At 43.4% G+C, this 144179-nt stretch overlaps 2 protein-coding genes and 1 pseudogene across 3 annotated transcripts in view; 1 reads left to right on the plus strand and 2 right to left on the minus strand.

The window, feature by feature from the left end:
* The first annotated feature begins 28653 nt into the window (after positions 1-28653).
* On the plus strand, positions 28654-108080 carry Jmy (junction mediating and regulatory protein, p53 cofactor). The gene is made up of 11 exons (XM_052743562.1): positions 28654-29802; positions 47066-47239; positions 57598-57748; positions 64163-64332; positions 76724-76889; positions 77275-77462; positions 78006-78092; positions 92024-92119; positions 93029-93632; positions 97484-97794; positions 102560-108080. Exons 1-10 carry the CDS (start codon positions 28774-28776, stop codon positions 97789-97791), a joined length of 2973 nt encoding a protein of 990 aa, XP_052599522.1. The 5' UTR covers positions 28654-28773; the 3' UTR covers positions 97792-97794; positions 102560-108080.
* LOC128113808 (non-histone chromosomal protein HMG-14-like) lies at positions 79148-84120 on the minus strand (annotated as a pseudogene).
* A 25584-nt stretch (positions 108081-133664) lies between the features above and the next one.
* The window catches only part of Homer1 (homer scaffold protein 1), a 100121-nt gene continuing 89606 nt past the window's right edge, over positions 133665-144179 (minus strand). The window contains exons 6-10 of one of the 2 annotated variants that reach the window (XM_052743563.1): positions 144083-144118; positions 142634-142790; positions 139291-139401; positions 138488-138568; positions 133665-134205 (exon numbers count right to left, since the gene is read on the minus strand). In XM_052743563.1, coding sequence (XP_052599523.1) covers positions 134017-134205; positions 138488-138568; positions 139291-139401; positions 142634-142790; positions 144083-144118 — 574 coding nt within the window. In that variant the 3' untranslated portion in view covers positions 133665-134016. The remainder of the gene's footprint in view (positions 134206-138487; positions 138569-139290; positions 139402-142633; positions 142791-144082; positions 144119-144179) is intronic. The other variant, XM_052743564.1, reaches the window with a different exon arrangement.

Here is a 144179-nt window from a genome sequence, read left to right on the forward strand (position 1 = left end):
AGCTAGGGTGGGGGTAGGGAACCAGGCAAGGAGCCTGGACCCTGCAGGAAGTCGGGCCAAGCTAGCTAGTAGCAGGACTTTGCTAATCATCATTTGCCTGGGAGAATGGAGGAAATGAATAAAGGCAGGCAGGAAAATCACAGCCCCTGGCTTTCCAATGCAGGGGATCAGAGGGTGGGCATGGATAAAGGACTAGGTAGTTACAAACAGCAGTATATAGTATGTCAATTAAAAGAAGGGGAAGAAGTGGGTTGGTTGACTGTGGAGTTAGTCTTATTTAGGGTCCAAATGTAAGATATTTCAAGGCTTCCGAGAGGATCGACAGGCTGGGTGTGGTGATGCACACCTTTCATTCCAGCACTTGGAAGGCAGGTGGGTCCCTGTGAGCTTGAGCCTAGTGCGGTGTACACCGTGAGTTCTAAGCCAGGCAGAGCTGTGGTTACGTAGTGAGTTCCTGGAGAAAGAGAGGGAGGAGGAGAGGGAGAAGGAGAGAACCTACGATCTGAAGGTACTTTAGGATTAGGAAAGGCTTACGTAATAGTAGCGGGCCCAGCCTTAGTATTATACATCCCAGGGGCTCAGGAGAGGGAACCTGCAGCAGAAAAGGCTATAAGATGAAAAAACTCTCCAGTAGTTTCCTGAGTTGGACTATTTCCTACTCTAAACATATTTCAACCTCTCTGTTCCTTTGCCCCACAATACGCTTCCTTTATCCTGCCTGTTGGAAGGTTAGCTATTTTCTTTGCTGGTGTCTGGGAAGTCAAACAGCCTCCCTCTGGCTGGGTGATATGGATCATTTTTTTTTCCTTTTGGTCCAGTGCAGGAGGCTAGTTCAAAGCAAGGGCCATAGTCGTTTACCTTTCCTAGTGAGCTATCATGTATAGTTTCAAACACTTTTAATTGTTACTTTCTACTTAATGTGTACTTAACGTGTACGGGTGTTTTGCCTGCAGGGGGATCTGCGCACTGTGTGCATGTCAAGTGTCTGAGGAGGCCAGGAGACGGTCAGATCCCCTATAAGTGGAATAGCAGGTGGTTGTGCCGTGCTGGCAATCAAACCGAGGTGCTCAGTGCTCTTAACTGCTGCAAGCTTTAAACAATACTCCCCATGTATCTATGTTGCCCAGTTAACAAGTCTTAAAGCTCAATTCAGAAGTCTTTCATTTCTTTATGTACTTACTCTGTAGGCCAGGCTGACTCCAAAAGCACCGAGCTCCACCTGCCTGTGACTCTCAACTGCTGAGATTAAAGGCATGTGCCACTACATCCAGCATATTTAAGGGACTTGCTCACGTTGAACAAGCCATGGATTTTAACAAATGAAATGACGTGTATTGACCATTTAGTATGGGGGAAATGCTTTTGCATTTAATTTTTTAATTAGACTATTTTGAACTTATTCACTCATTCATTAGAGACAAGGTTTTATTTGTTGCCTTGCCTAGGCTGATCTGGAATTCCTCAGCTTCACGGGCCGTGTGCTGGAACTACAGGCTCGGGTGGCCAAGCACCTGCCTCTTGTTGAGAAGTTTAAGAAAACAGGTTAAGGGACTAAAGATGTGGCTCTATTTTGTTTTGTTTATTTTTTTGATTTTTCAAGACAGGGTTTCTCTGCGTAGCCCTGGATGTCCTGGAACTCACTTTGTAGACCAGGCTGGCCTCGAACTCACAGAGATCCGCCTGTCTCTGCCTCTCGAGTGCTGGGATTAAAGGAGTGCACCACTACCACCTGGTGTGGCTCTGTTTAAGAGTATTTGTCTAGTATGCTCAGAGCACTGGGTTCGATCTCTAGCACATGGCCACCAAAAATTCAGTCCTGGAATGGGAAAACACATTATCTACTCTTCCTTCCTTCCTTTCTAATACATCTTGAAAATATTTTTATTTGAGATCAGTGAAATTTAAGATTTCTGGGCTGTTTTCCAGGCTAAGGTAAAATTCTACATTGTCAGTCTTGCCTTTGTTGAAAATGAATGGTATCAGTTGTAACTGCGCAACTCAGGGTCATAAATCTAAGGTGGGTGACATACAGTGTAAAAAATAATTTCCTGATGACTCCAGCTGGCTGTGTTTCTTACAAAATCAGTGGAACCGTCTGCTAAGGGATGATGGGAAAGGTCAGTTGTGCTAGGATTAGGCAGCTTAAAAAGGGATGCGTATATGGTTAAGAGCTCATTGGTAGAGAATTTGCCTAGTAAAAGCCCCTCGGTTCAATCCCTAGTACCGGAGATTCGGAGGTGGGGGTGGGTTGGGGGGTGGTATTTATAGAGTATTCAGTCATCTTCAAGAATAAGGTACTGTCTCACAGACCCATCACAGCTTCTGGGAACAGGCTTTGTTCAGCACCAAAACACAAACAAATAAATGTTTGGGGGGAAAGGAGATAAGGAATGTAAAGGTTGTAATAAAATCTAAGAAGTCAGTGGGTGAAAAACTTTTAACGATGCAGTACTGTCGGTTGAGTTCCTGGAAGCAGAGCTGTAGGAGATCTGGGCAATGCCGTCTGCCATTGTGGAGGTGACATCTCACAGAAGGAAGGTGTGACCAGAGCGTTTTTGTCAGATCTCCTTGGTAGCCCCCACAGGGGCGGGTCCACAGAGAAACCAGGCCCATGAGAGGGTGGGTGGTGTGTTGTTGGTTGTTTTTTCCTCCTTTGCTCTTTGGGGGCCTGCCACTCAGCTCCCAAATAAATCACACATGGAGGCTTTTGTTGTTGTTGTTGTTGTTGTTGTTGTTTGTTTTTTGAGACAGGGTTTCTCTGTAGCTTTGGAGCCTATCCTGGAATTTACTCTTGTAGACCAGGCTGGCCTCAAACTCACTGAGATCTGCCTGTCTCTGCCTCCCGAGTGGTGGGATTCAAGGCATGTGCCATTACTGCCTGCCCGGTATTCCTAATTATGAATGTCCAGGCTTAGCTTGGCTTGTTTCTTGCCAGCTTTTAACTTGAATTATCCTCATCTACCTTTTGCCTCTGGGCTTTTATCTTTCTCTATTTCTGTATGTCTTTCCTTTCCTTCTTATTCCATGTCTGGCTGTGTAGCTGGGTGGCTCCTGACCCCTTCTTTTCTTGTTCCTTGATCTTTCTTGCTTCCTGAACCCTCTTTTTCTCCTCCCATTTATTCTCTCTGCCTGCCAGCCCTGTCTATCCTTTCTCCTGCCTCACTATTGGCCATTCAGCTCTTTGTTGGACCAATCAGATGTTTTAGACAGGCAAAGTAATGCAGCTTCACAGAGTTAAACAAATGCAACATGAAAGAATGCAACACATCTTTGCATCATTAAACAAATGTTCCACAGCGCAAACAAATGTAACACACCTTAAGATAACATTCCACAACAGTGTTGAGTGAAGGGTTCTTCTGAAGTACTCAGCAAGTTACTGGACTTAATTAACTCTCAGCGTGTGTTTTGGATCCAGGGGAAAGGCTAGCTTCACGGTAACCTGGACTTCACGGTCAATCTGACCAGTATGAGTACTGGGTGCTCAGTGCCATCCTGTCAGGAAGGAGGAGAGGGAACTCGAGGAACTAAGGAGGCAGAGGCCCTCTCAGCTTCCGAGAGTTTGCCTGCTTCTACCTCTCATCTAGCGGTGCAGGGCTTACAGGCATATACAGCTGTGTCCAGCTGTGTGGGGGTCACCTCCTCACATCTACCCAGCAAACACTTTACCCACTAAGTGGTCCTCAACCCTCCTTAACACTGTTGTTTTGGAGGACAGTGGCTAGGAGGTAGCAAGGAAATATGGAGATGAATTGAAAATCTGCTATAAGTCGGCAGTGAAGAAATGATAACAGGACTCAGCCCAGTTTATGGATAGGCATCGTGTTTGCAGGTGTCTTCACATTCATAAGTCATTTGCAGTTAAAAAAGGGTGCAATACAGCTCCAACACTGCAAATCGGGCCAGATCCAGACAACCCGCAATTGTGCCAGAGAGCTTTCTACGGAGCACAAAAGATTTATTTCTTAGCAGCCACTCCCTTTTAGTCCAAGAGCAGCCCCGGAGATGATTAATTTCTGGTTTAAAGTCTAAACGCTTGTTTCCGACATCCCAGTTGTAAACTTGAGAGCAGATTTTCAGAATTAACCAGCGGCACAGTAACACTCACCCACAGTCTCAGCAGGCAGGAGACAGAGGCAAAGGCATCGTGAGTCCAGTGGTCAAAAAAGAGGAAAAAGTGGGGAGAGACATGTATCAAGTAAAAAGAAACATACTAACCTACGTTTTTTAAACTAAAACAAATCGTTATGTTTTCATTAACTTAGAAGAGGGGTTTCTTTTTTTTTTTTTTTTTTGGTTTTTCGAAACAGGGTTTCTCTGTGTAGCTTTGCGCCTTTTCCTGGAACTCACTTGGTAGCCCAGGCTGGCCTCGAACTCACAGAGATCCGCCTGGCTCTGCCTCCCGAGTGCTGGGATTAAAGGTGTGCACCACCACCACCCGGCTCTTTTTTTTTTTTTTTCTTTAATCTTTGTGTGCGGACCATGCGCACACACCATAGTTTACGTGCGTGAGTCAGGGCCAACCTCCCGCGCTGGTCCGCTGTGCCAGGCTAGCTGGCTCTCAGCTTCCGAGAGTTTGCCTGCTTCTACCTCTCGTCTAGCGGTGCAGGGCTTACAGGCATATACAGCTATGTCCAGCTGTGTGGGGGTCACCTCCTCACACCTACCCAGCAAACGACCCTACCCACTAAGTGGTCCTCAACCCTCCTAACACTGTGACCCGTTAATACAGTCCTTCATGCTGTGGTGACCCCAACCATAACGTTATTTCCGTTGCGACTTCATAACTGTAATCTTGCTGCTGTTATGAATTGTAACGTAAATATTTTTGGAGATAGAGGTTTGGCAAAGGGGTCGAGAACCACAGGTTGAGCACCACTGTGACTAAGTTCTCCTCCTCGCCCAGAAGAGAGAGAGATCCTGGCTGGGTGAAAGACTTTCTAAGCAACTTTCTGTGAATCGTTTCATGTAGAAGTCTGGGTTATCTTTGTTCATTTTTCTATATATCTGCATTCACCAAATTGAATTTTGGTTTGATTTGTTTGTTGTTGCTGTTTTTCTGAGACAGGTAGCCCTGCCTGTCCTGAAACTCACTCTGTAGACCAGGCTGGCCTCTGCCTCCCTAGTGCTGGGATTAAAGATGTATGCCACCACCACCCGGCTTGTTTTTGTTTTTTTGAGACAAGGTTTCTCTGTGTAGCCCTGGCTGTCCTGGAACTCACTCTGTAGACCAGGCTGGCCTCCACTCACAGAGATCCATCTGCTCTGCCTCCTGAGTGCTGGGATTAAAAGTGTGCACTACCACACCTGGCTCTGAATAGAATTTTCTTTTTTTGGCGGGGGTGGGGGTGGGTGGGGGATGGGGGGTGGGGGGTGGGGGGGTGTTCCGAGACAGGGTTTCTCTGTGTAGTTTTGGTGCCTGTCCTGGAACTCACTTTGTAGACCAGGCTGGCCTCGAACTCAAAGAGATCCGCCTGGCTCTGCCTCCTGAGTGCTGGGATTAAAGACGTGCACAACCACCGCCCGGGTTGAATAGAATTTTGATTGTTCTCAAACTCACAGAATCCTTCTGCTTCAGCTTCCAGCATGGGTGCCAGGTTCGCCGGTCTGTGCTCTCAGCTGCCTCCTGGCCTGGCTGAGGGGACACATTTGTAGCAGATGCTCCAGTCTGAAGAGAGAGAAAAACCAATCTGTTGGGTCCAAGATTAAGCAGTTTCTGCCAGGAAGAGGACGCCTCCTTCTAACCAGGTCCACTCTCATTGGATTTGTCCTGATCATTGCAGCAATTAACATTTACCATGGTAGGCTGAATTTTTTTTTAGCTTATTTTGCAGGAAGTTTCCATAGGGAACCTGAAAATCGGCTTCCTACCTCATGCCTGCTTCACATCCTGGACCTCGTAGACATAGCCTTGTTCCTCTGAGGACAGACTTTTTTAAACAAATTCAATTTTTGGTTGGCATAGAAAGATACAGGTTTTAATGTTATTTTCATACATATATCATTATATTAATACTTTGTTTTTATTTGCTCTGTGTCCCATACCACACACCTTAGAGTAGGATTTTAAAAAGCAAACAAAAGCATGGTAGCCACACCAGGAACTAGCCACTGGACATCATTTGTAATACTTTAGATCTGTAGACATTCTTTCTTCTTTTTGTCGGGGGGGGGGGGGGGGGGGGGTATGGGGTTTTTGTTGTTGTTGTTTGTTTGTCTGTTTGTTTTTGAGGCGGGGTCTTTCTATGTAGTCCTGACTGTCCTGGAGCTCGTTATATAGATCAGGCTGGGCTTGAACTCACAGAGATCCTCTTGCCTCTGCTTCCCAAGTGTCAGGCATGCACCACCATGCCCAACCTCCTAGTTCTTCTTCTTCTTCTTCTTCTTCTTCTTCTTCTTCTTCTTCTTCTTCTTCTTCTTCTTCTTCTTCTTCTTCTTCTTCTATTATTAAGACATTTTTTATTCATTTTACATACCAACCACGGATCCCTCTCTCCTCCCTCCTCCTGCCCCCAGCCTCCCCCCTCCCCACCCCCCCCACCCCCCGCAACCTACCCCCCATTCCCACCTCCTCCAAGATAAGGCCTCCCATGGGGAGTCAGCAGAGTCTGGTACATTCAGTTGAGGCAGGTCCAATCGCCTCCTCCCTGCACCAAGGCTGAGCAACGTGTCCCACCATAGGCACTGGGCTCCAAAAATCCTGCTCATGCACCAGGGATGGATCCTGATCCCACTGCCTGGGGGTCCCTGTAGTTCTCTTTCCTCTCCGTGGCAGAATGTGACCTTCCTTTCTCACCTCTGAGGCTGGGGGCTCCCTAAGTCAGTATCTCATCATGCTGCCCTTTGAGAGATGGAAGGAAATGTCTGTTTATCCCTGACAGAGAAGGGACCAACAGACAAAGGAAGGATTCTAGTTAAGTCCAGCCTGGTGAACCAGTGAGTTTACTGGGGTTACGTGCAGGAGCATGGTGACTCAGAGGCAGCTGCGTGACCAGAGTTCCACCCCCGGTCCATTGTTTACCTCTTACATAAAAACCGAAGACAGGTGTGATGGTCTGAATGAAAAATGTTCCACAACGTCTCGGGTGGGTGTTAGAATACTTGGTTCCCAATCGGTGATGCTGTCTGGGGAGCACCAGCAGCCTTCCTAGAGGAGGAAGGCTTGGAGAATTCATTACCTCATGTCATTTCCGGTTTGCGCTCTGCTTCGTGTTTGGGTTTGAACATAGGATCTCTCAGCTTCCGGAGATGGCCACCTTCTACCCTGTCGTCCTTGCCTTTATGGACTCTATCGCTCTTGAACCATAAGCCAAAATAAATTCCTCCTCTCCTAGCTTGCTCGGTGTTGGTGTTTTGTCACAACCACAAAAAGTAACTCTACAGGGGCCTCCTAATACAAGCCTGGAGAGCCAGCCCCTCTCTCCAGGAAGGGAATGCTAATAGGCTCAACTTCTCAAAGATAAGGGTCGTCTATTGGTGGTCACAGCTGCTCTGATCCAAGATGGCCATAGTCTGGAAACTGATAGGCAATAGTCAGGTATTAAGAAATAACCAAAGGAGCTCTGCCAGTGTTAGCTCCTAAACATGCCAGGTTGTCTTTGAATCTTGGATGCTATAACTTTTTCTCAACTATGACATTTGTTTGTTTTTGTTTTTGACTTTTTAAGACAAGGTCTTATTATATATCCATGGCTGGCCTAATACTATGTTGCCCAGGCTATCCTCAAACTTGTGACGATCTTCCTTCCTGGGCCTCCCCAGTGCTGGGAATATCAGCATATGCTACCAGGCCCAGCATCAAATTATTGATATTTTTTAATGTCTTGAAGTTTTCTGTTTAACCTTTGAAGACTCATATATGAAGCAAAGTCTTAAAATATATATATATGTATGTATATATATATATATAATATGTATGCATATATATAGCATTCAAGCAAAGGCCCAATGCCTTCAGGACATCGAGAGTTGTAGTTGATATCATTGGTGACCTTGGTGCGGTAATGATAATTAAGAATTAAAAAAAAAACATCCATAACCACAAAGCCTGTATGAAAGCTAAACAATCTAAACTCAAAGCAGTGAGAAGCAAAATGATAAAATCATGAAATCATACAACTTTCCCAGGGTCCAAACAGAAGAAAATTCCCTAGCATTATGTCAGGAAAAAAAGATTAAGAAATGTTTTGTTTTCTTCTTTCCTTTCTTAATTTTATTGTTGCTTGTTTTCAGGCAGACTTTTACTATGTAGTTCTGGCTGACCTGGTACCATTGAGAAATCCAGGGTTTCTCAAATTCAAAGCAGTCATGCTGCCTCAGCCTTTCAAATCTACCACTCCTAATTATTTTTTAAGTGTCTTTTGTGGGTGTGTGGGGGGGGTAATAGTATTGGAGAGCAAACCCAGGGCTTTGGGCATGCTAGTAAAGTGGTCTACTACTGTGCTACATCTCCAGTCAATACATTTTTTATTTTGAGACTATATATTTCACTATATAGTTCTGGCTGTCCTGGAAGTTGCTGTGTAACCAGGCTGGCCTCAAACTCTCAGCAATCCACCTGCCTCTCCTACCAAGTACTGGAATTAAGGGCATGCCTTATCATGCCTGGCCAATAAATATTTTTAAATTAATACTTCCCCTTCCTTTTTCTTTGACAATAAAGTGGATTTTTCAAAAGAATGCTGTGTTTGTTCAAGATGTTCTCCTAAAAACTTGGTGCTTAAAAAAAATGTTGGGGCCTATTATATTATATGTGTTTATTCCTCAGCATCAGACAAGAGATGTCTAATACTCAGTGGTAAAATAAGTTTAAAAGGCTATCTCAAGACGGCAACAAAGCTCAATGGTAGAGTGATTGCCCAGCATGTATAAGGCAATCACCCTTAGAATCAAGAAAAAAGGAGATGTTCTTTTTGGAAAGGTTGTTTGAGCTAGGAAGATCGTTCAAGACCAGTCTAGGCAACATGACAAGATCTTGTCTGGTAGGAGGGGATGCCAGGTGTTCTGTGGTGCATGTTAAGACAGGAGATCTAAAGCTCGGGGCCAGGCAGGGCTATGCAGCAAGACCTTGTAACACAGTGGGATGTCTGGTTATAGCAGCGCTGGGATTACAGATGTGTATTACCATGGCCAGTGTTGTTAGTGGGTCCTAGTAATAGAACTAGACCAAACTCACTGAGCTAATTAATGCATGACTGGGATGCTGTTACCGCCTGGGACATAAAAGAACTGTGACAGCTGAGAATGTGGAGTTTGGACTCAAACCCACCTGCTTTCTAAATCCCTGTTCCCCTAGATGCTGAGGCCAGAAGGCTGTCATGAGTTTGAAAACAGCCTGGGCTATATAGTGAGTACCAGGCCAGCCAAAACTACACAGCAAGGCTCTGTCTCAAAAACAAAACAAAACAAAACAAAACCCCAAAAAGTTACAAGTTAAAAACTAGGGACTGGGGATGTGGCTCAGTTGATAAAGGTCTTGCCTAGCAGTATGCAGGAGGTGCTGGACTCAGGATGGTGGTGAATTCCTGAAATCTCAGCACTTAGGAGATGGAAGTATAAGGATCAGTAGTAGTTCAGTGTCATCCTGGACTACATCTCAAGTTCAAGGCCAGTCTGAGCAGCATGGGACCTTGCGACCTTGCTGCCTTCCCCAAATATATATATATATATATATATATATATATATATATATATATATAAAATAATTAAAAATAAATCTGAGGTCAGCCACTTGGAAGTTTTATGGCCTTCTCTCCTACAGAGCAGGAGTGGAAATATGGCTACCCTAATGTCTTGGCAACAATTAGCAGTATTTTGCATGAAACATCTAGACAGTGTCTAATTCTGAGTGGGCCAAAGATATGCTATGTGCAGTTTCTTGTTACTGTTGTTAATTACTTCACTATATAAAAGGGAGCTGGAAGAAAGAGTCAGGATAATGTTTAGAAAGCTTTCACGAAGAAGAGGAAATAGACAGCTATAAACATGTCCAAACGCTCAAAGAAAACTGCTGGCGTTCAGGACATGCTAACCCCGAACAGGGCACTATGGCGTCAGAACAACAGTAGCGATGTGTGTGTGTGTGTGTGTGTGTGTGTGTGTGTGTGTGTGTGTGTGTGTGTGTGTGTGTGTCTCACTGCCCTTATCCTCTGAAGCAGGTCATAAAACTTTTGTTCCTAAGGGTGCCCTTCTCATCCTGGCAGGAAAGGAACGTGTTTACCCTCAAAGACACAGAGACGCCCAGAAGAATCTGAACAGACAGGCTTGCTGAGTTCGCCTCCTTTATTAGCATGAGCTCACACTCTCTTTGTCCAGGCACACTCCCGCGCCCCCCCTCCACTCCTCACCAAACCCAGGCCTACACACAGAGTGTTCTCTTTCTTTGGCTCTCCATGTCTGAAGGCTTCCATGTCACATAAAACTGGTAGTAATACATTTGTATGTTTTTCTTTTATTAATCTGTCTCTTATGATATGTTCCTTAATCACAAGCCTTACCATGGTTAAAGGAAAATGGTGCTTTTTTTTCCATCTGCCGAACCAATGGGAAGACATTGTAAAAATGTATCCCTGGTCGTCGGGAAGAGCGTTTTAGAATGATTACATTGGCAATAAGAGTTTTGAAAAGATGCCAAGAGAGCTCCTTTATCACGGGCCTCCTTTAAATGACTAGAAAGTTGTTTGCTAAGAAGGTTGTAAATTAGAATCTTGTGATGGTAGAAGATCCTTTTCAAATCCAAGATTTATTATGCTAGTTTCACAGAGGTACCTCCTCTCCACATATACCACATTTAAGGAACGTAAGTGCTAATATAAGTAAACAAATTGGTGGGCCGACTCAACCACTCAGTTGTGTCTAAAAACATCCCATGTTTTCCTTTTATCTCCTTTAAGCCTGTAGTCCCACGGGGCCACTCATTACAGATGTCTGACTTGTATTTCCCATGCTTCTCCATCATTGCCTGGGACATCGTCTCCTAACCTTGCCACCTCTTCATGACCTTAGTTGGGATTTTTCCTTTAATTATTTGTTGTTGTTTCTTGAGATGGGGTTTTGTAGGTAGCCCAGGCTTGCCTTGACCTCGTGATCCAGCTGCCTCAGAATCCTGAGTGCTGGGATGATAGATGTGTGTCATCAGGTCCAACAAGTACAGCAGTGGCTGACCCACTTCCTCTACTACCTTTTAATTGAAATCACCAAGTCACACGGTAGACTAGGACCAAATGCTAACACTCAGTGGAGGAATAGGAACGGCGATGACCGGAACGGGTGTGATCGTAAAGATCTAACTGAGATACAGGCTTGGGAGAGCAGGCCTAGAATTCCAGCCACTTAGGAGGCTGAGGCAGAAGAATCACAAGTTCAAAGCCATCCTGGGAAACTCAGAGGGCCCTTTTTACAAAATATGAAGTAAGCAGGAAGAGCTGGGGCTATAGTTTGGTTGGGAGAGGGTTTGCCTAGCATTCATGAAGTCCTGGGTTTGCTGCTTGGTAGTACATAAACAAACCAAGTGCACATCCCTGCAACTGGGAGGTGGAGGCAAAAGGATGAGAAGCCCAAGGTCATGCTCAGCAAGTTGGAGGTCAACTCCAGCTACGTAAAACCCAAAGAGGAGAGGAGGCAAAGGATGGAGCTTAGTAGTGATGCACTCACCCAGCATGAGACATTGGGTTCAATTCCCAATACCTAATAGAAAAAAATAGAAAAAAAATTAAAAATAGAAAAATAAAACTGAACATGTTCCCTTGTCAATTGTGAACTTGACATAGCCCAGAGTTAACTGAGGGACTCTCAACTGCGATATTGCTTCAATCAGATTGCCCCGTGGACCGGGATATTTTCTGTAGGGATATTTTCTTGATTGCTAAGTGATAAGGGGACCCAGCCCACTATTGGTGTTACTCTCCTTGGGGGTGGGTGGGGTGGTGCTGGGCTATATAAGAAAGCTAGCTGAGGGGAAGCCAGAGAGTAACCCTGTTAACAGCATCCCTCCATGTTTCGGCTCAAGCTCCTGTCTTGTGTTCCTGTAGAGACTTTCCTCAACAGTGGACTGTAATCTGTAAAGTGAAATAAACTCTTCCCTCCCTGAATTGTTTTTGGTTATGATGTTTATCACAGCAACAGGAAATCAACTCCCAAAGTACACTAGTACCAGGAGTAGGGTTTATCACTGTAACAGAAAGCGAGCTAGGACAAACACACAGAGAAGCCTCATCCAATTCCATGTTATTATTTAGTAGGCTTTATCTCCCTGAGTTCAAAGTTATTTACTCATTTATTTGTGCTACAGGGATCAAGTCCAGGCTTTTGCTCATTCTAGGTCGGTGATTCTTAAACTTCCTAATGCTACGACCCTTTAATACAGTTCCCCATGTTGTGGTGACCCTCAACCATAAAATTATGTTGTTGCTACTCCGTAACTAATTTTGCTACTGTTATAAATATAATGTAAGTATCTGATATGCAGGATATCTGATATCTGACCCCTGGAGGGGTCATGATCTACATGTTGAGAACTGCTGCTTTAGTCGCTTGTTAAAAAGATAGTTTTTTTTGTACTGGCAAGATGGCTCAGTGGATAGAACACTTGCCTCACAGGCCTGGTGACCTGAGTTCAATGCCCAGAACTTACATAAAAGTGAAAGGAGAGAACTGACTCCACAGAGCTATCCTCTGACCTCCACCATGTGCCATGGCACGTGTACCTACCCTACCCTACCCCATCCCCTGAGGCGGGGGTGGATATTGATTGGTTCCTGGCTTTTACTCCAAAGATGTATTTCATTTAGGTGTGACCTGGGAAGCACACACCCAGCAAGCCCTCTGGAGACCTCTGACACGCATCGCCATCTGTATTAAGTTTCTATTGCTGCATGACAAATTACCCGAATTCAGCCACTTAAAAGAACACACATTTATTAGCTTTCAGAGTTCCTGGGGCTCCAGATTTTTGGAGCGGCTTGACTGGATGGTTCTGCCTTGGGGTTGCTCATAAGGTTCTGGTTAAACTGTCTCAGAGGATCTGTCTTCCAAGTTCATATTAATGCCTGCTGCTCAGAGGATTCAGTCTGCACCACGTGGGCCTCTACATAGGACAACCCATAACACGACGTCATACTTCTTCCGGGTAAGTGAACATGGATGGGAGGAGATGACAGAGATAGACCAGAGGCAGGGATAGAGAGAGGCAGGAATGGGAGATGAGAGAAGAAAGACTCAGTAACCAATGCTGCAGTCTTTAACAATCTAACCATGGGCGGGACTACTATTACCTGGGAGCAGGCATAGTCTATTAGTCACGGAGACCGACACAGACAGTGTGGGAAGAGACAGGAAAACACTGTGAATAAAGGAGGTTCCAGGGGCCACCTTGGAGGCTGGCCGCTGTATCACATTTTGAGAAATCCCCTTCCCCTGGGGAAAAAAAAAAATTACCACCAGCTCACACTAAGAGCTACTCACTTGGAGACAGTAGATAGAACAGACAACCTAGTAAAGGTCCTGAGGTGGGGTGGGGGGGGGGGGGGAGGGAGTTCAGAAAGGATCGCTAGGCCAGTGAGGTGGCTCAGTGGGTAAAGGCACTTGCTGTCACCCCTGATGGGTTCAATCTCCTGATACCTAATTGGTAAACGAGAGATCTGACTCCTGTAAAGTGTCCTCTGACCTCCACACATGTTTCATGGTATGCTGGGGTGGGGCGAGGTATGTGTGCACACACACAATAAATTAAGTTTTAATTTCAGTAGCTGGAGGGATGGCTCAGCAGTTAATAGCACTTGCTGTTGCTGCTCTTGCAGAAGATCCAGGTTCAGTTCCCAGCATCCATATCAACTGCCTGTAACTCCAGTTTCAGGGTATCCGAAGCCTTCTTCTGGCTTCCACAGCTACCTGCATATGTGCACACATGTAGCACACATACATGCATACATACATTCAGGTACCTGCATGAATGTGGTGCACACACAGAGACATATACCCAGAAAATAAAATAAACATTTTTAAATGTAATTTTAAAAAAGGATATGCTAAGAGCCAATTTCCCTTCACTTCGTACAGGTGACACAGATCCAAGCTGAACTGATATCCTTGGCATGTAATAAAACATACAGTGTGTTACATAATAGGTTGGATAGTTTTCAGTATAAACAATGGGACTAGAGTTATAAATGGTTATTCATCAGGCAGTTGGGAAAACTCAGCTCATGTGATATACTTGTAGAGCAGAGAGTGCACATCAGTGCACAATGGCCTTTTGTGGCACCTCGATGGGACGCAGAAGTGGGTGCCAACATCAGGGAATCCTTCTTGGCATTATTGATTAGAGGAAGGATAATGGCTTCCCCTGGGGCCATCAGAAACTGCTGGCCTCTGGCCACCAGGCATGGGGAGATGTCTCACTCTCTTGCTCTTGCTTCCTCCAGGTTTTTAGACAAAATGTCACTATGTGATACAGGTTGGCCTCAAACTCCAGGCAATCCTCCTGCCTGCTTCAGCTTCCTGAATGCTGGGATAACAGGCAAATGCTACCATATATACTATACACAGCTCACATGCTCTCTCCCGCCCCATCTCTCTCTCTCCCTCCCTCCCTCCCACTCTCTCCCTCTCCCTCCCCCACTCTCCATTTCTGGGAAAGGGCTTGTGTAGCTTCGACTGATCTTCAACTCATGGCTTCCTTCCTAACCTTCCAAGTCCTGGGATTCCATCCAGCCACCTGGTCCTTTGGCTCTCACTTTCTTGTCTCAAGTTTCCGGTGCCTTGGTGTGACCTTACTGATTAAGACTTGTCATTTTGCGCTGCAGAGACCCCCGGTGCTCACTGCCTTGCCCTTGCTGTCATCCCAGGACAGGTTCTTCCCTATCTGCTCTCTGTCCTACCTGACTTAGGCCTGGTGACTGTAATTCCTCCTTATTGAGACAGATGTTACCAACTTTACACAGTCTACTTTTTAAAATAGTTTTTGTGAGACACAGTCTCACAATGCATCCCAGGCTGTCCTCAAACTTGTAATTCTTCTGCCTCAGCTTCCTAAATACTGAAATTACAGGCATATACCATCACAATTGGCCATAATCTGTCTTTTGTTTTGTTTTTGAGACAGGGTTTCTCCCTGTAGCTTTGAAGCCTATCCTGGAACTCGATTTGTAGACTAGGCTGGCCTCGAACTCACAGAGATCTGCCTACCTCTGCCTCCCAAGTGCTGGGACTAAAGGTGTACACCACTACTGCCTGACCATAATCTGTCTTTTTTAGGATTTTTGTTTTAGTGTCTGATATTGAGGATCAAACCTAGGGTTTCATACACGTAAGCAAGTACTATTCCACTGAGCTATAGCCCAAAATCAGTCAGTGATTTTTAAAAATTGTTTTATCTGTCCTTTCATCCATCCATCCATCTATCATCACTCAATAAATCTAACTAATACATATTCTCTTCCACTAATTGCATATCTGTGCGTCCCTGTTCACACATGCTCTTCCCCTCCATGGAGAGTATATTCCGTTTTCTTTTTCTTGGAATCTGCACTTGCCTGTGGTTGGTCTGACCAATAAAATAGCATAAGGCAAAGGTGTCCCCTGCTAGTCCTAGGACTGGGCCATGACAACCAGACAGCTTCTACTCTGCCTCTCAAAGACCGGGAGCCATTGTGCAAAACAGTCCAGCTCTTCTTTTGTGTAAGAAGGCATTGGGGGGGGGGGAGATGAGACATTTTATGATTTTATGGAGTCCCAGTCAATCTGTCCCTCCCAACGCTACTTGGAGCTGAGAGCTACAATCTCCACTCACCCCTGCCCAGCCCATTGCAACAAAGATATGGTTTTGTTGTTGTGAGATATTAAGTTTTCAGGGCAGTTTGCAATGGGACAGTAAATATTATACATTAAAATGGGAATCATAGAAACAACAAGCATGAAACTTCTAGAAAGTTATCGAAGACAACTTGTACATCTACCACTTTAGGACTAAGTGGTATTGAATTGAGTCAGAGGAGTTACTGGTTTCAAAAAAGCAGTGGCTATGGAGCGGGGCCTGGTGGCGCACACCTTTAATCCCAGCACTTGGGAGGCAGAGCCAGGCAGATTTCTGTGAGTTCAAGGCCAGCGTGATCTACAGAGTGAGTTCCAGGACAGGCAGCGCTACACAGAGAGACCCTGTCTCGAAAAACAAACAAAGCAATGGCTGATCCAGGAATAGTGGCAAACATTTGTGTTCTCCAGGACTAGGGAAGCTGAGGCAGGAGGATTTCGAGTTGAAGGCTACATAGTGGTAGATAAGATAGATAGATAGATAGATAGATAGATAGATAGATAGATAGATGAATGGATAGACAGATAGCAGAGGCTGAGAGTGTACCCCTAGTGGCAAAACTTTGCTTAGCCTGTTTGTGGTGGTTTGAATAGAAATGGCCCCCATAGGCCCATGGGGAGTGGCACTATTAGGAGGTGTGGCCTTGTTGGAGTAGGGATGGGGTTGTTGGAGGAAGTGTGTCTGTCATTAGGGGGTGGGCTTTGAGGTCTCAGATGCTCAAGCCTGGCCAGGGTGTCTCGGTCTCTTCCTGCTGCCTGCAGATCCAGATGTAGAACTTCCAGCTGCCTCTCCAGCACCATGTCTACCTGCATGCCACCATGTTTTCTGCCATGATAATGGACTAAACCTCTGGTACTGTAAACCAACCCCAATTAAATGTTTTCCTTTCTAAAAGTTGCTGTGGTCATGGTGTCTCTTCACAGCAATAGAAACCTATCTAAGACACTGGTCAAAGCCCCAAGTTTGATCCTTAGCACCCAGGGCTGGGGCAAGCAGAAGACTCTGTCCAGTTTGTAGGGAATTGAGGGGAAACTGAGTCATGAAGAAAAAGAAGAGAGCAGGTATAGAGCGATGATCCCAGAAATTAGACTAAGTCACTTCCAATCCTGTCAATATATTAGAGGTACTTTTGACAGTGCAAATCTCCCAGTCCCACCCTTTATCATCCTGTTTTAAATTATGTGGAGGGAAGAGAAGTGTCCTGCAGTGCCACTGAGGTTGAGAATAAACTGTGAAGAATAAATAAAGGGCTGAGGATACGGTTGAGTCAGTAAAGTGCCTACTGTGCATGCCTAAGGATCTGCATTAGACCTCCAGGTGCTGCAGTGTGCATAGAACCCCAGCACTATGGGGCTGGAGAGATGGCTCAGCGGTTAAGAGCACTGGCTGCTCTTCCAGAAGTCCTGAGTTCAATTCCCAGCAACCACATGGCGATTCACAACCATCTACAATGTGATCAGACACCTTCCTCTTCTCTCTGAGGCTCTCTTCTCTCATGCAGGCACTACACCCAAGTAGAGCTCTCATATACATAAATAAATAAATCTAAAAAAAAAAAAAAGAATCCCAGCACTAGGGAGACAGGAGTATCTCTGGGTCTTTCTGGCCAGCCAGCCTGGCTGAATCAGTGCTCCTCAGGTTTAGTGAAAGATCCTATGTTCTATATAGCACAGAGGATAATCTATGGTAGCCATACTTTTCATTTTAATGAATGAGTTTAATAAGTATATAGGAAGCCAGAGTAAAAGATTAGCAAATAGCAGATAGATGGACGGGTGGGTAAGTGGATGGATGGATGGATGGATAGCAAGACATCAGCAAATCAGGTGCTCAAAACTCCAGCAGAAACTGACTGGGGGAGCCCATTGAGACACTCAGCTGGAATTCCCCATAGAGAGAGTCCTAGGCAGAGTGGAATGTCCCTCAGGTAAGGCTTCCCAGGAAAAGAGCAGGTAGAACAGGCTGAGGTTACGTCATCAAATTGGGCTCTGACACTGTCCAGCAGAAGCCGAGTGGAGAAACTGAGGTCGTCGGACCGTCAGCTGGTATTTCTGACAGAGCTTTCTCTCCACGGATGAGCTTCCCAGGACTAAAACTCGAGCTGCTCTACCCCCTGCAGTCACTTGTCTATCACGTGATAAACAATAGGCACCTCTGTTGGAAGAGGTCCACCCTCTAGCTGTTCTCAAGGATACAATGTTTGTGACTCTTGGACTGTTTTTACTGTTCTCTTCCCTCCCTGTCACAGAGTTAGGCCGACAGCCTATCCTCAGATAAAGGGGACGCTTGATAAAAACATAAACATGCTTAGATCTGAGGAGACAGGGCAACTCTGTTTCCAAAAGTGCTTCTCAATGAATTCAAACAGCATGTGACAATTTGCCGGTATAATGATCGTTTGCCTCAAAAATGAGATGGAAAACTGGGTATGGTTTTAAAGGCATACCCCTTTAATCCCAGCACTCTGGAGACAGGGGCCAGCAGAGCTCCGTTAGTTCAAGGCCAACCTGGTCTACATAATGAGTTCCCAGCCAACCATGGATATCACAATGAGACCCTGACTACTACTACTACTAATAATAATAATGCCAGTGATTGGGGCCTCCACACATGTGTGTACACATGTGCATGTACACATACGCATAAGAATAAATCAAGCCAGGTAGTAGCAAGTACAGGGCTGGGGAGTTTGTATTGCTTTGGAAGATTCAGAGAAAAGAGCTCATGGAGGGCAGTACAATAGATTTGTAGAGAAAAGAAATTATCGAAAGAGGAGCTAAGACAAGAGAGGAATGTAATGGGCACAGACTGTGGAATTGGCAGACTTCCAAAGAACTGCTGAACGTACCCAGCAGTTTCCAGAAAGAAACTCCTGCATGCAAGTGAAGTGCCATGGGAGGGTTAAACCTATTGCCACAGGTTATCTTTGGGGGAGGTTAGAGGGTGCTTTCTCTTGACTTCTTTACAGTGAGAACTAATCTTAACTAGGTAAAAGGGTTTTTTAAAACTCAAAACCAAGGCTGGGCATGGTGGCACACACTTTTAATTCCAGCAACTGGGACAGCAGAGGTAACTGGATATCTGCACGTTCCAAGCCAACCTGGTCTACACAGCAAGTTCCAGGATAGCCAGGGCTACATAATAGACAGATCCTGTCTAAAAGGGAAAAAAAATATTGAGTAAAACCAAACAGCATCTGAGAGAATTTTGAATTAATTATGTAACTTTAAAAAAGTAGACAGTTTCACTATGGCAGCCCAGGTTGACTTCAAACTTTCTATCCTCCTGCCTCAGCCTCACAAGGGATAATATTATAAACAAGTACCACTATGCTTGGCTTAGATAGCAAATCTAAGGCCGGCCTAGGCTCCTTGGGAATCTATTTAAAAAATAAAGTAAAATAAGCATAAATGAATAAATACAAGTAAAAAATGTTAAATTTTGAGATAGTTTGTTATAGCAGCCATAGAAAACCAATATAAACCCATACATACAAAATACGGAAACAGAGCTGGAGAGGTGGCTCAGCTGTAAAGAGCACTTACTGCTCTTGAAGAGGACTCAGGTTCAATTCCCAGTACCCACACTCTAGTTCCAGGGAATCCAACTTCCTCTTCTGATCTCCACAGGCACCAGGCATAAACATGGTGCACATACATACATGCAGGCAAAACATTCATAAAATAAAATAAATAATTCTTATAAATATTTTTGTGAGTCTGAGGCATTGGAGAGAAGTCAAAGGTCAGCCAAGGTTACACATTGAGATCTTTCTGAAAAAATAAGATTAATTAATTTATTTATTTATATATCCTGTTTTGAGACAGTAATCTCATGCCACTCACACTAACCTAGAAATTTCTGTATTACAAAGAATGACTTTAAATTCCTAATCTTCTTACCTCTACCTCTCAAGTTCTGGAATTACAAGCATGTGCCACCATACTGGGCTCGAAACAGTTTTAAAATAAGGCTTATTATGAATGGAAAATAAGAGGAAAATTTGTACTTGGGGATGTACGTATTTCCTCTCTCAAAAATATCCTTTTAAAATGTAGTTGTTGAAGCTGGGTGTGGTGGCACATACCTTTAAATCTCAGTACTCAGGAGGCAGAGATAGGCAGATCGAGGCCACCCTCTATAAAGTGAGTTCTAGGACAGCCAGGGCTATACAGAGAAACCCTGTCTCAAAAAATAGAAAACAAAAAAAAGTAGTTATGGGGGAGGGGGAATTGGAGAGATGGCTCAGTAGTTAAGAGTACCTGCTGCTGCTCCAGAGAGCTCGGGAACATTTCCCAACATGGCAGCTCACGACTGTAACCCCAGTTCCAGAGGAGCCAACACCTCACACAGATATACATGCAGGCCAAACACCAATGTACATAAAATAAAAATAAATCATTAAAAATGTAGTTGTGTCATATCTAGACTTTATTAATATCTGAGTTTGCTACACCAGGCAAAATTATTACAGTAGATTCTATGCAATGAGAAAAAGCCCAAACCCTATTTTGTAGTTACCTTAGAATAAAAAAAAAATTACAAATGAAACAATGAACAATGAACTTATATCCTGGCAATTAGCCTTGGGATACTCTGAAAATGTGGCTATTTCTAATTTCAGGGAACTATGCCATGCTAATCTATCCAACTAGAGCTGATGACTAGGTTGTAAGCTCCGTGATCATGCTCACAGTTGTGTCCTCGATGTGTCAAGAATCAATGAATCAGTAGTAGAAAGCCTTTCAAAGCACAGATGGTGTTCATGGCAGTAATGAGAACAGGCCTCGGATTTCTGAGCATAAGCAACAGATGCCCAGGCAGCTGCTTTAGAATCCACCACCCTTCCCCGGGCTCCCAGCCAGGGATGGAATAAGGCAAGGGGACTAGGCAGGCCTGCTCCTGGGAGGCATGGAAAGTCTCGGACAGTGGACTCTGATGGAGAATGAAAGACTCCCACACTGGCCTGGCCCAAACTGCCATAGCCACATTCCTCTCTAGGAAGCTTTGCGAGACTTCCTTTCTTCCCATTCCCTTCACAGAGGTCAGGTGGACATCTCAACCTCCCAGCCCTTCATCAGCTTCCCTCTTTTCCTTTAGGGATGCTTTCCATTCAAATCTCTTGCGTATCTAATCCCTCCTGAAGACTGTTGCCTAGAGGATTTGTAAATAACAGTGTTTAAATGTCTGAGTTTCAAAGGATGCCCTAGACAGAACTTGAGGAAGGAAGCAGACATAATTAAGGATGTGCTCAAAGACTTAACTACAAGAGTGATACCAATCTAAATGTCCTACTCTGAGTCTGCTCCCCAGCAATATGTGTGTACATGTGAACACACATACGTTCATTAAAAGTCCTAAATGGCAATTATTATGTAAAACTTTACACAATGGAATCCTCTTTGGATTTTTATTTGTTTTGTTTTTGATTTTGGTATTGCTATGTAGCCCAGGCTGGCCTCTAACTTACAATCCTTCTGCCTCTGCCTCTGAGCAGAGGCATGTACTACCACATAGCATCTTGGAATTCTTTTTTTAAAAAAATAGTAAATACAAATAGTAACACTTTAAAGACACGTTGGACGAAAAGAGTAGCTTCCAGAATAGTATTTACGGTGGGATCACATTTTTATGTAAATAAACACAGAAAATGACATAACAAGATATATACCAAGAGCTTTTTTATTTTTTTTGGTTTTGTTTTTTTGAGACAGGGTTTCTCTGTGTAGCTTTGGAGCCTGTCCTGGAATATGCTCTGTTTGGGGCCTAGAGAGATGGCTCAGTGGTAAAAATGATGAAGAGTGTGCTCTTTTCTTTTTTTTTTTTTTTTCCTTTTGGAACAGGGTCTCACTGTGTAGCCCTGGCTGTCCCAAAACTCACCATGTAGACCAGGCTGGTCTTGAACTCACAGAGATCACCTGCCTTTGCTTCCCCAGTGCTGGGATTAAAGGCGTGTGCCACCTTGCCTGGTACATACTGCCCTTTCAAGGATAATCTGAGTTCAGTTCTCAGCACCCAATTCAGGAGGCTTATAACTTCCAATTACTCCAGCTCCAGGGGATCCAATGCCCCTTCCTGGACTCTGCAGGCACCTGCACCCACATGTGTAAATACCCACACATAGACACACACATACATACAGTTTAAATTGATATAAATTTTAGGCCAGGTATGGGGGCACATGCCTTTGTCTCAAGGCTTGAGGGGCAGAGGCTGGTGGCTCTCTGTAAGTTTGAAACTGGCCTGGTCTACATAAGGAGTGCCAGGATAGCCAGGGCTATATAGAAAGACCTTATCTCAAAAAACAAAACAAAACAAAACAAAAACCACAAAATGTCTGTATCTATATATCTTTAAAAATAAATAAAATTTTGTTTTGGTTTGCCTGTAGTTTTAAATATATATGCATAAAACACACATTATTTTTTGAAATTTTTTTTAAGCTTTAAAGAAACAGTCAAGTCTGTGGTTATGCATGGTGCTCATAGGTTTTATTGGATGTCACTTTTCTGCCTTCTAACTCTCCATACTTCCCATGTCCCTAAAAGCATGGCTTGTGTCATCCCAGACTACCCCACTGTTTGCTGTCTCTCTCTACACAGTTTAATGGCTGCAGACTTAGCTCAGGGAACCTCTCTGACATGGGAACCTCTCTCCCTCATTCCCAGGCTTGGTTGAGATCCTGATCTTCAGGGCACAGGCCCTGTCTTCCTGAAGGGTTGAATGTGGCAGCCCGGAGACATGAGCTCTTCATGGGATGAGACTTGACTTTGGAGAAATAGATGTCGGAAGGAAGACAGCCAGATGCATTCCCCAGCTCTGTTTAATTCGAGTCACTGCCCTGAGGGTGATTTTTCCACCATTCCGGTGTCTCCTGTGTGCAGTATGGAGGAAGCCCTGAGTGTGTCAAGTCCTGAGTTGGGTGTGTGTTGTTGACATGTGAGCTGGCCATGTCAAGAACCAATGTTTCAGCCCCATGGGAGTGTCAAGGACCAATTTCCCAGCCCTACGGGAGTGTCAGAGCTCATAGGTCATCTTGGAAACCATAGCTAGTTCTTGTTTCAAAACAAAACAACACTAACAAAAATCAGATGGGGGGAGGTAAGAGAGATGAGAGAGAAGATGGAATCATGCAATCACTGCTGCTCTTGCCCATGACCACATATTCCCCAACATGGACACTGGTGGAATATTCGGTCATTGGACCACGTGGTGGCCCCATACCCGTTTGTTGTAGAATTTGCTCAGAACTGGTGCAACTTGAGTACATTAGGGTGTTCTAGGTGAGTGAATCAGATTCTGTTTACATCGCACTCTCATCCAGGGATGACCATGAATGATGGGATGAGTAACTGTGTGAAAGACATCTTCCCAGCAGGCAGAGCTCCACAGGTGTACACCCAGTCATCCACAGTGTGAAAGGAGAGGCACAGAGTCAAGCTGTGTATAGATTAGTGGACAGTGATGAGTGATCAGGAACCTGGAAAGAGAAAAATTAGAATATCAGAGACGAGAAGTTAGGTACAAGGATACGAGAATGGGCACGAGGCATGAAGGCTTTTAAAAACCACATTAATGCCCTCTAGAAGGCACCTGTACAGCATGGGCACCAAAGAGCCAAAATACCTTGACCAGCTGATTTCACTGTCATGATAAGCAGGTGAGCGTCTGCAGTGACAGAGGCAGAGTTTGTGTACGGTTTGGAAAACGTGGATTCTGCCAGGCATGGTGGTGCACACATTTAATATCAGCCTTTGGGAGCTAGAGGCAGGCAGGGCTACATAGCAAGTTTCTGACCGCTGGGCCTACAGAGTTCCATAGCGAGGCCCCGATCCCCTCCCATCCCCCTCACCAAAGTATGTGTGGGGAAAACATGGATGCATGGATCCCCACCTACTGAGGCTGACCTAATGAGCCAGATTAGATGGTTCACCTTGTCAGCAAAAGAAGACAGTGCTGAGCCCCTGTGTAGCATTATTGTTTGAGAAGTTTGTACTTGGAAGCAAATGGAGTACTACACGAGATCCCTTTCCTTTATTCGGGAAGGGAATTTTCTTTTTTTCCCCATAGGAATAGATGTTTTATCTGAGTATGGGATTGCCTTTGCTGCCCCCAGAGTATTAGCCAGTTAGACAATCAAGCCACTTATACGATGTGTGGCCTACAGATCCAACACACCATAGGGTCCAATCAGAGGACTCACTTTACCGATGTATTATAAACTGCCTTCTCTAGACATCACTGGGTAGGTGTAGTATTGGCTTGGTTTGATGAAGGCACAGTGAAAGTACCATCTCAGACATTTATAAGGCATTTTGTCCCCAGTATGAAGAATACATGAATCTGAGAACCAAGAGAAAGAAGCAAGAATGACCTTATTCCCTACACTCTCGGAGACTCCAAGGAGGTCACCACAGTTCTGGATTCTGCAGGGTTAGGGGTCTTGGTCTAGACAGGGATTTATTTTTGCCAGGGACATAGCAAAGAACCCACTGAACTGTAAGGCAATGTCTTCCATTGGATATTTTGAGTTCTGTCAACCAGGGTAAGATACACAAGCAGTGTCATAAGAGCTCCTTGACCATGAGCAGTTGGAGGCAAGAGATTGATGGGAGCGGGGAGGCATGCCTATGGAACTCAAGTGATGCACTGGGGTGCCTGACCCCTGGTAGACTTCTTTCTTTTCTCTTGTTTTGTTTTGTGAGACAGGGTCTCAAGTAGCTTAGACTGGCCTCAAATTCACTATGTAGTTGAGGCTGACCTGAGACTCCTGATCTGCCTGCCAAGTGCTAAGATTACAGGCATATGTCACCATGCCTGTTAATTATAACATGGACGGTGATGTAATAACAAGGGTGATGATGTATGAATAAAATTACCAGGATGCAGACCTCACAAGAATGAGGATTTGGGACATAGTACCAGGCGAGCAATTGATGCTAGCTAGGAGAACAGGGGGCTTCGGAAGGCAGAACGGGGGAGACAGTAAGTTAGGTACGTCCATGAACGCAACTGAGTCATAGAGTCTGTAATTAGCCCTAACCTCCCTCTTCTATGTTTCTCCTCAAAAAAAAGAGGCTTACCACAGCCCTGGAAGAGCAGCTCCCCAACTGCTTTTATGAAAGAGCCACGTGGCTTACAGGGCAAACTGTACTGTCGATATAAAGATGTGTGAATTAAATCCTTTTAATCCCGGCACTTGGGAGGCAGAGGCAGGTGGGTCTCTGTGAGTTAGTGGCTAGCCTGGTCTACATGGTGAGTTCCAGGCTGGCCAGCGCTACACCATGAGACTACACAGGGCTACCTTGCCTTAATAATAAGTAAACAGGTAAATAAATAAATAAATGGCAGGCCCATTCCATCACAGTTACTGGATGGATATACGGTGGTTCCCGTCTATAATCTCAGGAGAGCTGAGGTAGGAGGTGGGTGAGTTCAAGAGCAGTCTCAGCTAAGTCGTGAGACTCCGACTCAAAATCAACTAAACAACAACAGCAAAGGTTTACGCTCATTGTAAGAAGGGACAAACTGACAGTACTCAGCAGTTAGGGTCCTCTGAGTCCGTTTCAAGTTTTTATCTCACGCTTTTCTCAGAGTGGTCCTCTGCCAATGACCAAGCAAGGCTTAACTATTCCCGCCAGAGTTGGACCCCTAAAAGACACAATCTTTGTCCTGGAGTTCAACAAACTTTGCCCTATAAGGTGCTAAGTCCTGACTGGCCTCCAGTCTTTCACAAATGTTACTTACCTCCCTGGCCCTTCCAAGCCTTTCTATTCCTAGCTTCTTTTCAGGGTCTGTTTCTGGGGAAATCCAGTGGGGCTGGCAGTGGATTCAGAACCTGCTCCCTGAACTTGTCATTCACTCCCCCACCCTTGGGACTAACCCCCACTGTCCAGAGCTCCTGCTTTCTCACACACACACAGTTAAAGTTACTCATTCCTTTCATACCCACATGGCATGGCACTGTGAGGATGGATACACTGGGTGCGGAAACGCCATGCTTCTTGAAAATCACAATTAAACTACTCGAGTTTCTGTTAAAAGGCCTAAAGTGTTAACGGATTTCCCAGATTGCCAAACAATCCTCAATAGTTTTCAAAGCCTTTTCACAGTTGGTATGGTGTATGTGCTTTTTCTGTGGCGTTACTTATTCCCAGGGAGTGATTTACACACTTGACAATCAGATATAGACCTAAATAAAGAAATCTAGAGTACTACAGTAATCTATCATGGGGATTTGGTTTGTTTCTTTTCATTCTAGGATAATAATGACTAAGATAGAGGAAACATGAAACATGGAGACTTCTCTTTTGAAAAGGAACAGTGGAAGAGTGTTAGGAAAAAATACTTAACACCCATGTAGCCATGCCCCCATCTTCCCCTTGCTGGTTTGGGATAAGATGCAGTTTTACAGCTCTAGATAAATAGTACAATTAATAAGTGTACATAAATGTTGTTTCGTTTTGTGTGAGACAGGACCTGACTCTGTAACTCAGGTTGGCTACAGGAGGCAAGTGGTGGGATTACAGGTATGAGCCACCAAGCCTGGCAAAGATTTCTTTTAAATGTATTTAGCTTGTATTCTCCAGACTCATACTAATATATAAAATGTGCTTACCAAAGAGAGGTGGTGATCATGTCAGTAACTGTATCTATAAAAATTTAGCTGTTATCTTTTTATCAAGACGAACAATTTTCTATATATATGTTATTGTTCGCATTGCTGGAGACTCTAATTTGCAGTGATTTTTTTTCCTTCAGCATTTTATTGATTTATTCATTTTTGTGTCTCTGGAGACTGAACTCAAGACTTCACGCATGTTCCTTAAGCACTCTAGTACTGAGTTACACCCCAGACCTCTTTCAGTTTTTTGTTTTAAGGCAGCATTTCATTTATTTATTTATTTATTTGTTTGTTTGTTTGTTTTTTTGAGACAGGGCTTCTCTATGTAGCTTTTGGAGCCTATCCTGGAACTTACTCTATAGATCAGGCTGGCTTCGAACTCACAGAGATCGACTGCCTCCGCCTGCCTCTGCCTCCCTAGTGCTGGGATTAAAGACATGTGCTACCACTGCAGGTGGCATTTCATTTTCTAGCCTTAGCTATCCTGGAGTTGTCTGTGTAGACCAGGTTGGACTTGAACTCACAGAGATCTGACTGCCTCTGCCTCCAGAGTTCTGGAATTAAAGGGGTAGGCCACCACATCCAACCCTCTTTCAGTATTTTCAAAGGTATGTTTTTAATTTGCATGGGAGAGCTGACACAAATGCACATATAAGCTTTGAAAATACAGTTGCACACAAAGAACTGTACCAGGTGAAAGTCATTTTCAACTTTTTTTGCACATCTTCGAGTGCCCTTTTCTTTCTTTCTTTTTCTTTTTTTAATCTGGGAGGAGGCATGAGTTTCAAAGCAAATGTGTAAGGTCTACATGTTCAGCCAGTGACGGGGATAAAAACTTTTAACTATTAATTTAAATGTCAGGACAATACAAAGCTGACAATGTAAGGGTAACCCAGTCGGTTTTATACAAGTTTTAGAAATGTGGCTTAAAGTAAACCAACTAATTCCTATTTTGCAGATGACTTGAACGTTGACAGGAAAGATAACATCAATAATACAAACTGGATCATAAACCTACTAGGCTATGTTGGGAATGTTTCAACATAGTTTCGTATGAATAATTAGATTTTTATGGCTTGTCTTTGAAAGAAGGTCTTTTGTAGCCCGCGCAGGCCTTGAATTCCCAGATACTGTTGACTCTGCTCAACAAGTGTTGGGATTATGGTCATGTACCGCCATGGCAGGCTGATAAAACTTTTTGTTGTTTGTGCTCTCTGGGAATTCGGATAAGTGAATACAACTTCAAAAGGGCCCTAGCCAAGAGGTTCTCAGAACAGTACACAATTATGAAAGCTGAAGCAATAAAAGACGGTTATATTGAGACGAACGTTCACACTCTTAGGCCAGGACTGAATTTTCCTATTGTTCCTGTGTCCCACTGGGTTGTCCTCGGATACTTGTCCATCTTATATTTTGTCTCGAGGATGTCAGGGTAGAACCGAACCCTTTGACTTAGCCTTCTACAGCCTGGCAGAGTTCCCATACGGTTTACTGGGTACTTTCTGAACACAGGTGTCCATCCAGACGCCTTCGGGCAAATGCGCACGTGAGGGTCCCTGGAAAAAGTCTCAGCGTCCCTCTCCGCCTTTGCTCCTCTTGCCCGGGCTTCAAGGCCACTCGTGCCCGTGGGGCACAGCAGCCTCTCCCAGTGCCAGGAAGCTACAACCCGCAGCAGCCGCCGCCAGCTCCGGGGCCGGGAAGGAGGGGGCGGGGCTCGGGCCAGGAGCCCGCGGCCACGCGCAGGCGCCGCTGGGGGACGCGGAGGGGGCGGGGCGCCGCCGGCGCGGGCACGACGCGCGCGCCGCCGCCGCCGCCGCCGCCGCCGCGTCAGCAGCGTGCCGCACGTGCCCGTGTTTACGTCCCTCGTGGAGCCGCCGACGTCACAGCCTAATGGCAACATTGTGGGGATGCTGAGACGCGGAGTTTAGGGAGTCTGGCGTCTGGTTCCGGCTGGCTCGGCGCAGCGCGGTCGGCGGGAGGCAGCGCAGCGGCGGGGAGGTCGGCCCCCCGCGAGCGGCGGACGCGCGCCTCGGCGCACCCCGCAGCCCCGCAGCCCCGCGGCCCCGCGGCCTCGCGCCAGGCCGGCCCGGGGCGGCCCCGGCGCCCCGCACTGCCGCAGCGAGCGGCGGCTTGTAAACAGATCCGGCCGCACGTGACCATGTGAACTACCTGCTCCGGGCCGCGTATTGTCTCCGGTGAGAGTCGTGCCACAAAGGAGCCGGTGGGAGAGCGGTCCGAAGCGCTAAGATGGCTGAAGGCGCCCGGCAAGGGTGAGCTGGGGGCGCGGCCACCGCGGAGACTCGGCCGGGCGGCCCCCCTCGGCCGGGCACTTGGAGCTACCATGTCGTTCGCGCTGGAGGAGACGCTCGAGTCCGACTGGGTGGCGGTGCGGCCCCATGTATTCGACGAGCGCGAGAAGCACAAGTTCGTGTTCATCGTGGCCTGGAACGAGATCGAAGGCAAGTTTGCCATCACCTGCCACAACCGGACGGCCCAGAGGCAGAGGAGCGGCTCCCGGGAACAGGCGGCGACTCCTGCGCCTGATGGGAGTCGCGGGCCCGGCAGCCCGGCGACCAGGGGCCGGCCCGAGGCCGCTGCCTCTGTCACGGTGCACCGGAGCCCCGGGCCGCGCAAGAGCCCGGCCTGGGCCGAGGGTGGCTCTCCGCGCAGCGCGCGCAGCCCGCGGGGGGATCCTCTCCGGGGTCCTGCGGGCAAAGGACCGGAGAGTCCCCTGCGTAGCCCTGCGCGGGCTTGCAAGGCCAGCCCGCTTCGCAGAGGCGCGCCATCCCGAGATGCGGCCGCCGCCGCCGCTGCCACGCCGGCCCCGCCAGCCCCGTCAGCCCCGCCGGCGCCCCCGTTGTCGTCGGTGCGGGTGGTGAGTGCCTCCGGGGCGGTCTCCGAGGAGATCGAGGTGCTGGAAATGGTGAAGGACGACGAGGCGCCACCGCCGCCCCCCGACTCGGAGCCGCCGCCGCCGCCGCCGTCCGCCGCGGAGCTGGAGTCTTCGGCTGAAGAGTGCAGCTGGGCCGGGCTCTTCTCCTTCCAGGATCTGCGGGCCGTGCACCAGCAGCTGTGCTCGGTGAACTCACAGCTGGAGCCGTGTCTGCCGGTGTTCCCCGAAGAGCCGTCCGGCATGTGGACGGTGCTGTTCGGGGGCGCCCCCGAGATGACCGAGCAGGAGATCGACGCTCTGTGTTACCAGCTCCAGGTCTACCTGGGCCACGGCCTGGACACGTGCGGCTGGAAGATCCTTTCCCAGGTGCTTTTCACCGAGACGGACGATCCCGAGGAGTATTACGAAAGCCTCAGCGAGCTGCGGCAGAAGGGCTACGAAGAGGTGCTTCAGCGGGCGAGGAAGCGCATCCAGGAGGTGAGTGTCTAGTCTGAGCGGCGGTCCTGGTCTTCCTGTCTCACTGTCAAGGGCTGGAGCCTCGGTTTGGGGTGTGCGCAGTGTGTTTTACCCACGGCTTTCTTCTCTAGTTATCTCAGAGAGGGACCTTTGGGACGTCTTTAGGGTCCCCCCCCCAAAAAAGTACCCCGTTTACTAAATATAGGTAGAGACGAAAGCACTTAGGAGAATAGGTGTTCTGTAAAGTTGAACTGAGTGGATGTTATTCTGCCCCTAAAGCGACAATAACTTGCCCAGACATCAACTGTTCTTTCCAGGTGTCATGTTTATGTACTCAAAATAGTTGTCATACGGGAACAAAGTTCATCTGCTTTTGTTCCCTTGTGTGCTCTGGCAACATCGGCAGGTAGGAAATTTTTACCTTTCAGTGTTTTGCTGTGCTGAAACTGTACCACTGAGCTACACCCCAGCCCTAAATTCTTTTGTTTTTCGAGACAGGCTTTCTCTGTGTAACAGCCCTGGCTGTCCTGTAACTTGCTTTGTAGATCAGGCTGGCCTCGAACTTACAGAGATCTGCCTGCCGAGTGCTGCGATTAAAGGTGTGCGCCACCACCGTCCGGCATCCTAAATTCATTTTTAAGTGTGTTGACTTGTCTAAATGAAAATCGACACAAATGTTTAGACTGTGAAGTCTTTACAGATGGCTCAAATTTCACTTCTGTTTTAGGGAGAAGGAAGGTCATGGGCAGAAATGCTCATGTTTTCGTATGTAGTGTGAAAACTTTCCCATACTCTTTAATTCTTTAAATAACAGGAAATAAAGGGCTGGATGCCTGAATGGTCATTCATATGGAGCTCTGCAGTGTGTGCTTATAAAGTCATACCTCTTTACCAGCTTCTGTTGAAACTTATTAAAAAGATAATTTAATAGCTTCTCCTAATGGACAGTATATGTAGTTTTTCTTTTTGGTTTTTCAAGACAGGGTTTCTCTGCATAGTTTTGGTGCCTTTCCTGGAACTCACTCTGTAGACCAGGCTGGCCTCGAACTCACAGAGATCCGCCTGCCTCTGCCTCCCGAGTGCTGGTATTAAAGGCGTGCCCCGCCGCCGCCACCACCTGGCCTATGTAGTTTTTCAAAGCAGTTTACTATTCTAAGGTCACGATATATCGTGGTTGGGTTTGGGATGGACAAAAGCTGCTTTTCATGGGTTTTTATTTCTGACGTGGTGTCTCTGTGTGTGTGTGTGTAATATATACATACACACATACATATACACATGTACATATATAACTGCTGTTCAGCCAGGAAGTTGGGACATTCTGGGTTTCTTCATAGAATATTAGGTGTTTTCTTTGCTAGACTTATTTCTTATTTCTCACCTATACCACAAACAGTACATTTACAACTTCTTTTTATCAAAACTCTTCACTACAAGAAGCAAGCCTTCAATCCCAGCACTTGGGACTCACTCCAGAGGCAGGGGCAGGTGGATCTTTATGAGTTTGAGGCCAGTCTGGTCCAGGACAACCAGAACCACTTAGTGTCACCTTGTCTTGAAGGAAAAAAAAAAAAAAAGATTCTTCAGATTCTTCACTGCTTCCCTGTGGTTTACTGTATGGTAAACATCACTCATAATAATCGATCCTAGAACTCCAGGGCTCTGTTTTCATTTTCCCCTTATTTTCTCACTTCCTGGAGACTTCTACCTTGATATCTCTTTGAACAGAGTTGACAAATAACATGATATTCTTTCTTCTAATGTTCATATTAACATATATTTCTTTTAAGCTTTAAAACGTTTTTATTACTCAATTATATGTGTGTATGCTAGTTTCTCAAACTAGAAATTGTAGATAGCTAGTGTTTTTCAAACTAGAAGCTTTGTAATCCCTAGTTGAGCACTGTCTGATTTCACCTTTAATGATACTCAAAAAAGGTGGTTATCTTTGTTTTGTAAATTCAAATGGATCAAAAATGAGCTAAAAATTTTAGTTTTCTAGAACTCAATTTTGAGGGCTATTTTTTTTCTAAAAGAACACATTTTCCTAGTTAGAAATCTATTAACTAAATATTTTATTCTCTTTAAGGTGTTTTTAATTTTTTTAAAAGTATTTATTTTTATTTTATGTGCATTGGTGTTTTGCCTGCATGTATGTCTGTGTGAAGGAGTTGGATCCCCTGGAAGTGTCATTACAGACAGTTGTGAGCTGCCTTGTGGGTGCTGGGAATTGAACCTGGGGCCTCTGGAAGAGCAGCCAGTGCTCTTAACCGCTGAGCCATCTCCCCAGTCTTTTATTTTTTTATTTTTAAAGTAAGGTCTTATTCTGTAGCCAGAGTGGCTTGGAAACTCACCAATATGTAGTTCAAGTTGGCCTCAAACTCTTGATCCTCCTGACTCAATCTCCTGAGTGCTGGAATTACAGGTGTGAACCACCACATCAATCTGTTTGGTTCTCTTTAGCAGAGGAACAAAACAAAAGAAAATAAAACCAATTTTTAAAGAATCTTTTTTTTTTTTTTTTTTTGGTTTTTTCGAGGCAGGGTTTCGCTGTGTAGCTTTGCGCCTTTCCTGGAACTCACTTGGTAGTCCAGGCTGGCCTCGAACTCACAGAGATCCGCCTGGCTCTGCCTCCCGAGTGCTGGGATTAAAGGCGTGCGCCACCACCGCCCGGCTGAATCTTTTTTTTTTGTCTTGGGAAACTATTATAAATTTATTAACAACAAATATGTAAGCTTTTGATTCTTTCTGAAGTTGGCTAGAATGGTATATTTCAGGAATAGCTCTCAATGATAACAAACAAGTTCGCCTGTAGTGCCTCTCCTGCATTATACTGGAAGATGGAGTGTGGAGACTAGTGATGTCTGCTATGGACATGCTGATGGAAGTGTACCAAGAATATTTCTGATATTCTAAATTAGGTTGTTAATGTGTTCTCCTGCAGCTTAGATTCTTTTCTGTGTTGGTAGTTTGCTTTTGGGGTGGGGGTATGTGGGGTGGTTTGCAGTAGGCCAAGCAAGTGCTTCACCAAAGAGCTGTATATGTCCTCCCTTGATGACACTGGTTGGTGAAACAGGACTCTAGTCCAGGCTGGTCCTGAACAGCACAGGCTCCCTGGAGCACCACATCTCACATTAGCCTCTCTAGCACTCAGTGATCTGCAGGCTCCACAGCTACTTTTTTTCAAAGGTAAAATCTGTTCTGTAGCAATTGTATGTCACTTTTGTGAGTTCTGTTGAGTTTATTTCTGTTCTACTGGATTTGGTGTTGTCTTTCCTTCCATATCTCAACCAACGTAGCTTGTGGAATTGAACAATTTTTTTTTATGCTGGATATGTCTGGTAAGTAGCATATTTTAACAGATAATACTTTGAAAATGTAGTTCTTGTTCATATTTTTCATTCTTCAGTTTCCTTGACTTTTTCTGTTGCCTGTTCCCATAGCATGACTTTTCCTAGCTATAAAGTCCACACTTGTTTTTGTCAAGATGATCAGTGACTTGCTTAAGAAAGGTTTTATCTTCAGGGTATTCAAGTACAGGGTCTTGTACAAGCCTGGCAAATCCTCTACCCTGAACCACATCTCCAGCCCTCCCCTTAAAAAAAAAAGTGTAGGCCGGGCGGTGGTGGCGCACGCCTTTAATCCCAGCACTCGGGAGGCAGAGCCAGGTGGATCTCTGTGAGTTCGAGGCCAGCCTGGGCTACCAAGTGAGTCCCAGGAAAGGCGCAAAGCTACACAGAGAAACCCTGTCTCGAAAAACGGAAAAAAAAAAAAAAAAAAAAAGTGTAAAACAACATTGTAACGAAGGCCACTGACCTTGACTCTGTTGAATTCCCTGCTTTGCCACCACTAGTTAAGAGCATTCAACATTAGTGGATAAGACATGTCCTTTTAATGTGAAGTTGTAGATAAATACAATTTTTAGAAGTTGATAAATGTATATTCTTCAGGGAAGATGCTTTAAAATAGATTAAAATTCTCTTAAAATTGTTAGTGTTTTGATTTTTGAGATGGTCTCCTTAGGTAGCCCAGGCTGGTCTCAGGTTTATGATCCTCCTCCCTCAGCCTCCTGACTGCGGATAAGGTAAGTGTGTGTCCCAACTCCTGACTCGTTAAGACTTTTAAATACCAAAATGGAATGGGGGCTGGAAGCATGGTTTATGGAGTGCCTGTCTGACGTGAAGCCCTGGTTTCAGTCCCCAGCACCGGAACCTTGGTGTTGGATCCCACACCTGCAGTCTCTGCTCTTGGGAGGTGGGGGCAAGGAGGACCATAAGTTCAAGGTCATCCACTGTGTAGCAAGTTGAAGCCAACTTGGAATACATGAGACCCCGTCTCAAAAACGTAAAAATTAACAACATCCAGAACAAAAAGTACTCTTGCAAATTATTTGCTCTGCTCTGTAAGGTTGTGACACTTGGAGTTTAATATTTGCAGTACCCTTCAGGTTTAATATGGGGTACCAGGCCTGTAGTGTCAGGCACTCAGGAGGCCAAGGCGGGGAGAGTCAAATAGAGCTGGGGAGATAGATAGGTCAGTGGTAGGGCACTTGCCTACTGTGTGTGAGACCTAGACTCAGCCCCTAGTACTGCAAAGGAAAGAAAAGTTGGTATGGGGAGCTTAAGAGGCCTTCCCTCCCATGTCTGTTTTCTACTGGAAATTTTTGTTCATGATTCACACTTGGAGATTATAGTGCATGAGGATTTACAAATTATACAATAATACAATATTAATAAATTGTTTTTAGATGACAGATGCATTCTAAGATTATATACTAAAAGCCTCAGTCTAAAGAAAATGTAGTATTTGTTATTTGTACTTTTGTCTTGGACTTTTTACATGGGTTTATTGTAGTATCTACTATTTATACAGTAGGCAGGCAATTTTTATATTTAGACAAGTGCCACCAAGGCCTCTTTGAACAGTGTAGCAGTAGATCTTAGTTGTTGAGCAAAGCTAAGGTTTGTATTACTGTGTGTGCACATAGGTAGCTTAAAGCTTAACTTCGACCTAGATGTATGTAGTAATGGTTTCTCGTATGACCTAGATGTATGTAGTAATGGTTTCTCGTATAATCATAGCTTATTTTATTTATTTATTTATTTTTGTTTTTCGAGACAGGGTTTCTCTGTGTAGCTTTGGAGCCTGTCCTGGAACTCACTCTGTAGCCCAGGCTAGCCTTGAACTCACAGAGATCCACCTGCCTCTGCCTCTGCCTCCCAAGTGCTGGGATTAAAGGTGTGCCCCACCACCGCCCACCACCGCCTGGTTGCTTATTTTTCAAATGATGGATTTTGGCGTTTCAGCTTGTGAAACTCAATTATGAGAGAGGCTTACTTAAGATCTAAAAATCTGTTTACTTTGGAATTTATTGTTTATATAAATATACTGAATTCTGATTTTTGAGTTAAAACCATTGAGAGCAGAAAGTGCTTTCAAAGAAGCACACTGAATGTCCTTGAGTCAGAACAGTCTGGATTTTTATTAGGACTCATTATTACTTCTGATGGCATGCTTACCTATTTAGTCTCTTAAATGAGAGGTGGAGAAATAACCAAAGGATGTCTTACAAATTAGGACATATGAAATCACAACTACCCAGCATTTATAAAGGTAGCTTCTAATAAGTATGGCGTAGATATCAAGCTCGAAGTATTCCAGGTGGAGCCCAGCTTGAATGCTAGACAGTACTCTCTGCCATTGAGTTGCATCTCCAGTACAAGTGGATGTCTACCTATCTTATTGAAGCCAGAGTGGAGGCTTACAGTGGTCTGGGTTTGGCAGGGTGAAGCTGTTAAGGAGTGACAGAATTCAGGTGTAGACCCAAGCCTATCTTACCAACCTCGTGCTGCTTCTGCCAAAGCATGCTGCTTGTTTGGTTTCTTTTTCTTCCTTTCCTTTTCTTTTTCTTTCCTTGACAAAAGTAAGATAATTAGAAAACAGTCTCAGGTAGCCCAGGCTGGCCTTGAGTTCCTGATGCTTCTGCCTCTATTTTCCCTATGCCAGAGTTATAGGAGTAGCCTATCACACTTGTTTCATCTGGATTTCTTGATCTAAGTCACAGTTCTCATCCTTCCTAACTGCAGCCCTGTGAAGGGATCTCGACTTCCCAGGGTTGAGAACTGCTGACCTAAATGCTTACACTCTACGAAGCCATTAGGAGGGGTTCAAGGTTGCATGGTGCCCAGTCAGATATTTCACACATCAAATTTGGGTTTGATTCTTCCTTGCTAAAGAGGGCCAACTTGTACAGATTCCTTAGTGATGTGATGTGTGTTCGGAAGGGAGAAGGTGTGGTTATAGTTGCCTTCATTTCCTAAACCTTCACCTAGAACTTAATTGGTGTTACTGTTCTCCATTATTATTTACTTGGCCTTTTGCTGACTACGAAGTACTGTTACCAACAGAAAACAAAAGGTCAGCCATCTGTTTGTGTGCTTGTTTTCTTGTAATGAGGAATTTCTTGGGGCTCTTTACTCTGTAAAAGGCTAAGATATGGTTCCTCTGCATCTGCCTAGCTCTCTGTTACTGACAGGAGGATTGATTTCCAAGGTTACGATGAAGGCGTTGAGGTTAGATTTCACTGTATTGCCATGAAGGGTGTTGACATAAACAGCTTAAAAGGAGGAAAGATGTTGCCTCCTAGTTTCAGCTCATGGTTAATTACTCTTGCTTTGAACCTGAGGTAAGGCAGACTATCATGGCAGAGAGGGAGTGATGGAGCTGGGTTGCCCATCTCTGATGGCTGTGGACAAGATAGACTTTTCAGAGGCACACTGCCAGTGACCTGCTTCCTCGGGATAGCCTTCACCTTCTAATAGCCCATTCAACTATGAACCCATCAGTAGATCAATCCTTAGTGCGCACATCATTTCTGAATAGTGCCAGTGTCCGGCAAAGCCTTCATACCTCACAAGCTTTTAAGTGGCAGGTCATATGCACACAACAGACTCTAAATAGTTCTTGGTGATTTTTGGTAGAGTTGGTAAAGTTAATTTTGCTTTTCTAGCATTTTGTTACAGTATCTAACTTCTGGAAACAGTACGGGGCCAGGCATATTGAGGTCCTGGGACTCTGACGTGTGCTGGAACAAAGTACCTGTCAAGAGCATGGATGAATGGATTTATTTTGTCTTAGAGTGTGAGGTTGCTGTTAACCATAGTGGTGACGCCATGGCAACATGAAACAGTTGGTAAGCAGAAAGGTGAATGCTGACACTCAGCTCACTGTTTTTATACTGTCCAGGATCTCAACCCATGGAATGATACCACCCATATTTAGGGTAGGTCTTTCTACCCCCGTTAACCTAATCTGGAAACAACCTCACAGAAGTGCCAGAGGTTTGTTTATGTGGTGATTCTAAATTCTAACAAATTTACAATCAGGATTAACCATCACACTACTTAATGTTTTTGGAAGACCTTGATTTTTGTACATATACTATAATCAACTAGTCCTGGCTGTCCTGGAGCTCCATATGTGAACCAGGTTGTCTACATATGTGGAATTAGACTCACAGATCCTCCGTCTCTGCCTCCAGAGTGCTGAGATTAAAGGCATTCTCCACCATGCCTGGCTATTTAGAAAAGTAAATAACTTCTAAATAAATACAAAAGCATTCACCTTTCTGCTTACCAACTGTGGGGGAGCAGTACCTGTGGCTTATACCTGTAATTCCAGAGTTTGGGAGGCAGGCATGAAGGAGGTTCTACAGATTTTAGGCCAGACTGGGCTACAAAATGAGATCCTGCCTCAAATAAACCCCCCCCCCCCCCCCCCGTGTGTGTGTGTGTGTGTGTGTGTGTGTGTGTGTGTGTGTGTGTGTGTGTCTGTCTGTCTGTCTGTCTGTCTCAATATAAAGCTACAGGAGGAATATGTTTGTGTGATATTTCCTTTTGCTTTTTTGAGACAGGTCCTACTATGTAGCACTGGCTAGCTTGGAACTATGTAGACTGGGCTGGTCTCATCCTCCTGCCTCTGCCTCCCAAGGGAGGACTTGGATTAAAGGCTCACACCACCATGCCTGACTCAATACATTCAAGTTCTGGCTTAGACTGTTCTGGCCAGGAGTAACCACATCTGGTTAGGTGTAGGGATATTTCACCTTTAAAATTTTCACAAATATATGCTGTTTGGAAGAAATACCTTCTCACAAAAGCATTTCCTAGTACTACCAGTTAGCCTCCAGAGTAGAGTAGGGAGTGTGTGTGGCATAGTCTGTACTGCTGCCCGGAAATCAGCTTGTCTCCTCCTGCTACTTGTAATCTTATGTTCCCCTTCATAACTGCACCAGAAACAGTTTATTTCCTTTACTAGGGTTTCTTGGTAGATCTGAAAGTGGGGAGAAAGATGTTGACTTCTCTTGCTTTATTTTTAGTTAGAAGTCCTCCTCCATATTGTTTATATTAAGTACATTTTTTGGTACTAGGAAACTAAATAAGATAATAGCAAGTAGGGTTAATGAAGGCTCAAAAGAGAAAATGTATGAATTAACTTTCTTTTTTTTTTGGTTTTTCGAGACAGGGTTTCTCTGTGTAGCTTTGCGCCTTTCCTGGAACTCACTTGGTAGTCCAGGCTGGCCTCGAACTCACAGAGATCCGCCTGGCTCTGCCTCCCGAGTGCTGGGATTAAAGGTGTGCGCCACCACCGCCCGGCTGAATTAACTTTCTAATAGCAATATTGAACCTTGAAAGTTGCAAGGGAATAATATTCATTATTCTATTAAAAGGAAATTATGTCTATATTGACGCTGCTTTTGTAAACAGTTGGTTTCACTCTGGCTCCCTGGAGTTCCTCAGAATTGACTCTTGAGTTGTTTTTCTTCTGTGTTAAGTTTTGTGGAACCTGAAGCTAGTTGATTAGGATGTTTTATTTGTCTTGGTGAAAATTGCCCTACATAGATTAGATAAAGCAGCAGTTCTTGTCTGAAGTGTCAGCATGCTTAGAATTTTATAGAGTGAAATTGGGAGGAATCTAAAATTAAAGTATGCTTTTGTTCTTTTCAAATCTTGTTTAACTGTGGCATTTCCCAGTTGGCCCATTCAGTTTACTATTTTCCGTGGAATTCCATGGTATTTTCAGTCTCTCTAAACTCAAAAGACTGTTAAGAACAAAGTGGCCACGCATGCAGGCCGTATGGTGAAGTGTAGTGAAGAGCATGAGTTAGTCAGTCTGGGAGCCGTTGATAACAGCCTGTGCCTCGGGTCCCTTCATTTCTGAAGTGATGTAAATTCATCCCTGCTTCATAAGGTCATTAGTGAGATAGATGTACATGCCTATGCCTAGTATGTAGAAACTCACAGCACACAAAAACTACCATTTACTTTCCCCTGAGACAGTTATTACTAGCTGGCTGTTGGATTCCTCTGAAATCCTAACCTATTTCTACTAAAAACCAGGTTGGTGATTCAAAGACGTGTTTGTGATGATGGAAGTTGGTCCCACAAAGGTCAACATTCCCAAACTGATACAGTGCCTAAATAAGAACAACAGGGTGGTCTGGTCTTTGTGCATCATCAGAGACTTCCATGACTCCCAAGACACCTTGCTGCTACATATGTATCTAATTATTTGGTTGACTTTACAGGATATGGTGGTCCTTTTGGTACAATTGATTATAATTTTGATTTTCTCCACCCACATCCCATAGTTTTTCTGCTAGGCATGTGCTCTGCTTCTGAGCTAAGTCCTTGGTGCCCCTTTAATGGTTTGAATTTTTGAGACAGGCTGGCTGTCTTAGTCAGTGTCCTATTGCTGTGAAGAGACACCATGACCATGGCAACTTTTATAAAGGAAAACATTAAATTGGGGCTGGTTTACAGTTCAGAGGCTTAGTCCATGGCAGGAATCATGGTGGCACATAGGCAGACATGGTGCTGGAGAAGAGGTAGTTGAGATTTCCACATCCAGATCAGCAGGCAGTAGGAAGAGAGAAATTGGGCCTGGCTTGAGCATTTGAAACCTCAAAGCTCAGTCCCCAGTGACACTTCCTCTAGCAAGGCCACACCCACTCAGACAGGCCACACCTCCTAATCCCTGTCAAGTAGCACCACTCCTTCATGACCAGGCATTCGAATATGTGAACCCATGGTGTATGTGTGTGTGGGGGCGGGGAATTCCTATTCTCACCACCACACTGGCCTGAGCTCCTGGGCTCAAATGCTCTACCTCAGCCTCCATGGAGCTGGGACTGTAGGTATGCACTACTGTGCCTAGCAATCATTATTATTTTATTTCTTTTTAATCTTATCTATCTTTTCTATATTTTCCTTTTGCTTACAAGCATATCAGACAACCCTGATTACATTTGCAGAACTACAATCGGAATAATGTTAAATTATAAGTATTGACCTAGAAGCCCTTAAATTGCATTCAGTAATTTATTCATTAAATAGTTTCTGGGGGTTGGAGGTGTAGTTAGGTGGCAAAGCATATTTATAACATGAGATAGACCCTAGGTTTGACCTCTAGCATCATAATCATCAATAACTAAGCAACTAAATAGTACTCGGAGTTCTCTTGTCAGGTACTAGGCATAACTGATAATACAGATGTGGCCTCTTAGCCAGACATGGTGGCACATGCCATTAATTAGTTAATCCCAGTACTGGGAGAGGCAGAGGCAGTCAGATCTCTGTAAGTTCCAGGCCAGCCTGGTCTACATGATGAGCTCCAGACAGCCAGGGCTACATAGAGAGACCCTGTCTCAAAACAAAACAACAATTCAAAACAAAACAAAACAGTATAGCTAGATGGTAGTGGCACATGCCTTTAGTCTCAGCATTTGGGAGGCAGAGGCATGTACATCTCTGAGTTTGAGGCCAGCCTGGTCTACACACAGAGAAACCCTGTCTCTGAAATAACAAAACCAAACAAAAAAATGTAGGTCCTTAAAATTCACTATACATTATACCAGTGGTTCTCAACCTGTGTGTCTTGACCCCTTTGGGGGTCACATATTAGATATCCTGCATTAAAGATATTTACATTACTATTCATAACAGCAACAAAACTATAGTTGTGAAGTAGCAATGAAATAATTTTATGGTTAGGGGTCATCACAACATGAGGAACTGTATTAAAGGGTCACAGTTCTAGGAGGGTTGAGAACTGCTTTGTACTCATCTGTTCTAATTTTTCCTACTTTCTACTTTTTAAGTGCTGACTGTTTTGACCAGTATTTTAATACTTGCTCTTGCAAAATGTTGTGTATTCTTTTTAAAAATTCCACTTAAACATGTTTACCTTACCGGGCGGTGGTGGCGCACACCTTTAATCCCAGCACTTGGGAGGCAGAGGCAGGCAGATCTCTGAGTTCGAGGTCAGCCTGGTCTACAAAGCGAGTTCCAGGAAAGGCACAAAGCTACACAGAGAAACCCTGTCTTGAAAAACAAAAAAAACCCAAAAAACAAAAACAAAAACAAACATGTTTACCTCAATCTTGAGTAGTCATGAATTGTGCAGTCAAAAAAATACTATCTTTGTGGGAGAATATCTAATGTGCCTTTAGGGTATGGCATGTCTGATAGTTGAGAACTGCCTGTAATTGACTTCCTTCCCACTTTACTTTATTATTATGCTTTTCAAAGGAGTTATTTTTGTTTAGAGACAGGATCTCATAGAGCCAGGAGGTATCCTGGTGCTGTAGCCAATGGTGACCTTGAACTTCTTGGCTCTATTTAGTGCTGATAGTATAGACCTGCTCTACCATGTCCAGCCCAGTTTTATTACATTTATATTTATATTTAGTTTACATTATATATGTATATATGTGCTTGTGTGTGCATGTGTGTGTGTGTGTATGCTTGTGGAGGCCAGAGGTAAGTGTTGGGTATCTTCCTCAGCTGCTCTCCACCTTACTTTATGACACAGGGTCTCTGACTGTTCAGCTGTGGCTAGCCCTCCAGTTCCAGCAATCTGTTGTTTTTGCCTCCCCAGCCACGCACAAGCTTTTTGTCTGGGTTTTTATATGGGTGCAGGGATCTGAACCCAGGTCCTTTGTTTGCATGGCAAGCATTTATTTTACTGACTGTGTCACCCCTCCACCCCCAACCTGGGATTTTATTCTTATAAAGAGTTATTTTATAAATCAGTTTCTTGGAAAGTATCTATTCCTATTTGGAAGGAGTGGCGGGTTCGCTTGTTAGAAGTCAGTTTCCTACACTGTCCTTAATATAAATGCAGGTGTTATGGACCTGTGCACTTAAGCTCCATGCTGTGGTCTGTTGCTTCTAAGTTACAAGCCTGCATAACATGTTCCTGTATGGAATGCAGTAAGCAGTTGTATCACAATGAACATTTGTGTATGTAAACAGAAGAGGCACTGTAAAAACCGTGTGTGTGTCCGTGTAAGGCAGTATCAATGAATGGCTCTTGCAGGATTAAAAGTTGAGTGTGAGTCATTGACTATGAAAGCGTAGGGTGTGATGGCATTGGGACTGGGGTAAGACTGCTGCTGTCTGTGCCAGTTTGCTCCATAATGACAGTGTATCTCATGGAGTTAGAAAGATGATCCTAGCACCCATCCCGGAAGAAGAGTGGCCATTTTTTCTTTTGCTATAGCTTGTAGGGACCCTTGAGAACTTGTATTCATAGTAATTATGTTTATAGGACACTAGGTAATAGTTTGGTACATTTATACTATATATTGATTTAATCAGGATATTCAGGTATCATCTCATACATTAGTTCTTCGAAATGTTTGTTATTTTGGATTCTGTGAAACAGTAGTAACTACATAGTAATGACCTATGTAATAGAACACCCATTTTTATTCTTCTGTTATCTTGTTTCCATTTAAGTTTCTCCCCATCCTCACCCTTCTTCTGTCTGCTCCTCCTTCTAGTAACCCACCCACTATTCTGATTACTAGGTCTGTGAGCGCAGTTGAAAAAGAAATTTAAGTTGTTACTCACTCCTTTAAGAAACTAAAGAAAACTGAGCCAGGTGGTGGTGGTGCTCGCCTTTAATCCCAGCACTCTGGAGGCAGAGGCAAGTGGATCTCTGTGAGTTCGAGGCCAGCCTGGCCTACAAAGCAAGATCCAGGTCAGGCTCCACAACTACACAGAGAAACCCTGTCTCAAAAAAACAAAAAAACAAAAAGAAACTAAAGAAAACTGTTTATGTCCTTGTATTAGAGAAATTTTTCATTAAGCAGACTTTTGTTTTAGACTTAAGGTTGAAACTTCTTAGGTTAAGAGCCTATTCTTACCAGGATTACATTGAGATGGAGACAAAGGATATCTCGAGGGGTCTGATGGAAGCCTGTAATCCCAGCTGCTTAGGAGGCTCCTGTAGAATTGTAGGTTCAACCCCTATTTGAGCTACAGAAGGAGTCCAAGTAACTTAGAGACTTCGTGGCAGAGCAGAAAGCTGGGAGAAAAAGCCAAAAAACTGAACATGACGGTTTGCTTTTAATCCTAGCACTCTTGAGGAGGCAGAGGCAGGAGGATCTGTCTACATAGCAAGTACCAGGTTAGCCAAAGCTACATAGTGATACCCTTTTTTAAAAAGTGGGGGAAAAGAGCTGCTGTCTCTGTTGGCAGAGTGCCTGTCTCCCGTGCAGAAAGCCCTGTGCTCAGAAGCTCAGCATTGGGGAGGTAGGGACAGAAGATCAGAAGTTCAACTCAAGGTTGTTTGGATACTTAGAGTTCAAGGCTAGCCTGGGCTATATGAGACTATGTCTCAAGGAAAAAGAAAAGGGTTGGAAATATAGCTAAATAATGAAGTGTTTACTTAGCTTGTGTAAACAAGGTTCAATCTCAACACACACACACACCATTTGTTTTACTTACTAGGCTTAGGGAATTATATGTAATGCTTGGCAAATTTTTATTTTGTGTCTTCTGTGTTTGTGAAGTAATTCCCTAAAATTGCAGAAGAGCTTTGTCAGAGTAAACAACAAACCCCAAACCTTGATAATTATTGTGTTTATAGGTGTTCAGCCTGTGTGTATGTCTGTACCCCTTGTGTGTGTTCAGTGCCTGTGGAGGCCAGAAGAGGGTATTAGGTCCTCTAGGACTAGAGTTACAGACAGGTGGTTCTGAGCTGCTGGGGGTGCTGGGGTCCTCTGAGGGAACTGTCAGTGTCTCCAGACAGGTGGTTCTGTGCTGCTGGGGGTGCTGGGGGTCCTCTGGGGGAGCTGTCAGTGTCTCCAGACAGGTGGTTCTGAGCTGCTGGGGGTGCTGGGGTCCTCTGGGGGAGCCGTCAGTGTCTCCAGACAGGTGGTTCTGAGCTGCTGGGGGAGCTGGGGTTTCTGGGGGAGCTGTCAGTGTCTCCAGACCACTGTGTCAGATCTTGAAGCAGAAATAACCCAGAACTTTCCCTTCCCTGCCCCCACTTCCCTCTTCTGTCACTGTGCTTCTGCTGACTGGTCGGAGCCCTTAGAAAGTACTTGGCAGGATGTCTGACTCATATCCAGGTGTGTCTGCGTTCCTAGTGTCACAGTGGATGCTTTCAGATTGTCAAGCTTGTCGGCCTCATGTAGGTACTTCTCACATTTTAAATTCGCTGCTCTTCTCGGTCATGAACAGCAGCCTCAATCCTAAATATTCTAATTACATAAATTCTTTCTACTCACGTCTTATTTACAGTGGCCTGTGTATTTCACAGTTTATAACCTGTGAGTGTCCAAAGCAATGTGTTTATTCTCTGAACTTTTTCAGTTTTTGCTTAGCTGAAGAGTGATTGCCTCTGTTCCCCTTCCCTCCCTATGCTAGGTAGGTGGTAAGCACTCACCCCTGTGCCAGTCCCTATTGAATTCCTTTATCATGAATTACAGAAAACAATTTAAAGTCTGTTGAGTAAATTGTAATTTTAAGTACATTTCATTTAAGATTGTTTCCAGATTACTTAGATTAAAATAGAAGACAGTTATCATTGCTTTTAAAGGAATTTAGTGTTGGAAAAACATGAAACTTTATAGCAAGGACAGATTAATAAATTAGTATTGTTAGGTGAGATGCCCTGGGCTTCTGCAAGAGTATTAAGTTTAGTTGCTGCATAGTTGAGTACTGCTCTGTTGGAGAGTAAACAGCATGTAGGAAATACTAGATAATTATTTTAATATTTGAAAACTTACTTCTCCCGTAGTTCTTGTACAGATCTGTGAAACTTGTAAATTAATAGGCATATAGTGACAGTGTTTTTACTCTGGCAGAAAGTAGTTTCTACAGCAGTTTTACTGCATTGACTTGAGTGTTCTTGAAAGCAGAACTCAAAGCAGCCTACCTAGTGTCTGAGGGTTTCTGATTTGAGTTGTTCTAGATTCGTACGTAAGTAACAATGGATGACTCGGGAGAGCTTTGTTATTTAGAGATGTTGCTGCCATTTGTTTCTCTCATTTCTTTATTTTGCTGTTTGTGAAACTTTGTGTTTAATCATTTTAAAGAAAGTGTTTCGTTTTCAAGTAGAATTAAAGATAAGGTTCATCTTTTTCTTGCAAAGATTTATTGCAAAAATTTAGGACGACTGCCCCCTACTCGAGCAAGTCTGATCCTTCCTTACTGTTTTTATTGTTTCTGATATGTGTAGCATGCAGCATGCCTTGGAGTGGTAGGTCATGGTGAAGGTGGTCACTCTTGCCTCAAGTTCGAACTCATTGCTGGGATCTGAGAAGAGCTCAGTGGTGAGAAACTAGCCGGTCATTTCCACAGTAGGAGATACTGCTTTCTTTCCTTACCTTAGCATGACATGGGTTACTACAAGAAGACATTCACACCTGACTTTGCCACTTCGGAGAAGTCGGGGCATGTATCATTTTTAGACTCATCATGCCTCATCTCGTGGGAGAAGTATACATAGTTTTGGATATTATGGTGAAGGGATTTAGTGTCCCGTCCCCCCCGTCCCCCCCCCCGCCCTTTGTTTTGTGTTTATGTGAGCCAGAATACTTTTGGGAAGTGGAAAAGGAATGGTCTACAAAACCTTTGTTTTGTAAGTCTGTACAGTGTGTGTGATAGTGTATGCCTGTAATCCCAGCACCTGAGTAACTGAGACAGGAGGATCTGAGATCAATGCTCATCTGGGCTACATAATAGAACCCTGGCTTAACAAGTAACACCCCCCCACACACACACACACACGCCTGATGGCTGATTTTGAAAAAGTCTGACTGAAACATGCATCTTTATTTCCCTTCTCCCGTTCTCTCTGGTCAGTTCCTTCTCTTGGAGGCAACCTCTCATAGGAGCCTTTTCTCTCACGTGGTTACTGGGATCTTAGAGACTTGTTTAATTCTCTCTTCTTTAACAAGCTGTCCTTCTCTTAATAGCTACATAATACTCCATTTTGATATAACTCTGTGATGTTTATTTTGCAGATTAAAAAATTTTTTAAGTCTTGTATGTATGGGTGTTTTTCCTGAATGTATGACTATGCACCATGTGTGTATGCCTGGAGGCCCTGGGGGCCAGAAGAGGGTGTAGATTCCCCTGTCACTAAAGTTACAGTCTTGAGCCACCGTGTGAGTGCTGGGAATCAAACCTGGGTCCTTTGCAGGAACAGCCAGTGTGAGCCATCTCTCCAGTCCCTAGCTTAGAGATTTTTAAAAGCTTTCCAGCTATTGGAATTTCATTGTGGTAAAAAACAAAAACCCAGATTTAATACTCTAGTTCTGTTGTTTTTAAGACTTTCTGGCCTAGCACAGGTCTGTCTTGATACTGGGGGAGGTGGGGTTTTGTTTTGTTTGCTTTGGTTAGGTGTATATGTGTACTTGTGCTGGTGGTAGTTTTCAAGACAGGACCTTGTGTAGCTGAGGTAGCTTTCCTACTCACTTTATAGATGAGGATGACATGAAACTTCTCCAAAGCTTTGGCTCAGCTACCTTAGAACCCAGGCCCACTGTCCAGGCATGGCACTGCCCACAGTGGCCTGGGCCTTCTGCATCAATTAGTAATGAAGAAAATGCCCCATAGACGTGCCTACAGGCTAGTCTGATGGAAGCAATCCTCAGTTGAGACTCCTTCTTCTGAGATGTGTTTAGGGTTGTGTCAACAACTAACCAGCTCAGGAATAATGTGGGTTTTTGTTGTTGTTGTCGTTTGTGGTTTTGTTTCATTATATGATTGGAGAGCACTACTAGATGCCGATTAAAGGCAGGCAGGTAGCATGTACTCCACCCTAATGAATCAGGCTGTGGTCTCATATAGTAAGACCCTTGGAGTATGGAGATGAGTGATGACATGCAAACTGTGTGTTTAGTACCTTGATTCTGGGTCAAAAGCAACTACAGTGTTTATTATCAGTTGCTTATTTAGTTTTCTTAGTGTTGAAACTTTCTTCACAGCTCTTGGACAAGCACAAGACTATAGAGAGCATGGTGGAACTTTTAGACTTGTATCAGAGGGAGGATGAAGCCTACAGCAGCCTTGCAGAGGCCACAACCGAACTCTACCAGTATTTACTTCAGCCATTTCGAGACATGCGAGAGCTTGCCATGCTGCGAAGACAGCAGATCAAGGTATTGTTGTTATTACTGTTGTTACTGTTATTATTTAAAGCATAAACTGTAGCGACTCTGGTTCTGAGGCTGGCTAGTCACACATTGTAATTACAAAAGAAGCTTTTAAATAATGCAAACATATTCTTGGCCTTCCTTCTCCAAGGTCCCTTGTTGGGACAATAAGTACACATACTGTTGTACTCTTAATTGAACTTTTGAAAAATACTGAATTGTCAGTTATTTTAAATACATATGGCACTTGTAATAAAAGGGTGTCAGGAACCTAAGACTGGATATTAGAATTTACTTCTAAAAATCAACTGTAGACACTTTTTGAGAATCTAACGAAAGGCACAGAAGAACTAGATATGGTGTCCACCAACACTGGACTGCTTGCAGTCCTTGTAGACATCACCTTTGCAGTTCAGCATTGACTCTTTAAATTTCAGTTTCGTTCTTAGAGGTATATTAATTAACAAGTGTGTATTGCATATTCATTTGAGAAAATCTATAGACTGTATGAGCGAGCTACTATCACTGCTTATTCCGTTTTTCTTGGGAACTGTGAGGAGAAACAGATCGTATTTATTTCATTTGTACCTTTCTCTGAGGTAAAAAATATTTGACTACATTTGTTATAAGCTATTGCCTCTCATACCATCAACCACTACTATTTTATTCTTTGTGCTTCTTAGGAATGCTTGCTACATATAGGCATATTTCCTAGTAATTCATTATACCTAGTTATTGAGTTCATAGTCTATCAGATGAGTATGTTAAGTGGTACTATTACACAAATTACTCATTTATTTCCTTATCTGTAGCTAGTAATATTCACCAATTTAGGTGACTGTAATTCCAAAGAATGTCTTAAAATTATATTATTTTTTTTACTAATTAATTTTTTTTTTGAGACAAGGTTCTCTGTGTAACAGTACTGGTTGTTCTGGAACTTACTTGGTAGCCCAGGCTGGCCTCACACTCACAGAGATTTACCTGCCTCTGCCTCCCAAGTTCTGGGATTAAAGGCATGCGCCACCACTGCCTGGCTACTAATTACTCTTAAGTTAGAAAATAAGACATATTTAAAAACGAAATTGTAATTGATTTGACGAAGTATTTGTTATAAGTACAACTAAAAACACTTGCTTATTACATAGTATCATGTGGATGTGATATAGTTTAGTTATTAGCATTTCTTTTGCTGTGATAAAGCACCATGACCAAAAGCAACTTGGGGAGGAGAGGGCTTTTTCAGCTTAAAGTTCCCAATCACGGCCCATCACTAAGGGAAGTCAGGACAGGAACCCAAAACGGGGCAGGAACCTGGAGACAGGAGCTGATGCTGAGGCCATGGAGGGGTGAGGCTTCCTGGCTTACTCCCCATGGCTTGCTCAGCCTACCTTCTCTGCTTCCTTCGATCACTCAGGAGCACAGCCCAGGGGTGGCACTGCCCACAGTGGGCTGTGTCCTCCCTCATCAGTCAAGAAGAGGTACCAGAGGCTTTCCCACAGGATATCCAGTAGGAGGCATTCTCTCAGTTGAGGTTCCTTCTTTCAAAGTTACTGGCTTTGTATCAGATTCACATAAAACTAACCAGCACAATAATTGAGACTTGTATTTGGTTTATAACCAAGCTAGCTATATCAGCAAAATTTCAAAATCTCTTTTTACATTTTTTGTTTTTGTAGTGGTTAAATTGAACCTAGGGATTTATGTTTTACCATCTTAATTCCTGGAAATTATTTTATCTTAGTTTATGAAGATAAATTCATGCCTAAAATAGAGGTAGAAACATGTTTCACTCTGACCTGTTGGTGCAGTGTGTATTGTGTGTAGAGATAATTTAAAAGTTGTAACGTAGGGAAAGTAGCAGAATGTATACTCACCACTCCACTACTCCTAATGCTGACATTTATTCTGCAGCTACATTTCGTGTGTCTGTCTGAGTCAGACACTATTGTAAAGGCACTTTCTAACTGGTAGTCTGCAGGGCGTTTGGTTAGTCCAGTCCGTATTGCTTGTGTTGCCGTGTTCACCAAAGACTGCTGTATTCCAGTAGGGTTGGTCTTAGAACTGTCTCTGGAAGAACTGACTTCGCTCTGCACCCTTGAGGAGACATCAGGTGTGAAACTGAAGCGCAGGAGTGTTTAGGATATGTTGTTAGAGAGAGGTCTAAAATAACCATTGAAGGCTCTCGCTGAAGACCCTAGAAAAAGCCAGTGCTAGAGCGTTTGCTTAGCTCCACAAAACAAGCAAGTTAAGGGAAAAAACAAAAAAAAATTGAGAGTGAGTGGAAAGCAGAGAAAGCTTAGACAGAAATCAGTGAAACCTAACCCGGTTACGTGAAAAATATGTATTTCAGTGTATTTTAGAAACTTAGTCTAAATGTTTTTTGTTTTTGTTTTTTTTTTGAAGAAAGCAGTAAACATTGTGAGAGAGGGAGTGGGGGAGAGGAGAGAGATGTTTTGTTTTGTAGCAGGGTCTCTCTCTCTGTGTAGTCCTGGCTGTCCTGGAGTTCACTTTGTAGACCAGGCACCAGCACAGTCTCCTTCCTGCCTCTGCCTCGTGCATGCTGGGACTAAGGCATGCGCCCCTGGTGACTTTCCGCTTCCATTTCCATCCTTTCACTGCTTTACTCAGGATTGATTATTCTGGAGGGCTAACCGTCCAAAAAGTCTGTAAAATAGCACAGAAAAGCATGATTAAAAAATACAAAAAAGCCGGGCGGTGGTGGCGCACGCCTTTAATCCCAGCACTCGGGAGGCAGAGGCAGGCGGATCTCTGTGAGTTCGAGGCCAGCCTGGGCTACCAAGTGAGTCCCAGGAAAGGCGCAAAGCTACACAGAGAAACCCTGTCTCGAAAAACCAAAAAAAAAAAAAAAAAAAAAAAAAATACAAAAAAGTAAAAATAATACATAAATTGGAAAGACTGAAGTAAAGCCCCATTATTTTAGAAAGAGCATGTAGAAAATTCTGAGGAATCTTAAAAGAGTTGTTAGGAAGAATATGTTTAATGGAATTTTGGTATACAGTCAGTATGAAAGATTTGGTTACATATTGTCTTCTAGATGTGAACAATTTAAAATTTTAAAATGACACTTACATTAGCTTTTTTTTTTAGTTTTTTTGAGACAGTTTCTCTCTGTAGTTTTGGAGCCTGTCTTGGAACTCACTCTGTAGACCAGGCTGACCTCGAACTCACAGAGATCCGCCTGCCTCTGCCTCTTGAGTGCTGGAACTAAAGACGTGCGCCACCACCACCACCCGGCTCATTAACAATTCTTGAGCACGAAACTTTCAGTAATGAGTTTTACTAAAATAGACTAGAGCACTATACAGTAAGAATTGTAAAACAGCCGGGCGGTGGTGGCGCACGCCTTTAATCCCAGCACTGGGAGGCAGAGGCAGGCGGATCTCTGTGAGTTCGAGGCCAGCCTGGTCTCCAAAGCGAGATCCAGGAAAAGCGCAAAGCTACACAGAGAAACCCTGTCTCGAAAAACCAAAAAAAAAAAAAAAAAAAAAAAAAGAATTGTAAAACAATGCTGAGGTCACTCTGTAGTAGAGCACCTGTCTTACCATGCCTTGTTGCCCTGGTACGCAGTCCCCAGCTGCAAGAATAAATAGACAACAAAATTTTGCAGAAATTATAGAATGCCTAACTTGAGTGGTATTGCACATTAATAGCTTGGAAGACTCAATAATGTTTATAGTAAGTATGTCAGTATGTTGGTCTGTTTTCTGTTACCGCAACAAAATGTCCAAAGCAGGTTCTTAATACCAAGGAAAGATAGGTTAGTAGTCTAAGTCCTGGTGCAGGCTGTGCTCTGGCGAGGGCATCAGCATGCCACCTTTGGTGGTTGCAGTAATAGGAGTGCCAGCATTCTGAGTGTGCCCTACGCTGACCTGAGAGCCTCTTACAGCCCGCCCCATCACCGCCACCCTGGGAACCAAGTTTGCAACTCATGAGCCTTTGGGGATTAAAGAGACATAGTTTAAACTATAGTAGTGAGATCTCACTTAATTGATATATTGAATAAAGTCAATTTTAGCAATGCCTTTACAATTTATTTTTATTTAAAGTTAATCTTTAACTTAGCAATTAAACTATTTTCATATACAGCAGTGTTTTCTATTATTTATACGCTGTACAAAGGCTAAATTGTGTGTGGTGGTGCATACATACCCTTTGACCCCAGCACTCAGGAGACAGAGGCGGCTGATCTCTGAGTTCGAGGCCAGTCTGGTCTACAAAGCAAGTTCTAGGACAGCCAGGGCTGTTACACAGAGAAACCCTGTCTCAATAACCTGCGCCCCCCCCAAAAAAAAAAAATTAGAAGGGCTAAATTGAACTAGTAGTTAGTATCTTACATACTTTACCAAATTTTGGTGCGAACACTTAAGATCTGCTGTTACATTTTTAAAGAATATTACATATTGATAAGTATATTTTACTATGTTGTAACAGATTTTTTAACTTAGTCTTTCTAACTGAAATTTTGTGCCTTTTAACTAAAATCTTCCCTAAACCCCAAATCCCTCTCTTCTACATGAGTTCGTACCATTCTACTGTTTGTTAAAGGCTAACTGACATTTTTATATGTGTCTGTACACACACACACACACACACACACACACACACACACAAACGCACGCACTCCCATGTTTTCTTTGTCCATTAATCTGTTGATGGACACGTGTTCATTCCATCTCTCTTACTGTGAGTAATGCCGAAGTTAACATTGGAACCTCAGCATACTGACATCACGTCCTTGGTCATATATCTAGAAGTAGGACTGGAAGAATATGTGGTCTGTTTCTAGTTGTTTGAGGAGCCACCATAATAGTTAACACTAATACATTCCCACAACAGTGCAAAAACCTCCCTTTCTTCATCTCCTTTCCAATATTGGTGATCTTTTGTCTTTTTGATAGTATCCATTTAAATAGGAGTGAGATCATACCTCATCGGGGGTTTGACTTAATTTCCCTATTGATTAGTGACATAGAATATTTTTCATATACTTGTCAGCTTAGGCCCTTGGCCCATTTTTTAAATTGTCTCCTCCTATTTGGATACTCATCTTTCACAAGATGTCTGGTAGTGAGTGAAATCCAAGTTCTTTTGAAGCCACTCAGTTCCCTTACCACAGAGTTGCATCCATAGCCTCTCACTGCCCAGCCTGGCCTTGGTCTTTGTGTCTGCTTTGCTGGCACGCCAAGTAGCTGGGATTACAGGTGCATGCTAGTACACCCATTTCACACTCTTGGATGGTGTATTAAGAAGCTCTGACCGGGCTGGAGAGAGATGGCTCAGTGATTAAGAGTGCTTACTGCTTTTCCAGAGGATCTTAATTTGGTTCCCAGCACCCATAATGGGTGGTTCATAACCATCTGTAACTCCAACTCCCGGGGATCTAATGCCCTCTTCTGGCCTCTACTGGTGCCACAGTAAGTCTTTTAAAAAAACGTTCTTGATAATCACTTATCATGAACAAGCCGCCCCAGTGCCTAGAAAAGTTACATTGTGCTACAATACCAATAAGGAGAATCTTAAACTAGGTGTTCCCAGTATCTTAACAATGCGCAGAAATACCATAATAAGTTCTTATAAAATGCAGTATCCTAGCAAAGATGTACTTGTATAATAAGGAGTTCCATGCCAGAGAATTTGTATTTATAAATTAGTTTTATTCTCCTGGCTACCTAAACTGACACACACCTTTTTCCATGTTAAAACAGGCTCTGTTTTCTTTCTAGCCTTGAAATTCCAAACAGAGCTGTCATTGTTTTTAGCATGCAATTCAACTGAACAGGGCTACTGCGACATCTTCAAGTTTCCCAAGTTAGGAAAAGAAGTTGGGAGAGGATTGTTGCTTAGTGTCTTGAGCATAGTAGAATGACTAGGCAAGGTTTCTGGCAGTTGGTTGCAGCATCAGAGCTGCCAAGTCCAAAAGTCATCCACAAAGCATCAGTGTGTGTGTGTGTGTGTGTGATGTTGAAGCATGTGTGTATTTTGTTGTGAGGTGGAGACAAGTGCTAATCCAGCAGCAGTGTGCAAGTTATCTTCAGATGAGTGCACTGTCGTTTGGTTTTTAACCTCCTCCCACAAAGGCCATAATAGAATATTTGAGTCTTCTAGGTGTCCATCCCTCCTTTTGTCTGTCGATGGGAGGTGCAGCGTTTATTCATGCAGGTGGAAATGATTTCCGTCTTAATGTTCTGAGTTTTGAGTTTGTACATTCTTTGTTGTGTTTATTAAGTTTTTATTCCGTAGTTAAGTCTGTTGAGGTTTGATCAGAAAATCAAGCTAGCAATATCAACAGAGAGTGTTCTGATACCAAGATTTGTTAACTAGGTATAAAGTAAAGCAGGTAATTAAGGAAGGCAAGAAAGTAAGCTACCTCAAGGAAGCAGCTATAAAAACAGCCACCACTTTTTTAGAGGTGAAAGGACAAAGGGAAGGGACTGGATTTATTAAGCACAAAGGGCAGGTCCCCTGGAGCCATGTCCTTATAAAAGGATGTTGCTTCTTGTAGTAGCCTTGATGGAGAGATCCAGACCTCTAAGGATAGGGCACTTGGTGTGCTGGTACTGGCTGTCTTGAAAAAGGTAAAGTTGCATTATAAGGCTGAGTTTGAAAAAGCTGCAGACTTGATTTTCTTGTTGAGGAAGGAACTGTTGGTGCTGGAATTTAAAAAGAAAGTCTGGGGTGATACCTACAGGTACAGCAGAGTTAAAGATACGCAGATAGGGCTGGAGAGATGACTTAGAGGTTAAGAACACTGCTTGCTCTTTCAGAGGTCCTGAGTTCAATTCCCAGCTACCACATGGTGGCTCACAACCATCTGTAATGAGATCTGGTGCCCTCTTCTGGCTTGCAGGGATATGTGCAGACAGAACACTGTATACATAATAAATAAATAAATCTTTGAAAAAAAAAAGATATGCAGATAGAAGGAAAAAGGGCATCTCTCGCCATCCAACCTTTCTGTTGATAGTACCTGAAAAGGGTTTGCAGATTCTAAACCTAGCATTACAAGGTAGTAGGAGGATGAACTGGAAGATGAGGCAAAAAGGCCTCTGTAGTACCTGGGATCTCAGGCATGCCACACCATGATCATTTAAATGGATTATTGATTTGATAAGGTATTTGTGAAAGAAAGATCTTGTGGTTAATTAGTAACAGAACCATGTCTCCTAATTTTGCAAATAAGTAAATAAATAAATGAATTCTGTATCACTAATGTATCCCCCTTCCATTGCATTATAAATTTCCAGTGAGGAATGCTGCCTCCTACTCATTTTTGTACTCTCTGAATCATCTGGTACATTGATGTGTTATTGTCGTTTCCCCCTCTCCCCCGTTACATTTTTTATTGTATTTTACATGTATGAGTGTTTGCTTACCATATCTATGCCTGGTGCTCATAGAGGTCAGAAGAGAGAGGGCATTGGCTCCCTAGACAGTTGTGGATGGTTGGTTGCAAACCACCATGTAGATGCTGGGAAACAAACCCAGGTTCTCTGCAATAGCAGTAAGTTCTCTTACATGCTGAGCCATCTCTGCTGTCTCCACACTGGTCCCTTTATTTAAATTACACACTTAATATTTTCAAATATGAGCCACAACAAAGTTCAAAAAGAGAAGTGAACAGTATACAAAGCATATATATATATGACTCCTGAAGTGGTAGGTATAGAAGTTGCATATTGGGGAAAACAAATCCAGTATAAATGACTATCATGAACCAAGGTGCCATACTAGACATGTTGGGACAGCTATGCTAGCACACGCTTGTCATCATCCAGCAGCAAGTCAGGAGGCAGAGATGCTCCTCCTGCCTGCCTGTGCTTGACACCGGTTTATAGTCCCCCAAACAGGACTCACACAGAGACATTGGGTCCTGATGCTATCGCCGCTTCTTCCTCCTCACTGTACACTGCCCAGAGAGACCCCTCACACTTACTGTCTTTGATCTTCCTGGAGGAAAATGGGGAACTTGGTTAATGTGCCTTTAGCCCATTCATTGGTATAGTTTGTTAGCCCAAAGAAGAAATGAAAGTATCTTCCTATTTATTAGTTTATATACAGCACTACTTTTTCATTGTTAAACATATCTGATCCAGTGAAGACAGTGGAAAATGTAGGGTCTTTCCTTGGCCTTTCTCTTTTTCTCTTCACTCTTCTCTCTTTTCTCACTTTGCCTTTTGTAGCTAGAGTTTTTCTGGTCCTGCCTGGCCCACGGTCAGGACAAATCTCTCTTACCTGCCAGTCCTGCAGCTGCTCAGACCCAACCAAGTAAACATAGAGACTTATATTGCTTACAAACTGTATGGCCGTGGCAGGCTTCTTGCTAACTGTTCTTATATCTTAAATCAACCCATTTCTATTAATCTATAAGTTGCCACGTGGCTCCTGTCTTACCGGTATCTTAACATCTTCTCATGGCGGCGGCTGGCAGCGTCTCTGACTCAGCCTTTCGCTTCCCAGAATTCTCCTCTCTGCTTGTCCCGCCTATACTTCCTGCCTGGGTACTGGCCAATCAGTGTTTTATTTATACAGAACAATATCCACAGCAGCCTTTCTTTTGACAAGGTCTCATTTTGTGGATCAGGTTGACCTGAAATTCACAGCTGCCTCTCAGCTTTCTGAGTGCTGGGATAACAGGCATGGCAGGAACCACAGGCCTGGGAGAAACTGCAGCTTGTGTTCTTGTAGGGCTGCAGATGGAGCTTTGCCGCTGACTTACATCCTGGCCCTGGGAAGTGCAGTTTTTGAACAGGGAGAAAATGACTAATCCAAAATCTGCCACCTGAAGATGACATTAGTAGTACATTTTACATGCTTTGTCTTTATTTCTCTGGAAATTCATTATGTAATTGAAACTTATTTCATCTGTGATGTATCCACCTACTGTTACAGCATAACTTCGTGTTAGGAGAAACTTTTGGATTTTATGACTGTGTCATTCACAGCGTTCTCACTCCATGTCTGGTCTTCATTTCCCCTTTATTTCCAACAACCCTCAGTGTGTGTGAACAGCTCTAGTTATTCCTCAAAGATACTTTCTCCTTGAACTTCTCCATCTCAGCTCTTTCTTGCAATTGTAGACTTTCTTGCTGTTGGGTACCTTTTCCTAGTGAACACTCACTCTGTGTGTGTGTGTGTGTGTGTGTGTGTGTGTGTGTGTGTGTGTGTGTGTGCGCGCGTGCCATGGGTGACTTACGTTTATCTGTTTTTCATTTACTGTGTATGGGTATTTTCCTGCATGTATATCTGTATACCACATGTATGTGTGCCTGGTACCAACAGAAGCCAGAAGAGGGTGCCAGATCCCCTGGGACTGGAGTTGCAGATAGCTGTGAATCACCACGTGGGTGCTGGGAATTGAACCTGGGTCCTCTAGAAAAGCAGCCAGTGCTCTTGATTGCCGAGCTATTTCTCTAGCCCCATCCTACCCCACCTTTTTTTTTTTTTTTCTGTTTTTTTGTTTTGTTTTCTGAGACAAGGTCTTTCTATATAGTCCTGATTGTCCTAAAACTTACTGTGTAGACCAGGCTGGCTTTGAACTCAGAGATATCTGCCTCTGCCTTCTGAATGCTAGGATTAAAGGTGTGTGCCAACACTCTTCTTGTTTTTCATTGTCTTAACAGTATTATTTTCTTTCCCCTCATGCTTCAGCCTTTAAGAGCTGGGGTTACAGACATGGGCCCCCATACTCTGCTTAAATGTTTCTTATTTAATTTTTTCAATCAGTCTCCTGGCTATGATAAAGCAGGATTATATGTATCTACGACCCGTTTCTGTTCATTTTGTTCTCACTTGTGACTTTGGTAATATACATAGCTGGTTTGTTTTTATCTTAAAGGGGTAGAGTGTTCGCTGGGATCTGCCAGGCCTTAGTGCTTGAAAAAGGAAAACAATAAACAAAAGAAAATTTATGTAGAGTATTCTCAGTATGCACTTGGGCAGATTTTTACAATATTACCAATCTTCAAATCTTTTAACATTTAATGGCCTTTAAATAAAATTACTGTACAAATAATTGTTAACCTAAAATATTACTATTGTAAGTGAGAAAATAATTTGCTCATTATCTCACCACTCAGAAATGAGCAAACGCTTTGCTGTGTATTGTTTCCACATATGTAGAAGGGAATGGAGGGTGGAGGAAGGTCGAAAGGGAAGGATGGAGGGCAGATTCCCATGTCAGATATCTTCAGCGTGGCTAGTAAGTCACTCAGTTTAAATATCACCAATGGTGACAAGTAATGTGCTTTATTTTAGCACCAAGCCTGACTAGTTCCTGGCATATAACATTCATTAAATGTTTGAGGAATGAGTAAAGGATTTCTCCCTCTTTTTCTCTGAAGATTTCCATGGAGAATGATTATCTGGGACCTCGAAGAATTGAGAGTCTACAGAAGGAAGACGCTGACTGGCAGCGGAAAGCTCACATGGCTGTGTTGTCTATTCAGGATCTCACTGTCAAATATTTTGAAATAACAGCTAAAGCTCAGAAAGGTAAGCTTCAATAAGATTCCGTAGGCACTTTTGGAAGACCAATAGTTACATTTTTTATGTTTAGAATAATTGTATAGTACAGTTGGGTCAGTGTAACTCACCTCAGCAGAGAGTAACCATTATTAGCAAGTCAAGGTATCCTTTCAGCTCCTCCTAGGCAAATGTGCATGACCATACGCTCTGTAAATCAGTAGAAAAGCGAGAGTACTGTTGTGGGAGCCACCAGAGAAGACTTCTCAGACGGGTTTAAGTCTTTTATCAGCTGTTACTTCACTGGGTGTTCGTGATCCCAGTGTAGTCCTGAGCCTTTCCCAGGGTGAGCTTTTAAGCACAGAATTTATGTTCTGGGTTGACATAGTTCAGTTAACAAGAACACTTAGCCAGAAGTGGTACTACAGAAGCCAAAGAAAGCAAGGTTAAGACATTCAGAGACTTTCTCAGATTATGGACTTGGATGGATTGGTCTTTGTTTTCATTTGGCAGGTGGTGCTGCCTCCATGCTGTGTTTTATGGCCTGATTGTACTTCTATAATGGAGTTAGTTGTGCTGAGGTCTGGGGGCCTACTGAGGTCTGAGGCCCTGTTACAAGTACAGAAACAGATGCAGTAAGGTCATTTCATCTTGGATAAGGCCAGTTAATGGAGAAACATGATTGAAACAAATAACTATCTATAAACACAAATGAATTTTTTACAAAGCTAAATTTCACAGACTTGACTTTAAAATGTATCATACTTAAAATAGAACATGTCCCCTCCCCCCAGTACACTCTACTTTATTGATCTTACAGTTGTTTTAATATTTGAATACAATTTTAAAAGATGCTCAGAATTTTTGTTTTTTGTTTTTGTTTTTTGAGACAGGGTTTTTCTGTGAAAAGTCCTGGCTGTCCTGGAACTCGCTCTGTAGACCAGGCTGGCCTTTAACTTGCAGAAATCCCCCTGCCTTTGCCTCCCAAGTGCACCACCACTACCGCCTGGCAATGATCAGAAATTTAAGAAAGATAGAAATATATTTGATATAAAACAGACAATAGGGATATTTTGTTTGAGACATTAAAATTGAGGTTCAAGGAGATGCTGAATTGAAAAGTTTGGCTCTATTGTTAATATGCCTGTTCATGTCACATTAAATAATAAAAAGGTTCTTCCTCTTGGAGTAGTTTAGACTAAGAGTGAACACAAACTTTAATTTTGTCTTCTGTTCATCTGCAATTTGTGGTTTGTTGTCTATCTGTTGTGTGTGTATGATGATTGTTGTCTTCCCCTGACAAAGGGTTTTGCTCCATATTTATCGAACAGCACAGAAAACATGATATGGGAAAGAAATGAGGAATTGTCTTCTATAAACATTTTTGAGTTTTACAAGAGATGTTTTACTGATACGAGCTGACCCAAGATAGTACTCAAAACTGCAGACATGTTATCAGCCTATATCCACATGTTGCTTCCAACATTTATGGTGGATGTTTGTTTTCTTTAAGGTTGCTTTCAACCTGTTGGCTTCTTTCAGCAAATGATTACCACAACACACGCATATTCTAGGTCAGTGGCATGGAAGTGTATATAGTATAAGATCAAAGCTATGCATTTAGCTTATTGTACAATATGATTATGTGGAAAGTTGAAGGTATAGTAAGGGTGGGTTCATTGTTTTCTTAAGGGCAAGTTGACAGGCTGAACACATAGTAGGGAAACAGATTGAGCACATAGTCAAGGCATGTTATTAATGTGGTTCATGCAAGGTCTGGCAAAAATTCAGTTTTTGAAGGCAAGAAATATTTTCAGGAAAAGCTGTTCCCTCAGTCGTTTAAGAACCACTAAGAACAGCAGTGACTATAGCAACAAAACTCAGAGAGACGAAGAAAAGGAGCACAGCTTCTAAAGAAGCAAATTCCTTTTCTCTCAGATCAGGAACACAGGTGATTTTTAAAGTCTGTAAGTCAAGAAGCAGCCATGTGTTTGAAGTAAGCAGGAACAGGGGTGGTAAGCATAAGGAGCTGACTTACAGTTACCTTTTAAGATGTATCTAAGTTACTGTGAACTTATTTCTTCTTAAAGGCGTTCTGGGGCTGGAGAGATGGCTCAGCAGTTAAGAGCACTGACTGCTCTTCCAAAGAACCAGGGGTCTATTCCTGACACCCATGTGGTGGCTCACATTTGTCTGTTAACTCCAGTTCCAGAGAATCCAATGCCCTTTTATGACTTCCATGGATACCATGTGTACATGGTGTGTGCACATGCAGGCAAAACACCTGTACATATAAATAAAGGATTTTTGGACATTTTTCTTTTTCTTTTCTTTTCTTTCTTTTTTTTTTTTTTAAAGACAGGGTTTCTCTGTGTAGTTTTGGTGCCTATCCTGGATCTTGCTCTGTAGACCAGGCTAGCCTCGATATCACAGAGATCTGCCTGGCTCTGCCTCCCGAGTGCTGGGATTAAAGGCGTGTGCCACCACTCCTTGGTGATTTCTGAAAGTTTTAAGGCAAAAAATTACTAAATTCTTATCTTAGTCAGTGTTCTATTGCTGTGAAGAGACACCATGACCACAGCAACTCTTATAAAAGAAAATATTTAATTTGAGCTGGCTTACAGTTCAGAGTTTTAATCCATTATCATCATGGTGAGATATGATGGAGTGCAAGCAGACATGGTAATGGAGAAGGAGCTGAGAGTTCTACATATCAGTCTGCAGCAGCAGGAAGTGACCTGTGTGCTAGGTATAGCTTGAGCATAGCAGACCTCAAAATCTACCCCCACAAGGCCACACTTCCTCAACAAGGCCACACCTACTCCAACAAAGTCATATCTCCTAATAGTGCCACTTCCTGTGGGGGCCATTTTCTTTCAAACCATCACATTCTACTCCCTGGCTACCATTATGATAGGCTTGTAGCCATATCATAATGCAAAAATACATTCAGTCCAACTTCAAAAGTCCTTTTAGTCTTTAACAGTCTCAAATGTATTTAAAACCTGAAGTCCAAAGTCTCTTGTGAGATTCATGCAATCTCTTAACTCTTATCCCTGGTAAAATAAAAATAAAAAAGCATATCACATACTTCCAGCATATATGGCACAGGATATACATTACTATTCCAAAATGGAGAAAGGGGGGATAAGGAGAAAATACTGGGCCAAAGCAAGACCAAACTCCCCCTGGGCGAACTCCAAACTCTGTATCTCCATATCTGATGTCAAAACACTCTTAAGATTTCCAGCGTCTTTCAGCTTTGTTGAGTGCAACACACTCCTCTCTCTTTTGGGCTTGGTTCCACTCCTTGTTAGCAGCTTTTCTAAGTAGGTATCCCACAATTTTGTGGTCTCTAAGACAATTCAGGCTTCACCATTACAGCTTCACACAATGGCCTCTGGGCTTCCATGCAAGGATAGCCTTGCCCATGCCTAGCCTCAGTGGCTTTTTTTAGTCTTAGAGGAAGATTCCATAGCCCCTTTCTTCTATCCTTGACTCTAAAGCCAAACCCACATGGCTGAATCTCTGCCAAGTTCTACTGCTTTCTGGGGTTGGAACCTGGTCCCCTTGTTCAGTTACATTTTCACCAGCTTTCTGTCCTTCATGGCCTAAGCTTAGCTGCCCTGCAACTTGCTCTGTAGACCAGGCTGACCTCAAACTCAGAGAAGCCCCGGCCTCTGCCTTCTGATTACTGGAATAAAGGTATGCACCACCATGCCTGGACCAAAACTGTTCTTTAATTCCTTTTCACAAGTTGGAAGTTTAGCTGGGAAGGCTCTTGCCCTGAGGTTGCCACTCCCTTTATTCCATTTCTTAATCTGTTTATTGTCTTGAACCCAGGACTTGGCTTCATTCCACTTCCTGGTGTCCCTTTCCTCCTCAAATTGTACATCTTGTATTTTTCTTTGCTCTGCTTGCTCCTTTTCATTACAGATCTTCAGAAGAGTCAACACTAGTAACCACACGACAGAGTCTATACTAGGCTGTTTTGAGATCTCCTTTACCAATGCAACTAATCCAAAACTTTTCCCTTTAGCCTCAAGCAGACTCTTTGTACAAGGGCAAAAAACAGTCACTTTCTTCACCAAAATATTACAAAAAATGATCTCTAAGCTGCATACTAAAATTCTGCTCTGAAACCTCTTGCGCCAGCCCCCACAGTCCAAATCTACCTTCAGCACCACCGTCTTCCAGGCTCCTACTAGTACGACCCATTAAGCAGCACTTAAAGCATTCCACTGCTTTCCTAACCCAAAGTACCAAAATCCAAATTCCTTCAAACAAAAACATGGACAGGCCTATCACAGCAATACCCCAGTCCCTTATACCAACTTCTGCCTTAGTTAGGTTTCTGTTGCTGTGAAGAGACAACAACTCTTATAAAGGAAAACCTTTAATTGGGCTAGCTTACAGTTTCAGAGGTTTAGTCCACTGTCATTTTGGCAGGACATGCAGGCAGACATGGTGCTGGAGAAGGAGCTGAGAGTTCTACATCTTGATCTGTAGGCAACAGGAAGTGAACTGACTTACTGGGCATGGCTTGAGCATATATGAGACCTCAGAGCACACCCCCAGAGTGACATAATTCCTCTAATAAGGCCTTACCTACTCCTAAGCCACACCTCCTAATAGTGTCACTCCCTGGGGACCATTCTCTTTCAAATCATCACAATTCTATATTGTAAAAGATGGTTAGGACAAAGTAACAATACAAAATTGATCACCTTTTAAAATATAAAAGAAGATACCAGCAAGTATATCTTTTATTGTATTTTGAACTAATCTAAATGCCAACTTCTGCAAGAAAGCATCTATCATTTATTAAAATGTGATTGGGCATAAAGATACAGAATTAAGGTTTCAGGTGGCAGCATTGTCAATGTTCCTATCAGGATTTTTTATTTGTTTGTTTATTTTGGGTTTTTTCGAGACAGGGTTTCTCTGTGTAGTTTTGGTACCTGTCCTTGATCTCGCTCTGTAGACCAGGCTGTCCTTGAACTCACAGAGATCTGCCTGCCTCTGCCTCCATATATTAAAAGTATATGCCACTACTGCCCAGCTTATTTTTATTTATATGCATATATCTATGTGGTTATATATATATATATATATTTTTTTTTAATGCACTCACATGGAGGCCCAAGGCATTGACTCTCCTAGAACTGACTTTTTATAAGTCTTTGTGAGCTGCCTGTTGTGGGTGCTGCTAATTGACCTTGAGTCCTCTGGAAGAGCAGTTGGTGTTCCTAATCACTGAGCCATCTATCTAGTTCTACTTTTTTTAAACTGGAAGACATTAGCTGTCTATCAGCAATTAACGTCTGTGCCAGGCCTGTGTTATTACAAACTAAGTTCTTCCTTTCTGTGCAGTGATGTCACACACTGTTAATCCCAGCACCCAGGAGGCAGAGGCAAGCAGATCTCTGAGTTTGAGGCCAGCCTGGTCTACAGAATGAGTTCCAGGACACCCAGGGCTCTTAAACAGAGAAACCTTGTCTTGGGGGGTTGGGGGGGAAGTTCTTCCTTTCTGGAGCAGGAAGAGGGCTGTGCTCTTTCTCATAGCTGATGATTCCATTTTTACCTTCTGAATGAGAGCTGAACTAGTGTGTGTCTTTAGTTCCTGCTGCATCTGGTTCTCACAAAATTTTCAGAGTATACAGTGATAAACCATGGAATGTATGATTGCGTGTTTAGAATATTTAGGGCTTAGATTTCAACTAATACGTGTATGCTATATATATGCATATATGTGCTTTGATAATGTTTGCCCCCATTTCTAAATGTTATTTTTATTGTTTAATTTATTATTTTGTTGTTATTGTTTGAGACAGGGTCTCTGTGTAGCCCTGACTGTCCTGTAATTGACTCACTATGTAAATGAGGCTGGCCTCAACTCACCATGCCCAGCTTTCAGCTATTTTTTTAATGATTTATATGTACTTTTTATTTTCGTGTATGTATGTGAGTCTGTGTGTTTATGTGCACCACATGTGTACAGAATCCTGAGGAGGCCAGAAAAAGGCATCCGGTTCTCTGGAACTGGTTATGAACTGCTGTGGATGCTGGAACCAAACTCGCTCCTCTGCAAGAGCAGTAAACATGCTTATCTTCTGAGCCATCTCTCCATCCAGTGTTGAAGGGTGTTTCTCTGTTTTGTTGGGGGCAGGCAATGTCTCATTGTGTAGCTCTGGCTGTTATGGAATTCGCTGTGTAGACCAGGCTGGCCTCAAACTTAGGTTCACCTGCCTCTGCCTCCTTAGTGCTGCGATTAAAGGTGTGTACCACTGCTTGAGATAACAGAGAATATGATATTATTGAACTATTAAGATTTTAGAGATGTTAAACATTTATTGTGAGGGGTCAATGAAATCTAAAACCTTATAGTTCTTTAGTGTCCAGCAGTTTTGTGCTTTAATATCCCTACAAAATTATTATTACCAGCTGTGTATGATCGGATGCGAGCAGATCAGAAGAAATTTGGCAAAGCATCATGGGCAGCAGCTGCAGAACGCATGGAAAAACTCCAGTATGCAGTTTCTAAGGAGACTTTGCAGATGATGAGAGCTAAAGAGATTTGTCTGGAACAGAAGAAACATGCACTGAAAGAAGAGGTAATAAGAGCCTTCATTAAAACATATAAAATGTAAAAAGTTAGGATTCACATACATTAGATTCTTGGTTTTGATAGAAATCTTTTTTGATATTTTTATATAACATTTTCTGATTACACTGCCAGTTTCTTATGTGTTGTATGTCTGTGCGTGCGTGTGTGTGTGTGCGTGTGTGCGTGCGTGCGTGCGTGCGTGTGTGTGTGTGTGTGTGTGTGTGTGTGTGTATGCATGCACACAGATGTAGATGCATGTGTTTGTATGTGTATGCATGAGGGCAGTCAGCCTTGGGTGTCATTCCTCAGTTGATGACCACTTTGGCACTTGTCACATAGGCTGGGCAGGCCAACCTAAGGTTCCACCCTTCTCTGTCTCTCCAGCCCTGGGATTTCAAATCTGTGCCATCATACTCAGCATTTTTATATGGACTCTGGGATCAGGTTCTTAGACTTGCATGATGTTTTAGTTTTCTTTCTGATGCTGTGATAAAATGTAGACCAACAGCAACTAGTGGGAGGAAAGGATTTATTTGTTTATACTCCAGGTCACAGTCCATCAAGAGGGTCCTCGAGGCAGGAGCTTGACTCAGAACCCATGCAGGAGTGCTGCTTGCTGGCTTGTTCTCTCACTGGCTCAGGCTCATATTCAGCTACTTTGCTTAAACTGCCCAGGATAGCCAGGCCTAACGATACACACCTTTAAAGCCAGCACTCAGGAGGCAGAGACAGGCAGATCTCTGTGAGTTCAAGGCCAGCTTGGGCTACAGAGTGAGTTCCAGCACAGCCAGGTCTGTGTCCTGAAAAATTAAAGCAAAACAGAAACCTGCCCAGGACCCCCAGCCCAGGGAGTAGGACAGGTGATTCTAGGCTGTGTCAGGATATATGGCTGTCTGCCTATCATAGTCACTTTTTATATCTGTGATAAGACACCATGATCAAGGCACCTGAAAAGAAGGGAGTTACGCTTTGGGCTCAGGGTTCCAGAGTACTAAGAGCCCCTGACCAATCACGTCAGGGGGCATGGCAGCACTCAGGCAGACTTGGCACTGGAGCAGCAGCTGACAGCTCACAATTCAGTCTCAGAAGGAGCACAAGGCAGAGACAGCCAACTGGGAATGGTGATTGGCTTTTGAAACCTCCAAACCCATTCCCAGGACATTCTCCATATGTCCTCCAACAAGGCCACACCTCCTGATCCTTCCTAAACAGTTTACCGACCGGTGACCAAGCATTAAATATGGGGCCAAAAAGTGTGGTTGAGGGCCAGAGAGGTGACTCAGTGGTTAAGTACACTGCCTGCTTTTTCAGAGGAGCGTGTTGGATTCCCAGCATGCACTGGTGCCTAGCTGGCTGTAATTCCTGTCTCAGGGGATTTGTTGCCCTCTCCAGCCTCTGTGGACACTGCATCTATGGTGCACAGATATACACGAAGATACAACATCTATACATGTAAAAAACATTTCTGAAATTTATGTGTTGATTATATGTTGGACTTTTCTCCTTGCCTTCCCCTATCAATTTTATATCTTAGGATAATTGTTTATTTTAGTACACATTTTTTTTTTCTTGTGTATATGGATAGAATCTCCCTTTGTGACCTTGCCTGGACTCCTGGACTCCTTCATTTCTCCATAGCAGATCTTTTTTTTTTTTTTAAGGCTTTAAGGTTTTAAACATTTGTGTGTTTTTATGTGCACATTTGAGTGCCTGTAGTTATAAGTGGTTGTAAGATGCTTATTGTGGGTGCTGGGAAGTAAACTTGGGTCCTAGAAAAGTGAACGGCAAGGACTCCTAACTGGAACCCCCTCTGTAGCCACACAGACTCTGATTCCTCAAGGTACTTTAGTCCCCAGACTTGGGTGTTCTGTTTTATTCTTCTTCTTTCTTTGCTATTTCTCCCCCTGATTTTTGGAGTTCCACACAACTCAAATGACCCCTTTGTCATTGTCCTGTTGCTGTGAAAACACACCATGACCAAGGCAATTCTTATAAAAGAAAGCATTTACTTCAGGGCTTACTTACAGTTTCAGAGGCTTGGTCCATTATCATCATGGCAGGGAGCATGGTGGCCTGCATGGCATGGTGCTGGAGCAGGAGGTGAGAGCTACATCCTGGTCCTCAGGCAGAGAGAGAGAGAGAGAGAGAGAGAGAGAGAGAGAGAGAGAAGGACAGCACCTGGCCCACTCCCACTGAAACACTTTCTCCAGGCCACATCTGTTCCAACAATTCCATACCTAACCCTTCTAATCCTTTCAGATAGTGCCATTCCCTGGTGACTAAGCACTCAGATGTATGAGCCTATGGGGGTCATTTTTATTCAATACACCACACTCTCTGTTTATTAAACAAAAAAAAGTGCTTTCTCAGAAATTTTAGTAAGTTATAGAGATAAATAACTCAACCTACCTCCTGCCCTGCACCTCCCCCCACAGGCTGCATTTAAAATTTATTATTATTATTGTGTTGTGTATAGGAGTGATCATGCCATGGTGTTTTTGTGGAGCCAGAGGGCAACTTTGTGGAGTCAAGTCTCTCCACAATTACTTGGCTTCTGGAGATTGAATTTGGTGTTCTTGGGGATCAAACTCAGGTTGCCAGGCTTGCGAGGCAAGACCCCCTGAACCATGCCATTGACCTTACACATAGCCTTTTAAAGATAGTTTTTGAAAACATAAATAAGATATGGTCATAAAATATAGTGAGATTTGAAAAGTATATGTAAAAGTGATCTGTGAGCTTGATCACATTCAAAGTGGACCATTGGAGAAGTACAGAGCTTTGACAGTTGGCATGGGGAGGAGAGGTAAGAAGCAAACTTGGAAAATTTGTTTGTATGTGCTCTGCCAAGAGTCAGATGTTATCCTCAAAGCAGCATGTCTCCATTGTAAGGAAAACATGATCAGATTTGTTATGTATGAACAGTTGCTCTGGGTAATTGTAAGGTTGTATTTTAGGGGGATCTTTCTATTGAGAACTCAACTTCACAAACTTGATTTCAGTGTCTTAGTAGAAACTAAGGTATGAACCAAAAATGAACATACAACTCAGTCTCCCTCCCTCCCTCCCTTCCCTCCCTCCCTCCCTCCCCACCCTCTCTCTCTCTCTATCTCTCTCTCTCTCTCATAATTTTGTACAGTAATGGATGAAGACTATATTGAAAGCAATGTGGAGTTAGGAAAACATAAAAACTACACTTAATGTTCTTGCAGTCTGAGCATTTGGCGAAGGTAGATCCAAGTTTGCACACATTCATTTTGAATAGGTTGGTAAGAATGGCAAAATGTATGTTTTTATTGGTCTGGGTATAGTGAGCCAGGCAAAGGTGACTGAATTTATATTAGTTATTTTAAAGTACTTATACTTCAAGAATTATATAAAATGGAATTATTTGATTTATTTTTAGATTTGTGTTGATTTTTAAAAACTATTTTATATATAGCAATATAGTTTACACTAAATAATACTTGGAGTAGAATGATTTAAACAATGAAAAAAAGGGACATTTCAGGTTACCCCCCCCCCCCCCCCCCCCCCCCCCCCCCAGTTTTTCTTTTTGATTACCATTGTGAGTGCGTCATTGTGACAAGTGTGTTCAGACTAGTCACGTCAGTCCCTCACTGCTCTATTAGTGGAACTGGAAGGCAAGCGCGGCTTCACAGTCACTGCCTCAGAGGAGTAACACATGTTGGTTTCTTCTGGAATGCAAAGATGGTTCTTGCTGCTTCTACAGAGACAGTTGAAATCATGTCTACCATAGGAAAGAGAGCTGCAAAGGAATCAAAACTAGGAAAAGAAAATAGGATTTTCTGTGTAGTCCTGGCTGTCCTGGAATTCACCCTGTAGACCAGGCTGGCCTCCCACTCAAAGATCCACCTGTCCTTGGCTTCTGAGGTCTGGGATTAAAGATGTTTGACACCACTGCCCAGACATAGAAAAGAGTTTTCTCATTATCTCATAATATCCTCTCTTTATCTCCTTTCTTAATTCTCCACCCACACTTAAACCAGTGTTCATAGGTATATGTATACATCTACAAAGCCATGGATATTTAAAAGCCATTTTATTAGTGAGTGTGTAGCTCAGTGGTAGAACTCTTGCATAGAATGCATACAATGCCTAACACTAAAATAATAATGAAAACTTAAAAAAAGCCACTTGGATAGTCACATAACATAGAATAATCTAGCCATCACCAGCTGCAGTATTTATAGAGAACTGCATAATAAACAAAACAATAATAAAATCTGAGTCATAATACATTCATTTCCAGTCATATTTTTTATCCCCACTGGCAGTGTATAATTGTTAGAATTTGGAAAACAACGTGTATTTACTTTTAAGAAGTGTCTCTTGAAATATTTAGCTTTTTTTCTAATGATCTTTTTTTTAAGGAATTTTTTTTCTTTTTAAAGAATTCTGTTTATTTTCTGGATTCTGATCTGTTACCCAATAAAGAGCTGCTTTTCTACCATTGTCTTGGTTACTAACTGTGGAGCCAGGTGTGGTGGAGCATACTCTTACTAGTCCTAGCACCTTCAAGGTAGAGACAGGAAGGTTGAGTTCAGTCCATCCTCAGCTACGTAACAAGTATAGCCAGACTGAGATATGTGAGAGATCCTATCTCCACACCCTCATACCTCATGTATTTGTCAGGCTGTTGCCTACTTTTAATAGTACAGGCTAATTTTTTAAATCTTACGTATATGAATGTTTTGCCTGTATGAATGTATATATATGTATGAATGTATATATCTATATACATAGATATATACATATATATCTATGTATATAGATATATATATCTCATACAGATACTTGGTGCCCCTGGAGGTCAGAAGAAGGCATCTGATTCCCTGGAATTGCTGTTATGGATGGCTGTCTACCATGTGGGTGCTGGGAACTACATCAGCTCCTGTCTTTACTGCAGAGCCATCTGTGTGTGTGGGTGTATGTGGGTGTGTGTGTGTGTGTGTGTGTGTGTGTGTGTGTGTGTGTGTGTGTGTGTGGGTGTGTGTTGTTAGAAGGTAAAATTGGACCTTGTCTGAGACAGTTGTACTTTGTGTTCAATCTCAGAAGGGTTTCAGCAACATCCCATGTTCCCCTGAGGCATTTCTACTGCAGTTTCCCTTTATTGAGCCTGCTCCTCCTTGTTACTGGCTGTCTGGATCTCTTTTCAAATCCCAGGCTTTGTATTGCCTATGAAGTAGACTTTGCCTTCATCTCGTTGATTAGTGTTGGCATGATCTGTCTGACACTGACCTGCTGTGGCAAAGACCCCTGACACTGACATTGGAAAGTATGGCTTCTTTAAAATAGGCCTCCAGTGGTAGAGGAAGGGAGAGGCTAAACCAGAGCTCTAGAGTTGGAGTCTCTGTGGTTATTTTCTAGGCCACATCCTTGGTTATAGTAGTCTGCTTTAAAGTCTTGCATAATGTTTCTGAATTCTTCAAAGGATTTTTTAAAATTGCCAGTTAGTCATTCTTGCCAGGTTTATGCTTGTTGTATATATAATATAGGTATTGTGTTTTATATATATTTAACTGTGATGATATACTGTGTCAGTTTTAATAGCCTTAATTTAAGGTGTCTGCATTACTCATGAGAAACAGAACACATGTAAAATATTAAGCTCATCCCAAACAAATGCTTTGCCCCTGCAGGCTTCTGTTGGTAACACAGCCTACTATATGCTTTAGAATAAGGGAGGCATGTGTTTCTCTGTGTTTGCTTGTTTGTTGAGACGAGGTCTCACTTTAGCCCTGGAATTTGCCTTGCAGAACAGGTTGGCTTCCTGAGTGCAGAGTTTTGTTCTTAAAAATGTCAGTACTGTGTTTTAAACTGGGAAGTGACAAGAAGGGAAAGGACCAAGTGATCCAGTTCTAAAACTCTCGTGTTGCCTGAGGAAAATACTGAAGTAGTAGGAAAGTACCTGTTGAAAAATAAAATGACTGTTAATCATAAACAAGTCATTATGTTTATTTACTCGGGTTATTTTAAAGACATACTTCTTGATACAAAATTAAATCATAAGATTAGATGTTGTTATTTGGCTTTTTTACTCTTGGGGCTCACCACCCAGCTCCCAAATCACACACGGAGGCTTAATTATAAATGCCCAGCCTTAGCTTGGATTGTTTCTTGCCAGCTTTCCTTAACTTAAATTATCCCATCTACCTTTTGCCTCTGGCCTTTTCCCGTTCTCTTACTTCTGTAGATCTTATTCTTACTCTGTGGCTGGCTGTGTAGCTGGGTGGCTGGGTGGCTGGGTGGCTGACCCATGGGTCCTCCTCCTTCCTCCCAGATCTCTCCTATTATAGAGTCTCTCTGTCTGCTACCCCCACCTACCCTTTCTCCTGCCTTGCTATTGGCCATTCAGCTCTTTATTAGACCATCAGATGTTTTAGACATCCACAGTAACACAGCTTTACAGAGCTAAACAAAAGTAACACACCTTAAAAATAATATTCTATAATGATTAAAATTATGAATTAATAGGAGTATTTTTCACAAGATTAATGATGAACTTGAAATAAATTTTCCAAATTAACAGATACTACTAATCTCTTAAGCAGTACTCTGTTTGGCATTTGAATTTTATTCACATTAAGATTGTGGTGGTTTGAATGTGAAATATTTGAATGTTTAGTCATCAGGGAGTGGTGCTACTTGAGAAGGATTAGGAGGAGGGGCCTTGTTGGAGTGGGTGTGGCCTTTTGGAAGAAGTGAGCCAGTGGGGGTGGGCTTTGAGGTGTTAAAGCCCAAGCCAGGCCCAGTGGCTCTCTTCCAGCTGCCTGTGGATCCAGATACAGAACTGTGAGTCACTTCTCCATGTCTGCCTGCATGCTGCCACACTCCCCACCATGATGGACTAACCCTGAAACTGTAAGCCAGCTCCAATTCAATGCTTTCTTGTATGAGAGTTGCTGTGGTCAGTGTCTCGTCACAGCAGCAGAACAGTGACTAAGGGAGAGGTTAAACACTGTTTCTCTCAGTTTGACTTTAGTTTGTGATTAGGTTATGCCAATTCTGACGCCAACTCATTTATTTATTTTGGCTTTTTTTCCTTAAAGCATGTAGGTAAATTATAATTAAGTTTATATTTACTTATTTCAGTTTTAATACATGGACTATTGAACATTATTGTATGTGTGTGATTAAAATCTCAATATATTGTCCATGAGAATATCCTGCAATGAAAGAATCACATTTTTACTTATATTAAAAAAAAAAAATCACTTGCAGCTAGTAGCTGCCATCCTGAACAGAACAGCTCTGTGGGTCTCAGTTCTGCAAGCTTACTCCTTCTCTATAAATTGGCAATGTCTGTCTCAGGGTGTTATGATCCCATGAGTTGGTATATGTGAAATATTTAGCATAATACCTGGCATAGGAGGAAAACACATGTTAACTACTACTACTCTGATTCTGATAGGCACTTTGTGTAATATTCTGTATGAAAGGGACTACAAAGAGAAGGAGCTTAGATGTGTGCACAGCCCAAGCTGTAGGTGGGAAATTGAGGTCCGTCCTTAGGCAAGGAGGCTGGATTTGTAACGTTTTTCCCTTCCTTTAGTCCTGGGGATCAAACCCAGGGTCTCATATATGCTAGGCAAGTACTCAAGCACTAAGCCTTTTTTAAAGCATCTATACTTTTAGAAAATACACACAGAACCAAGGAAGGAGGAGAAAGAGCACCTCCTAAACATAAGGAACAAAACAAACACCTAAGAACCTGAACCAATAGTAACTCATAAACAGTGAAGAAAAGTTTTAACCTAACTTACCACCAAGCAGACTTGTAATGTTTATACCATAGCTCATTCATATTTAGAGTAACAATGTACTATTACCATCCTGACACAGATCTCAATCTTGTTTCTTCTCAGTTCAAAAGCATACACTAAGTTATAACATTCCCTTTCCACAATAAACATACAAAATGCAGAGTCATATTTCGATGGTTACAACGGAGTGGGAAAAGTCAATTACTCCACACAGCTGGGTTCCCCTTGTTTCTCAGTCACAGAATATGTTAAGTAGATCAGTCTGAGAGAATTGCTTTAGATGTGAAAAGTCCTTGCAATCTAAGCATGATAGTTACTTTTGGTAACAAAGCCTGTTATCTTTAGCAGAACTGAAGTCAGGGCCCTAGACTGGGCCTAAGTAGGAATATCTCAGGATAGTTTTTCAAGTGGTAGTTGTCTTGTATGAGGCTTGTGTGGCTAGCCCTGAAGAGGGAGGGATTTGTCCTTCATCATATTTGAAGTAATCAACTACAGAGAAAGGAGGATTCAGAATTGCTTCCCAACACTACCACTTCCAACATATGCAACTTTTTCAGGAGCTCCTGAGATGGAAAACACCAGGCTTACAGTGTCAGACTGTAAGCACTCTTCTGAGAGTATTTCTTCCAGAATGTAGTACGACTGTTGTGGCTTCTTTAAGGTTGTCTTTAGTTGTGCCAGAAGGCCTACCGCATAGACATCAATGTGCCCTGGAGTTCCTGGTAGCACTGGAGAGGTGGCCCCTGGCTTCAGGTGACTTTGCAGAAGTGACTACCAAAGGCCACAGGGGTGAGGCTGACATCACTTGGGTCCCCAGTTCATAAGGGAGGTATCTAACCACTGCTCTAGGAAAGACTATGGCAGAAAGATGGGGGAGGAGGGTTCATATTACTATTGAATGATCCCCTTTGTCTTGAAGGTAATGGACACATGAGAGCACAAAAAGATGTTTTAAACAAGATTTTAGATTTTGCTGGCTGAGAAACACTTAAGGAGATGTGCAACATCCTTAGCCATATGCAAATCAAAACGACTCTGAGATTCCACCTTACACCTGTCAGAATGGCTAACTAAGATCAAAAACACAAGTAACAGTTCATGCTGGAAAGGATATGGAGTAAGGGGAACACTCCTCATTGCTGGTGCAAGTGCAATCTTGTACAGCCACTTTGGAAGTCAGTGTGGCAGTTTCTCAGAGAACTGAAAATCAACCAGACCCAGCTATACCACTCTTGGGCATATACCCAAAGGATGCTCAATCATACCACAAGGACATTTGCTCAACTATGTTCACAGCAGCTTTATTCATAATAGCCAGAACCTACAAACAACCTAGATGTCCCTCAACTGAAGAATGGATAAAGAAAATGTGGTATATTTACACATTGGAATATTACTCAGTTGTTAAAAAACAAAAACAAAAACAAAAAAAACAAGGACACCAGGAAAGATGAAGGCAAATGGATGGAACTAGAAAAAAAAATCATCCTGAGTGAGGTAACTCAGACTGAGAAAGGCAAACATGGCATGTACTCACTCATAAGTGGATATTAGCTGTAAAATAAAGGATAACTATACTACAATTACACAGACCCAGTGAGACTAGGTATCAAGGGGGGTTCATGGAGGGAACACCTGGATCTCCCTGGAAAGGGGAAATGGAGATTCAGTCATTGGACTAAGGGCAGGTGGAGATGGGAATATGGGCAATCGTGTGGGGGGTGCAGTGCAGGGGAGAGAATATTGAAAGAGATTACTGGAGGGTGTGCACTTTGGGGTCAGGTAATCCCCAGGAATTTACAAAGATGACCCCAGCTAAGACTCCTAGCAAGAGTGGAGAAGGTGCCTGAACTGGCCATCTCCTGTGACAAGACTGATGCCTAGCCCGATTATCATCAAAGAGGCTTCATCCAGTAACTGATGGAACAGATGCAGACCCACATAGGTGGAGCTTAGGGAATCCTGCAGAAGAGGAGGAGAAAGGATTGTAGGAGTCAGAGGGGTCAAGGACACAACAAAACTCATAGAATCAACTAACCTTGGCTCACAGAGACTGAATCAGGGAGCCTGCATGGGGCTGACCTAGGCACTCTGCATATATGTGACAGTTGTGTAGCTTGGTCTCTTGTGGGACTCCTAACAGTGGGAACAGGGGCTGTCTCCGACTCTTGTACTGGCTTTTGGGACCCGACTCCTCATCCTGGGTCACCTTGCCCAGCCTTAATGCATGAGGAGCTGCTTAAGTCTTACTGCAACTTGATATGCCATGCGTTGTTGATATCCATGGGAGGCCTGCCCTTTCCTGGATAGGATGAAAGAGGAGAGGACTGAGGGGTAGGGACAGAGGGGGGTGGAGGGAGGGACTGGGAGGAAAGGAGAGAGGGGAAACTGCAGCCGAGATGTAAAATAATACAAATATATTATATATACATATTATATATAAAAGATTTTGAGTTATAATCTAGATATTTACACAGATTACCCAGTGACTAGAATGCATTTTTTTAAGATTTACTACATATACAGTGTTCTGTCTTCATGTTTGCCTGCACACCAGAGAGGGGATCAACTCTCATTACAGATGGTTGTGAGCTACCATGTGGTTGCTGGGAATTGAATTCAGGACCTCTGAAAAAGCAGTTAGTGCTCTTAACCTCTGAGCCATCTCTCTAGTCCTAGAATGCTTTTCAAACTGCCTAATGTCAAAGCCATTTAGTAAGGCAGAAAAAGAAATGGTTAGGTTTGGGTCTAAATATGTAGCGGTACTCATTTAAAAACAACTCCAGCCAGGCATGGTGGCACATACATAAGGAAGCAGAGGCGGGCAGATCTCTGGAGTTTGAGGCCAACCTGGTCTACACAATTACATTTCAGAACAATCAGCAGTGGACAGCAAGACCCTGTCTCCAAAAACTAAAAATAACTAAATGAACTAAGTCTGGTCAAATCTTTTAATAAATTTTATAAACAATTTAATAAATGATGCCATTAAGTGATCAACAATAAATACAGACCCAAAAGGACAAGCTCTCAATTAGGGCTAGCCCTTTGATATGGAAATGGTAAAAGAACATGAAAACTGGGGCTCTGAGAAGCTCTTGTGTATAAATACAGATTCTGCCACTGACAGCTATACAACTGGGGCCAGTACAAGTAGGCAGGGTTGTCTGTGATTTCACATTTCACAAACCCTATACAACTGATAATTCCATTCCATGTCTTTGATGGCAAACCTAATCTCTGAATATATTTGTAGCAGAATAATCTCATTTAATGTTAAACCACGTGTAGTTCATATTTTTCCATTTAATGTAACCATGTTTCATCACCATGAAATCAACATCTCTCTGGAAGTGAGCTGCTCTGAGTATCACCTTCTAAAATCCTGACACACCTAGAATTCCTCAAGGATGGAACACATCCTCAATGATTTTAGGAATGTTTTTGAAGTTTAAATGAGATAACATAAAGAAATAAGAAATACTCTATGTATAAAAATAAATAAATGAGGCTGGGCGGTGGTGGCACACGCCTTTAATCCCAGCACTCGGGAGGCAGAGCCAGGCGGATCTTTGTGAGTTCGAGGCCAGCCTGGTCTACAGAGCAAGATCCAGGAAAGTCTACAGAGCGAGATCCAAGAAAGGCACAAAGCTACACAGAGAAACCCTGTCTCAAAAAACAAACAAACAAACAAACAAACAAACAAAAATTAATATAAAAGTAATTGACTTTTCCCACTCTGTTGTAACCATCAAAGTATGGCTCCGCATTTTGTATGTTTATTGTGGAAAGGGAATGCTATAACTTAGTGTATGCTTTTGAACTGAGAAGAAACAAGATTGAGATCTGTGTCAGGATGGTAATAGTACATTGTTACTCTAAATATGAATGAGCTATGGTATAAACATTACAAGTCTGCTTGGTGGTAAGTTAGGTTGAAACTTTTCTTCACTGTTTATGAGTTACTATTGGTTCAGGTTCTTAGGTGTTTGTTTTGTTCCTTATGTTTAGGAGGTGCCCTTTCTCCTCCTTCCTTGGTTCTGTGTGTATTTTCTAAAAGTATAGATGCCTCCCCCCAACCTCTTGTGATAGTGGAAGTGAACCTAGATAGTGATATTGTAGACATAGGCAGACTTTCATAGCTGAGCTGTCCTGGCTGCTTTTACTTTTTTATTTTGAGATAAATGTCTCAGTAAGTTGTCCAGACTGACCTTGAACAAACTCTTTCGCAGACTGGCCTTGAGTTAATGTAACATCTTCAACTCCCATAGCTCAAGTCTCTGCTACTAGGCCTGTGCTGTCTCTTGAAGTTAGCCTCAGACTCCTGGCCTTAAGTGGTCTTCTGCACTATCAGTGCCACACCCAGCTTAGAAGTGTGTGGTGTGTGTCTCCCCCGCCTCTGTCCCCCCAGGGTTTCTCTGTGTAGTTCTGGCTGTCCTAGAACTCACTCTGTATATCTGGGATTAAAGGTGTGCACCACCACTGCCTGGCACTCATTTCTTTCTTAAAGAAGTTGCTTTTGGGACTTACCTTATTGGATTAGTATTAATATCTAGTTGACTTTTTTCTTGTCTCCACCAATTAATAGTAGTGTTATTATTTTCATTTCAGATGCAAAGTTTACAGGGCGGTACAGAAGCTATAGCTCAGTTGGATCAGCTTGAAGCTGATTATTATGATCTGCAGCTTCAGTTGTACGAAGTACAGTTTGAAATCTTGAAGTGTGAAGAGTTACTTTTGACTGCACAACTGGAGAGCATCAAAAGACTTATATCAGGTATGGTGTGGATTGAACCACAGTCTCCACAAAAGGTAGAGTATGTGGAGAAAGTATACATGGACCCAACTGTGTTTCTCCTAAGACTTAAAAAATGTCTAAACATAAATGCCTGAAGGAGTCCGTGAACTCAGCTCGGGCTGCATGTTGGTTTGGAGTATTTTTGTAGCATGCCTTCTTTGTTAAAGGATGCTTCATCTGGAATCAGAATTTTTGCAGGTTTGTGTGGGTGGAGTGTGGAAGAGTGAGGTCTGTATTTATTGAACACTTACTGTGTACCAGACACTGCTAGAAATGTTGCATAATTTAGTCGGAGGTCTATTTCCTCACCTTTTAATCACTGTTGAATAAAGAAGCTCATTCCTAACCATGCCTTCTGTGACAGAAAAGAGAGATGAAGTGGTATACTACGACACTTACGAAAGCATGGAGGCCATGCTGGAGAAGGAGGAGATGGTGGCATCTGTGTCCGCACAGAGAGAAGAGCTGCAGAAGCTGCAGCAGAAGGCACGGCAGCTGGAAGCGAGAAGGGGGCGTGTCTCAGCCAAGAAAGCCTACCTCAGAAACAAAAAGGTATGCAAGCCTGTTTCATTCATTACTTCACCCTTGGTCCATGTCTGACAAGTCAGACTGTAATAGGATCATCATTGCCTCCATTTTTAAAACTAAGTAGCCATTACCTATTGTCAGCTTCTTACATCAAACATTTCTATTTCTCTTAGAAGAGTTGTCCGTTTCCATATGTTCTAACAGCCAGTGTTGGCTGGGTTCCACTTATTCTGCAGGTGACTCACTAAAGGATGTGGCTAGGATCCCCTGCAGTGCATTCAGAGGAAAGCTGAAGTGTCCTCACTGATGGTGTCAGGGTCCTTAGCCTTACTTAGTGAGCTTGGGATGTTTAGAGAGTGGACTGAGGCACTGCCGTTCGGGCTAGACAGGTCTTAACGGCCAGTTCTGACCCTCCAGAGATGTAGAGATGGGTTTAGTGGTCTGTGGTGAAGGAAGGAGGAGCTAGTTCTCGTTAGCTCTGTGCCCCTGAGTAAAACAAGTCAGATAAACTTGGCTGTGGTCTTTCTAAGTCTCACTTTAATTACAACACATTTTATATTTTTCTAGGAAATTTGTATTGCAAAACACAATGAAAAATTCCAACAGCGTTTTCAGAGTGAAGAGGAATATAGAACCCATCACACAATACAACTAGTAAGTCAGGACTCCTGGAGACTTGGAACAAAATCTTACATGTGTCCGAAAAGGGTAAAAAATCCCGAGTATGTGTCCCTAGATGTTAGTGCCTCTGAATGTGTATGTGTGAATGAATGAGTGAATGAGATCTATTTTAAGAGAAAATGAATGCTAAGTCTAAGAGTTGCTGTGTGCCACCTAGCTTAACCCCCAGCCTTCTGTTACCACTAAGGTCATACATGTGTTACAGTTAGCAGCAAGTCAGTGTTGGCATACTATTGATTGCTCTCCAAAGTTATTGATTACGTTGAGTTCTTTCCTGGTGGTGTGAGGTCTATTACTATTCTCAGGTGTAAAACGACAAGAGTCTGTGACTAAGAATCAAACAGGTTAGTTTTACTGCCCTATGTGTATTTGGAATATACACAGTGTAGCATATTCAGGTTGACTTATTTCACTTAACAATGCAGATTTAAGGTTTTGATTGTTGGGCAGTGGGGTAAGATTAAATGTGCTAGTCTGCACTTACCTCAGCAATCAATGAGAGCTCTATATTGTCACCCTCTCCGGCTTTTGCTGTTCTCAGAGTGATAGCTGTCCTGATGGGTATAGTAGTATCTTAACGGTTTTAGTTCATATTCCTAAACGACATGGTGCTGAGCATGGTTTTTATATGCTCATCTGCCACATATGTATTTTCTTAGTAAAGTACTTGTTCAGATTCCTTGCTCAGGTTTTTTATCTATCTTTTTTTGGGTTGTGTGTTTTGATAGGATTTCACATAGAACATGACCTTTAGTTCCTGTGTAGCTGAACCTCCTGCCTCCACCTCCCAGATTACAGTCATACCACCACCCTGGCTTTTGTTGTTCACTGTGAGCTTTGCTTTTCTCATTGTTGAGTTTGAAGAGTCCTTTATCAGGTGTCTTTTGCTTATTCTCTCATCTCTAACCAGTGTCCTTTCCAGAGCTTTGGCTTTGAGCGATATCCAGCTTACTAGTTGTTTTTCATAGCATGGTGTCTCTTTACTTTAAATACTGTAGGGTTGTATGCTTTGCATTTTACAGTTAGGTCTATGAGCTGTTTGAGTTAAAATTGCCTGGCCCGTCTAAGGTCGGGGTCCCCATCACCTTGGACACGTCCGTGCCCACTTTCTTCAGCGTCATTTGTTTAACAAGCTGTGTTCCACTGCATTCCTTTGCCCTTTAGGCAAAGGTCAAGAGATTTTGTCTCCATGGCTCTGTTTGGAGACTGTTTCATTAACCTAGGTCTTTTAGCCTCTAAATCAGCGAGAAGAAGGAATCAATTTTTATTGAATTTTACTGTATACATACAAGGATTATTTAACTTTCTTTCAGAGTTTTATAGTTTTCTTCATTTAAATCTTGTAATATGGCAGATTTTGTCTTTGTGGGGATTAGTATTATTTCATATTTAATTTCAAATTCTAGTTGGTAGACTAGGAATTGTTTATGTATAGCATCTCTGCTGTAATGGTCCACTATTATTTTATACTGACTTTCTTTTCTGCTTTCTACATACATTTCTACATAGCTTTATTTCTTGCCAATGTGTATAACTTTATTTGCCCTTCTTATGGCATTAGCTTAGGATTTCCATTATGATGTAAGGAAAGCTGACGAGGAGGAGGAACACACTTTGCCTCTTCCAGTCAGCAGACAGCTCCGGCTGCTTACCCAGTGTGTTGTCACGTTTGCCGTGTTCCAGATGTGCCCTGCCCTGCGCTCCTAGGTTGTGGAGAGTAACTAGTTTATTTTGTGTGAGCTACATTAGGAATCTCCTTCCTTCCCAGTATTGCACCGCATCACACCTGCATGCACTGGAGTGGGTTCTCCAGGGTTTGATATAGCTATCTTTAGTCAACACTAGAAGCGAATACCTAATTGAATATGAAAGCGCTCGTATGGCATTTCTCCCTGTTTGCTTATTGTAAAGCTTCTCTTCTTTCTTTGGCATCACACACAACGTCAGTGGACTTGACTTCTTTTCTGATAATTTGAGCTAATTTGGCACAGTTGAGCTAAAGCTGCCCCTTATTATCATAATTAGATGGGGATCAGTCACTTATCCTTAAACTATATGACTCTTTCTCTTAGAAGCCAGAAATAGCAAATTCATTAGGGCCCTTTGTTTTTCTTCTCTCTGTCTGCGGGTTAGAATGTGCTGTGTCTGGTTAGGTAAGGGATCAGATGGGGAATGAGGGTGCCCCTGCTCACTTCTACCTGGATTACTAGCTTGACTACTGACATTCTACTCTTCATTTGTTCTTTTTATGTGACTAATCTGGTTTCCGATAAAAATGCCAGTTTTTTGGTGGATGAAGTAATTTATTTGTTCCTCAAAGAATTTTATGAGGACAAAGGTCAAATAAAGAAGTCAAAATCTACAGGAATATCAGAGATAAATGTTATCTTCAAATTTGGCCCAACATCAGCATTAGATAGCCTACCTGATGAGACAGGAAAACAGTAACAAAGTAAGTCCATTCTAAAACATTTACAGCTCAGGGAAATGAGAACTGGCTTCAGGCATGTCCATTCTGAATTATCTTTAAAGAAATTCACACTCGGGAGACGGGGAGACGGGAAGACGGGGAGACGGGGAGACCGGGGAGACCGGGGAGACCGGGGAGACCGGGGAGACGGGGAGACGGGGAGACGGGGGAGACGGGGAGACCGGGGAGACGGGGAGACGGGGAGACCGGGGAGACCGGGGAGACGGGGAGACGGGGAGACGGGAGACGGGGGAGACGGGGAGACGGGGAGACCGGGGAGACGGGGAGACCGGGGAGACCGGGGAGACGGGGGAGACCGGGGAGACCGGGGAGACGGGGGAGACGGGGAGACGGGGGAGACGGGGGAGACCGGGGAGACGGGGGAGACGGGGAGACGGGGAGACGGGGAGACCGGGGAGACCGGGGAGACCGGGGAGACCGGGGAGACGGGGGAGACCGGGGAGACCGGGGAGACGGGGAGACCGGGGAGACCGGGGAGACCGGGGAGACGGGGGAGACGGGGAGACGGGGAGACGGGGGAGACAGGAAGACCGGGGAGACGGGGGAAACCGGGGAGACGGGGAGACGGGGGAGACCGGGGAGACGGGGGAGACGGGGGAAACCGGGGAGACGGGGAGACGAGGAGACGGGGAGACCGGGGAGACCGGGGAGACAGGGGAGACGGGAGACGGGGAGACGGGAAGACGGGGGAGACAGGAAGACCGGGGAGACGGGAGACGGGGGAGACAGGAAGACCGGGGAGACAGGGAGACAGACAGGAGGACAGGGGAGACATCAGCACCCCTCCCCCATCTCATAATGCTGTAAGTTTACATTTTTATATTGGACCTTATTTCGAGCTGTCCTTGGCTGTTTGCAGCTGCATGTGGCTCATAGCCTCAGGTTGTGCATGCCCAGAGCCTTCGATTACAAGTGATTATTGTTTCTCAAAGCTTGGTTTGAAGCTCAAGTTATCTTTATTGGGATTTCTTGGGTTGTATGTTGTTTAAAATATAACTCATAATTAATTTTATTGTTTTAAGAGTTTTCCATAGAAACCATGCAAAATAAACATGCAGGTCTAAGGTAGTTTAACATCTAATATTAACTTAAAAAATGAACTAAAGAAAGCACAAAGTTTACTTGCTGACTGTTAATACCCCTGAACAAATGGTAAACAAGAAAACTGTGGTTAAAAAACAAGTTATTTTTTTCCATTAAAAATATCCCTCACAGATATGATGGTGAACAACTATAGTTGTAGTACTTGACAGACAAGGGCAGGATGATCACTTGAACAACAGGCCAGCAGGGGCTACATACGTAGAAGACTGTTTCCTTCCCTCCTTCCTTCCTTCCTTCCTTCCTTCCTTCCTTCCTTCCTTCCTTCCTTCCTTCCTCCCTCCCTCCCCCCCTCCCTCCCTCCCTCCCTCCCTCCTTCCCTTCCTTCCTTCTTTCTCTTTCACAACTCAGATTTTATTGGTTGAGGAGCAGAGTACACAGACATTTCAATTCTAAAAACATGGACCCAAACTCTAAGAGTCATACAATGTGTTCACATACTCAAAAGAGCCATGTGCTGTTTCTCTTTGAACTTATTCCAGTGATGTTCCATCCTAAATTTGGCAAGTTTTCCCTAAGACCTCACATAACAATCAAACGCTCACAATCATTAATTCCACTGGTTCACAGTTTTATGCCACATACAGTACATATTCAAAATTTTAATCTTTCACAGCACATTATCACGATTGTTAGGAAAATGGACTGCCGTGACCAGAGACAGTTCTGACAGGGCAAGGACCGAGGAGTAGTGGTTTTTTAGGATACAGTTCTACTAGAAACACGAAACCAGATATAACTGAAAATATTCCAGACACAAATGCACGACCAAGACTCCAAATTACCATTCAGTCTGCTTTGTGTTGTAGGATATAAAGCTAGCCCCCTCTACGGAATGTTATGGTGACCACCGAGACAGTCACAGCCTCTCCTGATTCAGTACCCTGCTATTTTCTGGTTGTACCAAAAAATAAACAACCAGCAAGTGATTTAACCTCTTAAAAAAATCATTTACACTTAAAATACGGGATGAGGCGGGACTTCCTCCCACCTTTTAAAAATGTTTCTAGAGCTACTGAAAAACTCGCATTGACAAAATAGTTGATAAAAATATTCCTCTGGATTGTACAAGAAGGGAAGGGGGGACACTGACAGACACGATGGATGGTTAGTCGGACTTGGCTTCTTCTCTTAGACTTCAGAGGCTGGACTCCGGTTCTCAGCCTCTCCGTTCTCTGCAGGCACATCTGTGGTTTGCTGGTCAGCCACCTCCGCCTGTTTGCCCTTTGCTCCCCTCTTCCCTTGGGTTTGCACTCTTTTGTCTGGTGGTTTATCCTTTCCCGCGGCCTTCTTCAGCTTTGTGTCCACCTTGGCAGGGGCAGGCTTGGCCGACAGCCTCTCGGAGAGTCAGTTGGGCTCCGCCTTCGCCGCTCCGTCCATGCTAACCTTCCTCTTGGCATCATGGTGGCGCTGGGTAAGGGGTGTGGGATGCTGAACCTGTCACGGAGCTATACTGCCTCAGCCACTACCGAATGAGCTACCAGAAAGACTGTTTTCAAACCAAAACAACAACAACAAAAAAGCTGGGCATGGCGGCATATGCCTGTAATACGCACTCTGGAAGCTGAGGCAGAAGGATTCCAAATTTGAGGCCAGATTTGGCTTTAGCCGTGGCAATCTAGTATAAAACTCTTAAATTTTTAAAAGTTCCTACCAGGCTGGGGTACAGATCAGTACCTTGATTAACACTCAGAGAAGCTTCTTCTTGTAGCAGATGGGCAGAGACCCACAGCGGGACAGTGTGCGGACTTTCGGAGCACTCAGCCCTAAATGGCTGTCTGCATCAAAGTCCTCTCCTCCCAGCTCGGGAATCCATAAGGAAGAGGAGAAGGAAAGATTCTAAGAGCTAAAGGTGCTGGATGACTCCAAGAGACTGTCTTCCAGATACAACAAGACTGACGCACTTAGTGATCCACAGAGATGTGCACAGGTTCAAGCCAGATGGGATCCCTGCACTGAGAGGGGGAAGGGAATTAGAGTCCCACCCTAACCAGAAAGCCGTCTGCAGTTGATATGTACTGGCAAAGGAAAAATCATTTCTCTGTGTTCTGACTGTGCTGTATCCAATCCTTGTCCTCGGAGTCTTTCTTTAGTTAGTTTGTTTGTGGTTTTTTTTTTTTTTTTTTTGAGGCATGGTTGCACTATGTAGCCTTGGTTGTCCTGGAACTCACTCTGTAGACCAGGCTGTCCTGGAATCCACCTGCCTCTGTCTCCTGAGTGCCAGGATTAAAGGCATGAGCTTCCACACCCAGCTCAGATTCTTTTTAAAAGAGTGCATTATTGGGCTAGCAAGATGCCTCAGTGGGTAAAAGTACTTGCCATGAGTCTGATGACCTGAGTTGGTGCCTCAGATCTTACAGCAGAAAGAAAGAACTGACTTCAAGGTTATCTTCTGACCTCCACTGGCATTGCAGTTACTCCCTACTCCCGAAGCACCCCCGCCCCCCCCCCAAAAAAAAAAACACACGCACGCACTGTGACAATGGAAGCTGGATCTCTGTAGACCCAGTCTATCTAGGTTCCTTGTACCCAACTCTGATGCTGACAGAGCCCAGTCTCCTGTATTAGCATAGCAGCCGTCCTCCAGCCCCCTCACAGGTGAGCTGATTTAACCAAAGTCCTTCAGATGCTAAAGGACGAAACTGATATGCATTCTAGGCCTGCCACTTAGGGGCTGTGCTCTTAGAGACAGTAGTTACCATAGTAATTTCTAGGTTGTAAGCATTATACTTCCCCAAACAACCTTGCCACTTCACATCTCTCCCTCTGGGATCCTTAGATCTAACAGATTTGACTTTGATAGTATACCAGCTGACAGATCAGCTAGGGTATGATTAATTCATTCTCCTGAACTCTGTCCACCTGACTCGTATATAGAGAGATGCTGGCTTACCATGGAAGCTCCGTTCAAGTCCCTAGGATCCTGCAGTTAGTTGTTTTCTAGGCATCTTACCACCAGTGCTGTAGGAAACCCTTTTCTGTCTGTTCACACTCCAGTCATTGCTCCTCTACAAGCTTCAGAGTGTCTGTTCTCTTGGAAGTCTGTGGTCTGCATCTGAATGTGGAAGATGCAAGCGGACTCCCGTGTTCCAGGTGGGCACCAGTGTACGCTAGGCTGGGGGAGCTCCTTCATTTGACCGACTCGGCTGGGTCAGAGGGTAAACTTTAGCCGTGGGACAGGAGTGTGTAGAGCAGGAACAGGAGTGTATAGAGCAGGAGTGTGTAGAACAAGAGTGTGTAGAGCAGGAGTGTGTAGAACAGGAGTGTGTAGAGCAGGAACAGGAGTGTGTAGAGCAGGAACAGGAGTGTGTAGAACAGGAGTGTGTAGAGCAGGAGTGTGTAGAACAAGAGTGTGTAGAGCAGGAGTGTGTAGAACAGGAGTGTGTAGAGCAGGAACAGGAGTGTGTAGAGCAGGAACAGGAGTGTGTAGAGCAGGAACAGGAGTGTGTAGAGCAGGAACAGGAGTGTGTAGAGGAGGAACGGAGTGTGTAGAGCAGGAACAGGAGTGTGTAGAGCAGGAGTGTGTAGAGCAGGAACAGGAGTGTGTAGAGCAGGAACAGGAGTGTATAGAGCAGGAGTGTGTAGAACAAGAGTGTGTAGAGCAGGAGTGTGTAGAACAGGAGTGTGTAGAGCAGGAACAGGAGTGTGTAGAGCAGGAACAGGAGTGTGTAGAGCAGGAACAGGAGTGTGTAGAGCAGGAACAGGAGTGTGTAGAGGAGGAACGGAGTGTGTAGAGCAGGAACAGGAGTGTGTAGAGCAGGAACAGGAGTGTGTAGAACAGGAGTGTGTAGAGCAGGAACAGGAGTGTGTAGAGCAGGAACAGGAGTGTGTAGAGCAGGAACAGGAGTGTGTAGAGCAGGAGCAGGAGTGTGTAGAGCAGGAACAGGAGTGTGTAGAGCAGGAACAGGAGTGTGTAGAGCAGGAGCAGGAATGTGTAGAGGAGGAACGGAGTGTGTAGAGGAGGAACGGAGTGTGTAGAGGAGGAACGGAGTGTGTAGAGGAGGAACAGGAGTGTGTAGAGGAGGAACGGAGTGTGTAGAGGAGGAACGGAGTGTGTAGAGGAGGAACAGGAGTGTGTAGAGGAGGAACGGAGTGTGTAGAGGAGGAACAGGAGTGTGTAGAGCAGGAACAGGAGTGTGTAGAGGAGGAACGGAGTGTGTAGAGCAGGAACAGGAGTGTGTAGAGGAGGAACGGAGTGTGTAGAGCAGGAACAGGAGTGTGTAGAGGAGGAACGGAGTGTGTAGAGGAGGAACGGAGTGTGTAGAGGAGGAACAGGAGTGTGTAGAGGAGGAACAGGAGTGTGTAGAGCAGGAACAGGAGTGTGTAGAGGAGGAACGGAGTGTGTAGAGGAGGAACGGAGTGTGTAGAGGAGGAACGGAGTGTGTAGAGGAGGAACGGAGTGTGTAGAGGAGGAACAGGAGTGTGTAGAGGAGGAACGGAGTGTGTAGAGGAGGAACAGTGTGTAACAGGAGTGTGTAGAGGAGGAACGGAGTGTGTAGAGGAGGAACGGAGTGTGTAGAGGAGGAACAGGAGTGTGTAGAGGAGGAACGGAGTGTGTAGAGGAGGAACGGAGTGTGTAGAGGAGGAACAGGAGTGTGTAGAGGAGGAACAGGAGTGTGTAGAGGAGGAACGGAGTGTGTAGAGCAGGAACAGGAGTGTGTAGAGGAGGAACGGAGTGTGTAGAGGAGGAACGGAGTGTGTAGAGCAGGAACAGGAGTGTGTAGAGGAGGAACAGGAGTGTGTAGAGGAGGAACGGAGTGTGTAGAGCAGGAACAGGAGTGTGTAGAGGAGGAACGGAGTGTGTAGAGGAGGAACGGAGTGTGTAGAGGAGGAACGGAGTGTGTAGAGGAGGAACGGAGTGTGTAGAGGAGGAACGGAGTGTGTAGAGGAGGAACGGAGTGTGTAGAGGAGGAACGGAGTGTGTAGAGGAGGAACAGGAGTGTGTAGAGGAGGAACGGAGTGTGTAGAGCAGGAACAGGAGTGTGTAGAGGAGGAACGGAGTGTGTAGAGGAGGAACGGAGTGTGTAGAGGAGGAACGGAGTGTGTAGAGCAGGAACAGGAGTGTGTAGAGCAGGAACAGGAGTGTGTAGAGCAGGAACAGGAGTGTGTAGAGGAGGAACGGAGTGTGTAGAGGAGGAACAGGAGTGTGTAGAGGAGGAACGGAGTGTGTAGAGGAGGAACAGGAGTGTGTAGAGGAGGAACGGAGTGTGTAGAGGAGGAACAGGAGTGTGTAGAGGAGGAACGGAGTGTGTAGAGGAGGAACAGGAGTGTGTAGAGGAGGAACGGAGTGTGTAGAGGAGGAACGGAGTGTGTAGAGGAGGAACGGAGTGTGTAGAGCAGGAACAGGAGTGTGTAGAGCAGGAACAGGAGTGTGTAGAGCAGGGGCAGAAGTGTATATTCTTAGCTCGTAGGTCTGGGCTTTGTTATCTAAGGTGGAAGATCACAAAAAAAAAAGTCTGTAGCTTTATATTTGCTTTTACTGTGGAGCTTAAAACATGTCTTCTCTTTGTTTTCCTATCTGGAAACCTTGAAGATGATGTAGTGAACCTGCTTCTGAGACTTAGGAAGAGAGGCCTGGCTTTTGTATCTATTAATAATTGACTCAGCTAATGTAAGAACAAGACATGCAAGTGTGCTGTTTTTAATCTTTCATAATTCCTTGTCCCTTGCCACAGTCCATGGAACTAATGTTTATCCAAAGGATCTGTCCCAATACCACCAAGAGACAGAGTGTATCTGACCTCTCTGAAAGTGTGTGGCAGTTCCACCCGTTAGGAAACAGGGTGGCTACTCAGGCCTTCTAAAAAGCATTTCCTAATCAATTATGAATCAGTCATCTGTCCTTCAATCAAACAGTTAATAAAACACTACTTCTGCTGTTCAGCCTCCTGCCAAGAATGTTACTTAAGAGTCCTGACACTGTTCAGAGCTTCCCTATATACATGCTGTCTGTCCGCACAATTTAAGAACTTTATTCATGTATGTGTGTGTGTGTGTTAAACCTACCATTCTAAAGGTAGTATCTGTTATCAAAGTTCCTTCTTGCCCCATATCCAGGTTGTCTTAGATTTGTTCATTCTACTTGCTAACCCAAACCTCTCTTCTCTTGCTTCCCCAATCTCAAGGGTAGCATCCCACCCCCTGCTTCATCATTGGCCAAATTGGAAAACTTGTATTCTTCTTTCTCACCGTGGTGATGCTTCAGAGTACAGATCCCATGTTGGTTAAACTTGTGTGATAATCCCCACTCTAGCTGGGCATAATGCATGCCTGTGAATTCAAGGCCAACCTGAACTATATTGTGAGACCTTGTATCAAAAAACCAAGGGTTGTGGTTCAGTAAAGCCCTGACCTAGCATGAGCTAAAAGAAAAAGGAGGCCAGCCCTGCCCTTTTCCTGATGTGTAATGTAGTGTGTAGTTGATTTACAAATCAATAAATGAACCAGAACATGGGATTAATTGTTCTTAAACAGTGTCTTTCCTACTATTTTGTTGTTTGGATATGTTAACAAGTTACATGACTTTTTCTAGTGCATGACCTTGAATGGTTTCTTATATGTAAGTCTCACCCATTCTGTATTTTTATGTCTATGTATAAATTTTGATCATATATCAGATGTTAAATGCTGAGTGGTGGTGGCACACACTTTTAATGCTAGCAGAGGGTTCACAGAGAAACCCTGTCTAAGAAAATAAAAAGATTTAAGTTTATTGTGAAGTTTCAATTTAACGTCTTGACCAGCAGAGTCTATCTCAATTGGCTGAAAACCCTTACTGTGTATAATATATAAAGTGATACATGATCATCATAGAAGAATAAAACAATCCCCAAAAAATGAATTTCAAAATTAATTGTTGCTACTTTTAGCAAGAGGCCTTAATCATGACTCTGAAAGAACTATTAGAATTTTATAGATTGTTTTATGAAGACAGTTGGAAAAGCATTGACCATTGGGATCAGTGCATTGGGCTGTGAAAAGTAAATCAACTGTTGCTGGTCTGCTTGCTCACAGCTCCCCTTGCCATTCAGGATGCTGTGGCTCTGGGTGTGAGGATATCAGAAAACTTGGGTTTTTTTCACATTTATATCTCTCAGTTAAGATTCAGTTTAGAGTTAAGCAAGGTCATTGCTTATCAGCAGTCCTCTGCTGCTCATTTCTTTATGTAAGCGCACAGCAGGAGGCAGAGGCAGGCAGATCTCGTGAGTTCCAGGCCAGCTTGGTCTACAGAGTGAGTTTCAGGACAGCCAGAGAAACCCTGTTTGAAAATAACAATAACAAAAGGGCAGATTGGCTGTCCAATACAGTCATTACCTCTTCAACAAAATTTTGGAGACACTGTTACTATATTTTGTAGTAGTGATGTAATAGTGAAGAAGTCTGAAGCCCAGCATACCTCATTGAATATGGTTTTTCTGATACACATCAATTTTTATTTTTATTTTATTTAGTTTTCTTTTTTAAATTTATTTTTATGTGCATTTTGCCTGCATATGTCTGTGCGAGGGTGTCAGATCTCCTGGAGCTGGAGTTACAGACAGGTGTGAGCTGCCATGTGGGTGCTGGGAATTGAACTTGGGTCCTTTGGAGGAGCAGCCAGTGCTCTTAACTACTGAGCCATCTCTCCTGCCCCAGTTTTTACTTTTAATAGAAAGCCAGTCCTTCATCAGGCAGTGTTCTGCCTTTTTGCTGTGAATCTATTCGATGACTATTTTAAAAGTGCCATGTTTCTCCTTGGTAATTTTAGGTTCATGTTGTCCTCTATGTATGTGTTCTTCTCCATTTTGCGGTGGTCATCATTGTTTTGTGTTGCTAGAGACAGGACCCCAGGAAATGCCCTGCTCTTAAGCTGTGTCTCGGCTCTTGTGTGTGGTCTTCAGCTGTGTCTGGCTTGACTAGACTAGCTGGTATGTTTTCAGACATACCTGTAATTGGAGCTTTCATGTGACTGTCACTGCTGTCACTGCAGATCACGCCATTTCTTTTCTTATTGTCTTGGACAATAAGACAATCTGAGCATGCTCTGTCTTGTGCTCAGTGAGTTATCTCTACCCGAGCTTGCCCATGAGGTCCGTGTGGTTTCATATGTCATCTATGGGAATCTTGTATGTTGTTAACTCTTCTGTCTATATTTGGACATTGATTGCCGGGTTCCCTTTTAGACAACGTGTTTTTCTTGCCCAGACTGACCCAGAATGCACATCCTCCTCCTGCCTCGGCCTCCAAGTGCTGCTTGCTGTCCACCAGTGTGAACCACTGTTAACAGCGTGATGCTTTGCAGTTCAGCAGAGAAGGGCTATGTATTGTCTTGTTTTCCTCTTCTTCTACATCCACTGTACTGTTTATTTTGTGATAAGGAACAGGGTGTTTAGAGGAATATTCTCAGCTTCTGTGACCAGTTTATCACTGGTGAGAGTTGTTGGGTTTCTTAGAGATGGGATGCCTGTTCTGTAGGGAACACTGTCTTATCTTAGATGCTCGTCAGTACTGTTTCTCATTTTAGTCAAAATTTCATTGTATTTGACAGGTAAGTACATCCCATGTGACTTGAGGTTGATGTCAACATGTTGTATTTGAAGATAGCATTTTCTTCTCAGACTGTTTTCAGGTAGTTTTAAAATAAGAAGGAAAGTCAGGACTTATCCAATTAGGTTATCTGCCACACTGTAACGTAACCAAAATGACCGTGAAGAAGGAGCCTGGCGCTGTCTAGTTTGCTAACAATGGCTTCTGTTTTGTGTCTTTGTCATTCTGGATACACACTACTTTAGGTTCTTCCTGGGGTGTTTTTGTATCTTTAGATGTAAATAAATATTGTTATTGGATTATATTATCCAAATACCTTTTAGTTTCCTCTCACCTATAGATTACACCTACTTCACCTTTTTACTTTTTATTTTTTTAAAGATAGACTAGACTGGCCTCATTCACAGTCATCTCTCTGTCTTGGCTTCTCAAGTCTTGTAATTACGAAAGTACATCACCGTGCCTTGGCTGTGTGCATATGTGCACGTGCATGTGGGAGCACACTCAGATGCTAGAGGGCATTGTCAGTTGTCTTTCTCAGTCACTCTCCACCTCACCTGTCTGTGACAGGGTCTCCTTGTACCTGGCTTGGCTACACTAGCTGGCCAGCAAGCTCCAGGAGTCCGCCTGTCACGCTCCTTCCATCCCCGCCTGTCACTCCTCCTTCCACACCTGGATTGTCCACGGCTCCTCCTCGGGGCTCGTGTCTGTGGTCAGCACCTCACTCCCTGAGCCCTCTCTGCTGCTCTGATTTCTCTTTTTCTGTGTTGTTCTGTTTGTTTTCAGGCAGGGTCTCTCTACATAGCCCTGCTATCCTAGAACTCGCTCTCTAGACCAGGCTGGCCTCAAATTCAGAGAGATCCTCCTCCTGCCTCTGCCTCCTGAGTGCTGGGATCAAAGGTGTGTGCTGCCATGCCCAGCCCACCTCTCACCTTTTTAAGGAAACAGAGATCTCTTTAATCTTAGGCTTTGATGTCATCATCCAAGGAAGATACAGTAAGAACTGCCATTGTCAGCAAGCCGGGTGGGGAGGAGAAGGGGGGTGAAAAGGTTGTGAGAAGAAGAGCCTAATGTCGGGTGGATCAGTCTCCTGAGGAGGCAGCTCCAGTGGTGTCTTGTTTCTTGTTTTAAATAGGGAGTGCTTCACGAGTTTCTAGTCAGCCCTGAGCAGGGGCCTTGATAATCCTCTATCAGTCCAGTTTTGGTACATGTGCCGTTGACGTGAAGAATCAAGCTTTGAAAATTAAGTAGAGAAGTAATAACCCTTTTCCCACCTAGAAGGTCTTTTCATTTGTTGAACTAAAATGTCTGACAAGTGAGATTTTGCTCTATAACTTACAGGTGATTCAGCAATAAGGAGAAAGTTAGAACACCAGTGTAGATAACTGCTGCCTGCGGGGTGGTGTAAGCCACATGGTTCATGAATAGTGTTGGAAGTGTGTTTTTCCTAACCTTTGAACACTCAGTTACTGATGTGGTGGTTGCTGTTTTTATTTCAAAACTCACTTGTATTTGAGTTCGCTGAATGTGAAGACCAGAAGCATTTATTTATTACTGAAATTGTTTCAGCCCCGACCTCTGAGACTTAGCAGTGTTCAGCTTAGAAGGAGTTTCATTGAACCTCATGGGCCAGTGTGACCCTAACAGGGAGTATAGTGATTTCATCGCGAAAGGTCTTGTCTAATGAATCATTCTCTTCGTCATTTGTTTAACATGTTAGGAGAATCTTCTCTTCCTTTTCCCTTGTGAAAAGGTACAATGTGATGTGATTTCTTCTTTTTACCAGAAGAGAGAAAAATTCCATGATGAAGAGGAGAGGAAAAGTGCCTGGGTTAGCCAGGAGAGACAGAGGACCCTGGACAGACTCCGGACGTTTAAGCAGGTAATAGAAACACACTCTATTGATGGATTTTCGTTGTTTTTCAGAGAGCGCCATAGTACTCCTATTATAAGATCTCCGTGTAGAATCTATTCCAGTCACAGTAGTTTGATGGGCTCCCTCTCCTGTGGCTGAAGCTGACAGTAGTATTCTTTTGAGCCTGGTGTACTACTTCAGGAGTACAAAGAATGGAGCGGGTCAAGAAAGCCTGGATTCTTTGAATAAAAAGAAAACAGTGTCGATACTACAAAAAACCCTTCATTGCACGCTCCCCCTTCTATCAAAATCATTATCAGGCATTTTTAAAATACCCCCCCCTTTTTTTTTTTTAAAGGTTTCAACTTTTTTTTATATAAGTATTTGAAAATAAACAGTAGTAGCTTTTAGCTTCCTGCTAAGTACCAGTAATATATTTTAATTTAATATTGCTTGTCTTGAGTTTTAGATCCAGTTTTTTTTCTTTTCGTTGAAGACTTAAAGTCATGTGACTGGTTTTCCTGCTTGTTTGTGAGATTGGTCTTGCTATAGGTAGCCTTGGCTAGACTGGAATGTATGTAGACTAGGCTGGCCTCAAACTCAGAGTTATCCATCTGCCTCTGTTTCTTGGACGCTGGAATTAAAGGCACGTGTACCGCAATGCCCAGCACATGGCGTTTTTTAAGCAGTTGGCTTAATTGGGTAAGAGGGAACAAGGCTTAGCATATTTGATATCGGATAATAAAAGAGTTGGTGATAATTGTTTGAAAGGTATTGAAAGTTGAGGCACAGGTATTCTAGTTTTTTTTCCTGTACCTTGGAAAAAGTCAGAGAAGAGACAAAATAATAACATTCTGTTAAAGGAAGAAATAACTAAGCATTTGTTGGCAAGTTATTTTAATATACTATACTCATACAATAACTTTGATATTTTAGAGGTACCCCGGGCAAGTCATCCTTAAATCAACGAGATTAAAGGTGGCTCATTCTAGAAGAAGAAGCACAGCAAGTCCTGTGGCCTGTGAGGAGCAGTGTGACTCTCTCCCAGGAGTGCAGCAGGGAGAGGAGAAAGCAGAGGTGGGGGTCGGGGGGAGCCAGCTGGGGCCTTCACAGACAGCAGAGCCTCGGAGCCTTGTTCACCCGGAAGACACTTCTTCAGTACAACTTGAAGCCACTTCGTTACCTCCCAGTGCTGTTACCTCTGAACTGTCTCCCCCCTCATCACTTCCACTTTTGACTAGTAGTGATCTCAAACCTTGTTCTGCTACTGCAGATCCACTCCCGGCCTCTCTTCCCCCAACACCTCCCCCTCCCCCTCCCCCACCCCCGCCTCCTCCCCCACCTCTGCCTGTTGCAAAGGACAATGGTGCCAGCACCACTTCCGAGACACTGGAGAAAGATACACTTAGGAAGGAGGGCTGTGAGAAGAGGATCCCAAAGTCAGCCAGCGCCCCGTCAGCACAGCTCTTCGACAGCAGCCAGCTGGTCAGTGCCCGGAAGAAGCTGAGAAAGACTGCTGAGGGTTTACAGAGGAGGAGAGGTGAGTGGACAGGACCTGTGGGACCGGTGGGGAGCGATGCCCAGGGAAGAGCTCTGCATCGAGTTCTGTGTTGCAAAGCCTGAAAGAGTGCCTTTGAACATTGTGTGATAGCAAACAGGCATTCAGGGTCACAGCAGAGGAGAAGTCGTACTAACTCACAGCAAGTGTTTACAAATACATACCTTCTCTTGAGCTATTAGGCACGTTTTCAAAATATTCAAGTGACATTTGACCTATTTGTTAGGTAGCACTTTTCGCGTTAGGAAAAACAAATCTGATTTTCTTTAAAAAAAAAAAAACTTATTTTTATTTTATGTGCATTGGTGTTTTGCCTGCATGTATGGCTGTGTGAGGGTGTCAGATCTTGGAGTTACAGACAGTTGCTGGGAATTGAACCTGGGTCCTCTGGAAGAACAGTAGGTACTCTTAACCACTGAGCCATCTCTCCAGCCCCACAAATGTGATTTTAACTTGAATGGTAAACTGTTTCTGTCTAGCTTAGTGATGGAGCTCATATGCTAATGATGATGATGATGTTGATGATGATGATGGTGATAGTGGTGGAGCTCATATGCCATTGATGACGATGACGATGGTGATAGTGGTGGAGCTCATATGCCATTGATGATGACGATGGTGATAGTGATGGAGCTCATATGCTAATGATGATGACGATGATGATGGTGATAGTGGTGGAGCTCATATGCCATTGATGACGATGACGATGGTGATAGTGGTGGAGCTCATATGCCATTGATGACGATGACGATGGTGATAGTGGTGGAGCTCATATGCTGATGACGATGGTGATAGTGATGGAGCTCATATGCCATTGATGACGATGACGATGGTGATAGTGGTGGAGCTCATATGCCATTGATGACGATGACGATGGTGATAGTGATGGAGCTCATATGCCATTGATGACGATGGTGATAGTGATGGAGCTCATATGCCATTGATGACGATGACGATGGTGATAGTGATGGTGGAGCTCATATGCCATTGATGACGATGACGATGGTGATGGTGGAGCTCATATGCCATTGATGACGATGACGATGGTGATAGTGATGGAGCTCATATGCCATTGATGACGATGACGATGGTGATAGTGGTGGAGCTCATATGCCATTGATGACGATGACGATGGTGATAGTGGTGGAGCTCATATGCCATTGATGACGATGACGATGGTGATGGTGGTGGAGCTCATATGCCATTGATGACGATGACGATGGTGATAGTGGTGGAGCTCATATGCCATTGATGATGATGACGATGGTGATAGTGATGGAGCTCATAGGCCATTGATGACGATGACGATGGTGATAGTGGTGGAGCTCATATGCCATTGATGACGATGATGATGGTGATAGTGGTGGAGCTCATATGCCATTGATGACGATGACGATGGTGATAGTGGTGGAGCTCATATGCCATTGATGATGATGACGATGGTGATAGTGGTGGAGCTCATATGCCATTGATGACGATGACGATGGTGATAGTGGTGGAGCTCATATACCATTGATGACGATGATGATGGTGATAGTGGTGGAGCTCATATGCCATTGATGACGATGGTGATAGTGGTGGAGCTCATATGCTGATGACGATGACGATGGTGATAGTGGTGGAGCTCATATGCCATTGATGACGATGACGATGGTGATGGTGGTGGAGCTCATATGCCATTGATGACGATGATGATGGTGATAGTGGTGGAGCTCATATGCCATTGATGACGATGACGATGGTGATAGTGGTGGAGCTCATATGCCATTGATGACGATGATGATGGTGATGGTGGTGGAGCTCATATGCCATTGATGACGATGACGATGGTGATGGTGGTGGAGCTCATATGCCATTGATGACGATGACGATGGTGATGGTGGTGGAGCTCATATGCCATTGATGACGATGACGATGGTGATAGTGGTGGAGCTCATATGCCATTGATGACGATGATGATGGTGATAGTGGTGGAGCTCATGCCATTGATGACGATGACGATGGTGATAGTGGTGGAGCTCATATGCCATTGATGATGATGACGATGGTGATAGTGATGGAGCTCATAGGCCATTGATAATGACGATGACGATGGTGATAGTGGTGGAGCTCATATGCCATTGACGATGACGATGGCGATGGTGATAGTGGTGGAGCTCATGCCATTGATGACGATGATGATGACGATGGTGATGGAGCTCATATGCCATTGATGACGATGGTGATAGTGATGGAGCTCATATGCCATTGATGATGACGATGATGATAGTGATAGTGGTGGAGCTCATAGGCCATTGATGACGATGACGATGGTGATAGTGGTGGAGCTCATATGCTGATGACGATGACGATGGTGATAGTGGTGGAGCTCATATGCCATTGATGACGATGACGATGACGATGGTGATAGTGGTGGAGCTCATATGCCATTGATGACGATGACGATGGTGATAGTGGTGGAGCTCATATGCTGATGACGATGACGATGGTGATAGTGGTGGAGCTCATATGCCATTGATGACGATGACGATGGTGATAGTGATGGAGCTCATATGCCATTGATGACGATGGTGATAGTGGTGGAGCTCATATGCCATTGATGACGATGACGATGGTGATAGTGATGGAGCTCATATGCTGATGATGATGACGATGGTGATTGTGATGGTGGAGCTCATATGCTGATGACGATGACGATGGTGATGGTGGTGGAGCTCATATGCTGATGACGATGACGATGGTGATGGTGGTGGAGCTCATATGCTGATGATGATGACGATGGTGATGGTGATGGTGGAGCTCATATGCTGATGATGAGGAGGATATCATTGTAAGAAAGGGTGGGAAGCCATTAACAAGATCATATAGGTCACAGTTTAGTATTGAAGACTTAATAGAGTTCTTTTCATAAAAAGACAAAGAAGAGCAGGAAGTTATGTGCAATTTATCACATGTCCACTATGCCTCAATACAGTTACTTCTAAAAATAGCATTTTCCTTACCTTTGAGGGGCTTTTAGTTTGCATGGGGCAAATAATACTGAGCATCTTGCATATTACATATTAATCTGAGAATATTCTGTAAGTTATTTCATACCACAATCTGAATAGAATCTCATATGTGAAATAACTAAATGAAAAAGCACAGTGACCGTGAACCAACATTAAATTTTGTATTTGTGTGTATGTGTGTGGTATATATGCACTCAGTTTTTCATGTTGAGCCAGGGTCAATTTGAGGGTCTTCCTCAACTGCTCACTGCCTTACTTTCTGAGACAGGGTCTCTCCCTGAACCTGGAGCTCACCGTTTCAGCTTGACTAGCTAGCCAGGAACTCCACTTAAACCCCACCAGGCTCCACCTGTCACATGTACCTCCCAAGTACTGAAATTATAGGTATGCACCATTGTGTCCAGCTTTTATATGGGTGTTGGGAATTTGAACTCAGATCCTCATCTTCCGGCTCCAATTTAAAAAAAAAAAAAAAGGCTTGGCCATGGTGGCACACGCCTTTAATTCCAGCACTCAGGAGGCGGAGGCAGGTGGATCTCTGTGAGTTTAAGGCTAGCCTGGTCTACAGAGCAAATTTTAGGACAGCCAGAACTGCACACAGAGAAACCCTGTCTCAAAAACAAATAAATCAATTAATTAGTTAAAAATATATAACCAGTCACTGTCTTACTTTGGATTGGTGGTGGGTGTGCAATATGGGGTCCTTTGAGAATCTCACCTATTGTATCAAGACCATCTCCCAGCTTGTATTGGAGGAGGTCACAGAGTTTGACTTTAAATACAGTTATCCTAACTCTTGATTGTTTATTTTGTTTTCCAAAGTGAGTTCCCCCATGGATGAAGTGTTAGCATCCTTGAAGCGTGGTAGTTTCCATCTGAAAAAGGTTGAACAGCGGACTCTGCCTCCTTTTCCTGATGAAGATGATAGTAATAATATCTTGGCACAGATAAGGAAAGGGGTGAAATTGAAGAAGGTTCAGAAGGAAGTTTTGAGAGAATCCTTCACACTTCTGCCTGATACAGACCCTTTGACTCGAAGCATCCATGAAGCTCTCAGAAGAATTAAAGAAGCGTCCCCCGAGTCGGAGGATGAGGAGGAGGCTTTACCTTGCACAGACTGGGAGAACTAGCAGGTAAATGACCTGCTATCTTTAGCAGCATGAGCCAGTGATCCAGCTTGTACGTCCGTCAGCTGGTGAGCTCCAACATGTTTTGTCGAGTCTGTGGCCTGTTCATTATATTTATAGTGTGGATATTAGAAATGTGAATTCCAGGTTTTAACTCAAAAACATTCTCTTATTTCCACCTGGATATTTGTTTTGCTCAGTGCCTATTTTTTTTTAAAATCCTGTCCCTTTATACAGCAGTCCTTCTTGTTCGTGACGAATGAGGTGGGTATGTTTCCAGAAGCCACATTCTGTATTGGTTTCTGTCATTGTTGCAGTAGTTTTCTTTCCTGTATGCACCTTTTAAGGTGGGTCTGTCTGTGTCCAGGCTCTTCTGGAAGTCTTTGTGATTCTTTTGCTATCATGGTATGCATCATACCTGGCCAGGAATGCTTTGTTCTTTTATTTCTGTTTTTAATTGTGTGTGTGTGTGTGTGCATGGAGTTTGTGTACATGTTTACAATACCCACAGAGACCAGAAAAGAGCATTGGATCCCCTTGGAAATGGAGTTACAAGTTACAGGCAGTTGTGAGCCCCGTGACGTGCTAGGAACCCATTTCAGGTCCTCTTGCAGAGTACCAAGAGCTCTTAATCATTAAGCCATTTTTCCAGCCCCAGAAAACACCTTTAAAAGGCAATGGCCATGTAAATGTTTTTTTTTTTTCTATCTCACTCATTAAAAATACCTACAGTATAGTTTTATTCCAAGTAAAGAGACAGTCTTATTTTTAATCTTGACAGAAGTCTTTTTAACTGAACTACTTAAATTAGGCATATTGAATTTTGATCCTTACTTAGCTGGCTGTATACATAGCTTTATAAATACTTAAAACTATGCAGCCAAACTACTGTTCCTTTGTTGTCTATAATAAACATTATAGCTATGTTTATAAACACAAGTACAAACATCTTGAGTCCCCTGCACAGTAAGATTGTTTGGTTGCACATATGCATTCTAACACTTGCAGTCTGCTGCATCAAGTACAAACATCTTGAGTCCCCTGCACAGTAAGATTGTTTGGTTACACATATGCATTCTAACACTTGCAGTCTGCTGCATCTCTCTCTTCTTTTTTTAAGATGGGGTCTCAGCATGTGGCTGTAGCTGGTCTGGCCCTGGATATATAGATCAGGCTAGTCTTTGCCTCCCTTCTTCCCACTTGCTCTCTGTCTCCCCGAGTGCTGGGCCACCAAGCCCTCTGCTGCTTTTCAATGTACCAATGGCACTACGTTAAAAGAGTAAAGCAAGCGATGATGGCATATGCTGTGAGCTGCGTAGTGAAAGGATTGGCAGTGGTTTCAGCTGAAATAAGATAACGTGTGCAAAATGTGCAGAGCATGTAACATGTTCTGCTCTCTGATAGGCTCCATAGTATTGAGCCAAACAGGAAGACCAGACTAGCTGTGCAGTTCTGCAATGCCCAGGCAGTGTTCAGGAGGTGGAGGCAGGAGGATCATGACTTTGAGGCTAGCTTTGATTACATAGCAAAACTCCATCTCAAAACAAAAATAGTGAAGCCAACCCCAAAGAGGGAACACTCTTTCTAGTGGGGATATATACAAGATAGCTTAGTTTTCACAGCCGGCCATGGTGGCACACATCTTTAATCCCAGCACTCAGAGGCAGAGGCAGGAGGATCTCTATGAGTTCAGTCCAACCTAATCTACAGAGTGCTCTTTAGGACAGCCAAGACTACAGAGAGACCCCATCTCAAGGGGGTGGGGAGATAGCTTATTTTTAAATGATTTTTCTAGCAGGGATATATCCAGGATAATTATCTTTGGGTGGGAGGGTGTACAGTGATCCCTGATCATGCATGATCTTAAGAATAGCTGAAGGGACTTACTAAAGAGTGTAGATTCCTGTCTTTGACTCCGAATCTAAGTGGATATTTAGTGTATACACAAGTCCGCATGGATTTTGAAGACTTGGCACAGTAAATGTGAACTAGTCAAATGCAGCATTACTACTAAAAGCACTTTGACCTTTTCCTTTTGGGCCTAGGACATGAGGAAATGTTGTCAGGTACCTCTTTCCATCAGCGTCTGTCTCGAGCTGTACAAGCAAGGCTTACAGTGGCATTCTCTGTGATGTGTGGTGTGTGTTTCTCCCTTGATTCGGCCACTGTTGACTGACGGGTGTTTTCCTCCATTGCTGTTCTATGCGGAGGTCCTAATGTTCAGTTATCTTGCTTACTGTACAGGAAAACACTGGCATTTATTTTCCTCTGAGAAATGTAGAGGAGGAGGAGAAGTGTCAGGACTTCTAACTATGGGCTAATGCTCAGAGACTCGAGCTGTCCCCCGAGGATCTTTCCCACAGTAGACGGACACTTGCAGATCACCCCCTCTCTACCGTCCCTGGCCCGCTGTGCTGTCTCCTGCTCAGAGACTCGAGCTGTCCCCCGAGGGTCTTCTCCACAGTAGACGGACACTTGCAGATCACCCCCTCTCTACCGTCCCTGGCCCGCTGTGCTGTCTCCTGCTCAGAGACTCGAGCTGTCCCCCGAGGGTCTTCTCCACAGTAGACGGACACTTGCAGATCACCCCCTCTCTACCGTCCCTGGCCCGCTGTGCTGTCTCCTCCTGCTCGTAGCTTCGCGCGCTCTCTTGTTTGTTTTTCAGGACAGGGTTTCTCTTGTTTATCTTTGGAGCCTTGTCCTGGAACTCACTCTGTAGCCCAGGCTGTCCTTGCACTCACAGACACCCGCCTGCCTCTCCTGGGAACTAAAGGTGTGCATCACCACACCTGTCTGCTTGTAGCTTCTCCTGCCACTTAACCCTGTATCTCACCCAGTCGCTGCCCCTTTCGTGCTTAGTTCTTTGACTACAGCTGCTCAGGTCAGCGTTTCCATGCTGTCTTCTCCATCTCACTGGGTATTGCCTGAAACAAGACAGGGCAGCATCATTCTGTGTAACCCAGCTGAAGTGTGATGGCTATGTCTGGGTACTGAGGGAGCATGAGAGGCTGACAGTTCTGACAGTGTTGAAAGAGACCAGGAAACACTCACCAGTGTATGACCTGGACCGTCAGAGTTGAAAAGATGGATGCTGTGTGCTCTGCATCCTCTTCCTGTAAGACTCTGGAGATAGCTGTGGCTAACGGTGTCCCTAAGGAGCTTTCTAAACACGAGAAAACTATATCTTTCTCAAATTTGTCAGTATAACAATGGAAAGAGATCGTGAGGCACAAATGTCTTTTTAAGAAAACTGTGGTGGTGGCGTATGCCTTTAATCCCAGCACTTGGGAGGCAGAGGCAGATGGATCTCTGTGGGTTCGAGGCCAGCCTGGTCTACAGAGCGAGTGCCAGGACAGCCAGGACTACACAGAGAAACCCTGTCTGGAAAAATCAAAAAAAAAACAAACAAACAAACAAACGGATGGCGGTCCTGTTTCATAGGTAAAAAGGAATATGTGAAATTGATTTCACTAATTTTTATATGACAGAGGGCCAAAATGATACCTTTCAATATGTAGATGCCATAAAATTGTGAAATAGTTTACTGCTGTGCACTCAGCCTTTCTAGGTACTAAGGGTTTAAAACCCAGGCTTTGATTCAGTCTTTATGTTGTATTTCCTAATAGCACATCTCAGTGAAATATCCTATCAAAACAAAAATGTGCTTATTGGAAAACTATTTTGTTTGAGCTTTTTAATCTAAAAACTAGAAAAGATATTTTCTCAGTCACACTAGCTCTATTTCAAGTACGCAGTACCATGTGTAGCTTCATTGAAACAGAGAAAACAGAACAGAAGCACGGTGCTTTTTGTTCATGTGTGTTTAAAGAATGGTTTTTATCCTTCTCCTAAAGGGTCAATTAATAAAGACAGTCTGTCTCTTTGATGTTTAAAGACAACCATATAATAGGTCTTATTGTGTTGGCGGTTTGTAAAACATAATAAATACACACTTTGACATAAAGTATTAGCCTAAGAGTAATAGAAATTAAAGTGAACCTGTAGCTGGAGCCCACCTGGGCCTGCAGCCACTCAGACCCAAGTAAACGCACAGAGACTTATATTACTTATAAGACTGTATGGCTGTGGCAGGCTTCTTGCTATCTAGTTCTTATATCTTAAAATAACCCATTTCTATTCATCTATAGGTTGCCATGTGGCTTGTGGCTTACCGGTATTTTCATATCTTGCTTCTTTTGTGTCTGGCTGGCAACTCCTGACTGACTCCGCCTTCCTGTTCCCAGAATTCTCCTCTCTGCTTATCCTGCCTATACTATACTTCCTGCCTGGCTACTGGCCAATCAGCGTTTTATTTATCAATCAATCAGAGCAACACATTCACAGCATACAGGGCGATGTCCACAGCATGAACTTAACACCTCCATAGCGATCAACATTTGTATTAAATGGAGAGGATAGCTCAGCGGTTAAGAGCACTGGCCACTCTTCCAGAGGCCTGTGGACAAGTCCCAGTATCTGCATGGTAGCGGTCACAGGGGATCTGACACCCTCTTCTGGCCTTCATAGGCACTGCAGGCACATGGTGCATATACATTCCTGGTCAAACACTCACACAAACTAAAAAAACTAATTAAAAAAATTCATAGACATTTTTTTTAAGGAAATCCTATACCATTACTGTATAGGTGACTATTAAAAGAAAAAAAGTATTCATTGCAGATATTTCAAAAGGTATGAGGGAACAAATATCTACCTTACCTGTAATAGGCATTTTGTTCTAACACATTGTGTTATTTTTGTTTACAAACAGGTGACTTAACAGAAAGAAGAAAAATACCCATGGATGAAGACTGGCTCTGATTCTTTTGGGAAAAAGTTTAAGCTCTTGTTCCCATAATTGGATTCCATTGGATCCCGAGTATATTGGCAAAGTGGTATGAAAAAAAGGAAGCACAATTGGAGAATATTACTGTTCAGTCACTCTCACTGGTAGTGGTGACGTCAGTTTTATATGTGCAATGTTCCTGACTGCCCTGAGAAGGCCTCCTGGAGACGGCTGTTTCTTACACACCTTCTCTTCCCATCCACCCATGATAAGCTCATAGTGGCCAGTTACGCTAGGGTCACTGTGATCAGAAGAACACTGGGTTGGCAGAGTTCTTCTGTGTGAGCTGCTTTGGGATTCATTTTTCAGTGAACTGAGAAGATATTTGCTGAAGCACAGCTCCTTCCACATCAGCTTCTAGAAATAGAGTGACATGCTAAAAAAGACATTCATCATGGTAGTTACAGTCAGGAATTACAAGACAACAACATGGAATGCACTTACAGTTTCCACATTTTTCATCTCCAGGGGAGGTGTTCAGTGTCTGAGAAGCCAATGGAGATTACCTATTAATGTGTGCACCAAAACATGGCACATTTAACAAGGCATATTTTTAAGAGGCCACAGTCTTACATTTTGTAAGAGTTTGAAGTTAAAATTTCCATGCTTTTAAAATAGCATTTCATAATTCTGAATTTAGAATAGTTTGAATTTTATGTGCACACTGTTTATGAGAAGCAATGCTTCGTAATTTGATAATGTTTCAAATTATTTTTAGTCTTTTTGTTTGAACTACTGCTTGATTACTGTAACTCATGACTTTCCTATTGAGAATCAAAAATCAGGATTCAACAGTAGGGATACAGATTACAACTCTTTGTATCATGCATCAGTTTTAAGTTTTTATGTTATGCTCCATGGTGAAGAGCATGTGTTCAGGAAAGGTCCAGAAGGTAGCCAATCCCAAAATCCTCCAGCTGGCATTTCACTGTTTGCTTATGCTACGCACATACGTAGTTCTAGTGCTGACTTAGCTGTGTCTTTAAGGGTCCATTTATGAATGGAGCTGGCATGGATTGTCAGTGGGATTATGTGGACATGCATGAAGGGAGATATGCTGGACCCAGTTTACAGCACACTCTAGTGTGTGCTAATGATGAAGACAGATCTTGGCCTTACGGAGGGATTAAAATACCAAAAAGAACTTCATTCCTAGAAAGTTCTTCTCCAGCTTAGCCCAGAAACCACCTTGAAGAGAGAGCACCTCAGTGTCCACCAGTGGTTTCCTCTAGAAACACAGCTTGCCTTTTTGTCATTTTTAAGAGATACTTTTCTTTAATTATGGAAAAAAAAATTCTGGTGACAGGTTAAAGTAAACCAAATCTTTGCACTTAAATATTCATAGCATGTTTGTTGACAAGACTGGGAGCTTCTGTAGCATTTATTTAGATACTGGATTTCGTCCTAACACAGTCGTACATCTTGTCCAGAACAACGAAAATAGCTGATACATAGACCTCACCCCAGGATAATATGTGGGTCCTTTAGACCCACAGTAAAGCGTCAGAATGTGTTTAGCCCAGAGTCATTGGCTAGATAAAATATTTAAAATAAAATGTTTGAAAAATTGCAAAGTTTTCAAACTTCCTAGAAGTCATCCATCATTTATACACTTCTAATATTAAAGATCCATACATCGGTATTTTATATATCCAGTTGATTTATTTACTTTTGAAACCAGGTTTTGCTACGTAGTCTTGATTGGCCTGGAACTTCCCATGCAGACTGGATTTGCAGCATCTACCTGCCTCTGCCTCTCCAGTGCTGGGATTACAGCTGGGTGCCAAGACGGTTGGCTCCATTTGTTCCTGTTTTTAAAGATTCATTTTTTAAAATTAAATTATGTATGTTCACAGAGGCTCTTGCCAGGAGCTAGATTTACAGACCCCTCACGTGGTTGCTGGGAATCAGACTTGGAGCTTCTGAAGGAGCAGTGCATGCTCTTAACCCCTGAGCTAGCTCTTTGGCGCCCCCCCCTTTTTAATTTTAGGAAAATGTGGACTATAACGTTAAAGTAACAATAACCGCTGGGTTGTAATCAGTCTTGGCACCGAACTCCTGGCCTTTTAGGTGGGGATGCATGAGATCAGGAGCAGCTCTAAGCACATCCTGTCATAGCTCTTGAGGAGTGACTCATTCTCGACAATCCACGGCTACAGCAGGGAGCCTTTAACCCATTTTCAAGCAAATGATTTTTCGCCCAACATGCTGGTCCCCTCAGGACTCTAGTTCCTGTCCTGGGGTGTGGCTGAGGGGTCACCTTGTGTCCTTCTGTAGCGCCGCTTCCTAGCCCCCAAGAGAAGATTTCTTACTGATAAAATCACACACCATTGGAGTTATTCACAACAATACAATTAAAATAACTAGTGTACAGGTGTTCAACAAGTCACTAGACGGACCCGCATTAATTTAAAGTGGATTTAGAGCCCCAGAAAAATGATACTAGGGATGGTGGGTTTTTCTCCCCCTCCTCTATCTTAGTTTCCTAGACACTTATTAAAACAAGGGCCTTTCTTTGGCTTGGTTTTGGATGACGTCAGCAGACCAGATGTGATGAGCTCTGGCCTTCACAGCACATTCCTATGGATTCCCAATCTGCTTAGACAGGCTTCTGCTGGGTCAATCTATATCCACAGACCCTGCTTGTTTGTGCTGTTCCCAGATACAGTAGACTGAAGACAGAAAACTAGTCGATGACTTGGGGATGCTTAGCCTAGTGTTATTGTTCATACTTGAACGTCAGTTTCAAATATTCCCCTAATACAACCAAAATTGTGTATAGTAGCCAGTGTAGTATGTATTGAAAAAGGTATGATTTAAAGTCCTAATTGTTTTTTAGCAGTAAGAGATTGCTGGAGAATGAGGACTTTTAGGGGATAAGCAATGACCTTATTTAAAGAGTGCTTTATAGGGGGATGGAGTTCATAAAAACAATCATTCCTAGGGGTTCATTGTGCACTTAAACTTTTTTTTTTCCCCGAGACAGGGTTTCTCTGTGTAGCCCTGGCTGTCCTGGAACTCGCTCTGTAGAACCAGGCTGGCTTTGAACTCAGGGATCCACCTGTCTCCGCCTCGAGTGCTGGGACTAAAGGTGTGCACCACAACACATGATGCAAATCTCATTTTTAAAAAGATACTTTCCTATAATGAACACTTCTTTGAGTCTACAATGTGTGTGTTGGGAGGGTTCTTATCTACAAATCTGAATGTAGCACAGTATGTGGTGCCACGGTATGTCCTAGAATGTGCTCAGGTGCACAGTGTATCATAGACACCACACTAAGACTTTAAAGCCCAGTGGGATGCAGCCTCCTAGGCAGCATCCGTGTCGCACAGGGACACACACAGGGATGCAATTGCATTCTCTCTTTTCCTTGAGACTTGTGTTTGAAACTCATTCACAGGGTTTATTGGTATTTATTTAAATCAGTGCTTTTTACATAGCTTTGTCATACACCCATCACCAGAAACCAAGCTGCGCAGTGACTTGGGGTCTTTGGCGGACCTATCAGGGAGCTTTGAGGTTATATTTTTACCAGGTAAAACAATAACTAGAAAATTCTGAACTGCAGAACATTTGAGACAGTTGCAGACAGCTTAAGACAGCCGTTTGACAGGAAGCGGAGACCTTGAATTTTTCCTCGTTTTTTGCACTGAATATAAATGATTATATAAAGCTAAATGTGCATATTGAACATTTTGCTTGTGCTTGGTGATGCCGGTAACCATCAAGACATTTTGGATGGAAGAGGTGAGAAAGTCGAGGCACCTTACTGTTGAGCACGCAGCATTTGTGTCTTGCTACTGAGCACATCAGTAGTCACGTCTGAACTTCCCTTTTTTGTTAAAGCACATGAAAGTTCTGCCTAATTGCTTTTTAAAGTGAAGCAATGGCATTTTTATTCTATAAATATAATGTAACTTAAAAAGTTTTCATACAAAATGAGTTTATATCATTGTCATGTATTTAAACAGAAGCTTCTAAAAGTGGGAGGCTGTCCTGACCCAGAGATAGAGAGAGAAAGAGAGTGAGTCTTAAATGTCCCTTGAGTTATGTTAAAGATGCTCTTATTTGCCGGGCGGTGGTGGCGCACGCCTTTAATCCCAGCACTTGGGAGGCAGAGGCAGGTGGATCTTTGTGAGTTCGAGGCCAGCCTGGTCTACAGAGTGAGTTCCAGGAAAGGCGCAAAGCTACACAGAGAAACCCTGCCTCGGGAAAAAAAAAAAAAAAAAAGATGCTCTTATTTTAAATTTTCATTTTGCCCACAGTGAACACACAACTTGGCATTTGTATGACTGAATTCCAAATTTAGGTATGTCCCATCTCTTCCAAGCACATTTATTGGGTTACTACAAGGTGTGTGTACAGAAAATACCTCTGAGGTTGACATGATAAGTGTTCATGGATGCTGTCTCACACTGACTTGAAAGCAGTCATTTGTTTTGAGAGGAAGGGAACATTTCGTTTCTTATGTGTTTGTTTTTGTAGATTCAATGGCTCAGTTTGGGGCATTGAAAGTATGTAGGAAAGACCCTGAGAAATTGAAAAGCAAAGGTGTGTGTGTGTTGAGTTTTAACAGGAGAAAACATTTTTACTTGCATGTTGTATAGTTAACTATCAAAGGGTGTAATGCGCTGTTTTAGGTTTTTCATGCAATGTCCATTGTCTTTACTCCAAAGTCTTTGCAGTTACCAGTGACATTCATTCCCTTTCTTGTGATTTCCCCTCATTTATGTGATGTTACAAAGGTTGGACAGTGCATCCCTTAACAGTGACATATAATGTCTTTGACACAGTCCCCACTGCCTTGTTGAATCGCTCTCTGTACTGTATGCATTGCCAAGTGTGAAACCCTAATATGTAGTTCATTGAGAAACGGAAGGCTGCAGATCACTTTGCATGAGTCAAGCCCACTGGGGCTGAAGAAACTGACACTTTTCTTTTTACCTGTTTTGGGTAAATGAAAATTACAGTGGCCGACTGACTCAGCACTCTTAGCTTTGTGCAGTGTGACAAAGGCAGAAGTAAACACTAGCGACTGCTTGGCTTTCCAGGATGGCTTTCCCACCATTCCATGAAGTGGACTGTCTGCAGCGCACTGTAAACGCCATCTCTTGCAAATTTATATACTTAACTATGCTCAGTTAACATTCTAAAGTATTAAAGATACAAAGAAATACTAAGCAGGCATTTATAGCAATACTATGAGATCTCCAATATTGTTTGGACTCTTGCCTCTCGCTCTTTAGTGCAGCCTTTCTGCATCGTAATGGTTGCGTTGCTCTTTCTTTTTGACATTTCACACTCCTAACTTCAGAGCTAAGTACCTGCTCACCCAGTTCTGCACTCACCTTTCTCTTATTGTACATGCAATGTAACAACACACAGTTTTGGTGCTTAACAATATTCTTTTTTTCTTTAATAAAGGATATTTATTTGAATTAACTTGATTTTGTTTGTTTAAATATGTTGGCGTTATTTTCATTTCAAAAAGGAGCATACCAATATTGCACATTTTTAGTAGCAAATACTAGTTGTATTAGTTACTTCCTGCTGTGACTGATACTTTACGTGCCTGACAGCATGGTGGGGAAACGGGGAATCTGTGTGTTCAGCTTGCTTTTTCCTTTTATTCAGTCCAGGTAATCCGGGGATGGTGTCCTCACATTCACGTTGAAAACACCCTCATAGATAGTTCCAGTGCTGGGTTTCCATGGCAATTCTAAGTCCATTAAAGTTGATGATTCAAGATTAACCATCACAGTTACGTAGAACCTGATGATACATGGGCTATCCACAGCCGACTTGCTGCTTCCCTGAATGCTGTTGTGAGGTATTTTCATGACAGCTTTTCTTGAGCTGTTTGTTATATGTGCTGTTTGTACACATATGTACAAAACTTAAACATGGTTTCCAAAACTTGGAGATCTCTAAATACCTTCATTTCAGGAGTTTGTTCATGATCATCTAAATTGAGAGAGATTGGCTTCTGACTTGGAAATTACTAACTAGAGGCCAGCAGACACTGGCCAATTTCTGTCAGCATAGTTTAATAGCATGAACAGGTGAAAAGCTACTCATACCCCAGGGCATGGATGGTGGATTGGCAACAGATGGTTTGTGTAATCGAATGCCAGCTTCTGTCAGAATTTGGGGTAGGAGTCTTCGGCAGCAGATAGGAGTCGAGATAGGCTGTACCCCAGATAGGCTGCCTGGGGTACAGCCCTGCTGTGGTTTCTGGGGTCAGGCTTGTCCAGTCGGTGGCAGTTCTCCATAAATGGATCTCCTCGCGCTGGAACAAAGATCCAGACCTGTGATAGACCAGGTTTCCCAGCCATTCACATTCCTCTCTTCCTTATCTGCTCTCCCCCAGGCCAGGCTGTGACTCTTTTCAGACGCAGATTAGCTTCTGTCACACACACAGGGCTCACTCAGCTTTATAACCCTTGAGCCTGGATATAACTGCAGCTCCCTAAAACTATCAGAAGAGGCAGCCATGCTGTGCTGTGCCTGGCACCTGGAAGGTTCTCTTGACTGCCTGACTTAACTTTCTGGTTATCTAAGCTTTGGAAACACCTGGATGCAGGCCCTCCCACTGCCCAGCCCACAGCAGCCTTGTAAACATTAAACTTTGAGCCAAAAATCTTAACTCCTGTGTTCCTACTTTTCCCCATGACTCAGCATGGATAGGTGGTTTTCTTCTGGCCTGTGACTCTTATAGGCTTCCCCAGGGCTGGGTCCAGCTGTTTAATAATGAGTTCTTTATTTGGAATCTCTGATCCAAAAGTGGTACCCTTGACTATCCCTGTCAAAATAAACCTCGATCTTTCCACGTTTCCCCGGCTCGGATAATTCATAAGCAGCTGCCCTTAGACCTTTCGATCTCTGCCCACATCCGACTCCATCTTCCGTCTGGCACAGCTAGACCATCTTTCAGCTGTTCTTGGGCACCGGCGTCCACATGGTCTTCCCACTGCCGGCCTTGCCTCTGCGCAGTGGTAGAGCCGTGCTTCTCCCCTGCGTCGCACTTGACTAAACGACAGTAGGATTTCTGTGGACTCCAGGAGACTGGCTTAAGTCTTTGCCATCTACTCCTCTGCTTCCTGAGCTCCCTGCGGCTCTTATTGCTAGAGCTCTGTGCAGATCTTCTCTTCCAGCACTGTCCATGCCTCTCCCTCTCCCCCACAGTGTACCAACATTGTGTGTCTCATATATTCATGTCCTAAAGCCTTGAATCTGAGCACGTGTTCTCATTTAGAGGTTTTTAATAAAGGGAAGGTGTCGCTAGCCTAGCTTGGGTTTAGGAAACTTGCTTTTCCTCCTCTGTCTCACGAGTGCTGACGTTACAGACTCATGCTGCCATGTCTGGTTTTTCCGTGGAGTGCACAGAGATCTTGGGTAAAGCGAGGCCATTGGACTGAGCCCTTACCTAGTATTACCAGTGACTGGTCACAGGGCAAGTGGTATAAAGGAAGACAAAGCTGTTTACACACCGACAGGTTCAGTATAAATCCTTCCCTTGCTGCCTTCGCGAGGAGCCAGTCCCGCAGACACCCTGATCTCGCACTTTCAGAACTGTGGGATGTGAAGCCACAAGCCTGTAGCAGCCGAACCCAGCAGCCCTGGCAAACCAAGGTAGCATGGGTCAAGTCCCCACCATGGTGTTACCTAAGGACGGTGGCCTTCTCTCAAGTCTCTGCCCGAGTGACGGAGTCAAACCCACCAGTGTCTCATCAGGTGTCCCTGCACTAGCTCAGATGAGCCAGGCCATTGTACCCAGTGGACGAGAACTAGTGGCATGGGTCTCCTGCCGGGGGCACGGCCTGTGAAAAATGCAGAGCTGCTGTGCGGAAGCAGGGGAGACAACTTTGAGATGGCAAGGAGGACACGCCACTGTTGCAGCTGAGCTGCTGCTGTGAGAGCGAGGCCAGGAACTGAGGGAAGATGGGCGACAAGGACGCTTGACTGGGGGGTGTGCAGAGTTCAGACGTACCTAAAGGACCACAATTAGCAGTTCTGTTAAACCAACCGTTTCAATACTACCAAGTATAGGAGATAAAGAGTTAAACACCTTAAAAATGTCAGTCGAGAAGTGGGAGGAAACAGTACAAAAGAAAAATAGACAACTAAAGAAATCCAAATGCTAGTGCAGCTACAGGAAAGCAGTTTTGGGGGTTTTGTTTTGTTTTGTTTTTTTGTTTTGTGTTTTTGAGACAGGGCTTCTCTGTATAGCTTTGTGCCTTTCCTGGAACTCACTGTGTAGCCCAGGCTGGCCTCGAACTCACAAAGATCTGCCTGTCTCCCGAGTGCTGGGATTAAAGGCGTGCGCCACCACGGCCCGGCTATCAGTTGGCCTTTTAGTACTGAGTTCACACTGAATTGTTACGCTTTAGACTGGCAATTCCAAGTGTAGACAAGGACTTGGGAAACAGTTCTACCCTGCTGATGGTGCTGTAAATGGGCATGAACAATGGAAAATTACTGGATATCCACAAAGACTGGCCACGATGCTCTTGACACACAACTGTTTTATGTAGTGGATGTGTCTACAGCCAGATCAGCAGACAAGAGTGCTTGTGGTAGCAATCTGTAATAGCCAACAACAAAGATAACCCAGTGACCTAGCAACAGGTAAATAGTATCCCTAAAATGTAAATGCACCCAGTGGGGAGCAGCAAGAGGAGGTCTGCAGCTTAGGACAGCAACTTCAACTTGAAGAATCTCACTAGAAAGCAAGACAAAGGTCTATGTAGATTCCAGTCATGAAAACAGGCAAAACTAAACTAGTGCTGGGTGTTATTCAGACGGTAAAGTTATGGAGAGAAGAAAGTGGCCGCCATAAACACCACAGTTGTGCTCACCTTCAGAGCAAAGCACTAGGAGGTGAGCAGTCCCAGGCCGGCTGTAGAATGTCAGGTCGTCAGTGCCTCAGATGGTGGTTTGATAAGGGTTCAGTAACCTGTTTGATTATGAGGTCTATGCATTTTAAAAATATTACATGTCATGACTTTTAAAAATGTTCTCTTAGAATTCTAGAAATAGCTCTAGAATTCAGTCCCCCCCCCCCCCCCCACTTTCCTACAAAATAACGTGAGCTCAAAACATGGAGGACCATAGCTGCTGCTTCAGTTTTTCATTAGCTGGTACGAGCCAGAGCCACATTCAGGGCGCTGGTGGCACACCGGCGGTGCAGACTTCTGAAAACGGCTTCTGTGTTCTGCTGGCTCTGTGGAGGGCCAAACTCCTGCTGTGGGTTTGGTTTGGTTTTAATACGTGTATTTGAAGTCATGTAGGTGAGTTTGGGTTTTTTTTTTTTTTTTTTTTTTTTTTTGAGACAGGGTTTCTTTGTGTAGTTTTGGCGCCTTTCCTGGATCTTGTTCTGTAGACCAGGCTGACCTCGAACTCACAGAGATCCTCCAGGCTCTGCCTCCTCAGTGCTGGGATTAAAGGCGTGCACCACTGCTTCCCAGCGTAGGTGAGATTTTTTAAGAACAAAACCTGCTTAAGGAGTGAGGACTCCTGGGGCCTGGTCCTGCAGCTCAGAGGTGTAACCAGAGTCAACAAGGATATATCTGTCTCACGGCTTGGCATGGTTTGAGAAACCGGAAAACCATAATAGAGTCTTGGCACACACATGAAGATTGCTTGACATTACCTGGAAGACAGTTTAGAAACAAAAACAACCAAGACTAGAAAGATGCCCTGTGACTGCAGCAACACTTAATGTTGATTTCCTTAACACTGAGAATTCACACAGACATGTTCTTGTCACAGAATAAACACTTCAGTGAGTCACATTTTTTCTTTTTTTTTTAAAGATTTTTATTATTTATTTATGTATATGAGTGCTTTATCTGCATGTACAACTTTATGCCAGAAGAGGGCATCAGATCCCACTAGAGATGGTTGTGAGCCACTATGTGGTTGCTGGGAATTGAACTCAGGACCTCTGGAAGAGCAGGCAGTGCTCTCAACCCCTGAGCCATCTCTCCAGCCCCAGAGTCACATTTTAAGTTAACAAAAGACCCATAACTCTGACTCTGTAGAAAGAATTGAGTGTAGACATTGATATACCATCTAGTGGGCCTTAGGAGTCATCCTGTACAAACAGCTCCAAAGACTATGGGCCGCTCTCTGGGGAGGGATGTTGGTCAAAAGACAGGGCTGGCTTCCCACCCCACTGCCTACCCTACAGCCACGGTCACACACTACACAACCTCCAGTGTTCCTCTGCAGAGCATGAATGGGCTACTTAAAGCCACGGCCATACACTACACAACCTTCGAGGCACTGTCAGAAAGTCTCCACACCATGGATGAGACCAAAACATGAAGAAAGTAACTAAAAAACACAATTAGGAAACTGGGAAGGGCAATTAAAATCACGTATCTTAAAAGAAAAAAAAAGATAAAATACACCATGAAACAATGTGCTGTGATAATAATGAAAGCAAAGATGAATGCCTGGAAACCAAATCTATGACAGGTAAGATTACAAATTCAGGCATGGAGCCAGGCATGGTGACACACCTTTATTCCTAGCAAGAGGAAGGCAGAGGCAGATGGATCTCGTGAGGCCAGCCTGGTCTGTGTAGCTAGTTCAGGCTAGCTTGAGCTACACAGTGAAACCCTGTCTCAAAAATAATTCAGGCATGACACCGAATAGCTGCAGAAATGGAAAGTTAGAAGATTAATCCCACCACAATACATCTAGTTCTTTTCTGGAGGATGAGAGAAATGACAAGGAATGAAATGATCAAGCAGCTTACTGTCCTGTTTGAAGGGATTCAAGTTGGGATTGTGTTCCTATGTAACAAGTTACCTGAGGAAGACTCCAGCAAGTGAGGACTTCAAGGTGCTCCCTAGGGAGAGCCATATAGGACAGGGTACTATGTTTTAGTTGAGAAGTTGGTGGAATCCAGTAAGATCTGTAAAGGAAGATATTCTGTGAATACAGTTCTTTAAGAAGTTTTATAAAGAATTGGGTAGGATATACTTAAGGTAAAAGGCACTAAAGTATGCTTGTGTGGTGGCTAGAAAAGATAAAAAGCCAAAGTAACAGGATATAGCCATTGTATTCACATTTCTTAGTTTGTAATGAAGAAACTTGAGAGCCAGGCATAGTGGCACAGTGTAGGTAGATTTTTCTGTCCCTCCTGCCAGCTCCCAATTCATGACACAGAGACTAAAAGCTTGGCCAATAGCTTAGGCTTGTTTCTAACTAGTTCTTACAACTTAGCTTGTATCTTTTAATCTCCGTCCTACCATATGGGTTTTACTTCTATCCCATTTTTTGTGTCTGAGTCTGGCTGGCGACTCCTCAGACTCCGCCCTTCCCAGCATTCCTCCTAGTCTGGCTTTCCCACCCAATCTCTCCTGCCCAGCTATAGGCCAGTCAGCTCTTTATTAACCAATGACAGTAAGACATATTTACAGTATGCAATGATTGTTCCACAGCAGCTGAGTTGTAATTCAGCACTCAAGGGACTGAGGAGACTCTCAGCTTCAAGGCCAGCCTGGGATACATGGCAAGACTATCTCAAGAAAAAGAAAACTCGATGCCCCAACACCTTTGATTGTAATACACTTAATTCAAGGGGTAGATGAGGTGGAAGAACATGCCTCACCTTCCCCGATATGTACCCTGTTTCTCCATGATAGTCACAGATCTACTGTGGCCATGGAAGGATTTTCTGGGGACAGTTTCTGTTCCCCCTCTGTATCTGTTATTTAAGTAGTTTTTTGCTGTATTATTATTATTATTATTATTATTATTATTATTATTATTATTACTTGTGTGCATGTTTTAACATCACCAGTACAGGGACCCTACTGGTTCACATAAGAGCAGGCTGATTTACACTCCTTGAAGTCTTCATCCTGAAGTTCCCATCCTGATTACTAAGCTAAACTGCAGATTTTCTGGAAAAATCAGTGAAGAGTACTCTGCAGGTTACCAGCTGAGCAGATACCCCAAGGGCCAGAGCACAGCTTCCAGCCTGTGTCCTAGGCCCATGTCCCCTGCAGCGTTTACCTGAGAGGACAGCATGACCTGCAAAGGGAGTAGGCTGCCTGGGCCCGGCAGCCCATGCAGTGTGGGGGAGGTAGGCAGAGCAGTGGCTCTGACTGGAGCCTGCCAGGCTGTCAGCAGGCAATTACAAAGGCCTAATTTACTCCTCAGCCGTGGTTGATTCACTGCAAGAATTCCATCCTCCTTCAATCAAGAATGTGCCGGCATGAAAATTCTCTGTATAGAATACTTATTTCAATAGCCACCAAGAAGGAAAAAAAAATGTATGAAGAAAAAGCATTAACAATGGAGCAATATTTCCCAGTTAGAGACCGTTTCTACCCAAGAAGTCATTTTGTTCTATTTTTTGCACATGTAAATATGAATGGAAATTTAACACGGCCATTTCCACCATGCAATGGGCTTTTATAATCGCTGCCAAGTTCTACAATAGTCCAAATGTCTCTCATTCATTCCCAGGCTGAGGTTTGCCTCTCGTGTTTACCTCACAGCAGGCAGGGCTGAGAAGGCACTACCCATCTCTGCTAGAACCTGGTCACTTTACGGATTCACGAGGAGGGTACGGAATGCACGGGAGACACTCCTCGAGGGCAGTGACTTGAGACCTTTTCAGGCTGAGTGCGACCTGCCACCTCCCTCTCTGGACCTCAGTGTACCCCTCGGAGACGGAAGGCTGGGCACAATCTGAAGCCTTCAGACCTTCCATCCGGCGTTTCTTTGAGTCATGCCAACTCAAACAGTCCACTGCAGGCAGTCAATACAACAAATGCTCTATAGCCCGGCTCCTGCCTAACGGCCACAGGGGGATGGATCCTTACACAGAAGTGAATAGATGCCAACTGGGCATAAGTGAAAGGAGACAGAGAAGGACCAGAGGCTGTCTGCCACTGTCCATTCATTCCTCGCTGTCCAGGCAGCTGGCTCTCGGGATCCACAGGGCCTTGGAGAAGGGGAAACATTGAACCAGCCTCGGGCAGTTTTTTCCCAAGGCAGATCTTTGTTTGGCGGGGGGTGGGGGGGGGGAGGTGGTGGGGGTGGATTTTACCCTAATCATAAAATCCATTGGTTTCCTACAAAGTCATGTAGGCTGGCCATGACCAGAAACCCAAGGGGTCTCCAGACTGTTCAAGGTTACACTAAATGGTTGCTTCACCAGCACTTTGGCATCTGGGCCCTACAAAAGTCCCTGTACATTATATCTTTGCTCCCAGCCTCAGCTCTAATAGCTTACATAACACCTCACCGCCACCCTGAGAAATAATGTACAACTAAGCTGCATTCACCTAAAGAAACAAATGGATGACTTTGGACAGCTGTATACACTGACAAAATGCCATCCTAACATCCACAGCATTCTGTGTCTCCACCAGAGTCCTCCCCTTCCTTTGCTGCTCCTCCTCCTCCTTTTTCTTTGCTGGGGATGGACCCAGCGCTTCACCACAGAGCCACACCCCCAACTGAGTCCTGCACCCTTCCGTGGTCTGCGCCTGCCCTGCTGTTGGTCACTAGAGAGGCTGGCTTGCCTTCCTTCTTCACTCAGCGTGGGACTCCACACACACCATTCCCCCTTCTAACTGCTCAGTAAGAATCCATCGTATGGATGCGGTACCGGGCTCTGTTTGCTTACACTACAACGGTGATTGCTGGCAGAGTCTCTAAGTTTTGAATTTCTTTTTCTGGGCCAGCCTTTGGGATTAGGAGCAGTCCCATAGCTTTATGGGGCCACCTCATGCTGGATGGAATGTAAGATGGCATTCCCCATTATAGTAAAAATGGAATGAAATCACTCCCTGACAAAATAGTTTTCTTGATCCAAAACTTTAGCTAAAAACCTCTGAATATTAAAATCAAATTTCAGTACAACTAAGATTCTAGTTGAAACTCAGCCTCTCTCTCCCTTGTGGTCCCTGTGCACTGTTCAGGGAAGGGTATGTAAGAGCGTTCCCGGTGGTAGCAGCAAGTATCTTCGATGAACACCTCTTGAAAGTTAAGTATTGCAATCGTCTTAGGGTTTCTAAAGCTGTGAAGAGACACCGTGACCACGGCAACTCATAAACGAAAACATTTAATTGGGGCTGGCTTACAGTTTCGGAGGTTCAGTCCGTTATCCTCATGGCAGGAAGCATGGCAGCGTGCAGGCAGACATGGTGCTGGAGGAGCTGGTAGGTCTACATCTAGATCCGCAGGCAACATGAAGAGATTGCTACACTGGGCAAAGCGTGAGCATCTGAGACCTCAAAGCTCGCTTCCACAGTGACACACTTCCTCCACACCTCCTAATAGTGCCACTCCCTGTGGGCCTTTGGGGCCATTTTATTCAAACCACCACAGCAATTAAGTAGTCAAAAAATAAATATTTTGAGGACAAAAAAAATCAAGTTGCTTGAAAACTTAACCATAACCTCAACAAAAAGTAAAATTAGACTTACTCCTTGTTCTGGCTAGTTTTGTGTCAACTTGAGACAAGCTAAAATCTTCTGAGGGGAGGGAACCACACCTGAAAAAAAAAAATCCCTCCATAAGATTAGGCTGTAGGCAAGCCTGTAGGGCATTTTCTTAAGAGATTGATGGTGGAGGGAACCATTGTGGGTGGAGACACCCCTGGAGCTTGTGGTCCTGGATTCTGTAAGCAATCAGGCTGAGCAAGCCATGAAGAACAAGCCAGTAAGCTGCACCCCTCCATGGCCTGCCTCTAGGTTCCCACCTGGCTTGAGCTCCTGCCATGGCTTCCCTCAGTGGACTCTGATTCTGGATATGTAAGCCACAATAAACCATTTCCTCCCCAGGTTGCTTTTGGTTATGGTGTTTCACCACAGCAATGTTAATCCTAAAACACCCATCTAAGAAAAAAAACATTGGGGATTTGAGATGTGGAAAGAATACTGGTTAATTTTTTCTTGGTTTATTTTTTCCTAAGGAAGTGAAAAGAACTGGAATGCAATTCTGAAATTCTTTGAACCAAACAATAAAAAGAAATAACAGCTTGTTGAGAGCTGTGATCTCCGCCTCGCTGTCACATTTGTCTGCTCACCTCATGAAAGCCGGGCTCACGGAGAAACAAAGGCTCATCACTCTGCTTGTTGTGAGCCTGGAGAGCATGCTGGATTTCAAAAGCACTTTCATGGCTTTCATGCTGCCCAGTGCTACTTTATTTATATAGTTATTTATTTATTTAGAGACAGGGTCTCTCTGCAGAGCCTAGGCAGGCCTGGAGCTCACATGTATCCTGCTTCAGCCTGATCGCTAGGATGACAGATGGTGTGCCCAGACTAGTATTCTTATCCCCATCTCCCTATGCTGTGTGTCCGGGTGTGTGTCTATGTGTGTATGTCTGTGTGTGTGTGTGTGTGTGTGTGTGTGTGTGTGTGTGTGTGTATACAGAAACCACCAGACCAATATAGTAAAAGCAAACTACTCATTAGAGAAACAGAAATAAGGCTGGATGTGGTGGTGCACGCCTTTAATCCCAGCACTTCGGAGTTAGAAGCAGGCAGATCTCTGTGAGTTTGAGGCCAGCCTGGTCTAGAGTGAATTCCAGGACAGCTAGGGCTACATAATAGAGAGACCTTGTCTCAGACAAACAAACAGAAAAATCCCCCAAACAAGAAACAAACCCAGAAATAGAAGCCTCCCTTCAACCTAAGATTCAGGGATTATCAGATGAGGGGGCAGAAAGATGGTAAGAGCCAGAAGAAGTAGATGACTGTCTTGAAATAGTGTTCTAGGGACACAGGGGGCAGCTGTATTCATGAATCCAGAGAGGCTGTGGCCGCATGCATAAGACCCACACAAGTCGAGCCAGGCACAGCCCAGCACAGACTGGGAGGGAGTCATGGCATCCCACCAGTACCTGAGAGCTACTGGCAGCTGGCTGCTGGGCAGCGGTGGTCTTCAGTTCCTGAGGTCTGCCCATGCTCCAGCAGGTAAGTCCCCACCCAGGGACACACTGGCAGACTAAGTGGACAGACTGTGGGTTCAGAAACCAAACACCAAACCAAATCTCATGACGCTGGGAGGGTCTGAGTGGGTGGGGGAAAGGTGGAACACAAGGAAATTGATAGTGGATTTAATAATTTACTTCTTTTTAGTTATAAAAATGTTAAAGAAATAGAAAAACAAGGTTCAAGAGGAAAAACAAAAATGTAAGAAAATAAAACCTCAGAGCTGTCAGATGCACTACAGCAATGAAACCAAACCCTCCTGTTCTTGTTGTTCTTGTTTTTTCTCTCTCTCTCTCTCTCTCTCTCTCTCTCTCTCTCTCTCTCTCTCTCTCTGACATATGACTATGTAGCCCTGGCTGTCCTAGAACTCACTATGTAGATCAGAATGGCCTTGAACTCAGAGATTTGCCTGTCTCTGCCTCCCACGTGCTCCCACCACTGCCTGGCTTCAAAACCTAGTCTTGAACTTTGATCAGGCAGAGTGATGGAAGATACGGTATGTTTATGGAACTCTCATTGCCTAGAAGGGGCAATGGCTCAGAAGAGCCAGCTCACCTAGCCCTTACCTCAGAAAATGATGAGATGAGGATCTTTCCTTACAGGGGAAACTAGGCATTGCACTGAAAACATTTCCCACAGCAGGTCCACGAAGCCTGCGCAACATTCCCTGACATGAACCACACACTCTTCCCTGCAGTGGCAGTGGAGCCACTGAGGCCACAAAGAATACCCGAACATTAATCCTGGGGGTATCAGAATCCTGGCATCTCCACAGTCACAATTCGGCCTTGAGTTTTGATATAAGAGCAAAAAAAATTCCAATCAAGAGATTTCACAAAGAGCTGAAACACCTACCACTCAAACTCCCGTATGTTGAATGTTCCCACCTGGAAGTTCAGAACCAGATGTATGGTGTCGGCCACCCTCTCCTCGGGCCATGCTGGACTGTCCTTCAGTGTCCTTTCTAACTCCTTTCTCCTTGCACAGGGTTCCCTATCAGGGCTTTCAAGGGCTCCAGTCTTCTCTTCCCTCTCTGGCTCTGGCACGGCTGGGCCAGCCATCCTTTCCTGGTCACCCTGAGTCAGCTTCTCCCACTACTCCCCTGTGGAGGCACCAGATCAGCAAGACCTCTGGGGATGCAGGCAGCACCAAGTCCTGTGGCCCAGAAGAACTCACCTTCAGAGTGGGCCAAGGCTAGAGACGTCTGCCCAGCAGCCTGCCCCCTACAGGCTCCCGGTCGCAGGGACACTTCCTCAAGCCTCAGCTAGGAAACACAAAGAACGTCTAAACATGTCTTCACACGCGCAAGTGTACCCCTGAGCGCGTCCCTGGAATCCACATCAAGTTGGAAGGGGCGAGCACCAATTTTTCCCCTGACCTTCACATGAACAGGCTCTTCTTACCCCAACAGCAACACTATAAAATCTTTTAAAAAGATGTTTTCTGCCCAGCCGAGGAAAACAGCTTTTGTCAGCCCGGTACTTAGGCTTTCTTCTCTACGTCTCTGGCATTTACCCAATTCCACGTCAGGGTGAAGGTTCTTGGTGGGAGGCTGGGCATGCGGTGGGCCCCGTCTACGCTGCCATGGGCAGGAACGGACGTGTTCTCACCTAACGTTCACACTCGTGTCCTAGACCCACCCTGGTACCTGATCTGTCTAGGCACAGAGGCTACTCCAGCCCTGCTGTGAAGGGCTGAGCAAGGGCCTTTCCAAAGCTGAACTCTGGCACTGTGTGTGTGTGTGTGTGTGTGTGTGTGTGTGTGTGTGTGTGTGCGCGTGCGCGCGTGCTCTCTCGGGCTGCAATACTACATTACCATCTCTTCTCCATAGAGAATCACTGTGGAGGTCAAGTCGACCCGAGGCACTCTGCTTTACTATTTATCCTTGAAGCCTGGGTGCGGGGCGGGGGATATTGGGGGCTCTGGCTGGGCTCCTCCCTAGTGTCTTCCCAAACACACTTCCCCTCTGCTGCCCAACCTCATCACACAGCTGTCAAGTTTTCAAAACAAAAACAAAAACAAAAAAACCTCAGTTGACATGAAAACTCATACGTAGAGAACTAACCTCTAGGGTCCTGCAGGAACCACTCAGTCCTGGGAGTCCCCGAACTGGACAGCTTTTGTGAGAACTGGATTGGGGGTGGGGGTGGAGGAGAAAAAGGAATAATAAATGCCAGGCAAGAAGCAGAAACTAAACATACCAGATGCCTCCCTGTCACTCACCTCGTGACCGCCCCCCACGTTTTGGTCAGCTGTTTGCCGTTTGAAAGCCTTCCTGAATCTGACCTTGCAGAAACGCTGAACCTTTCTCGACCGTGTAGTCCAATGGTTACTTACTTTCTCTGTAGTGCAACTGCAGTCACGTTACTCAAGGGTCTCACTGATTCTCCACTTGGGAAAGTAGGACGGCTGAGGACAAGCCTGCAGTTTGGATTCTTCTTCCGTGCTGGGCCTCAGCACTGAAGCGGAATGTGTTCTCATTTTCCCCCATCACTTGACTTTCCAGGGGGCAAGCACCCCTCTTTTACACCCCACTTCAATGCCGCCTCCTCCCCATGTGTATCCCTCACTTGCAGCGCTGTTGTCAGACCGCTGCCTGGCTCCCTCCCGTGGCTTCTGTATCCTCTTGATGGGAGGACCTCAGAGGTGTTCAGGAAATGATGGGTTACCAGCCGGCTGTCACTGGATGCCACCAGAGGCAGAGTGAAGGAGGTGACCAGAGGCTCCTGACCCGAGGGGTAGACACTGTCCTGATCTACCACAGCCCTAGCATTTTCCTATTTCTTTCCATTTTGTCCCACCCTCCTGTTTAAAGACTATAAATAAATATAAATCAAAGCTATAAAGCAGCACGGGGCTTTAAACTGCCTTTCACGGGAACCCCTAGTGTCTCCAGGACTCGGGGACTGGCCTCGTGAAGGGCAAAGGAAAATACTGCACTGTGCTCACCCATGGCGGCGTGCTTGAGCCATGGACTGCAAATACTTTTTAAAAAGGCAGTGTAAACACTTACGACCTTGCAAACAAACTTTGGTTCGGTGGGTTAACAGTGCCTTCCCCAAAGCCTGCAGCTCTTAGTGTGATCTCCAGAGCCCATGTTAAGGTGGAAAGAGATGGTGGCACTGTATTACAAAGTTGAACAGCGACAGTCCTTTCTCCTCAGGCAGGCAATATGCCCAGTGAGTCAAGTCACTGACTGAGTTCTCTGTCAAGCACCTGTTGCTGGATAGTGCTGTAATTTAGGAGTTTCATCAAGGGAAGTCAAACATTTATTTCTTTAGCTTTTAGTAATGTTCTTTCCAGAGTTCATGCCTTCTATTGATTATGAGGTTTTAGAGGCACTGTGGGATATTTGGTAACTGGGTACTAATTAATTCTGAATACTCCTAAAACTTAACAAGCACTCTCCAAGTAAGGGAAAAAAATGCAGAAATATTTAACCTGATGTCCAAAATAGAGAACTCTATGAAGAAGAGAAAAAGAGTAAGACAGATTTGTATGTACCAATTTGGACACATCTAGTAGTCTAAAACAAGGAAACCATAGTGGGGAAACCCATACCTTATGATACAATTCATCCCACAAACTAGAGGTCTCAGTAACTATATATACACTGTGTGTACAAGCATATGACACACTGAAAAAATGACATCCAATGCATCACAGTAATGTCGTCAAAAGATGAAAGGAGAGTCACAGTGACTTTTACTTTATCTGTATTTCCAACTGGAAAGAAGGCACATGGGTTCGGTGAGATGGTCCAGGGGGGTTAACAGGGTTTCACTTGAGGCCGGACTCCAGAATCCACAGAGGCAGAACTGACTTCACACATGCACCGAAGCCCATATGCCCCCCCCCAATAATAAAAGTTGGGTTTTTTTTTTTTAAAGCACATATGAACCACTGTATAATTAAGACAAATTTGCTTTTTTTGAAAGAGGAGAGAGGTAGGGAGGTCAGATACACAACAGCATATGGGATGGAAAAGCAGCCAGCTGACTCCTCTTGACAGGCTGGTAAGTGTTACATACTGATAAATTCTTATGCTGCTTTTTAAAAAAGGATTTGTATGGCCCGGTTCAAGCATGCTGTCACAGGGTGAGCACGGTGCAGTGGAAGGAAGGCCTGTGTTCCCAACTCCCCATCTTAGAAGTGCAAGGGACGAGAACACTTTGGTCACAAAACCGCTGTGAAGATGCTGTGTTGAGCTGGCCGGACATCATGAAGCTGCAGCTGTGCGTCTATACCCAGACACACAGCACTGGGAGTCACCGCACGAGCACACAGTAAAATCAAGTTCTACAGGAGACCGAGATTAATGAAACAGAAAAAGATGAACACGAGTGACTTCAAAGTTATTGTTTATTTGACAATTCCCAAGTTGACTTGAAAATTTTATAGGATATTTTAAGCAAACTGTGAATACCGGTGGCTCCTTTTTCCTTCCTGCAATGTCAAACATGCTCAATCTGTTGTCCAAGTGACAAATAATGTCTACGCAATAAATTCAAACTAATTTGAAACGTAACTCAAACTAGAAATAAAATTCAAATACCACAGCAGACTAAAACCAAGTACAAAGAATAGTTGATACCATTTGAGATTATTTCTATGAGAGAATAATTTGTAAATAGTTATGCTTATGAATTAGTAAGAAAGAGGAGTACCTAGGGTAACAGAAACGTAAACTTTCTAAAGCAATGCAAATGTACAATTACCTGGTCCTAGTCATGAATTCATTGTCAAATTCACAAACCGAAAGACATGGAACTTAAGCCCCAAGAACCTAACCCCACCAAGGCAGGGGAGCCACAGGCAGCAGCAGTCAGCCTCTCCTGGCTGCAGCCCCAGCACCCACCCCCGTGACAACATAAAGTCCAATACATACACACACAATGGTCCGGAGTATTTAATCAGCATACCACTGAAGGAAAAATAAAGCCATTTTTATTAAAATTATTAAAATGGGTCTCTAGAAGACAGCGTCACCTGCACATGTCATTTCTGTGTTCCGATTCAGCTGGCACACTGACAAAGTCCCAGTTCCTACAGAAACCAGCAGCAATCCTTTACCAACCTGCCTTACTATTCCAGGAAGAAACACTTAACCTGGACTTCAATGTTTTTAAATGTTATACAAAGTGAATCTGAGTTTGCTAAAGTAGCATATTTCAGTTTGTTGTTTTTTTTTTTTTTATTACTTTAAGCCTAAAATATCAAATAAAGGATCTCAACAGAACACATTTTAAGCCACCACCCTGAGACATGAGTTGATTTGTGGCTGTATTTTCACGTGAATTATGGCTTTCTCGAACTCCACACTAGGCTCCCAGAAGGCCCACTATTCTGGTTGACCCACCCCTCGTCACTCTTCTTCAAGCTGCATCTGGCCTAGAGTCTCCCTTTCATTTTGCAGTCTCCGGGTTTTCAGGCCCTCAACTGCTACCACACACACAGCGACAATTCCCAAGTAGCTATTTTCAGCTCCTGTTTTTTCCACTAAGTTTCACACATAGACTCAAAAGTTTCACTTGGGTATTTTTCCACGCACACTAAATTCATTCAAAAGGAAACTCATTGACTCCAGTAGTGCCTGCCTGCCTCCCTCCCTCCCTCTCCCTCCCACCAACCCCACCCTTTCACAAAAGAGAGACAGAGACTAATCCAGGCATTGGTCTCTGCCTCCCAGCTCTTCTTCATGTTGAACTCAGCCTGCAGGTTCAAGAGGCATTCTCCCAAGTCACCTGAAGGAGTTGGGAAATCCTGCTCTACCTCCTAAATACTCTTCCAACACATCACTGCATAGCTATCCTCTCGAGCGCCACAGCTGTCTACAGTCCCTCAGCAGTGGTTTTTGTCATTCACGTAACTACCTGGTCTCATTTTACTGCATTACTTCCTGGCAACAAACCCCCCTCACTATCTCTCCGTTATGCGGAATGAACAATGCCCCAGTCAAACCTTGTGAATGAACTACAGAGTTGCAAAGCGCCTTGTTTCCCTCGCCCTAGGCTTCCTCCGCATTCACCCGCTCTAATCTAAATGGCCCTGGTGCTTTTCTGTCTGAGTCTTTGCATGTGATACACTCTCAGTCACTCTTTGAGGCCTAGAACCGACAAGCTCTTGTTCCTCCAGCAAGAATTGGGAAAAGCCCTTCCCCTCTCCTTCCCTGGGATGTCCTATCAGAGTCCTCTTTTCCCCCAGCACTCACAGTATAAATAACTTGGTCTTGTACTCAACTATGGCCCTCTTCTTGCAGTTTCTATTCCAGGCCAGAGCCTGGGCCACAGCTGGTGCACAATGCTTGTCTTAGGAAAGGATGTGTAAAGGCATGTGGACTGGCTGGTGAGAAGGCTCCAGAGATAAACGTGCTCACAATGCAAGCCAGCCTCACCATGAAAGGGGAGAACCAACTCACAAAAGCTGTCCCCTGACCGCCACATGACGTGCACACACACTTTAAAAAAAGGCACATGGGTCACATATGAACCGATTACAAAACACCAGTCTGGGGACTATAATTTCCCTGCAAGCTCACACTTTATCCTACAGCCTTTTTTGCATTTACCCAATTCAAACCTAATCTTTTGCTTGTTCTTCAAAAAAGTTACACCTAGAATTATTACATGAAAATCCTATTTATATCCTAGGTATGTATATAGCCCCCGAAAATGTGCCACAGAGACTCAGACTCTTGTACACAAATGTTCACAATGATAGAAACACCCCAGCATCCATCAACAAATGACTGGATAAGTGAAGTAGAGCTAATAACTACACAACAGACTCTTATCAGTCTCAAGAAGCAATGGAGTCCCGAGACATGCCACAACAGGAATGGACCTGGAGAACATCATGCCAAGTGACACGAGCCAGACCCCAAGGACAAACAGTGTGACTGCATGCACACAAGGACCTAGAACAGAAGCGCACAGAGGCATACGGTACCTCGTCAGGGAGGACACAAAGGTAAATAGACAGTGGTGATAATAACACCAGGAAAGCACTGAAAGTCACAGAATTGGACTCTTAGAAATGGCTTCAATGAGCTGGGCATAGTGGCACACGCCTTAAACCCCAGCACTGGGGAGGCAGAAGCAGCAGGATCTCTGTGAGTTCAAGGTCAACTTCATCTACAGAGTGAGTTCCAGGACGGTTAGGACTGTATGGAGAAACTCAGTCTCAAAAAAGAGAGAGAGAGAGAGAGAGAGAGAGAGAGAGAAGAGAGGCCTGTGTCGGAGGATGTGACATACCCCACAGCAGCCACCCATCAACTCACGTCAACTCAGAGCTCTGTCTCTCTTCCTTCTAGTCCAGCATTTGAGAGGCAGAGGCAGGTGGATCTCTTGAGTTTGAGGCCAGCCTGGTCTACAGAGCGAGTTCCAGGACAGCCAGGGCTACACAGAGAAACCCTGTCTTGGGGGCAATGGTGAATTTCTATTTAAATCACATTTGACACAAGAGAGAAAGCCACCTGACCCAGGAGGCTCTAACAGCCCCGCACCCAGCACAAAGCAGGACCTTTAATAATCATTTACCGACTGGTCTGACAGGGACTGAGTGCTCTCAGCCTTCTTCAAGATCTAACTTGCACTCATGTTTAATGGTTAGACTGACTGGGAGAAGCCTCAGCTTCTACAGAGCCAACTCTGACTAGTCACCTAGAACCAACAGCAAAGTACATCCCAGTGAGCTCCCTCAGAGCTAGGGATGAGTTTCCAGGAGCAAAACTGTCTCCCTAAGGCCTTGATTATCGGTTTGCTGCTGGCTTGTTTTTGTTTTCGAGACAGGGTTTTTTTATGTAGCCCTGGCTGTCTTTGCTCTAACTCTGTAGACCAGGCTGGCCTTGTGTTTTAAAGGTTTATCTCACGTGTGTGAGTGTTTTGTGTGCCCTGTCTGTGCACTATGCGTGTGTCTGGTGTCTGTGGCAGTCAGAAGAGGATGTCCGATTCCCTGAAACTGAGTAATGCAAGGTTGTGAGCAGCCATGTGGGTGCTGGGAATTGAACCTGGGTCCTCTGCAAGCACACGGGCTCTTAACTGCTGAGCCCTACTGTTTTGTTCAGTTGTTATATTATTTGAGACAAGGTCTCGCTCTGTAGACCAGGCTGGACTCCAACTCACAAGAGATCCGCCTGCCTCTGTACACTGAGTGCTGGGATTAAAGGCGTGCACATCAAGCCCAGCTTCTACTACTTTGTTTTATGACAGGTTTTGCTATGTATCCTAGGCTGGCCTCAAATTTGCAATCCTGCTTCAGTCTCTCAAGGACTGGGACTACCAGTATGTGCTTTCAAACTAAGATGTTATTTAAATTAAAGGGACTTAAGTTCTGCATATGAACAACTACTTTCATTGAACCATTGGAAATCTGTAATTGTTTTTGTTTTCTTTAAATTGGGGCTAATACACGGTCCATGAATAAGACACCTGCAAAAGTGTGATGTGTGACTTACAAAGACAACAGGAGGTGTAGGCATCAGGGAAGGCTGAAGAGAAAATGTAAGATCCGCAGCTACGAAGCATCTGCACAGGGTCAGAACTGTAACTCAATGGACAGAATGCTTCTCCAGCATGGATGAAGCCCTGGGTTCGATACCCAGTACTACACAGAGACTGATAGGACAGCACATGCCTAGAACCCTAGAACTCGGGAGGTGGAGGCAGAGGCAGACTGTCCTTAGATACCAAGTTTGAGACTATCCTGAGCTACATAAGACATTTTCCAAAACAACAACAGTGAGTTCTAACTGGTATTGTAGAGAGGCAAGGCAGGTAAAGGAAAAACTGCAGCAGAAATATGATCAAGAACTCTACCTGCCGGGCGGTGGTGGCGCACGCCTTTAATCCCAGCACTCGGGAGGCAGAGCCAGGTGGATCTCTGTGAGTTCAAGGCCAGGCTGGTCTACAGAGCAAGATCCAGGACAGGCACCAAAACTACTCAGAGAAACCCTGTCTCGAAAAACCAAAACCAAAACAAAACAACAAAAAAACAAACTTCTACCTCCTGACAGATGTGCCAGACACCCGACCTACAGCTGTGAGCACAGCAGGTTCCATCACTGAACCTTTCTCCTTTGCTCTCCTCTCCAATTGCCAAGCAATTGGCACAGTGCCCCTCGCAAAGCAGATGTCCATTTATTTCATAGGCAAGCTGTAGAGGAAGTGTCCTTGTCAAACACATCTCATTTCCAGCCATGCTTTCTGAGATGTCATTCCATGAAAAGCCAGGGAGAACAAACAGATCTCATTTACAAGTCACACAGACAAAGGGTACTGACTGAGTGAGTACTCAGCAAGGCAGTCACAACAGACATGAGCAAACATGTTGACAGAAAAATCCTAAAGACTTTCCCATACTACAGAAACAGCCGTGGAGTTGCATTTATTAAGACATCTAGTATCTTCACTCAATGCTATCATGAGGAAGCAGAGTAGATTTCTATTCCTGGATGTATCTGACATAAAATACCTGACAAACGTACGTCAGAATCCCGGAGACTGGTGAGTGTGGAAGCTTATTTCTTGGGGCAGGTTCTAAATCTTAACAAGTGTCAGGGGTGTTCTCAGGGTCCTTGAGACTCCTCAGGGCAATCCCCACTTGGTGAAAAGCAGCAGTAGCTAAGTGTGGTGGCATACACCTTTAATCTCAGGAGGCAGAGGCAGCTGGAGCTCTGTTGAGTTCCAGGGCAGCCTGTCTGGTCATACAGTGAGTGCCAGGCTAGTTAGGGCTACATAGAGAGACCCTGTCTTAAACAAAACAAATCAACAGCTAAATAAATAATAAATAAAGGCAGCATCAAAACAGAGAGTAAGGTTGGGGGAGGGCTTTATGTCTGGCCATCCCAATATGCCTCAGGTGAAAACTGGTCCTGATGTTCTTACTTGCTGGATTCGCTGTCACAATGACAATTCTCCACCCCCACTTATTTATTTATTTATCGTTTAAAGAGACAGGGTCTGTATTGCCCTAAGTGGTCCCAACTCCTGTCTCAAATTATTCTCCAGCCTCAAATCTGGGCAGCTGGGACTAGGAGCATGGACGGCTCTGCTAGGCTTTAAGTGCAGCCTGTAAAGGGTGGAAAGGACCCAACAGATGAGAAAGTCCACACAAGTCTCTGGGTGTGGCCTTTCATTCTAGTCCAGAAGCAATTTTCTTCATGGCTCACATGTCTTTAGTAACAATGACCTGAAGAAAAATGTTTTCTTTTCTTTATTTTGACATTTCTTGTTTGTCTTGCTAAGGAGTTCATGGATGTCTCTGCATGTGCTTGAGCATGTGCTCTGTCTGTAAACAGACCTGTGGCTACCTTGAAAGGCACCTTCTTCATTGACTCTCACACTGCATGCTGCTGGGCTGCGGGTCTCTGTGTTAATTACCATCCCCTACAATGAGAAGCTTCTCTAATGAAGGCTGAGCAACGCACCGATCTATGGGTACAGCAGTCTATCATTTCCCCTACAATGAGAAGCTTCTCTAATGAAGGCTGAGCAACGCACTCATCTATGGGTACAGCAGTCTATCATTAGGAGTCGTGTTACTGCTCCGTTCATTTCGCAGAATAGCAGGGGTAGGTTTTCCCCTAGGGCCCATGACCCACCTAGTCTCAGGTTCTTGCTTTCATTAATACTATCTCAGCCTGGATTGGGGGGTCTTTATCACACCTCTCCCCTCAAGGCTCAGGATCTATGTGGAAGAAGGGGCAGAAAGATGGTAAAAGTCAGGGGTGATGAAGGATTTTAAGGATAAGACATTTCCTGGACACAGCAGGGCTGATGTCCATATGAACTCACAAAGACTGTGACAGTCCGATAAGACCTGCTCAAGCTAGACAAAATCCCAGCACTGAGAAGGAGAAGAGGCCGCGGAGTCCCACCACTAACCAAGAAGCTCTGACTGAGCTCTGGGGGAAGAGGGGAAACTCTTCACTGGAGTGACACTGGGCACACCAAGCCTCGTCCAGGGCTGGCCTCATGCTCAGGAGCGACGGGCTCCATGTTTTCAGTGGCTTCTCCCTCTCCCTCCCTTCTTCCTTCTCTCCATCCTTTTCTCTTTCACTCAAGACAAAGAACATGAAGTAGGGAGGGTAGGGAGGGGAGGATCTGGGAACAGAAAAGAGCACAGTAAACACACACTGTATAAAATTCTCAGAGAACTGGGGCTGTGGAGATGCTCAGTGGTTAAGAGCAGTTGTTGCTCTTGCAGAGGCCCTGGGTTCAGTTCCCAGGACCAACATAACAGTCCACAGCCATCCATAACTCCAGGGAACCCAACCAACACCCTCTTTGGACTTCTGAGAGTACCAGGCACATACTTGGTAGATAGACATACATACATATATATATGCATGCAAAACACTTATAATGCATATCTTTTTCTTTTTTTCTTAGGGCACCCGCTTTACCTAGTGGCCAAACAGACTGTCGGGTGGGCGTGGTGCTGACTCAGAGTTTCTGGGGTCAAACAGTCAGTGATCTGAAGTCCCTCTGCTTATTAGGTTTAAATTTATTTTTCTTTATTTTTGAGACAGAGTCTTATTATATACAGCCTAGGTTAATTTCCAACTCTCAATCCTCCTGCCTCAGCCTTCTCAATGCTGGGATGAAAAGAATGATGATTCCCAGTTTAAAATAGTTTTTGTTTTCCTTAGGACAGTGGAATGAGCGAGTCTAAAATAAAAAGGATATATTCTTAAAAATACTTATTATTACTAACCATACAATGTGGTATTCTATTAAAGATTTTTTTTCAAATGTGTCAAACTCAACTACTTCTTACCTGCAATTTTCTTCGTTACGATTTTACATAGGGCTGGAAGTAGCTCAGTGGTACTGTACTCGCCTAGCATGTGCTAGGTCCTGGGGTTTGACGCCCAAGCATCATGAAAGGAAAAGAAATTATGTTAATTTACCTCATGAATGCTAGAAGATTATGCTAAAAGGGTCAATGAAGTCTATTTTATGTTTAAAGCACAAAATTTCAGATGCTGAAATTATTTGGTAACAAATAAATGAAAGGCTCAAAACAATAACTCCCAAGTTCTCCCCATGGCCTGCCTCCTATTCCGGTCCCGGAGGCGGTCGGGGTCAGGAGGCAGCAGCCCAAGAGCACACTCCAGAGGCAAAAACATAGACGGCAGAGGCACACCTGCTGAAGATACATTTAATTTAACAGAGCAAAGAGATGGCTTCTCCAAGGTCATGTGGTAGCTTACCATTTCAGGGGCACCTGAAAAGACAAGGGACAAGCTCCTCTCTAATTGCCCAGCAGTTCAAAGACAACAGAGCATCAGAGTTTGGATGGTGCTGCAAATTTCCTCTAGGGACAAGGAGGAATGTGATTTCATGAATGTTCGTTTTTTAAGTCTAGAGAGGCAGAGCGAGAGGAGGGAATGAGGAGAGAATAAAAACTAATTTTCCAGGCAGGGAAATACTTATAAAACCTTTTATGTCAAAGTTAGGATTTTAAAACATCACATACTAATGCAAAATCCAGTAGCACCTGTAGGATTGAAAGAAATGCTGCCATCGCTTAAATGCTTTAAATATCCTTAAAAGATTGAGAAAAAAAGATGAAGTACATTCTCCAGAGAACCAATGTATTTCAAAATAAAAACTGTATTTTTGGTTGTTTTTTTTTCCAGTTTTTTGCTTTTGTACAAGATTTCATAGTTATAATAACTTATACAGAAATGGGATTGACCTCTGCTCTCCTCCGGTGTCACTGCAAGTCCACATGTTCAGGCTATAGTCCCCAACATTAGGTTCCGATCAACATATTACCACGTTTGATCTAAATATAGATACATTATATAATATTTATCTCTGGGAAAAATCAAATTTTAATATGCAAATGTGTCTATAATACAGCAATGGAAAAAGCTACGGCAGGCACACAACCTACGATTCAGAGGCGATGAGTTCTAATGCTCCTCTAGTGTGACTGAGTGTTTAAAATAGTCAGTAAGAAGGTTTATTTATATGTGCACTTGTGTCCACCTGCTCCCAAGTACTGTACATGTCTACTGACAAGCTGGGAAGTTATAGGTGCAGCCCTCAAGAAATTGTTAAGTTACTAAAAAAAGAAACAATTAGGCTCTATTGGACATGGAAAACACTCACAAAATTTCCAATTTTAAATTTCACAGCAGTAGGAAAATATTAAAAATAATTTCTGTATATACATATAGGTATATGTATATATTGAATTACACATATGCCTCACATTATCAGTACAATTCAAGTGGAGACATTTTGGTGAGTTATTTTCCCATTAAATCATCACTATGCCAAAATTTAAAAATATTTTATTACATCATTAAAATAATTCGCTTACCATATCAACAGCTTACACTGTTTTTTTTTTTTTGTTTTTTTTTAAGATTTTTTTTTAAACTCTTCGTAACTAAATTCCCTGACCCCTAGTGTTAGTCCTCTATTTAAATTAAAACCTGGTATTCTTTGATATTCAGAAACTCAGGAAACTCAGATAAAATCATATCTGTTCTCAAAATTCTATCCATCAAATAAATTTTATTACCTGATTTATCAGAGAAATATCTCAGCTCTGAGCATGTGTACCTAAATTATTCTCTCTATAATAAACAGGTAAGGAAAATACCCTCAAATAGATGGTTGTGGCTGTTGGACATATAATACATGATGACTAATTGTCTGATAGAGATTTTTCAGAGACACCTCCCCATAGAAACTAACTTTAGAGACAAACCATTTATTTTTCACTCTGGTATAAATTGATATATATGTATGTATGTATGTACATACACATAAATATAAAACAAAACTAGTACTAAAATCTGTTTATGAGTGAAAAATGGGTTAATCTGCTTAATTTGTACTGAACAATTCAATCATTTGGGGTACAAACAAAAAATCAGTTCATTCACTGACTCCAAAGTCAGGTACTCAAGCATACACTGAAAGAACTCCCTTCAAGGTCCCAGGCATGTACAGCAAGAATGTATGTATGCTGATGCGATTCCTACTACGGCAGAGCAGACGGCACTTGGCTTGCATTTAAGATAGCTTTGTGAAAGAAATGTATCATATAAAGAAATGCATGTTTGCTAAATGTCTTAAAGTTACATCAAAACAACACTAAAACCTGCTCTCCGAGAAGAGCCTGTTGAAGGTATTTCCCGTTTTGAAATGCCTAGTTAACAGTTCAAAATATTGCCTTGTGAAGTTTGAATAAAGACATGGTTTCGGTGAAGACCCATTTGCCACAGTCACAATTTAGATACGGTCCTCTGATTGACTGCTAGGTGGAAGTGGACCTCCTTGAAATCAGCCATACACCTTAAAATTATCTCTAAGAAACCATCTTAAAATTATCTCTAAGAAACGGTGCCCCCATAACCATCTTAAAATTATCTCTAAGAAACAGTGCCCTCATAACCATTATTTTTCAGAAATTGAAATTCATTGATCACTCAGAAAAGATTTCTTGCCAAATATATAAATACATGTAACTGCATATTTTCTGTAAATATACTTAACATTGCTAGGCTAAACCGCCAAGGACAGACTGCTGTATTTCAGTTCTGTGTGTCAAATTTACTGTAAATTCAAAAAGAAAAATATCTGAGGGACTCAGCTGCCTTTGTTTAATTGTCTTGAAAATGTGTAATAAAATGGGAGACAGTATCTTCTCATAAATACAAGCATCAATATGGAAAAGTAAACTATAGGGCAGACAAGACTGGAGAGCAGCAGAGTGTACCAGAGCAGTCACTAGAGTGAGACACTCCTAGTACAAAAAGGAAGGACTCCAGACACCCATTTACAGTGATTTCAATTAGAGATGTAGCTCTCTCCCACGCCTGGCAAGAATTAATTGGTAATGGCCCTGCTTCTCAGCAGTGCAAAAATATCCTGAGAAATTATTCAGAGAACAACAAAAGACAGGGCTTTTAGTACTAAGTTTTTGCATAAAACACAGCTGTAGATATCATAAATAAATTAATTTAAAAAGCAGATAATCTTCACTGTGTTGAACAAAAAAAAAAAAAAAAAAAAAAGCGGGGGGGGGGGGGGGGGGGGGGGGGGGGGGGGGGGGGAGAAAGGACCCAAACACTGTTAGTTCTCCCACTGGCTAATATCAGGGGTGAAAGATCGCATTAAGTGTCTACTTATAACTTTCCAGTTAACTATGGCCAATATACATGGAGGTAATTTGTAGTTCAAGTTTTTCATGTCTTTTTTTCCCCAACTAGCTACAAGCTAAATTCTAAAATTTATACTGAAATATACAATTCCAATTTTCAAAACACCCTCCTCCTGGAGGAAATGATATTCAAAAAATTTTGTGCAATCTTGGTGCAGAGCCCCAACAGTCCCATGAAGACAGACAGTATCTTTTCATCAACTGGCACTGAGATTTCACTCTCCTTAGCTGCATTCCAGCAGTTTGGCCAAATTATCTCGTAATTCTGTTAGTTCAAATATTTTTCCATCCAGAATTTCTAAGAGTGTCTTCAGGTTATTGCGGAAAGCCTCCTGCTCGCTCTGGCTCTTCTCCAGGCGCTGCTCTAGGTCAGACAGCTGCCCCTCCAGGTCTTTATTTCGAATTTCAACTTCCTTCAGAAACAAAAGTCAACATACACGCACACGTCAGTTCATTGTTTAGATAACAATACAACTTCTGCTGTCCCTAGTATCTTTTAATAAGTCTGAGCCTCTGACGCTCAATTTCATACAACTTAAGGAGATTGGGACTCAGCCATCTCAGAGAGCCATGCTTGACCATGAACACACCTGTCCTCCCCACAACAAAGGGCTACTACCCACTGCTTCATTCCAGGCAAGGCTTCAGGCACTTCTCAGGACGGGCAGAACCCTCAGGTGGGTGTCTGAGGATTATTTACATCTCACTTTTGTTGCTGATCTTTGTTACTGAGAAATCGGGTGAGAGCGGGCAGAGATGGGAGAAAGCAGGTTCTCCTAACCGGTAACTCTAAAGAAAGAGTTCAAAGAAAAGCAACTCCCTAAAATGAGGTTGTAAGATTGTCTTATACTGATCCTGATCCTGTATTCAGGATCAAAGGAATGACTGTGTAAGAATACACAATTGCTCAACTCAAAAAGCTATAATGAAGATTCAGTAACTGCATGTATCAGAAGTATAAAGCTGACAATTCCAGGCTGACAATCCAGGAAGAAAAAAAATGACAAAAAGAAAGCAAAATTTTGTGACAATACAAGAATGTTTAAAATTTTTGATATAGTCTAAATGCCAGCACACTGAGGATTACTTAGGAGTTATAAATGGCTTTTAACAATGTTTCTAAGTATGACAAATATATAATGAAGCAAGTCCAAAAAAAATCAAAATTACATGAGTAATGATTTAACTTTAGTTTTGAAAATCAAATTTAGAGCTGGAGAGATGGCTCAGTGGTTAAGAGCACTGGCTGCTCTTCTAGACCTGGATTCAATTCCCAGCATCCATATGACAGCTCACAGCCAGCCACCTGTAACTCTAGCTCCAGGGGATCTGATGCCCTCTTCTGGCCTCCAAAGACACATACATGCAGAAAAAACATGCATACACATAAAAAAGGAAAGAATTCTGGTGTTTGAATTATGAGTATCTTTTTCTCCACATTAATTTTTCTCACAATCTTCTCAAAAATGAAAGCTTTTAGGACCAAAAAGGTAGTTCAACAAGTAAAGACACTTGCTTCCAAAACTCACAACTTAAGCTGGCATCACAGCGGTGCATGCCTTTAGTCCAGTACTAGGGAGGCAGAAGCAGGCGGATCTCTGTGAGTCACGGACAGCCTGGTCTCTAGAGGGAGTTTCAGGACAGCAAGAGCTACACAGAGAGACCCTGTCACAACAACAGAAGACTCTCAACCCGAGTTCAATGCCCAGGACACACATGGTAGAAGGAGAGGAGGGACTCCCAAAAGTAGTCCTCTGACATCCACACAGTCACCGTGGCACATACACATAATAAATATATAAATGGAATAAAAACATTCAAGTCTTGAGAGAAAGAACTGGGTAAACTTGAAAACATTAAAGAAAGTAACAGTTGATAATTCTGAACATAATCATGGGATTTGACGGTGATAACTCTGAACAAGGCTCAAGCAACATTACATCACTCCCCAGATAAGCTGCTAAGTGTGGGAGAATTAAGAGAGAAACAGAACACGTATAATTTGTAAATGAAGAGTGTAAAGACCCAATCTAATCTCAAAGTATTTGCTAGGTGAAGAGAACCAACAAAAGAATCAGAAATTAGTATTAGAAACTCGGAAGCTACATCCATGGAGGCTGTAAACTATCAGGGAGGAACAGGTCCTGTGATCAAGGGTACAAATTCCACTCATGACTGCACAGAGTGCTCTCTTGCACTTCAGCAACAAGCTTAGGGACAGAATGTTTCCAGCTACAGAAATAGACCAAACATCATCCGTCGTCATGCTCACTTCACAGCCGTAGCCCAGTCTGCCCTCTACAGTCTTCTTAGACATGAAAGGCTCCCTTGTTCTTCTTGCCAACCAACGAAACACGCAACATTTGACTGGAACCACACAAAACACCATTCCCTCAGTTCAACAGCATTATACTCTGTAGAGTACATGTCCAACTCCAAGATGTGTCTCTGTAGACTTTACTAGTTCAGTAACGGACTAGCACCAGCACAATGAAGATGGCCCTGATCTATTTTTAGATGGGGAGAACATGATTGTGGGGTAAGAATAGACAACCTAGAGAACAGAGGTCAACTGGCCCTGACTGAAGTCACAGCCAGCATCTTCCTGGCCTGTGCACACACTCGGCAACCCCTCTGGCCTTTGCTTCTCTCTCCAAGGCTGTCCTCTGCCATCATTCTGTCTACTCATTTCCTAGTCCTTCAAGGCACCTGAGGAGCACCAACCTCACAGTGTAGCAAAAAAGAAAAGCACTTTATAGGCCAGAATCTCAAATTCCTTTCAGAGTGCTTGAAAGGCCCCAAAATGAAAGTACAAAATTCTACTGGGCAAAGGTGGTATATGTTAGCTACTCAAACGCTGGGGAAAAACTTTAAAATTATATAATTATAACCACTGCCAATGTGACCAGGTATGGTTAATTTTCTCTACATTTAAATCCTGCACCATTCAATCTAAATAAAAGCCATACAAAAATTGTCTTAAGGACACCTGCTTCACAGTTTATACTTAAGATATTAAGTATGTAATTAAGATATATTAATGTTTTATTAGATCTTTACACATAACAGAACATTTAAATCAACAAGAGAAGCATCAATAACTCATTTCTACACAGAAAAAAATGAGTAAAAGAAATGTATGCATTTTGGAGAAGTTATTTAACAATTAGTTGTTAGACATCTTCTATTAGGCACTGGGAATAAAATACTCAGTAAAGATAAAATGGTCCCTGTTTAATACAACATGTTTTCTAGAGGAAGATATTGGCAATAAAGAAGTAGACAAATTTCCGAATGGACAAAGTAATAAGAGTCCGGCCAGCCATCCTCCACAAACCACACGAACATACAATGACAATAAAGCTGTGAAAATTTCAGGACTTGGATATTACTAAAGACAGAACAGAAACATCAAACCACTGGCAGTCAGAGAACCTACGTAACAGCTTCCACAGACCTGCTTCTCAAGCTGTCACTCTAATCCTTTCCAGAGGGCACAGGGGCTGTGAAGAGGAAGACCTCCGTGAATGCCTGAACCCAGAAACCAACGGCCTGGTAGACCAGAGCAGACTGTACATTTGAGGGGCTTAACTGTATGTGAAAGCTGAAGAGGCAGCCTTGTTTCATGCAAGGAACCTGTTCTCTTTTTCTCCTTTTCCTTGAGACAAGGTCTCTCTGTGTAGCCCTGGCTATCCTGGAACTCATACACAGACCAGGCTGGCCTCAAACTCACAGAAATCCTCCTGCCCCTGCCTCCTGAGTGCTGGGATTAAGGTGTATGAAACTATGCCTGGCCAAGTCTTCTTTTTGAAGGGTCACCACTGTTGCAGAGTTTGGTTGGTGGTCAAGGACAGAGGCATTAGAGTTGGACTGTCTTGATCTAAATATGGGTTGGACAAGTTACTTTTCTTCAAGCCCTGGGTTCCTCTGCATTGAACTGTTTTCTTCAAGCCCTGGGTTCCTCTGCATTGAACTGTGATATTCTGATATAATATGAAGAGTGCTTGACATAACATCTGTACACAGCAAGTACTGAATAAAAATTGCTAAGTCTTCTTATAAACTGCTCCTCCTAATCCTTGGCTTCCAGGTTCCTCTTCAAGCCTCTGACAAACTCCTCACTTTATGAACACACTTGTTTCTTTTCTAAAGTGCTTCTAACCCTTCTTAAGGCGGCTAGCTTACGCTGGCAAAAGGCAGTTTAGTAATGAATTTTGAAAAATCTTTCTACATCTGACTCCCACCAACACAGGATGCATGTATGTCAACTAGAATCAGGAAGTATGTTAGCTATGCAGAAAAAAAGTGGGCAAAATTGATTTAAGGCTGACGAAAGGAAAAAGGCACTGACTTTTGTTTTATTAGAGCACAAGGAATGCCAGATTTCAGACAGTAGCTCAGCAGGTCCCTACACTAAATGAAATCCATCAGAGACGTTTTCTGTTAGGTTTAGGGTACCTTTTAATGATAAAAGCAGAAATTTCCAAAGTCCTACGCTGACAACAGCTTATGAACGGCCCCCATTGATGACAAACTACCCAAATGCAGTAATCAAGGAATGTCTAGAACACTGAACATTAGCCATGAATCAGAGGTACTAGAAAACAAAAACGGGAGCTCAAAAACGTCATTCTGATGTTGAAGAATGACTAATACTTTCTGGGTAGAGTCAACAAACATTTTTACTTATCTTACCTGTAGTTTCTGAGTCAGAGAGTCCCTCTGTTCTTGGAGTTCTCTGGCATTATCAATTTCTTGTTTTAGTCTTTCGATTTCCTGGAAAAGGTAAAGTAAGGTCTTTAACAACATTTAACTTATAATAAGGAGAAGGAAGAACTAATTTTCCCCTGAAATTATTTCCTAGTTCTGAGGAAAAGAGTAATTAAAAAGGTGTCCTTTATTTACTTTCAGAGGGGATATATGTCTGTATAGGTATGCTACCTGGAACAGAGTGAGGCTCCTTCTTTCTTTCTTGGAGGTGGGGCAGGGTCTCACACTGTACTCCACTCCTTGAACTCACTACATAGCAAAAGCTGGCTTCAACTCAAGATCTTCCTGCCTCAGTCTCCTAGGCGTGGGACTAAGGTGCAATATCATATGTCCAGTCCAGAATGATTTTTATCAGCAAGTATAATCTGATGGTTTAGCATAGTGCTAAACAGCTTCAAGTTTGAGATACAATTTTTCCTTTGGTATATAAAATAGCTCTTTTTGACTAGAAACCAAAAAAGCAACAACTTGCAAAAATGCATTTAATCTCTAATGGTTTCCTGTTGATTATATAAATACAACTCTCATACAAAAGGCAGCCATAGTTCAACACAGTTAATAATAACAGGAACCTGAGTGGGGAAAACGTGAGCAAGCTTCCTAACAGTAAGTTTCATCTTTAAAAGACTGACAATCTCACGTCTCTGCAGACAGTACTACAGACCTGCCCATCTACAGCGTTGTACACAACACTGTCTGGATCGCAGGTGACTGAAGAGTGGACCTACCTCTTCCTTCACTTTCAGCGTCTCTTCCAGTTCTTGTACTGTCTGATTTAGCTCTGCCTTGTGCGTGTGCACAGCATTTGCTTGACTACTAACACATTCAAGCTCAGTGACCTGCAATTAAATGAGAACACGGTTAAATTAAGTGGCAATTTCAAAGGGTTTCTTGAAGTCATAGTAAGCCCCTGAGAAGTTAATGAATTTTGAATTACTATATGAAAGACTATTAATATTCCCAGCATAAAATAAATTCTTTAAAGATAAATATTTAAGGCAATGGCAAAAACCAAAGGATTATTAGATAGTTTGGGGACAATGAATTATTCAGTGCTGGTCAGAGCCAGGTTAGGGAAAACAAGTGATAATCACTACAACAAATTCCTAAGGAATGTTCCTTAACATTTGTACAAGCACAGCTACGACCTCCACTTCCCCCATTTGTAGTCTCAGGGAAATACGCGTTCTGAAAACTGGCCTTACAGAAGTAAGCATTTTTTTTTTCAAATATATTTCCAAAATACGAGAGAATCTGAAAAGAAAGATATGCTTAAAAACACCTAAAAACTTGGGATATTAGAATGACTTCATGTCAACTGTGCCTCTTATGGGAAAGACAACAGTTCTTCAGTCACTAGGAATTTACCAAGAGCCAACAAGTAATGAGCACTTTTTAATGAGCACTTGACACCTTTTTAAGATAATGGGAAAGGTCAGTGTCCTTCAAAGTCATCCACCCGTTAATACAAGAAGAAATCATGTACACATTACAGACATCCTACCATAATTTCTCATATGCCACTCTCTCAAAGTCCTGCTGACTAGGATAAAGCAAACTTTGCCTTGTGCTTTCAAAACAGCAAATTACCCTCTGTATTCTAGAAGTGTTTCCTTCACATCCCAGCTTCCTTTCTACTTAGGTACTAATATGCTTCCTTATACAGACCTTCTTTACTAGGTCTGAACAAATGCAATGTTCCTGTGGTGGATTTAATTACAACTGTGGTCTCTGTTCTTAGCTATTCGGGAACTGCTAACAGTATGACTGTTATAACTGTCATACAGTATAACTGTATGACATTCAAAGTCTTCCAATTGCTTTTTATAATATTAAATCTTTTTTCTTTTCACTAATGAGGATTGAACCCAGGACCTTTCACATGTGAAGCAAGCACTGTACCACTGGGCTGCATCCCAGACCACAGGGGTAAATTCAATCCTAGGGTCTGTCATTCACTGGCTGCAACCTATTTTGGCTAAGATGTACAATTCTAACTGTAACAGTAGGCAATTCTCTTTGACCTAAGAATAAATGGTGTTCACGTCCATCTTCTTGACTGAACTAGAATGTCCTGTGAAGACCATCCTGATCTTAACAGGTAGTCAACTCAGCACCTATCTTCTGAAAGACAATCCCTTCTGCTGGAAACCTCAAAGCTCTCTTCTTCCTTGCTCACAATACGGAGCAGCTAATAAAGAACTATTGGGAATGGGTTAGAGACACAGCTCAACAGGAAAAGCAAGAGCCACACACAAATCTAACAGTCTAAGTTCAGTCCCTACACCTCAACATGGGAGTCATGGCACAAACTCAACCAAAATTACATGCAGACATTTTACACAGACACAGACACAGACACACACACACACACATTAAAAACTCTTTGGAATCATTTATTTATTGTTTAATAAACATCAGTTGTCTCTGTTTGAATAACTAAAAATGTCTTAAAGGGAATTTCAGTGCTGATAAAAATGGAATGGCTTTATTGGACTAACTTTCCTACAGATAAAAAAACATAAAACAACCAACCTATGGGCAAAATGACAAAAGACAACAAACAAACAATAACAACAAACACAACAACAACAAAACCCCCAAACAGCCAACTCTAGAAAAGCAGTCACATTAGGTGCCAATGACTCACACATCTCTGTCTAAAGGCACTTGCTAGTACAGCTGCGGCTCGATGAACTCAAGATAAAACCCTTAGCTTTACTTTCCTGAGGAGTCCAAGCATTTTGGGACTCCTCAGAATAGCTGGAAGAGCTAGACATTGGGGGAGTTAAATAAAAGGCAAATAGATCTCCCACAAATCTTTAGTGGACTCCACAGCTGAGTGTGCACAGTTAAAGGGTCAGGGAGTGCAGGGTGTGGTGGGGGGTCGGGGGTAGGCACAGGAAGATAAAAACCAGACACTGGAAGGACTGAAGGTGGTGGCACTGGCCATAGAGAAGGCAGTTTGAAATCGTGTCAGATGAATGAGGCCTTGAAAATACTTCGTGCTTCCTGTCACACCTCAAGAGGGTTACATCTTAGGGAGAAAACTGCCTGGGACTAGACCAAGTGATTTTCCCTAGGACAAGTGAAAATTAAAATGGATTAAATCTATCAGTAGATAAATTCAAGGGATTTATTGCCTGCTGGTAATAATAATAATAATAATAATAATAATAATAATAATAATAATAAACAACTCTCCAAAGGAACTAGAAGGCTTTATAAAAGCTCACTTATAATGTCCAATATTTATCTAAAAATGACGGTGCATGTGGTAACAGGAAATGGAATCAGTGGTCAGTAAACCATCTAAAGTAAAGCTGAGATGATTTGCTGCCTGTATACCCACAGCCCAACAATCCTAAAGAACCGATACCAGCTACGAGGAAATGACGGCAAGCTCAGTCTACAGAAGAGAATGCCCTGGATACTACAGATGTGTGTCCAAAGACCGCAGATTCCCGCCTCACTTCTCAGGGTTAGGACTACAGGCGCATACTTCTTTTCATAAATACTTTAATATTCTGACTGCTGCAAAAATTCCTTCTGGGAAAGTATTACACAGTAAGAGAACACACTAGATCTTCAATGGGTATTTACTACCAGTGATTTGTCATAAGCTAGGTTTCCACTGTGATAAATTAACAAGAATATCTTACGCATCATTAAGTATATTCACGTAGTATAAACAGAGCTCCACAACTTTTTCATCTCACAAACTGAAAGTTAATTTTTATACACAGGAGAGGATAGTATCTGTTCTAACTTTGTCCCCTTGTCTTTATTCCCCTTTCCTATTTACATCTCTGCCATTTTGGCACACAGCTAATTGGCACAGCTGAAACTACAATCAGTTCATTTTTGATGACGAAAGCCATAATCTTCATTCTCATTACACTCTGAGAAATATTTTTCTTGAGCCAGTAAAGTAGGAAACTTAGCTCATATATATTCCTGATAAGCAAAGAATTTCCCTAGCAGACTCCCTCCCATGCGCTGCGTCTACATGCGAATTCCCCTTCACCGCAGAAACCTTCATCAGCAGCGCTGGCGCAGCCCTGCCCTTACCCGCTTGTGCAGCCGCTCTGCTTCCTCCTGATAGGCGGCCAGCTGCTGCTTCCATTGCTTCACGTTGGCAGTGGACTCCAGCAGGGCTGCGGTGAGTTTGGCGTTGTTTCCTTTGAGGGTAGCTAGTTCAGCCTCCCAGTGTTTGCTGATTGCTGAACTAAAACAAAATAAGGAGAAAATGTTATCATTTCACTGAGTGCTGCTTCTGAATGGACAACAATATTTAATTTTATTATTAAGCTTATAGTCTAAGAATGTTTTCAGACAACCCCAAGCAATAAAAACAAAAAGTGCTTCTAGAATGGGATACGTCTAACGGGTAAATGTGATACACATATATTAACATATATTATACACATATAATATACTCCAAGCTAAAAAGAATACCTAACAATGTGGTATATTGTTTAAGGGCACCAAAGTCCACTAGAGTTTCATTCCTCGGTGGGGACAGATGAGGATGCTTATGTGATAGAAAGGTTGGAACAGGTGGTATAGTATTTTTTTTTAATTACTGTATCTTTATATATTCAGAATTCTTAAATGCTCAGATATAAAAATTTATTATAATAATTATAATAAAATGATTTCATATGATATGCTAGATCAAGAAATTCATTCTAATAACTACTACAAAAGCAATTCTATTCATTTGGAAGACCCCTTTCTTGATAATTACTTTGCTAACTTTCCAATGGAGAATTGTCTTGTTTGAAAGAAACTATGGTTTCTCCTTTTCATTATTGAATTTTACTCCAATGAATGAAATTCTACTAACGCTGTCCCATTAACCAGTGATGCCTACAGCATTCTTTTATCAATGCTTTTATATTTAGTATCGGTTTGTACCACAAAGCATGTTTTATAGACTGGTATTTTATAGTAATTATAATATATCAAAGAAGGCAGTTTTCATAATCAAAATTTCTAAAGCTTAATACCAGTTTTAAGATCTACCCACATTATAACCCCCTGACAGTCAGAGAAGGACAGCAGATCATTTCCAAAGACAGTCTTAAGAGAAGCAAACAGGGGGCTGGAGAGATGGCTCAGAGGTTAAGAACACTGGCTGATTTTCTAGAGGTTCTGAGTTCAATTCCCAGCAACCACATGGTGGCTTACAACTGTCTATAATGAGATCTGGTGCCCTCTTCTGGCATGCAAGCAGAACACTGTATACATAATAAATAAATAAACCTAAAAAAAAATGAGAGAGAAGCAAACAAACTCAAAATGCTAATCAATCAAATAAGAAAAAAAACATCATATAAACCCAAATTTAAGAACATTCTTCAACATAATCAATCAAAAGCCTTTAAATCAAAAGCCTTTAAAAACATAAAGAAAAGACCAAGGACCAGAACAGGGACTGGAAATAACAACAAAAAACACTGTAGAACGGAAAAGGAACATTGGGGTTGCAGGTGTAGTCTATGGTAAGGCACTTGCCTAGCATGGGAGAGGCCCTGGGCTCGATCCCCAGCACTGTCAAAGAGACAACAGAAAGAGAGGGTCATTAGTAAAGACCGAGACTTAGCTGGTGTTA

Source organism: Peromyscus californicus, unplaced genomic scaffold (genome assembly GCF_007827085.1).
Source record: "Peromyscus californicus insignis strain IS unplaced genomic scaffold, ASM782708v3 Scaffold_18__1_contigs__length_77618521, whole genome shotgun sequence".
NCBI classification, from domain to species: Eukaryota; Metazoa; Chordata; class Mammalia; order Rodentia; family Cricetidae; genus Peromyscus; species Peromyscus californicus.

Excerpts from the sequence above, each read along its gene's own strand:
- Jmy (XM_052743562.1), top strand. The coding sequence starts at position 28,774 with ATGTCGTTCGCGCTGGAGGAGACGCTCGAGTCCGACTGGGTGGCGGTG. Across the intron at positions 47,240-57,597 it reads TGCGAAGACAGCAGATCAAG|ATTTCCATGGAGAATGATTA; the intron begins GTATTGTTGTTA and ends TTTTCTCTGAAG. Across the intron at positions 92,120-93,028 it reads GACTCCGGACGTTTAAGCAG|AGGTACCCCGGGCAAGTCAT; the intron begins GTAATAGAAACA and ends TTGATATTTTAG.